At 40.7% G+C, this 120280-nt stretch overlaps 1 protein-coding gene across 2 annotated transcripts; it reads right to left on the bottom strand.

The window, feature by feature from the left end:
• Positions 1-38255: 38255 nt before the first annotated feature.
• Positions 38256-118793, bottom strand: AGPS (alkylglycerone phosphate synthase). Of its 2 annotated transcripts, none has more exons than XM_061454299.1 (20): positions 117676-118793; positions 79028-79117; positions 76473-76563; positions 73137-73257; positions 72981-73055; positions 71245-71316; positions 69336-69415; positions 67164-67244; positions 65138-65263; positions 62992-63100; positions 62450-62577; positions 59867-59918; positions 57479-57555; positions 54555-54667; positions 53021-53090; positions 51965-52026; positions 50413-50502; positions 49874-49973; positions 49058-49115; positions 38256-41492 (listed from the first exon to the last, which is right to left on the bottom strand). In XM_061454299.1, the coding sequence occupies exons 3-20, from the start codon at positions 76545-76547 to the stop codon at positions 41371-41373; spliced, it is 1611 nt and encodes a 536-aa protein (XP_061310283.1). In that variant the 5' UTR covers positions 76548-76563; positions 79028-79117; positions 117676-118793; the 3' UTR covers positions 38256-41370. The 2 variants fall into 2 exon arrangements, with proteins under 2 accessions (XP_061310283.1, XP_061310274.1); XM_061454290.1 differs by lacking the exon at positions 117676-118793 and adding an exon at positions 91717-91985.
• Between the last annotated feature and the right edge of the window lie 1487 nt (positions 118794-120280).

The following is a 120280-nucleotide window of genomic DNA, read 5'->3' as shown; positions in this document are numbered from 1 at the left end:
ATGTGAAATTATTTTCCTCAAATAAACATGTAACTTCCATTTCATGCATGGTTTATGACTTACACCCTTAGATGGAAGAAATCTTCTTTTCAGTTTCCTCCTTGTGTTGCTATTCCTACATCTCATGACACCTATCACAACCCTTGTTTATTTGCTTAATTTCTTTACTTGGCATCTCCATCACCTTGGCATGAGTGTATTTTCTCAACAGTGTCCCTGTAATTTTTCCACCATATTACGTGTTCCACAGTGAAGCGAGACAAAAACACCTTTCAGCTCTTTTACACAGTGTGGTTCTGTGCCCTGTGGCTGCTCTCCTGTTCATGTATTCTGCCTCCTGAAGCAATGCGTGACCTGAAGTTTTTTCAGTAAGGATCAGCTACCCATGGCTTTAACTCATTTGCTTACCTTTGATACTGCCTCCCTGAAGAGCTGTCATGGGGGAATTCTGGAATCAGACTATATGTCCCTCAAAATCCAGTTTCTGTGCTGTGGTTTACCTGGAAAGAGAGAGGACAGCGTTTAAAAGTTGCTCTATTATAAAGCAATGGAAAACTTAATCCTTCTAGAGGATTACATGGGGACTGAACAGGCCTGCAACCATTTCAACATACAGAAAATCAACTCTAACTATCCCCTGGGAGAGAAACCTCTCAGAGCTGAGCATATTGTCCGTAGCTAAAGGAAGTGGCTGTGGGTTAGGTAATGTTACAGTTTACCCTAAGCTTCCTATAACAGTAAAGTAAAATCACATTTAACAGCGTCAAGAATGGTAAAATATTCTAGGGAAGCAAGAGAGCAGACAGGAGATGTAGCAAGGTGTCTAGAGAGGCCTGCAGAGCTCAGTACTAGTTCATAAAGCCCCCTATTATGGTGATATTAAACATTTCCCACAACTGCTTCCCCACGAGGAGCAGACCTGTGACTTCGAGTTCTGTTTCTCTCCATGAAGCACAGCAGCAGGCTGTAAAGCACATTTCTAATTTACAGTGGAATTGCATTCTGTATTATGCAGCATAAACAGCATGACCTTTAAAAAAAAGAAGTTTTTAAAGTCATGCCACATAATGGTGCCTAAAGAGCAGTAATGGACAATGACTTTGGGAACATCAGCCCTGGTTTTAATATTCATTGAGTGTATTCTGTAAAAGTCAGTGGGCAGTGCCTGCCCAAGTGCTGAATGCCCTCTAATGGAGAGCAATTTAGAGATGTTTCCGTGGCTGTTTGGTGATGTTCAGATGCTCTAGAAGCTCCCGTACAACCAGTGCATGGCTTTCACTCGGGCGCTGCCACCGGGATTAACTACACTAAGCACTTCATCTCTTTGTCACTTTCCATGGTCATGCAGGGGTCCACTACAAAGAAACAGAGGTGACAGGGTTGGCTGGCCCTGGCACAAGCACCCCAATCCTGCCTGCCTCCAGGGCAGGCACAGGGCCCTCTGCTGCAGGGTGGGAAGGGAAAACAGCCGTGCTCCCCGTGGATAAAATGTCCCCATAAAGGATGTGGTGTTGTGCAAGACGTGGCTGTTTTAGAAGACACGGCTAGAGGGCAGTCAACATGTCTGGAATTTGCTTCAGCCTGGTGGAACAGATCAGAGGTACCAAAAAAGACACCAGAAAACCCTGGGGAAAATATCAATAGCAGCATTTTCCTTTTCCTTCTGCTTTTACCTGCTTTTCCTCCCTGAGTACACTGCACCCCAGACAACCCAAGGTTTCTGAGCAGCTCGGGTAATGCTGAACACCATAATTCCAATGTGGAATGGCCTCTGTTGATGAAAGGAGAGGGAGAAGCAGCAGAGCTGAGACAGAACAGGAGGATACCTGGGACAGGCACTTCCTCGTCTGCTGCATCAATGGGTGCTTCTGCATGGGGTCTACTCCCATCACAGCAGTATTTTCCACCATGTTCACCACAGCCTCTTCCTCAGTAAAAGCCTACCTCCTATGGCCACAGCATGCTGAGGCAGGCACCCCAGCCCCTATTTTGCACTAGAAGGTGGCCTGCCTGCCCTGTGCCCAGAAGATCTGTGTCCTGGGAGTCATGCAGCTATCATCTTTTGCAGTGTCTGTCTCTTCTTCCAGAGGCAAGTGTGCATTTATAGCATCTCCAACTGCAAAGCACTCTGGTCATGAAAAATACGTAAATGTTACAACCAGTTTTATTACCACCTTTATGCTGCATTTAATGTTATCATATGTGACTTACACACAAAATACATTTTTAAAGGAAAGCACATACATTTTTATTTAGAGAAAAGGGAGGACACCAAGTAGTGGTTTATGCTCCTTGGAAATGCAATAAAATCCACGTAAATTAGCACCCTAAGCCAGCACACTTCTTTTGTCCACAACCAAAAAACACTGTTTTCATTTAAAAGTATGCAAACAGAAAACATTACCCATAAACATCTGACCATATTCCCAGGGAGCTGCGGAGGGCAAACTACTGCAGATACACACAGCTTCCTAAGCAAGAGCCTCTGATCTTTTTGGCATGAGCAAGGAGAAAGCTGGCCTCAGCCCTCTGTTACAGCATCAGTATCCATAAGATGAGCAGCGCGAGATGCCTCCCAGACACACATCATCACTGTACTGAGGGCAATCTCCAGTTTTTTATTTGACCAAGCATCCTCTCTTGCACCTTGTCCTTGCAGTGCATCTTGTGAAATGTTCTTGCCCTCAGACCTTACAAGGGCTTGCCCTGTGTTGCAGATGACTGGCTGTATTGTACTGCAGTGGGCAGATCACCTGTTTTTTTCCAGTTAACCTTGCAGTACTTACAGCACACATTGCACAAGCAAAGGCCTCAAACTACTCTGCCAGCAGCCCACCTGCACTGGCGGGTGAACAGGGGAGGCACAAAGGGCCTGAGATGTGATTTACTTCATGCCCCACCTTGAACCCCCTTGGTGCTCACATCCCTGTAGTTAATCAAATGTCTGCTGCCACCACCAGCAGAGCAGAGGTAATGGGTGCCAGGAACACTTGTGATCTGCTCCAAAGTCAGAGCTAATAGAAAAGATTCAGTAATCGAAGGGCAGCTGACTTTACAGTAAGACAGATATAAAAGATGAGACAAAAGAATCTTCTGTATAGTTCTGGGAGGAGCATCATTAGAGTCTTCCCTGGAGAAGTCAGGGGTGTTTCTACAGGGTACACAAGCCCCATTAGAAGATGGACAAGGAGACGAATGATATTTCTCCAAAAAAGGCAAAGTTACATACAAGAATAAAAGCTGACTTGACAACTTACTTACAACATCCTAGTTTAGATGCCCAAGTTCAAAACTTCCACACATCCATACTGGCTTTAGCCTCCACATTCTTTCACAAGCACAGCAGGGGGCATCTCTAGGCTTTCCCTGCATATCCACCACATTTAATGGCAGCCACAGGTAGAGGAAGCTTCAGCAAGGTGCAGCGCATGCCTGCTGAAGCTCTAATGCACTGAGCCAGGGCACACAATGCTGATGTTCACATGTGCCCATCTTTGTCAGTGCCTGCACAAGATGCCATGTCAGGCCTCATGAACCGCAGGCTGGCCTTTCTGAGCAGGCACACATGGCTCTGTCACTCTGTGCTGGTGGGGGGACATGGACAATGAAAGCCAGCAGCAGAAATTAACCTGGCTGGTGTCCTAGGGGAGGATTATGCAAGTGTGGAAATGGTGAAAATCAAGTTAGTGTTAAAATCCTCCCAGCTCCAATCAATTAGACTGTAATCAGTAAGATAAGGATATCCAAGTGTGTGCACACAGTATGGGAAACAGGGAGAGAAACACTGAGGTGTAACTGATACAACACACAGCTGTTCTGCGGTCCTCTGCGCCTCATTTGGACAATGCAACCTACTTATCACTCCCAGAGAAGCCATTCCTAAATAATGCAAGAGAGGCTTTCAGTCCTGACAAACCTTTAGGCTTTACTTTCAGCAAAACAACTCTTTTTTTGGCTGATGCTTTTCCATAAAGTAGAAAAATGGAGACACTTGGACTCCTTTTCCAAAGAACCTTTTGATTAGCATAATTTTCCTAGACCTTGCCTGAATTTAAACTAATGAAGCCCAGTCATACAGCAGACCTTGCCAAATCCAACAATTCAGTCCAGAATGTTTCTATTTTGGGGGTTCTTCCCCTAAATTCAGTTCAGTTTATAGCCCAAACTGGAGCCCAAAGAAGCCAATTAAAAAGTTCCCATTGACTTCAATGAGCTTTAATTTGGCACCTTAGAAAACACCCATTTTCACAGGCTGCTATTTCAAGCTGTCCAAGAGCAGCTTCTTGAAGGTACTGGAATGCTATAGCCCCAGTCAAATTCAGTGACAAAACCCCTTGTTTCCATCCACTTGAAATGCTGCATAAACAGCTAACCCCCTGGTTTTCCCATGGTGCAACCCCTCTGCACATTAAGAAAACGTTGCTGTTGCACAGTTAGAGGTAGAAGTCGGCAGGGGATCCTGATCCCAAACCTGAACGCAGCCAAGCAAGGCCCTCAGCAGCAGCCCACACAGCCTCCTATCCATGTAGCACAGGATCACCCCTGCAGTGCAGCTCCAACCCTGAGAGACACTCACATCCCAACAGCCACCCCACTGGGAAACATGAGGACCAGGTTTTCTTCTGGAACATAGGAATCCACTCAGCACCACAAACTTTTAAACTTTCTGGGATGAATTTACACACTGGCTCTGAGCAATCTGAGCTTTGTCCTCTGCTGCACACAAGCATCCTCTTTGAATTCCAGCCTTTCCTGCTGCTTACCTTCTCCTTCCCCCCCCCCCCCCCCCCCAACTCTGCATCTAGGACCCTTGCCATCCTGTGTCACAAGCAGGGAACAGGTTGACTAACAGCTTTTTATGAGTCAGTTTTATTTTATAGCCCTCTTTCCCGTGGGAGAGGGCAGAAGGAGTTGGCTAACGCTCAGATCCTGTTGGGTTGAACTGTTTTCTAACAGCCGCCTTCCAAATGAAAATGATGAACACAGCTCGGATTTTTCTTAACTGCATTTCTCTGGTGCCTCACAGAGATCTTTGTGTCCTCCTGCACTGATTCACGGCCGCTCAAGCAGCCGGCACACAGAAACGCAGGAGCTCTGACATGGCGTATCTGATTTTCTTGTGCTGTCAATGGTATTTATCACTGCAGCTCCCATGCGGAGCAGGAGGGTCTGCTTCTCCATCAGAGCTGAGGGACGGGAGGTTCAGAGCGCACATAAATCCTTCGGTCTTCCCCTGCAGAGCGGGTCAACGCACGTTGCATTTATAAAACAAAAAAGGACCACGTCTTCCGATGGCTGTCACCCGACTGCTCCTTCAGCCATCGTGATCGCAGATAGCCGCCCCTCTGCCGAACGGAACCCGGGCGGCTGTTCGCGGGTACGAGGCAGGTGAAGAGACAGCTCCATTAGGAATCACCGCCTGATTTATCAAAGGGGCATTACTCTTTCCCTGGCAGCACATGCCTTTGGGTAACCTTCAGGGAGGGGCCGGGCGGCTGCTGCCGTGCTTCGGCCGTGCTACAGAGGGTGCTGCTACGCCAGGTTTGGCCTGGAGGGGCGTTCCCGGGGAGGCGGGGACGGCCCCGGCCGCCTTCTCGGGATCCGCATCGCTTTCTCTAGTCCCTGGCATGGGCTCGGGTCAACCAGGGCGCTGGGAAAGAGGCTGTGCGAATGTTGGCAGCTGACAATCAGTGCAGACAGAAAGCGTAACAGAATAGTCCCTATTTTCTCCCTAGCCCACGCTAGAGTTCGCTGCTCCTTCTGGGTGGAGAAGGAAGATAAAAAGGGAAACAAAAAACGAGTGGTAAAAAGCAGCAGTCCAGGGCCGCTTCTGCCCTGAAGAGATCACTGCACCCTCAGGTCCAGTGTTGGTCTGTCTTGGGCTCCCCAGGAGCTCTCTGCTGCTGTTTTACCTGTATTTTGAGAGGGGCAAGGTCATGCATAGGCCGGCAACAAGGCTTTTACACCACCCATCAGGGGAAGGAAGGGAAGGGGAGCAGTTCTGGGTACCAGTGTCTTCACCCCAGTGATACAGGCACTGCTGTGCATCAGTGCAGCCTCTCACACACCTTGCACACCTCTTGCACCCTTACATGGGTTTTGCCTTGGAGAAGAACTTGCCCGTAAGGGCTGACCTAGACATACCTGTACAGTCCAGAGGACAACTCTGACTTGACTGGAGCTCCTCTAAATCTGTACTACTTTTACCACAGGGAGCGTTTACATGCATGAGCGCACCTCCCCAGCTCTCTCTACTGAACCCTTACAGTGGTGTCCAAGATGGGAATCACCCTTCCCTGCAAATATGGGGAGCAGCCACAGCTTTTCTCAATATAGCCAGCGGAACCTTCTTTTTTGACACTTTTAGATGCCTTTTGGCCTTTGCCTGCTCCTGCCCAACAATCAAATCAGAGATTTGGCAGACATGAAATGCCAGTAACAAGAGTTAATGGCAATGAAGCAGTCAACAAAATATAAAGCTGTTAGAGCAGGATGGAGTTTCTGGGAAGGGAGGTGTGGGAGCCCAGCCCTCTGCTTCTGTGTTCAGTCCAGGGCAGAAAACAGAGATGCCTCCCTGATCTTGTGAAATGCCTGCAAGTGAGCATGTGTAATGTACTGTGAAATTCTTGTGACTTGCTAGGTTATAAAGCTGGTTATGAGAGAATTTAATAAAAAAAGAAACTAGTTTATCTCCTTGTGATAATTCTGTATGGCTTTAGGGTCTCATTCTCACTTCCTTTCCATGCCTAGAGAGGTGATCCTAATACTCAGTGTAAAATGTACAGATTCCCTAAAGGGAACTTGAAAGAAAATCGCTGCTTCAAATTCAAACCTGGCCGTATATATCACATCAGGGGATCCCTTTTATCAGCAGGATATTCATAAGGGATGAATGATTTACTCACATAATCTCTTAAACCTTTCACTTGCAGAGCCTGAGATAGAATTTATAGCATTTTTATCATTTGGACCTAAAAAAACCCACAACCCAGTAAAATTCCTCTATGAAATCTGAAGCCCTGCTCATTGATTTCGCAGCTGATGAAATTTCAAAGGAACATATTTTTCCTGGATGGAGTAACAACAGGCCTCTCTGCCTTCACTTCAGTGTATTCTTATGTTAGAAATCAGATAATTCCTCCCTAAGGAGACATGTTAAATAGATACCGCTTATCTTTTGCATTTGAAAACAGTGGGGATGTGTATTAAACTCCCATCATTTAAGACTGCACCAATTTATTTCTCAGATTTCCATTTGCCAGATAGATCTATATTTACAGAAGAAGCCTAAACAACTAATGCTTTCATTCTGAGCTTAACCCAAATAATCATCTTTGTCTCCAGGATGGTGAGAAAAGCAACCTCTGGAACAACATTTCTGCCACGTAGCTACTCCAGAGAAGTAAATCAAAAGTAGGCTGTGATGTTTGACTTCCCCTCCTAAGATATTTTTGCCTGTCTGATATGTTCCTCCTTTATTTGATGAAAATACAATGTGTCCAGTTTTGCTTATTGTGTTGTACTGATAGAGTGGTACCACTTCTTTTTATTCTTCTAAAGGTATTCTTGAATTAAACTGGGGAAAATGAGCCCAGAATGACAATGCAGAACAGATTCTCATCTCATTTCCTGGCACTATTTTGTTTGCTGTTTGAACCTAGAACCATTGAGTATTAATCTGGGGTGAGAACTCATTCAAAGAAACACGTAATAATACTAATTACTATTTCTTCATTTGAACTTAAGGAGGCATCAGAGGCAGGAGGCAAATAAGCATGACTAGACTGGTAATCAACACATTAGAAGCATCCAGAAGTACAAATCAGAGCTACAAAAACTGAGATTTTAATTTAGTTGTTGGTTAATGCCTGGCACCTCTGGGAATTAATCTCCAGTAGGTGGTCCAGTGATGTGATCTGGTTAAGAGTGCCCAGTTGTCACCTCAGGCCACACTTCTATCAAGCCCCATCCTGTGTTCCTGGGGGAAAACAGGGATAACTTTATGCCTCACCACTACTACTCTGTTTTATGGTGAGAGCACCACACAAGCTAGTGATTTGCTCAGCCAGGATATCACTGACCTCTGCAAGGCAGCAGTGCTCACCAGGCACTAAATTATGCTCACACTTACCCAATGCAAGCCCCAGTACTTCCATCCAGTTCAGGAAAACACAGTCCAATTTAACCAGTGTAAATTTACACCTTCTTTACACAGCAGGATTTGGTCCTATGGAGCAGGCCTGCAGGGGCAGATCCTCCATGGGTATAAGTTACTGTGGCTCAGTTTGCATTGCAGTGCCAAATTTACTTCTTTCCATTTAGTCTGTGGTCCAAGGTCAAGTTAAGAAAATATTTCACTGTCATAATCATTCCCATAAAATCCAGAGCACTTTGTATTTGGCAGCCAATGTCATTTCCCATGCCTTAAGAAGCTGGCATTAATTTCCTGACACCAAACAAAGACAGATTCATTTACACGTTTTCCAGACTGCCAGTTTGCCTCCTGCATTTGAATCCCTGCCATCTGATGCGGTCCTGGAGGAGCCTTCCTGGTCACTACTGTAGCACTAACAATAACCATATCTCCATTTAATGAGGATTAGTGGCAGTTTCTGCTTTCAACCTGAGGAGCAAGCCTGGTGGCACTGCCTCCCAAGAGCTCCTTGCTCTTGTCTTTTCTCCCGCAGAGCCCTCCTGTACTCATTAGAAAGCAGAGGTGGGGATCTCACCGGTGGGTCATTTCCAGCCTGCCATCATGTATCAGTAACTCTGCAGCTGGATAATGCCGTGTGGTTGTGCAGCCCTCAGGACCAGCTTAGTGCTTCTGGTACAGACCCTGCAGCACCTTCCCTCTCCGAGCATCCTGCTGATACAGCAGAGCCCCGTGCAGAGCTCCCCAGGGAGAAACACTGTCCCGTTTCTCCCATCTGAAACGAAACTCAGCCTGGGAGCAGCCAAGCGGGAGCACCGGCAGCACCAAGGGCATTGGTGTGTGATAAAGGCTCTGACTGGCTGAATTGACTCAGGATAGGACACCCACAAGAGGCACTGCAGGAAGCCTGGACTCCGCAAGGCGGATGCCACAGAAGAATCAGGCTGGAGCCTGGGGAGGGCTATGGAGGAGCCAGGATGTGCTCCTTTGCCTCCAAGGGACCTGGCCTCCACTCTGCCTGCAAACGCAGTTGTAACAGCCACGTCCTTTCTTCTTCACACACTAAGAAATATTTCAGTCCATGACATGTAGCTAATATCCTCAGCTGATGCTGACTTGCCTCGCTTCCCCTGAAGCAATGAATATTTATAGTAGCTAAGAACCAGCATGCATTTCATATCCTCCTGATTATTTCTCACAGATATTTGTTTGTTTTCCCACAGCACTCAGTGGGCTGAGTGTCTTTTTCATGCAACACAGTCAGTTCTCACCATACATTTTTCCCTATGGGTTTGTTCATCTTTACACGTCGTGAGTTCCCATCATGACCTCTCACAAGTTTAAACTGGGCAGTGGCAAAATTACCTTAAGTGCATTTGTGCCAGCCTGATAAATAAAAAAAAAAACACCAAAAATTACTCTATTCAGGTCAGATAATTCTTCACATCCATCACAACCACAGAGCCACGATGGAAACAGCAGTGAGGAGCCTCCCACGCCCTGGCCAGCACTGCAGGATTTCAGTAAAATTTCCCATTTCTCAGGATATTAAGTTTGACTGCAAGGAAAGCAGATATCATGTAATCTCACTCCAGCACTGGTGTGGAGCTCATAAAACATGCCACAGCCTAGAAGCTTGCTCAGAGGCTCATGTTTAAGTTTCAAAACGAAGACAAGTACAGCGTGGGTGTGATGGGGACAGAAAGAGCAAGGGAGGAAGATGAAACTATAGCAGAAGAAGGCAGAGCCTGATGGAAAAATACAGACTTCCTGAGCAGGGAAGGCCAAATGCAGATCAGGCCACTGATGTGCACCACACTCCACTCTGCTCCTTTGGCCCCAGACAGGGCTTGTCTGTGGCTGGGGACACGCAAAGGGATTCCCTGAGCTGGGAGACAATGCCCAGTGGGGTGGGCAGCAACTCTTCTGTCACCCCCAGGGAGAGGGATGTAGAACCTGAAGTATGCAAGCATTAAGGGCAGGTTGTGAGTGTGGAAGCAGCTTATAGTTATCTTTATGCCCCCTGTGCCATTACCCTCTCTGGCCCAAGGACTGGGGTGAAGCAACCACAAATGAAGCAATGGAACCCTCAGGCTGAGATCTGGGTGGCATGTAAGCACCTGAGCCTTGCCATTTCAGCAAGAGGTTTCCAAATATCTTTGGGAATCTCTGCCTTAGGATATGGCATGCTGGGACACCACATGAAAGCACGCACATGCACTGGGGGTATACCACTGCTATTACAAGGTTGCTTGCCCCTACAGAGAGCAAGGAGCTGGCCAGGCTACAGTTTCAAGGACCAAACAGCAGCATCCCGACCCTTGCCAAGGAGGCAGACCTTTACCTCCTGCTTTGGGCCTTGGAAATAGGCTGCTGAGCTCAGTGGGCTGCTGGCAACACATTTTAAATAGTTGGGTTTATTGTCCATCTTAAACCCTCTCTTCTGCCCTTTGGCTGTTGGTTTGAAAACTATTGCTATCATGAAACACAAATTGGGGTTTGTTTATTCCTACAACAGTTCTGCTGTTACATGCAACGGTAGGGCTGATCTCACCAAATCCACCGTCAATTGTGACAGCAAAGCACTGAGGTAAAACACACAGGGACAAGGAAGGGAGATGGCATTTCCATTACAGAGCCCAAGCTTATAGTACACAAAGAGACCACTTCATTACGTGCTCAGGAAGAATAAGAAGGTCTCATCACACAGCTTGGATGGACATTCGGGTCTGAGATGGGGCTGTACATGAGAGTCAACACCCACTGGATGCAGGCCAGTGGGATAGAAGGATGATATTAGAGCAAACCTCACAAGCCAGCAGGACCAAGTCTGGAGCACAGTACAGCTGTTCCTGGTGGACACCAGAGTGCTGGGACTTCCCTTGACTTTGGCAATGTTTTTACAACTTGCCATGTCAGGGCAGCTTCCCTATATATCTGGTCTCAACAACCCTTTTGCTGCTTTTGGAGGGCTTATCTCTCTAATTGGGATAGCTTTCATCACAGAGCAGTGACACCCACCTCAGTTTTTATAGGGGTGTTACAGCAGAAGCTGACAGAGGTGTTGGGAAACCTGATTATTTTAACAGAGTTTTGCAAGTTTCATACCCCAAGGCAGGTTTTATATATTCTGTGCTCATTTGCAGCAAACAAATTTGTTTTCCCTTGCCTGTCCCTTTCCTGTGTTGTTCCCTTTGAAGCTGCCCCCCCTGTATTTAGGCACTGATAGGAGCTCCTCTCCAGGAGGAAATTCCCAGCTGGATATGGGCAATGATTTGCTGGTTTAAATGGGAAAACCGGGTGCAAGTGTATATAATTCAGCTCTGAATCCTGACATCCTAAGGATTTAGCAAGGAAATCTATCAACACATGAGCATTGAGGAGTTAAAATCGTGTTGTGGGGGCTGCCTGGTGAATGTGCAGAGCTGCTGCAGGGAGTCGGGGTGAGGGGAATCCCTCTGGTGATTTGTAGGTTTGGAGGAGGAGGACCAGAGCTGCTGAATGCCAGGAATTTGATTTCTGGCTGCAGCTGTTTATTCCATCTCTTACTCTTCCCCCTCACAAGGCAAACCCACACCTTCTGAAGGGGCTACAGCATGCACTGCTTGTTTTTACCACATCACAGAAACATCTGACTTGGCTCTCGCTGTATTTTTAGTGCTTGCCAATTCTAATGCCTCAGATGTAAAACTTTGCGACTATCCTCTGCCTAGCTTTTGCTTTTCAATTAGATTTCCCCCCTAGCAACAGGATGTGCCCCAAAGTTTTTCTGATGAGAGCAACCCTCATCTTAACAAATGGTAAGACCTTGGCTCTGTATGATATATGCCCTAGTTAAAGTAAACAATAACATTCATGTTTTCCTGTAGGCTGCACCAGAGCACTGGTCAACCATTGAGTAAGTAGCCCGTATTTCTTATTGCAATTTATGGCCTTGAGGTGGACAGGAGCTAATGTAAATGTCCTAAGCTTTTGTGAGGGATGGTACAGGGCATATTATGGCTTTGTAGTTACCCATGCTGAGCAGATACACAGTTCACTGATCTGTTAAGCACTTCTGAGATCGTGCAGTGTATAAAAAAATACTATGTACTTGTAAATGTCAAAAGGAGTTACTGGTATTTATGTAAAAGAAACTGGTTTACTGTTTCCAGTTCTGTAAAGCAAATACGCTGTATACTTTAGGGTTCAGCTCCAGCAGCTCAGTAGTTTCTGTGTGGATCACATTTTTAAGGTCATAAATTGATTTAGATGACCCTAGCGACTCAGGGGAAGGGCAAGTGGCATTTAATGGTGGGAAAGAAAGCAAAGCAAAGCAAGGGGAAGAAGGTGGTTCGTAATATGATAATAAGAAACAAACACGTGCATTTCATCAGGTGGATTTCATAAAGGGCTTAATCTTGCAAGCTCTCTTTTGCAAAATGTGCCTGGGCGTATGAATTTGTCTGTTAGCCCTGAACACCACACAACCCGCTAACAGGACTTGCCAAACACGAAATCAAGTCAAGCAAGAAAAGGAAGGATCAAGTCTGACAGTAAACATGTGTTTTGGAAGTCATGGCTCCCTAATTTAAGGCATCACTTGGAAGGCTTTCCATTTTAATTTATTGGTTTCCTTTTAATTGACCAGATGAATTATTTCCACCTTGCCATTTGGCAGGTAGGTCACTGCTCCTTTTTACAGCAATAATGAACTAATTCCACTTTTCCCCTTGTAATTAAAAGTGCAACTTACAGAGATCAGGTTTATAACTTGGCTTGGTGTACAATAAAATTTACTCTTTATTAAATAAGATATAACATCACTTCCCATGCCAAAAGGAATTGGTTTTCTTCTTTCTCCACCAGAAAAAGCATTACAAGAAAAAAAAAAAAAAATCCCCTAAACCCTGCACTTTTCAATTGGTGATAAAACTGGGTAAAATAAGATTACCAGTGAACTCCTGAACACCCACAGTCTCCCATGGGCACATGAAGCTCAACTGCAAATGTGAAAGCAATTGAAAGTTTCATATTATCAGTGTTTTATGCTCTAATCAAGATCTTTCATGATCAGGTCAAAAGGCAAGACTTGGAAGTATCCTGTAACCTTAGCTGAGGAGGAGGCACTGCACCTGGCGCATTAGCTTTAGCTGCTTGCTTTAAGAAAGGCTGGAGAAACATCAAGACATGCTTACTGCGACCAGCACTGCAGTGGGCTGATTTGAGGTGTGCCACACTTTCAAAAGCTCATCTTAATTCCTACCTTGCCTTCTGAAATCATTGTGCTTAAATGCAAGCTTTGCCTGCCTTTAAATGCTGTTGCCCAGTGATCTTGCATAATGGCACCTGATTCAGATTGAAGCTGGATCTCACTGATTGTATTGGCTAGAGATACGCAGCTAAGCTGTGAAATTGGAACTGAAGCAGGAAGAAGAAGAAGCAGCAGGGGTCTTTCTACAGGAATAGGGCTGGACAGATACTACAAATGATTGTCTGAAAGCATTATTTTGTATTTCTAATGAATGGACTACAGTCATGCTGAAGGCTCTTTTCTGTTCTGGTTTTAGACCCTGATGACTAGTGAGTTTAGTTGTCTGAAAGACATCTAGAAATTGCATTTCACAGTCAAGTCCACAGGTACACATCATATCAACACCTCCTCCCACCAACTTAAAATACTTTCATGTATGTGCTGGCATTGTCCAATCCACTCAGATTGGAAAGAAAGAGAACTCTTTTTAAGAAGTATATGATCTATCTGCCAGGCAGAAAAAAAATAATGTGTTTGATGAGCTCTAACATCTCATCTACCTGTGAGTTCTTCAGCAGGTGAGATAAGGGAGAGTCCACGTTTTCTTACTGAATCCCATGCCTTTGTCTAGCTGTGAATGTGGCTACCACAATGCTTGGACAGGGGATGCAAAGTGAAGGAGAATTGTAAGGTTGGCAGAAAAATGAGGGAAAATGAAGGATAGGAGAAGGTCAGGGGGTGCTGGAGAGTTAGAAACTAGGGTACTATTGCTGGCCTGGGAAAATAAATACCCCAGTCATCAGAATTACAACTGCCCAAGTATAAATGTGGCTGACAGCCCTCATCCCTTTCTGCTGCCAGAGCAGAGCTGCCCTGTGCAGCTGAAGCCCTGCTGTTACAAAACAGTCGTTTTCCTTTCTGCAGATTGCAGATTTTTTTCCCCAACAAAGAAATAGGCAAATGCCTAAACATATAAACCAGCCTTAGGAGTCATTCTATGTGCATCTGTGAGACTGAGATGAATTCGACAAGATTGTGAATAAAAATACAGCAACTGGTATTTCTAATTCCATTTCTCAGTGGAAAGCTTCTAGTAACAGCTCATAACTAAGTCATACTAATCAACTCAGTGACAAAACCTCTAAAGTATGTAATATAACATAGTTTCTGGTTTGTTTTTTTTTAATGGAACCTACATGTTGCAATCTCCTACTCTACCGTCATAAAAATTTATAGTCTTCTCTTTGTCTACTGAGATTTCAGGTGTTTAACCACTGACTTCCACCCAAACATAGTCTGAAGCAACAATAATGCTATCCATGTGCTGTAGTAAATGAGCATTTCAGCTTGGCTGGCAGTGGCAGCTTTCACATAGAGCAGTCCAACTTCTGTCCTCAGCTGGTGTAACTTCACTGCGACGTTCATGGCTGTCAGTGGGATTACTTCTGATTTACTTCAGCGTGACTGAGGAAAGAGTTTGGCCCGGTTTGTGCATGTTTATGGAGAGAAACCTAGAGGACAGCGTCTGTTCTTGTTTAAAGTATAGCAGGAATTACAGCGTTGCTGAAGAAAAGCGTGCAAGCCGTGACTGTGGCCAGCAGTGATGTTGGCTATGGCATGCCATCCTCAGGCTGCTCCTAACGTGCTGGGAACTTTGTTACCTTCCCCACTGCCTGTGGGACCAAGGCATGTTAAAGTATTTATGTTAAATGACTTTTCAATTCAACTTCAACCCAGAGGCACCTCTGGAGAGACAGCAGTGGTGGAGGAGGAGGGACAGCGTTTGGGAACCTGAAACAATTATAGCTGTTTTGTGCTCTCCGAGCACACCTCTGCCCATGCACTGCCCTGTATTATGTTGAAGCCTGGAAAGTCTGGCAATAAAAACACAGCAGTTCAATTAAATACACTCTCCAGGCACAGGCTTGTAACAAAACTAGGGAGTCACCTAAACTTATTACCAGTCCTGGCTGGCCATACCTTTGCTGCAATGATAAAGAGTCTTTACGGATAACTATAATTTTCCATGTTTTATCTTGTAAGAACAGTCAAGAGACCCTTCTAGCAAGCACAATCCCATTGGCCATGGGGAAATTTTCAGTTGCTAAAGTTCTCTTCTTACATTCTGGATTGTCCTTTGGGTAGTAATAGAGAGCAGCCACAGCACTCATAGTGCCATTATGTATTATTGCAGCCCTTCATAGAACAGCCCCAGTTAAAGGCCTAACAGTACTTTCAATAAAATAACTTGCTTAAGGGGTTTGGAACCTGATTCAAAAAATTTCGTTGAGGCTGAAACTTTGTGCTCTGGCACTAGAGAATGGCAAAAAATAATAACTGAAAACAGAGCTTGAGAGTTTCAGGTAGCAATGCAGAGCTAAGGAAAATAGAATTGAGCTGGAGCTGCAGCTGCCTTACAACCCAAGGAATTTGTTCCTTGAAATCTTCATTTAGATTTTACCAGCATGCTCCATGTTTCCCCAATTTCCTGGAGCTATGCTAATAAAATTAAAGACTTGTCCCTTTTGCTGAAAGTCTCTGGGTGTTTTGCGTAGGAGAAGCCAGCACTTGCCTTCCACCATGTTGCATTCACATGTTCTACCTCCAAGTATCAGCTCTTACAATTTACTTAACACCAGCAACGTGCAAAATGAAGGCATCCTAGCTTGAAAGGAGCAGCTTAAAACTCTTCCATACAGACACGCATACTCCAAAGTGGCTTTTCACCATCTGATAGACCCCACTTACTTCTTTGCCATCAGTGAAGATCAGCCAAAGCCTGCAGCACACCACCACCACAACAGACCTAGGCGACCCCACCCAACTTCTTACTTACCCACCCCTATGAGCGAGTTTATCTTGGACAACTACAAAACCCACCCACAGCTTTTCCCTACAGAGTAGTTACCCACTAGTTTCCCACTCTTGGGTATCACCACTCACACTTGATTCCTGAGTTGGGGTAAGCTGTAGTCACCAAGAAGCCTGGTGACAAAACAGAAATACCTACTCCAAAGCAATAAGGCAGGTTCCCCTGTTTGCATCATCAACCAGTGAGTCTAGTTACATGATTGGAAACAGCCTCTGTTGCACCCAAGGGATGCACATGATGGGAGAAAGGACAGTGCATAAGGCATCTGCTGAGAAAACGTGTCTCTTGCTCTCAACAGCCTATGTACCATGGGCAACCTGCAGCTGGGCAGCTGCCCAATGGGCATACAGGGTCAGTACAGGCTTAGTATGGTGCTAGTATGGCACATTTGTATGGTATAAACAAACTGTAAAATAAGGTTTCAGGAGGTTATTGGTGCAGCCTGCCAGGCACCCAGTTACTTTGATTTTGAGGTAGTTTATTTCAGCCTAATGGAAGTATAATCCTGATCCAGAGAAAAAACAAGTTGGGATGTAAGGGTAATACAAAAGGAGGTTTAAAATACACCCTTGGCTTTTCCCTGGAGAGTGATCACTTACAGTCCAGTAGTAAGAAAAATTAGAACACACTGATGGAAAAGGAAAGTAAAAACAAAAAGTCAGTGCACACCACTGATTTCTGTTGTTTCCAGATCTTCTGATCCCAGTTAGTCTGCCTGCAAATCTATAGAGAGCTCTTACGATTTTATTAGTCAGAGCATCCTCACAACTGTGTTGCTGTGCCCCCATAAAAGCACATTATGGTCTCGGTACAGTGCAAGTAATTAGCAGAAGGACCCCTGCAGACAGGCTTGAAGTTGTCCCTGTCAGCTCAAGAGTTTCTCGCAGAATTTCATATGCCAAGACCCTCCAGTTCTCCTCAAACCCACTGTCAAACTGCAGCTCTTACAGAGGAATAAAGATTTTGGGTAAACAGGTTTCATTCTGCTCCCAAGTACATAGGATGATCGAACACCTTTTCACCTGTCTTCTAGTACCATGCAGGTACAGGCAGGACCTGAAACCAAGCCCACTCCTGTCAGAGGAATCAGGCAAGACACACTGAGCTACTTCAAGTCCTGTACCAGGTGTGGTGCAGAACTGTCTATGCCTTCCACAGACACCAGCAGAAAGCCTCTTCCCTCCTTGTTCCCTCCCCCATTTTGTTTTTTCTGGTTTTCCATCAGGTTCATTAATCCAAGCACTGGGCCAGGCTGGAGCAGAGGAGAGAGGCGACAGAGGTGACCAGGAGGTGGTCAGGGAGGACCTGGCCCTTGCAGCTGAGGTCACAGTGTAACTTGGCATCCTGGGGAGGAGTTCATCACATCAGCAGGCACCATGGAAGGAAAACTTTAGTACAGTAAATATTAAAAAGACTTAAAAGTAAGGAAATTAAAATCTTTAGACTCAGCATGGAAGCTATTCAAGAAACTTGAATGCAATCATGAAGAGCACAAAAAAAGGAAAAAAAAAGGTGTGCATGGAGGAGGGGTGAGGCAGGAAAGTGTGGGAGAAAGCAATAAAATGGTTAAATGGGAAGTTATTGTTCAAGCCAAACAGGTGCCTTTCAAAACCATGAAACCCCAGCCCAACTGAAGCGAATAGAAAGGGAGTATGAACTAGAACAAATAAAATGCCAGGGCATGAAAGTCAGGAAGGCTGAGAGTGATTAAGAACAGCCAATAATGAAAGACATAAAAATAAATAACTAGAAATTCTTTTAGCAAATCACCTGGTTTAGTGAGGATTAGGAGGAGACAGCAGAAGAGCTGTGTGATTTCTTTTCGTCAGGGAGAATTTAAGAGACACCTACTGCAATGCAGCCTTACCCATTCTTAACGCAGAGAAGCTGTCAAAAGAGTGTTAATGAAGCAGCCCGAAACACTAAACCACCCAAACCACCCGGGGTGCAAGCAGAGAGGCCCATTGCTTATAAAGCCATCATCCAGCACAAAAGGCTGGGTTTTCCCCCTGTGGTTGTTAGTGTTGCCATAGGAAGTATGAGCATGTTTATTGGTGTGAACTGGAAAGGTTTGAGTGATAACACAGGGCAAGATGATTCATATTAGCACTCTCTCAATAGCAATTCTATCCAGGAGAGAATAATTGCCATCCAATATTGCTTTGGTGGTCCAGAAGCACACAAGTCTCCCTTCAAGAATAAAGCACAGGATCCTTCAATGGGCAATCCATACTAAAAAAGTGTCCAGAATGGCAATGTAAATAGTGTGTCTTAACACTTACTTCTTGCCTGCTTTAGGTAACAAGTACCTGACCTCAATATCCAGTCTGGAAATGAAACCTGGTTATGAGACATCTTAAAATTCTCTGCATACATCTGGCAACATTAGTTTATTGGTAAATTCATGTGAATGTGAGCTTGACCACTGCATTGATTATACTGCATAAGGCTGCATAATGCATCTTCTATGCCTCCTAGATGGTCTAGAAATAAAGCTATCACTTATCAACAATATTAAAAAAGCAATATGAATTCATAGATGAAGAAAATCCTGCCAGACGTAGGCAGACAGGCATGCTTTAAATCCGTTGTCACCCTGATTTCAAATAAGGTGAAATGAAGAAAAGGTGAAACAGACGCAGAACATTTGGTCTGCATATTTGAAGAAAATAAGGGTTTCTGCATAATAACTTGAAGTCCTCATAGTTGCAGCATTTGGATTGAGTTGTGGTGGCCACAAGGTGTGATTCAATTTGGTTTTAAATTCCATTTTGCCACACTGTAAATGCAGTCACTGCTACAGGTCTCCATAAAAATCAAAAGGTGGGGTGGGTAGGCAAACATGGGTAAAATATTCCCCTGGGATCTACAAATGGGGGACTGGATTCAGAAAGCACTGAACAAGAAATCCAACAAAAAAGGGGGGGGGGGGGGGGGGGGGAGTAAGAAAGAGATAAAGCTGCCTGATAAAACTACATGAATACTTAAGAGTAGACAGGTTGTACCTTCTATTAGTTTCTCTGAAATGGAAGATCCAAAAATCTCTGAGTGAAGAGCACAGTCAGACTCACACACATTCAACACTGAAAAGGAGCTGAAGAAGGTTCAGCTGTAAGCCAACAGCTTCCTCACTTGCTACATAGTCTAGTGATAAGATCAAGCAAAAGGTCATTTTTTTTTAATATATATTTTTAAAATAGCTTAATCTATTCACTTGTTTTGAGGATGGGCTCAGGGTAAGGGGGGGCAAGGGAAGGGTGCTTTGAGTCATAGTAACCGTGGCTGGCTTTAAGGTCATGGCTGAAATCAGAGAGGACAAGAGAGGACTATGAATGATTTTCCTGTTTAGATCATTTGTGTGAGAAGAGCCGAAAGAGAAATGCATCCCTCTGGGCTTGGAACTAACCCAAACACTAAAGGATTTTACCTTATGTTGAAGATGATGAGAACATTATCTTTAGCAGGAGGAATTTTTTAGTAGTGGAGGTCTCCCCGTATTCTTTGGACTTGTCTGTTAGCTTTAAGTGACACTTAGAAACTCAAAAGCTCATTTTAAACAGAGAGCATTACCAAGAATAAGCCCGCCCAGTTTTTGAGGCGTCGGTGTTAACAAGAACTTAGTTCTCTTGTTTTCTGTGATAACACATTCATTAGCTTATATGGAATAAATCAAATGTTTGGCATCACTTAAAAGTTGCTTTTACCTTGAAATAAGGGGAGGGCAGAATTTAATTATATATCTGTCAAAGCATAGCCCTATACAGACACTGTATACCCTATAAAGCAGTTATATATATACATATATATATACACACACATTATATTTATGTATAGCCCCATGAGTTATCAATATGGTTATCATGCAAGAGGAAAAGACATCCATCCAGAAGCTTCAGAGAAACAATCCATGGTGAAAAGCAAAGTCTAATCACAAAAGCTCGTTCTGATGCAGCATACATGCTTTATGTGCAGTGCACACTAAACAGTGTATAAATCCAGCACTCAGGTTGTAAATAGCTTTGAATTGATTGCTCTGGAGATTCAAACTGTAGAACCAGCTATGGGACCAAGGATGCCGAAAGTCCTCACCTTTACTGTCACCCTGTGTAGAGATTACAGTTCTGCAGCAAATCCCACGCAGTCTGCACTCCGAAATCATTCATAAAAAATATAAGAAAAATAGATTTACCTTGTGCTAATAGCCCATTCTGAAGTTATTTTAGCTTTTCTGTTTCGTATGAGACTTCAAAATCAAATTAAAAACAACCAGGTTACTTGATGTGCACCCTTTGAGTTCAGAATAAGTGTGGTTGTTAAACCTGAGTCAGAGCATTTGTACAATATATACACACAAACTGAAAATTCCTGAGGCAGTATGTGGGATTTTAGCACGTTGCTACTTCTGAAACACCTACACATCAAAGACGGAAGTCTCCTCATACTGGCTTTTGAAGGAATGGTGATAAATAGCATGAGAAGATACTAATGGAAGACTCATCCTTCTGATTTTCATGGTAGTTGGGCATACCTACCACCAGGGTAGAGAGGGGCAAAAAAGTGATGGAGAATTCATTATTTAATTAATGGGTCACTCTACTTCATAGTACCCTGTTGCTGTAATTTTCACTTCAAGACACACAAACCTGACGTTTCTCGTACATCCAACTCCGTGCTGCTGTTCCCAACCTTGGCATTCTCAGCAGAAATTGCTGCTAATCAAGATAGGCATATTACCGAAGCGGAAAATAACTGGCTTACATAGAGACTTCATGAAAAATGTTGACTGTGAATCCTGCTGATCTGTTGAGTAATGCTCTGTTTTCACCAGCTAATCTAATTGTGCAAAGCCTTCTGTGTTAGAATAGGCCAAATCCAGCAACTGCATTTCAAATGCACACACTGTGTTTATAACTCTCATGAGACATGCTGTCCACTCCATTAAAAATAACAACCTTGGTAGTTATGCATGCTAAAGTATTGGTAATCAAATCTCATGCTCCATGGTATAAGATGACCACTAGAAGTGTCAGGAAGAAATTATTCCCCTAAGAGATGGCACAGCAAGACATGTTTGTTGCCTTTGAATCATCACATGTTGTCAGTAACAGCATACTTGTGTGTTAGATCATTGATCCAGCAATTTGTTATAGCAAATTCTATCACCTAATGCTCAGCAAATCAGTCACTTCAATACCAGCAAAATATAAATCTCTTTCACCACAGTGTAGCCAGCACTAAATTCTGAGGTGGTGAGGAAAGCAAGTCTGGCTCCTACACAAGTTTTAAAGAAAGGAATCTAGTTCTAGAACTGGCTAAATCAAAACTCCAGATCTAAACATCTCCTCAAGGTCTGGGGCATCGAGATTCAGCTCCGAGATTTGCTACCAATTTGGGGCCAATCTCAGTATAATCTTGGGTTTTTTTGTAATCCTTTAAAGCTGCCAAAGTTGAGCAGAAAACATGCAAGGACAACTGTGTTGGAGCACTTTGTATGGCTGAATTAATTTCCCTTTGAGCCCTGCTGTTATGATGATTTCTAGGGAAATTAAATGCAACAGAAGCACCATTTCTAAACCAGGCTAACACTGCATAATGGCTGGAATTAGGCAGGGAGAGGACTGCTGACCTAGTGGTGTATTTCACATCTCACATTAGCCGTGTCTGCCACTGATGGGCTTTTGGTAACTACAGGAGTTGAGAGATAATCTGTAGTTGGTGGAATCCTTCCCAATAGATGAAGATATCAATAACAAAGATGCATGCTGTAAATATGGATGTTAGTTCCTGGTACCATCTGTGCATTAATTCTACCCTAAGTCTGGTATTTTAAATTCCTCGAAGAATATTTCTAGGAGAAGAGAATCAGGGCATTTGCTCTTTGGTAGATCTATCCCAGCATCTAGAAATTACCTTACAGAACTGTCAGTTTTCTTAAAATTAAAATAGATGGCTGATTCCTGGAAGTGCCTTCAGGACTAGGGTTTTATTATCACCCTGGCACTTCTTGCTCACATTGGCTGCTATTCAAAATCACCTTGGCACCAGAGTCCTGGCCTGGCTGCAGCTTCTCATCACCTGGCACCAGCAGCCTGGAAACATTCCTTTGAGATAAATGACCATGGTGCCAAATAGCAGCATAAAAGTGAACAGTAAAATGTTTTTCTTTGAAGAAATAACTCTGATGCTGTGACGCTTTGCTGTCCTCTCCTGACGGCTCCCCTGAAGCTGTCTGTGCAATGTCTACTCACAGCAGGCACCCTTGCAGAGCTTAAAGCTCTCTGCCCTCCAGAGGAAGGTGCTCAAATATCCATGCAGTGGCATGGCCCCATGCAACCATTCCTCTCCCACAGACTCACATGAGGTGGAAAGGATCTGTGGCTTCGTGTTTAAAAGACCCATGCAAAAGCTTCCAGCCCAGCGCCTTTCCTCCTGCTCACTGCCAGCAGGCACCCCACTGCCTGAATATTGTACCCACCTCCACACCCAGTGCTTGGCTCCCATCAACCCTCATCCTCCTGCACCCAGGGAGAGTCTTCTTAGCACTTCTGCCATATTTTGGTCTGTGGGCAAGACGTTGCCTGCTAACATGCACTAAGTTGTCTTGCCCACAGTTCAACATTCTTTGGCACAACTAAGAAAAGAAAAATCACAGGTTGGTATCACAACAGAATGAGCAGATATAATCCATGCTATAACCCATGAAAAGACAAAAGGCTCAGACAGGTGCACAAGGGTTTGTCTCTGCTGAAGCAGTAATATTCTTAGCCCTTAGCAGCATTACCCTGATCTAGCTTGCCTGTCCCTGCCAACATTGAGGCTGGAGTTCGGTGTGCGGCCCTACACACCACTCGTGCTGGCGTGTACTCCTTACAGCTGCTGCTGGCTACCAGGGCTGGTGTCTGGCAAAGGTTATCTGTGCTGCAGAGAACTGCAAAGCCTTCCTGTCAGCCCACCCACACTGGTGAGGGCTGGCAATTACACTGTTTATACAAAATACCTTTTGATTAATGGTTAGAGAAATAAAAACTGTAGCATATGTTGCTCTCTGTAAAAAATCGTAAGTCTGTCAGGCTTATGGTGCATCTGGCCAGGAAGGGGGGACAGAGATTTATTCCTTCTATTATACCCTGAACCCCCTGTGTCTAAGCCTGATCTCCCTACATCATTTCATCTATTGTACTCTCAGCCAATTTGGAGAAGACATCTAAGTGTGGTATCTGCAGCAAACCCCTTCAAAAAGCATGAAGAAGGTGGGACATGTTCATGCTGACAGACTGAGTTGTAAATCTTTAATAGAGCTGGGCCCTGACCCAGGAGTGGCTGGGACACCTGCTTGCAGCCACCAATGAGGATCCTGGGCAAGGCATTGGTTTCGCTTGCTCTTAGGGGAACCAAGGAAATGGTTTCCTTGCTCAAGGACATTTACAGAAGTCCTGCTTTATACACAGGACTCTGAGCACCTGGTACATGCAAGAACTGAAGGGTGATGTTGCCATCGCTGCTTCCTGGGGGTCTGTCATGCATTGTACTTGCAGCCAAAATCACACCTACATCTGGTGTTCACACATGCTGACCTGGCAGTTCTGTCTGGATGAAACAGCCAGCAGCCCTCACCTCACTGTATCAGAAGGAAAAGCTTCGTGATACCACCAGTACTTAACACAGGCCTATGGCAGCACTGTCCATTCACTCAAACAGTCCTGGTGATCTTCTTGAGTCTCATTTGAGGAAGCCATAACTTAATAGCCCTGAGAGTACATCCAAACTCCCATTTTACAATTGCATCCCATTACTTGTGAGATGTGAAGAGCAGTGCTGAACGTGTGACGGCACAACAAATCAAGACTTGCCCTAGGACCTGGTGGAGAGGGCGAAGTCACAGGTCCCCACCCACTTACATAAACCCACACCAATGGTTTTGTGTTCTCCTTTCATTCAAGGGAAGAGAGAGGAAGCATTCCCAGGGAGATGCAGACAGGTCCCACACCAACCCTAACAAACAGATCAGTTTTAGGAAGAAATAGGGCCAGATGCACGGGAGACTGACAGACCTGGGAAGAGGTGACCGCAAGTCTTCTTTTCCCCAGGTAAGACAGCTAAGACAAAAGGGGAGGGCTCAGTGTGGGGAAGAGAACAGGACCCAGGAGAGAAAGCTCAGTGTTTCACTATTATTAACACTTTTATCAGGCATATCCTTTCTGAAAGTCCTTTTGTTGCAAATAAACTGTAATAACAATTTCTGTGGCACCCTTAAAAAGATCCTTCTTCCTGAAAAGGGACTTGCATGCACCAAAACTTCTGTTTTCCTCCCCCTCAAATAAATCAAAGGAATCTAATAAAACATATTACCTCTCTCGGCAGATTTTCTCTCAGTTACAAATAAGACATTGGGCCAGATTCTCAGCTGGTATAAATTCCGGGTCACCGACTCAAAGTCTGGTGGAGTTGCACCAATCTGGCCCATTGTCTGTAATTCAGATTAATAGAGGGACAGGACTCTAAACCAGGTATCTGTAAGCCAAACCACAATTTTAAGCACTTCCTTGCCAGTTCCTTGTGTCTGGTGCCATAGATCACAGAAAGTTACAATACAGATCAGAACAAAGTGCAAATGTATGCACAGCCCAAGCATGTTCATTTTTGAGCACATCCTTACAATTAACAAAGCCAAAAGCCCGAGAAGGAGCAGAGAAAGAGTAAAATCTACTGGTGTTAACAAATTCAAATATACAACAAAATTAGAACCAAAATTAGAGAGTGATTCTGCCTTTTCCCTGGTGAAACACAAGGTTTATCAGCAAGCTACCAGCAATGCTGCTTCAGGACTCCACAAAGCCGTGTTTCTGCACAGCAGAAATCCTACTAAACTGCTTAGCCTGGCAGAATAGAAACAAAAGTCAGCGAAACTGATGGGGCAGAAGTAAAGCTAAACAGCAAATGAAGATGTACTTAACCTGTAGCATACAGAGAATGAAGTAAGGGCACAGATCAAACCCTAACATGCTCCAAGATACATGATTGCTCTGCCAGGGCCCATTAACACCTCATAACTGTAACTCAGCACCCAAAGAAAGAATTATCTTTCATATAAAACAACATGAATACCAGGCAAAGCTCAACAAACCACCCAAAAGTAAATCAGAGCAGTTAATAGAAGTCAGACTCAATTATTTTGAAAACAAAAAAATAATGGGGTGTGTATGTAACATGAAGCAAGGAAGGCACTCCAAAACTTTGGGTCAGTCTGGAAAAACTGATGGACAGTCCTTGTTTCAGAACCAATTATTAGCCTAGCTGCTTGACTTGGACCTGTGCTTTTCTATGGAAAGGGCAATTTCCCATGACAGAAGATCTCCTCTTGGGGCCTGCATGCCTTGTTAGCAGTGAGACTGCACTATGGGGAGAGACCAGGTAGGAGGAACCGAGAAGCAACTATGGTGAAACCGAAGAACTCATCAATAGAGGTGACATCCTCTGTCACCTGGAACAAGGAGAGTGGGGCAACCCAACAGGCTCATTCTTCTTTTCAACTGAAGCTTTTCCTGAGGTGTTTTCTATCATCATCTTTTCTGATGTTGCAGCCTTGTATCTTGTGGCTGCACCCCTAATCCACGCCTAGGCCGGCAGTGATTAAGTGATGACCCTGAACTGAAGTATTTGCATGAAGATTTTGAATGTCTTAGAGTTTGGGATCTTTGGAGCATATCATTTGGCTCAATCTGTGACAGAGGTAAAGATAACTGTCCAAAGGGAAGCCAGTGAATTTGTGTTTATAGTGAACTGCCCTGTATGGGCTGAATTCACATCAGTTTGTCACAGGCAGTTAATTACTCATGGATGGGCTAGGGGCCCGCCAAACATTTGAGGAGTTGCTGGCCTTTAGTAAGGCCATTAAAAGTGAACAGCAGTAATAAATACTCCTGGTTTTATGCCTCCAGAAAGCCCGAAGGTTAAACAAACTGAGAATGTTGCTCCTTCTTCCCTGTCCAAGGATCCTCCAGATCATGATGGACACTGTAAAAGAACTGATGGAAGAAGCTTGCCAAACCCCAGCTGGTATTTTTTCTAGGGTACACTGACATAAGTAGTGAACAGGTTGCTTAGTGATTCCTATGAGATGTTATGATTGCTGTATAGTATGTAAGCAATGGGAAAGTGAAGACAAGGACTTGGAAAGGAAAAGAAAAACGTAGCTTGCTAATTGCAATTAAACTTTTGTATTGATCTTTAAACACATTTCAGAAAACTGAAGTAATAACATCAGACTGATCTTTGGCTGCTGCATGCTGGCAATAGCAAATGCTTTTTAAGAACAGAGAAGTCCAGCAGCTCTAAGTAAATACTCCACCCAACATTTGTTTTCCAACTTATTTCCTCTTAGCATTCAGACCTGCACCACCTGGCTTAACGTAAGAGTTAACTTTCATTGCAGTTATAAGGTGATCTTTGATCTAGAGTTAAATGAAGATTTTTGCATTATGGTGTGTCCTGGGTTTAGCAGTAGCAGTCAATTTTTTTCTCCTTCTTAGTAGCTGGTGCAGCATTGTGTTTTGACTTTCAGCCTGGGAATAGAGCTGATAACATCAATGTTTTTAGTTGTTGCTAAACCCAGGACAGTGGTGACTGCTTTTGGCCAGTGCTAGAGAAGACAGAGACTCTCTTGTCCAGTACCTCATTCCAGCATGGCTGGTAAAAGACAGCAGCAGCTTTACGGGTCAGTGAGTGCTTAGGTCACATGCCAGGAAATGAGATTGGTTGCTCTGTCAGTGAGTAGACAGAGAGCAACTGTGTAGACAGCTTTTACTATAGCTCCCAATGATAAAAAGGTTGGCATCTTTCTGGAAGTGGCTCAGGAAGGAAGCAGACCAAAGTGCACACTCACACAGCACTTACAGTAATGGACATGCCTGGAAAAGGGGCCAGAAGCATCCACTTTAGCGCAGGGTGGCAAATTAGAAAATAATGATACATGGATGTGAAGGAGGGAAGGGACCAAGAGGCTCATATGCCACCCCGAACATTCATTGTATTGATTTACGGGCCTGACCCAGAGTCCAACAGGCAGGCCTCAGCTCCAGTCACTGCTTACTGCATTGCTCTGGCATACGCTGATGTATCTTACTGGGCTTCTGACTTGCATCCTTTGTTTGTTTAATTTTAAGGGAAGGAAAGAGGTAAGAAAAGAAATAGAGGTAAGAATATAAGCGCTGCCAGTCTTTTCACAAGAGATTTGTATCACCCAACAGAGCTCACATCTTTTATTCTTGCTGAGCTCTGGTCAGCACTCTTCTCCAAAAGCAGTCACTTTACATAGCAGTTCATCTTGATCACACTCATGGCTGCTCAGGTATTTTCAAATCAAGCTTAAAGAAAATAAAAGCCAACTACAGATCTCCCATGGGCAAGAATATGTTAGGCAATTCCTGCACATTGTTTAACAAGATAGTTTGCAGGTCTGAATTAAAATAAACAAGTTACGGGGGAAAAATTATCCTCAGAAGTGCACTGACTTAGGAAAAACTCCTCCCAAATTATATGAATATAAATGATATAAATATAAGTCAGATATAGGGTTTTTTCCCCATCCAGAACTAAGATTCAGAGATCTGGAGAGCTGAGTGAGACATGCTTGCTCACTAATACACTGCTAAGAGAATCTTAGCTCATTCAAAGTTCAAGTTCAGCTCCAGGTCAGCAATGTCACATGTTTCTCAGCGGTGTTAACATCACCAGTGTCTTAGTGTGACTCCCAGCCCCTCCCAAGGCACTTGTTTGGGCTCATTCATGATGCCCAGACCACATTCTCTCCCATTTTTGATTTGTGCATTATAGCTATTTGCACATCATATATTCACTTCTTCAGGAGACCAAGGTCAAGGGAAAAAAATAAAGATTTTTTTAAACAGCCTCTTAAGGCACCATCAGTTTGTCATCCAGAAAAAACAGAGGAAGGCCATTGCTACATGACTGCAGGACTTTGCAAGTCCTCAGCAAGGATGTGGTGGAATGCAAGGTGTCCTTTCTCGGAGCCACTGAGAACTGCTGCCATATGGGAATTTATTATTTATTTGGTGTAGTCTATGGGGAAAAGGCCAATAGTGCCAATACACTGTGAGGCAAGATGTATGCTTGTATGGGAGTCAGTACCACAAATGTATTGAATTGGTCATTATTAGATATCTTCGCCTTTTTTGTGAACTGCTTCAGCCTCAACCCAAAACTTCCCCTTCTCAGTAGCATCTACCAAATGCTCCCAAAAAGTACCAATCTGGCACCTTTATTTTTAATAGGGCATGCAATCACATCAGAACTGCAGTTTGGTGCCAAAAGTAATTGCCATTTAAGAAACACATATACAACCAAAACTAGTTGTTTCTGGCATGCATCATGGACTTTGTGAATACTGTGCTAGGTAGCAGATTTGCTCATGTCCCCCAATTTTCCTAGGTATTTATACTTACAGAGCAAACACTTAAAACATTTGAACACTTTAATGTACCTGTACTCACCGTAGCACTCTGCTCCATTCAGGTGGGTTCACATGCTTGCTTTGCAAGTGCCCTGTTTTTCTGGTGAACAAACCTTACTCTAACAGCTACCAGTATATTAGACACATCTTTAAAAACATAACTGCACAGATGGAAATAACCTAATTTCAAGCTTAGTGGCATTCCTAAACTGCATATTCTGACCTGAAATCTTACCCAATGTACACATTTGTACCATTTTTCTTTAACTATCTCAAGGGGTTTGCCAAATCTATAGCAGAACTTCCTTGTTTTCAGAAGAGAAAGAAGTACGTGTTGCACTAGACATTAATGCACTTAAATCAGATTTGGCATACTTAAATTTAGCATAATTGTGTTTCCTTCTTTGTTTTTTTCCTATGCAAAGTGATTGGTATGAGCATTAGCATCTGTCTTTGCTTTTAATCTGTTTAAAACTTTATTAGCATAGTCATATAAGTAAATATCTTTTCATGAGCCTGTAAAACATCATTAGGTTATTCTTTCATCGTGTCAAGTTGGGTAAGCATCTCACAGTGCCTGTACATCTTCATGAGGATTTTATTATTTATTTTGATGTAGACCAAACTTAAAATGAAGACCTGTCCCAAGGCCCCAGGCTTCTCTGACAGTCTTTAAAATATACAGTAATAAAATTGAATTAACAGGCTCCCTCAGTGATTTCCAGATGGCAGGATGCTGGTAACAGCAGAGAAACCACAAAAGCTTCAGCTCTCTCTGTTCTGCTCCAGCATTGCAGCAGAGGCTTCCTTTGTGTCTCTCCCATCCCATAGTGGAAGGCCAGAGGGCAACAGCAGTGGGGCAGGCAAGAATGGATTCCTGTTGTCAAAATAACAACCTTGCCAATTTCCAAATGTTCAGGGAAGGCAACATCAGCTTTGGAGGGTAGTGCTCGACTGTGAAAGTTCTGGAGAAATAACCGCTCCCAGGTAGATAATTTAGCATTTTATCCACATGGAAACATTAACTGTGTCCAGTGAATTAGAGAATGAATTAGCAGCACAGTGGTTGCATTACTGAAGCTAATCTGTATTAATTCTGCATGTAGAGTACCATGATAGGAATTAAGCTCACCGCTAAGTATGCGGCTTACTCCAGGTTTGAAGAGAAAGGGGTCTACACTGGGAGCACCTGGAAACACAAGTACAAACCTGCAGTAGGTTCATTTTCCTGCTGATTAACCTTGAGTGCACCAGAGTGGACAGCTCTGACTCAGGACACTTGATTATAAATCTCACCTTCTGTCCAGCTGAAGTTACCTAAGCCATTTCCCTCCAGCTTTATAAACTGGACAAAACTGAAAAATTGTTTTCTTTGAATTTAGCAAATGCCAGGAGAACCAGCAATAGGGGAAAATCTTGTCCTGCATGAAAACATCTGCACAACTTTGCCAGTGTAGACCCAGTTAATACCCTTATCATCCAAAAAGAAAGCCACCACCAGAAGCAAATAAATTGTTTCTGTTGCTGTAACCTGCACAAGAAACTCAGAAGAATGCAGTAGTGTATCCACATTTGGCAAACCTGTCCCGATCCCTTAAAAATACATTGTCCTTGCAGTCTTTGCTGGCTAACACTTAATAGAAATAGGGCAATTCTCACTTGCAAGCAGGTCAAAAACTGATTTTTGTGCTTGAAAGCAACTATAGTACCTATGAAAGAGGTGACTAACCTTGCCAGCCACCTGTGGATAGCACCACTATTGATGCAGAGAAGTGTTTTGGACTGATTGCAAGATGTGGGCTTGATCCATTACAATTAATGTGTCTTCAAATACAGTGGTAAGTGAAGGGGCTTGGTAACTGCAGGACTGAGACTACAGTTCTGCAAACAAGTGGGATGGAGAGAGAGGAAGAATGAGCAAATAACACAAGCAGAGCTAAGTACTTTTTCTAAAGACATTTTTCTGTTCCAACACAGATGATTCTTCCTTTTCAGTCCATGGCAAACACAGCATCCCTTTTGGATACAAGATGCACCACTTAGATGCCTGTTCCTCCCTGTCCTTTAGTCTTCCTCACAGACCACACTGGCAAATACCCTTTTACAGGAATTACAGTTTCTTTAATGCGAGGATAATTAATTCAGAAGCATCCAGAGAGGAAACAAGAGTTCTCCCTTCATACTCCAGCAGGTCCTGACACAAGCGGGAAGACCCTCTATTTTACCTTCAGTGAAGTCAAGCAATAAACATTTATGATATCAACAGGTAATGCAATTCAAATGTTTCACTCCTGCTACCATTGCTGTTGAAGTACAGATAAATGATGCTCTGGACACCGAGCCTCACTAGTTAAACAATAATAGCTAATTATTAAACAGCCCTGATGCCCACAGACAGCATCCTTGCCCAATGGTCATCCCTTCTCCTTCTTGCAGGGTGCATGGAGGGGGTCAGGTCTTCACCAATCCGTAGGGCAGTGGTGGAGGCTCTGCAGCTGCCTCTTCCTCCTCATGAAGGCTGAGGAGCCCTGGGAGCTGCAGGACACCTCATGGTAGGGCAGGGTCCCAGGGCTCCTTCCTCTGTGGTGCAATAAGGAGACCTCTGGGCACCCCTACATTGTGCTGGTACCAGATGGCAATGAACCCAGGAGCTGTAACAAGCTCCCTGCGGTTCCCTCTTTCCACTAAACTGCCCCTTCTTCCTCCATGGCATTGTGAAAGAAAAGGTCATCAAACACACAAGCCACTGTCACGGTTGGGGAAACATAGGTATGCGGCTTAAGTAAAAATAACTTGATTGTACCAATAAAATTGAAAACAGAGAAATGACATAAAAAGAATGTACGTTATTTTCAATTGCAATTTTTTTTATATGTTCGTTTTTATTGCCTCGCTCCTTAAAATAAATCCAGGGCCTGATTTACTTTAATAAAAGTTTAATTTCACATCTTGGTTTCAGTTCTGTACTCTTAATTTGTTCTATGGCCAGCCTTCTGACAGGAAAAGAGCTAGAGCAGCTGTGGAGTTTTACAGGCAGGTTACACCCAAATCACTGTAGTACAGTGGTTAAGAGCAAATTCAGTTGTGGCTCTGACTGCACAGGAATGCGAGATTTCTTTTTTCCATATGTATTATTTTGAAAAGCAGCACAGGTTCAAACAGAGCTGTTCTCCACATCCACAAACACGTATGTTCACATTTCACAGGCCTATGTTCGAAAGTTGACAGAAACTCCATGCAAAAAAGGGATGTTCTAAAGGGCAAACCCAGAATATGTAATACACAATGACCTGCAGCGGCACCACAGAAGCCTCCTGCTTTCAGAACCTCAGCATACCAAGCCCAGTTTGGATTAGACCTCTTCCTACTTCTAAAAATCTCCAAGTGCTTTCAGAGTGCAAATGCAGATAACAGTTACTGCCCTTGCTCCGCAGCTGAGCAGTTGTGACCCTCCAGCTCATTCAACACACAAAATGGATCCATTAGCAAAGCCAGGTTGGACACACACATATTGGCTGCTTATAAACAAGGGCAGAACGTGATTTTGTTACCACAAATGACCAATATAATTGCACAGAAATTTAACAGTCTTTTAAAGTCACTTGGGACTCGCATGTCTCACATTGAAACCCTGCCTCAACGTGTCCGAAACACACACAAAAGCTAAGAGGCACCCGTGGGCACACAGATATGCCCTGAGGGAAGCCAGGCTCTGAACAGCAACACTCAGGTTTTATCCTGAGCTCCCCATTTCTCTTGGGCAGGCCTGGTTCCCCCAGCACCTCGCCAAGGACCTGACTGAGGGGACACCTTATGCACCTTCATTTTGGCCCAGGGAGAAGAGAGCTGCTCCACTATCAGCCCCTTTGACCACAGGGCGTTCTCAGGACACCCTGTCCTGCCAAGGCCATCCCACTGCAGATTTCACCCTCCAACCCCATCCTGGCCCTGACGTTCCTATTAGCAAGCAGCCAGGGACGCAATAAAAATCACCCATATCCTCACAGACTCATCCTCTTACCTCAGTGGGAAGCATCCTGACAGCCTCTCCCCACTCCAGTGGGCTGCACTGCACTGTGGAGAGCACCTCCTCCGGGGCTGCAGCCCCACATCGCCCCACACCCAGAACAGGGACAGCCCCCTCAGGTAAACCTGATGCATCTGGGGCAGGAAGGGGCCAAGTGAGGGCTGATCCCTGCCTCCCACCCGATGCACCGATGTGCTCCTCACCTGGCACAGAGCACAGCTGAGGTCCATCATTATCACTGCTGAGGGGGGGAACAGGCAGCAGCAGAGAAAGGGCCCGCCATTGTTTTCCAAATGAAGGCGTGTAAGATTTGCTTGGGCAGGGCTGGAAGCCATGTGAAGGATAAAGCTGGCTCTCTCAGGGCCAGAATATACACAGCCAGAGCAGAAAAGTCTGTTTGGTGTAAAATGGCAGGCATTTGCAGACACAGAGAGTGCAAACAGCCCTTGTGAGGTAGCTAGGCTCTCTGTGTGCTACAACACCCATGTGGTCCAGCCTGGCGGGGTGAGATCTGCAAACCTCTGCTGTCTTGGCTCCCCAGCCAGGTTCCTGGGAAGCCAAGGCATACACAACCATTTTGTTCCCGAAGAGCCAATTCACAAATCCTGTTGTTCAGACTCACAGTATAAGTGTAACGTCACAGTTACAATGCAAGATGCCAAGTGCCAGCAGCAAGCACATGGCTCTGCATGCAAAGGCTCGTGGATGCGAGCACAATCCTCCTAGACACTAGTCCCTGTGTTTATAAACCTGCTCAGCTTCCCCTTAAGGGAATTTGCCTTTAACCTCAGTGGTAAGCACTTGTGCTCTGGCTGCTGAAGGCCCTGCTGATTGCTATAGTGTCTCTGTAAGTGTAACTCATTACAAATGCATCATTCATCACCAGGTTCCCTGCCCTACCACTCACAGCTGTTTTAAGTTTGCTGTGTGCTGGCTGGGCTGCAGCTGTGCTATATCAGCATGTGGTTTTAAAACAAACCAAAGAAAACTAAAGTAACACTTTTGTACCATTTTTGTCAAAGGAGCGTGTAATAATCAGCCTATCCTTTCTGTGACAGGAGAATTTTGGTTTTAATAATGTAAACCCTGCTGCAACAGAGGTTGGTGGAAGGACCCAAAGCACTATAGCATGGCTGAGCAGGCCAGCCCACAAATGCTCAGCTGTAAGCACCTGAACAGTGACTACTCAAGTCCAGAAATGTAGAGAAGTCTTACATGAGCTACTGAAAAGAACAGGAAATAGTGTTGTGTTTTATTCATGTCCACAGAGCAGCACATAGCTCTACAAATGAAGAGACAGTGATTTCCTCTCATCGGCCTTAAAAAAAGTACTAAATTGTAACCAAGGCAGCAGATTTCTTACCATCCCAAATTTATTGCTTTTCTATAGCAACCAGCTCCCTTCTGCCTGGCTGTTGTTGCCAGATGTTCATTTCAGTGTAATTTAGCCATGCATGCAAGACACTGGCTTGCACTGCCCTTGCTCTGTTTTCCCCGTTAACAATTCTCTTTGCTTCCTGGTCACTATTTCATCAGCAATAACTCATGCAACAGACAGGTGAGGTTGTACAAAGAGGTTTTTATTGAGCATGCTGATGGGCTGTGCTGCCTGATGAAGCTTTGCAGGGAGTACAAGCCTTCTCAAAAGCTTTTCTCCACTGCCCCTTGGGCAGCAGTCACTCATCTCCTCCATCTTATACAGTAAACCCTGCTTCCTCAACCGCTCATTGGTTAGCAACCTGGAAGGACTCTCTGCTTGTAAAGGTAGGGCAACTCTTCATCAGGAGAACCATCAGGACAACCATCAGGACTTTGTTAACACACATAACAGACTCAGCTTATTTCCGTCATCTTACAATAGCTTTTCTCTTTCCCCTTCCCTCTCCCCAACTCCTTTTCACAGCTGCTTCTTGTTCCCTGCAGACTGTTTATAATGCTTTAAAGGAATCTCACCTCTTAAGGAGATGGCTACTATAATCCACCCATTGGAGACACTTCTGCATGTTTAAACTGAGCTCCAATACTATCTCAAGGAACCCAGAAGCCTCTGTTCTTCATGTTCTTATGCTAGAACATGCTAACCTGTAAAGCTGAGCAGAGCTGAAAACTTGGCACAACAGTTATGAGACAGAATCTTCATTTATCAAGAAAATATTAGTTAAAAAACAAACAAACCCAAACAAAATAATCCCAAGCAAAGAAAAAAGAAAAAAAAAGGAAAAAAAAAACCCACAAAAACAAAACAAACAAACAAAAAACAAAATAAAAACAAAACAAAACAAAAAAAAAAACAAAAAAAAAAACTCAACAAACAAACAAAACCTGACTGGAAGAACAGCATTGCCCTGTACCTTCAGGAGCAGGAGTACTAAAAAGGCCAGTTTGCCTTGTGGCTGACCGCACTCATCAAGGCACTTTAAGGGTCCAAGCACTGCAAGGCAGAGCACACTGACCATCTGCAGTGGATGCGCACCAACTAACATTTGGGATTTTACCATGTGGATTATCTGGTATTAAAACGGTTGAGCTGACATTTCAGCTTTCATCTTCCTTACCAGCCCAAATTAGGGTTGCTATTTTCCACAAAAAACTGCAAGAATTTAATACACTTAGACTTGAATCTTATTTGAGTTTGTCTGAAGCTGTTCATGAAGATCAAAAGCATTGCAGGGGAGAAAAAAGGAGAGGAATGAGGACCAAACTACACAGCAGAGAAACTTATTTGCTTTGTTTTCCCAGTATATTAGGCTAAAACCAGGATTCTGTCCTAAGTAAGTCAAGGAACAAACTTCAGATATACCCAGGGCTACGCCCTAAGCCCATAGTGTGGTCTGTATCATACCAACATCTTGTCAACAAGTGTCATTCTAAACCTGAGATTTTCATGCACCATTCAGCTCATCCACATCTTTGTTACATTTGCTTTCTAGCATTAGCCAGATTTACTTTCCTTAATGACCAGCGTTTACAGCCTCATCTCTGTATGTATTTACCCAGCTGCTATGTATTTGCTAGGTGAGCATGTGTGTCACTTCATGTTTCAGAAGGGCTTTTAACCCTTGCCTCTGGGCAGCCAGGATTTCCTGCTCTGCAGCAGCAGGAACTAAGTGAGACAGGAAACACTGCTGGCTGCTGCCAGGGGCTGGGAGGGAGAAAGGTCAACGGCTGTGTTTGTACCTTCTCATTACTCCCACATCCTCAGGCTTGCATCTAGTCAAGATTGCATTTATCAATGCCACTATCAATATCCAATTTATGCATAACTGAACTTAGCAGATAGCCCTTTATGCTTTGAGTATTTGCTGAACTTCATTTAATATGTAACATCAATGCCATTCATTGTCTTCAAATGGCTTTGAATATTACGTTGCTGAAGCTAGCAATAGCAACACCAGTAATCCACAGTTTCAGTGTCATGGGCATAGAGCCAACCTCTTCCAGCAGCCTGAAATTGGAGCAGCTTTATCAAAACCCCGTCTTGAGACCATCCCCTTTAGAATTTGCTTCAGGAGGTCAGCTGCACCAGGACAAGTCAGATGATACTGAACTGCAAAGTTGTGATGATCACTTGACATTCTTCATCATTAGAAAATAGTTTAATTTTAAAATGTGATTTTTTAAACAAAACCATTTTTCACTTATTTCCTAATTTAATCTGAAGCTCTAAAAGCATCAGTTTAAATTTTGCATTACAGTCACACCATCAGGTTTTGTCCATCATCTTTTTGCATACACACAACTTCATTGCAGAGATCAGTATGCTTTATCCTTTAAGAAGGTTGCTATGATACTTTATAGTACTACAATAAATGCATTAATTTAAAAGCTGCTATGTCCCCATATGTGTGTGGGGAGACATGCTACTACATACTACCATGAAGGTAGAAATAGGCTGAATACTACCCAAATAGGAATGTCATACTGGAATTGCTGAACAGTCAATTGAAACAAATTTAGCTTTATTCTGAATTAAAATGAAACATTCATAAAGTTCCCATAAAAAGTTCAATGCTTCGTTTTTCCAAAGTGCAAAACCAAATTCATAAATGAGACATTTCACAGCATTTCAGTAGAGGTACATGTTATTGCAGCTTGTATTGATGACTATTGCAAGTAACAATACAATTTTAAATATTATAACCCACATTTCTGAAACTGAATTTTTAATTTCAAAAGGACAGCACTAGTCTTTTTCAAAGACATTATGGCAAACATTTTTGAAAAGTATCTTTGATCACCTCTGCTCTTGAGCACCGCAACAGACCTTGAGGCTGAACCCAAACAAAGCAACTACCTGCCAATTCTGGTCTCCATAAAGTGGCTAGGGAAAGACATCAATTTATGTTAAAGGTAATGTGGAATTCAGAATCTGTGTTGGGACTACAAAACCATGAACAGTGAGCCGTAGTATTTACACAGCTGTGAGTTCAGGTCTAAGTTTTTATAAAACTTACTTCTTTTAAACAAAGAGAACATTGATGGAATCTGGCTGTCATCCTGAGACAAGTATATCATCATCTAAGGTCTCCTTCAAATTGAGACTATCTAGATCCAAGTAAAAAACCGTGCATTTTTATGCTGTTAGTAAAAGGGAAACACAAATAAAATGCTTGATGTCAGGTAGTTTTTGCTTTCCTGTGAAAAAGCACACAAAAGAAATTTGGATCATATTGAGAAATTGTTATACAAACTGAACCATGTCATTAGTTCGCCTGTCACCTGCATGCTGTGACTTTTGTGGGTTTTTAACAATGTGCACTGAAGAAACTGCGTTAACTAAGACAATTTAATAGCTCTTCAAGCAAGACATGATTTCAGCCATTTTAGCTCAAAGAGCATAAAGGCTTTATAGCAATGAAGCAGATAACTGAGAAACAACTCTTCTGCTCACACATGATGCATTCGTGCACATTGAACTTCTAAGTAAATTCCAGGACGTGTAACAAGGAGGTCTTAAATGAGATCAACAGCAGGAGACTGCACACCTCTTTGCAACAGCATAATACAATGGGTCTTTGAAATATGGGAAAGCTAAATCAGACAAGGTATGTCCCTGTATTATATTAGGAGAACTTTCCTAGAGAAGTTGAATGCGGTCCCTTTGCTGCCCAAACAGTGAATACTGAGGAAGTAAAATTTTTCAGCTGAGTAGACTGGTGTTTGTTTGGTCATCTGCCTTTCCTTCACTGAAATTCTCTCATTTTGCTTTACATGGGACACAAAAGCAAAGCTTCTATTGCCATACATTTACAAATTCAATCTCATTTCTCTCTGCAAGTGTCAAAACCTTCCTAATAGTCTTCCTTAGGTAAGAGCTCATCATCACGGTAAAGTGAACCAAATACGACAAGTTAGTAGAATATATTTGTTTAGTTTCAGCACAGAACCACGTAATTGTTTAGGCCCATTTTTTTATTAATAATATAAGGTTCTATATTTTCTTAACATTACAATTGATGTTTTACAGTTAATCTCACACTAAAATGACAAAGTTTGGCTTTATTTGCAGAAAGTTAAGTTACCTTGGTAAACAAACATTTCCAGGATTGAGAAGCAAATTGTGTTTTCTGGATTTCAGTGCTAATGTATCGCTGCCTTTGAAATTTGTTTCACTTAATTAACATTGCTATGGAAGAACTATTTGGCCTGGCCTTTGTTCACAGCTGTAAGGCAAAGATGACATCTCTAACTCAGAAATATACTGTAAGTTATGCAAGAAGAGTCATGTTTTTCTTTGACTGTAAGATTTAGACCCTGGACCAATTTCTAACAGATTTTCTTCTTCCCCCTCAAAATTATAAAGGTCTCTCCAACTTAAATACATTGCCCAGTCAAAGCATACTCACTCTGCACCTTTCCCTCTTCAAAGAAAGCAGAATTGGAATTCATGAGTAAATGAGTAATTGGAAGTCATGAGAAGACTAATTAAAACTGCTTGCAACTCACATACAGCCAAAACAGTCGAATGAATGAAAAAGTGATGTGTTATGCCAAGATACGCTTCTGATCTGCATGGATCAAACTCCACCTCTGAACAGGCTGCAGCTAAGGGAAGTGAAATCTTTAGAAAGAGATAGAGAATACACAAGGAAGAGTAGTGGAAGACTAGTAATGATGCGTTTCCAGGTCTCCTAAACTTGACGCTTTCCTCTACTTTGATTATAAATTTAAATGTGAAGTTAAAGACAAGTCAACAATACATGCATTTCAACAAGCTCTGACCGGTGTGTAAGATAGAAAAATATTCAGCAAGACAACAGTAGAGTGGCCATTAGAAAAAAAAAAAAAAGAAAATAGCCATTACAGTTGTAGTTAATCTTTTCCTCAGAGCTATCCAGTGACATTGCTTTGGGACCCTTACAGCCTGATATTTCACCTTCCCATAGGACAACTGACATGCAGTAAAAATCTTTACTGCATTTTAAATCACTCCAGAAGCCAGTAGCTACTTAAAGATTAGAAATAGAGAGTATAAGCGGTTTTGCCCATGTATCTTTACATACAGAAAAGGAGTAAGGAAACCATAGTTAGAAAATTGAGTTGTGTTGTACTTATGTCAAAATCATAAGAGACTGGTATTACTGAGCTGCGACTACTTGGTTTAGTTCTGTTTGTGCTGTCATTCTGCAAAAAGGCTTCACACACTTTCTGTCAAAATTGATTCTTCATCATAGACATATACTTTCACTGAGGCACATAAATACCTTTTATATTTACCAACTGCTAGAAAGGTCTCTTGTGTCAGAGCAATACAAGTCATCAGCAAGACACCAGCTGTGGCCATGTAGTCACCATAATGCAGCATGCAAAATAAAGAAGTCCCTTGCATAAACTTTGCTGAGACACCGTTGTGTACGTAAGGAACACTTAACCACAGTGCAAAGACTCAGCTTCCTAAACCAGACTACTCCTGTATTGTTCTCGTTGCTGCCAAAATATGAACTCTGGGGGCCAGAAGCAAAAATAGAAAATAATAGATTTTTATGTTGAAATGTTGTGAAGCAAAACCCATTGGAAATAAATCCAGCTGCACTGCAAATATAACATTAATATTCTGTTTCGTGACTTCTGGATCATAAACTTTTCCCTTATGTACCTTGAGAGCATCCATTTTAAAGTGGTTTTGAGTGTTCACATTTTTTGATAATTTAAATTGTAGCATTGAAATTGGTTTTAAACAAGTGCAAAGTTGTCTGATATGCAGTATTTTTCAAGCATTTTATACTCTTTTTAGTATATTACCAAAACTAATTAGACAGTATTCTAAAAGAGTTTAAAAACAAAATGCAATTTCATTTCTTCTCCTCATTAAGGGCACTACCAATACAAAAGGTGTCCAAACTGACACTATACCTGTGAAGCAGTTGCCTACAGAGAGGGTAGTCTGTATTTTTTCCATCCTCTGCAGTCATATACATTAATTATCAAAAAGTTGGATAATTTAAGAAAAGAACCCACCTTAAAAATGGATCATGAGTATTGATAAATACTTTTAGTTTTACTGATTAACATTCAAGTTTCAGTGTAAAAATGCGTACTCTTACACAATACTGCTCAAAAAATTTTCGTTTTCTTAAAGTTTAATGGACAATTAAAATTGTGGCTACTTGTGAAGTGAACGATTCATAAAGGCCATACGAAAGTGTACAAAACTAAAAAGGGAAATCTCACTTCCAGGGTGACAGTATATTGTCCACTTAAATGTTTTATTAAACTCTTAAGACTGTTTCAAAAGACAGTGCTGGGCAGTTTCATTTGAATAGCCAAAACATTATTTTTAACTGAAAAAGATTATTTTGCATTTCTGCAAAATAAACAGGAGCAAACCCCATACACACTAGGACTGAAGTACAGATGAACACAAAGTTTTGTTACAGACCTGTTTTCAACATACAGTGAGAAACGTCCATTGTACAAAACTTAGTGACTGACCTACAATTAATTTAAGATTATCCCAGCAATGCAAATACAACTCAGAACAGCTCAATTGTGTAAGATTTCCCAATAGGACTACAGTGAGAGACTGAGTTTTTAGACATATTTTGACTTACATAGTCTTTTTTTTATCAAAGCCTACATTTGTACTTAAAGTGTTGGGTGGTTACAAGCCTGTCACACATTTAATCCTCCAGTACAGTGAAGTACTCCTTGGTGTTTTCTCATCTGTCTCTTTAGCAGCTTTCCTTTAGCAAGAGGCTGGGCTGAGCAGCTGCTTTTGTAGAAAATACTGTTGTTAGTCTTTGTTCTCCTTGCAGGGGAGGCTTTAGTAAGAAACATCTGGCAGTATCCAGCATTGAAACTACTGTCAACTGTGTTGCCTAACCAAACTTGGAAAACCAAGTTTGCATTTCCTGCTTGGTAATAACTCTTAAACAACCCACTGGGCACAAAGTGTAAGAGCACGGTAAGTAAAAATCCGTAAACATTAACAGTGATGATTACACTTTATTGGGGGGAGGGGAATAAGGTAGCAAAAAAAAAAATAAAATATCAAAGTCACTAGTTTTTAAAGTTTAGTCTATGTTATATTTGATTACTGGGATATCAGTACAATGAAAGTGGAGGATTTTCAACAGTAATTTCGAAGAAGTTTTAGTACATCATGTTGTGCAGGGCTTTATAAAAGATTTTTGTTTCCAAAGATGTTATTGGGGTCCACATATTCTTTAACAGATCTCAGCATTCCCAGGCCAACATCAGAGATGCTCTCCTTCATCCAGCGCTTCCGCAATTTGCCTACTGGAAAAACAAAAACAAAGTGTTTCAATATATGACAGGATTGTAGGAGCCAAATCAATCTTGTGACCATGAATGAATAAACACTGTGTGATAAATGCTTTTATTCAAAAATGAGAAATGTTTTGCTTTATTTGATTTATTGAGCCCACCAGACTATCAAGCTCATTAAGCTCAGCATACTCCCAGAGGAAGACTGTGTTCCACACTGTCTACTTTCTTTAGAAACTATGAAATTCAGAGGAAGTTTAGGCTGAAATCTTTATTAAAATAGGGAATCGATAATACGTTTTAAAAAGCCACCAAACTAATTTTAAGTAGGAAACTGTACAGGGGATTACTAAAAAGAAGAACCCCTTGATTACTTTAAAGTGAAAACATAACTCAATAATCTAACTTAAACCAGTATTGGTTTCAATAGTAAAAAAAAAGTTAAGCTTTCTGCTTAGCAAACACTTACTTAAAAAAAAAAAAACAAAATATCTTATTGTATTCAAAAACTTTTACACAGGCTGGAAATTGCTCAAATCATTAATTACATAAGAGATTATTTTTCCATCTAAAAACAGATAGTCACAACATATACCAAATACAAAGGAAGGCTGAAACACCAGCGATTTAAAAACTCATTTCACTAAGTCTCACAATAGTCCTGTTAAATGGCCAAGTGTTCACTTACTAATTAACCAAGTTAATCAACTCTGATTTAACAGATCATTCAAAATAAAGGACATTTTTTTCATTAAGCACACTCTAGCATTTAACTTGTCAGCCTGAAATCCATTTGTCAGTATGAAGCAATATAGTAAAGGTTTGAGAGACAGATGCTTTAAGAGTATCTGAAGCTAAATTCAAGCCATCTTTTGTGCCCTGTTCTCAGTGTAACCATCAAACTGTCATCAGAATAATAAATTACAGGGACACCTCTGGAGAACAGGGTATATTTGTTTATACCTTAAGGAATATGAGCTAGTCACATGCCAACTGAAAAGAAAACAATGTGAGAAAGAATGAAATTTGCAGTTTGCTAGAAAACTACTATTAGCAGCATGTGTGTCAAGAGTGAAGATCATAACTGAAGGACAAAATAATCTGTCATGTGGTAGGAACTCTGGTTGTATTTTGCATCCCAGCTCAAGAAAAAACAAAACAAAAACCAAAAACCCATCTGTAAATACACCATCACTACAACGTGACTGTCTGAGCACGCTGATGTAGTGAAATTTTATCTGGGGAAATTTAATACGACAGCTACAAAAAAAGAATCACGGACGTGGCTTGACCATTACCTCAGGTCACTCACACTGGCTCTTACACAAGCAGCTGAAGAACAGTCATTACCATTCTCAACTGTTATCTGTAATATAGTTTCAGTGAATGTGTCCTGTGGTTATGGATGTAATTGTCCTGAAAAGACTGCAAACAACTGCTCCAACAAGATGGAGCACATTAGAATCACAGCAGGATGCCCAACAGCTAGCATGCCTGCCTCTTTTACACCTCCAGTAATAATGCAATTCCACAAGGAACTGAGCTACTGTCTGAGCAGCACCAGTCGTTGCATATTTAATGAAGTCGCTCACCAAGTGCTGGAAAACAGAAGGTGTTTGGAGTGCATCATTAGTTCTGTCAAAGTGATAATTTACACATCTATCTTGTCAAATTTTCTATGGTTTATACTTTTGCAATAATAAATCTAACATACATTTGATTAGTGAACTGGAAAGAAAAAAAGCTGTACTACAGTTACCAGCAGTCCTTCACAAACATTTTCACTGAAAAGATTTTAACCCCTTGATAGCAGTGGGTTGAGCCTCTGCTTCTACTGTTCACGTCAATAAGATATACATGGATTTCTCAGCTACTCAAGTTTTCATATTAATTAGAGTTAAAAAGCACTGAAGCAATCTCACTCTTTGAATTCTACACTGGTCCATCTGATTAAATGGAAAAATAGACCAAGTGAAGGAAAGGCTTTGTGCACCTGAGAGCACCACTTAGAAAAGCAATGTTTATATTTATTTCACTTTGGGTTACTGCTGCCCTGTAAGTATTCTCCTCCTTCTCCATAGGATGATCCGATTAGCTTCAAGGATGAGAAGGGAAAAGGAAGAAGAAAATGCCCTAATAGTAAATGATGTTACCATGAACATAGGAATAACTCTAAGTGGTAAAGCAGCTGAACTCCACTCTAACCCTAGCCAAAGAACAGCTCATGAGGAAGCATGAGCTTCCCCAGTAATAAAAGATCTGTTAAGCCTGATCTTACCACAGACTAGAGAAAACCGCCTTTCTATTTCTAGCCTACAGAAAGTAGACATTTTAGTTTTAGGCCTAGATGATGCCATTTATCTAGAACTGACATACAACAATGCACAGAACCAGGTTTTATCCAAGCATCTACCACTTACAGACTATCAGCCTTGTATACTTTTCCCAATTAAAGAGTGAGACCAAATTCACCTGATTCTATCTGATACATCATAATATTATTAAGGTTCTCAAATCAGCATAATGTTGTACAATCAATTTGTAGTAGTTTAACAAGTAACTACTTGTCAAGTCAGCACATACCTGCTGGCCACAAAGATGGTAAAACTGGAGTATAGCTCTCCTGGGTCATAAAAGTTACACTTGTTCATCCTTGAAAATGCTTTTGGATAGCTGCAAAATGCCCTGCTGCCAAGGATGGACCTAGCAAACAGCAGGCCGCAATTGCTTTTGTCACTCTGGAATGTAAAGTATTTGGACACATATGAACAGTCCCTGTAAGGAAAGTTTTAATGTAACTAATGGAACCCAGGATAGATTCTACACCCATGCAGAACAGATGTGTAGCAGTGTCTGGTCTCAGTGGAAACAGGCCATAGTGGCACTGCACATGGCTCTGGACTTTCTCTGCTCCAGCCCTTTCAACTCAGAGACAGTTACTGCAGAACAACTGCTTTGGAAAAGAAGAAGCAAAAAGAGGTCATAAGAAGGATGGGGCTCTTACTGAAGCTGACTGAAAGCATCTCTCTGCTCTTAGAAACTGCTGAAGAGGTTATTACACTTCCAGAGAAAGCTGCAATACTGAGAAAGGTCAGTGCATTGATCTAATACTCTGGTAGTGCTGGAATAGATTGGACCAGCATACCTGACATCTACTATGTAATTAATTAACAATTACAATCACTGTAACATCTTCCACATTTTCACTTGATATCTAAACAACTAAGATGTTGATTAATCAAAATTGTTTGCATTTCTTTGGTGAAAAAGGCACTGAAGATGCCTATTTTATTAAGACTTTCAACTGACTAAGTAGAAAAATACAACTGCCTTATCACATAATGTTACCTTCTATGCCTCACAAATGTCACAATTTAAACTAATCTGTACAGCAAGCTCTGGTTTTAAAATCAAAGTATCTAGTTTTAAAATCAGTCTCCAAGTAAGAAGATAATGTTCCTGCATAGAGGAGAAAATGTGTTCAACTTTCCCCATAAGAGAATTTTATAATTCCAGATTTTGTAGTTTGTGGGTTAATTACTTCAGTGTATAGTTAAGCCACAGTCTCTTAATGATGCCAAGGAATTGCAATGTCAAACATGCAACTGAATGCAGATAAGGTGGGGGGGGGGGGGGTGTTGGGTTTTTTGTTTGCTTGTTTTGGGGTTTTTGTTTGATTTGGGTTTTTGGGGTTTGTGGTTTGTTTTGGTTGGCTGGTTTTTTTTTGTGTTTTTTTGTTTGGTTGGTTTGGTTTTTTTTTGGTTTGGTTGTTTTTTTACTTTTTCTCTTTAGTTTTTCTACATAAACTGGCAGGAAATTGATACTATACCTAAACATATGGAACAGGGTCTACCTGGTTAACCTTTACTCTAGTCAATTTGTCTAGAAAGTGGATGAAAATGAGTTCTATTACTTTAAGTGGCTAAATGGGGGTATTTTCCTCAAACTCATAAGCTGGTAATTGCTTCCGTAAGTAACTAGTTTTAGTTAAAACATTCCCTGCAAGGGAAACAATCTATCATGAATTTTTTATACTCTTCCTTAGTTTTACATGGGTGCTTAGCTTGGTAATACAGAGGAAATCAGGCTCAAGTCCAGCCAGCTCCCTTCTGATGCTGTACTCTTAAGGGGTTATAATTGTATTTATATAGGAACCATATCTACTGATACTTGCTCATCAAATTATGTATACAAAAAAAGCATGTATTTTATAAAACAGGAATTAAGAATGCAAGGTGTGACACATCATATGGGTGGTTTTAAGGCTTGTCCTAATGATTAGAGAATCATTTATCTAAACTTAATCTTACACATACAAGAAATTGGCATTCCTAATGTTGCTTTTTAAATGCTAAGTTACTATAAGCTAACTGGCTCTAGCAACCCTTACTTACATGACTCAAATCTGAAGATACTCAATTGCCAGAAAAGCTGATGGATCAAACTGTGTTCAGAGGTATGCACTATCCCTTTCCTAAGTGTAGGACATAGTCAAGGCAAGGTGAAGACTGTAAAAATCTCCTGTAGGAAATGGAGACAAGGGGAATGCTGCAACTAGAACATCTGATTTTGAAGTGCATTTCAAAAATGTCTACGAAGTCACATGTTATGACACATCATTTAGGTAAAATGGAAAAAGGAGGCAGAAGAAACTACTTCAAAGTCACACATTAAACATTACTTTAAAACCATTAAACCTTTCAGCAGTTTGTTCACAACAAATTTAACAACAGACCTACTACATTTAAACAAGACTGTCAGGATCAAAAATGTCTGGTACCTCCTCTATATGGCTCTATTTCTGACATACCGGAGAATGGCTGAATTCTCCCTGCGTAAGAAGTGCCTATCTGATCAGCTATGCATTTTGGGTGTATTTTTATAGCAACAAATATGCCTGATTCTTCCTAAATGCAAGTTCTAGTTCATTATATAAACCAAAACCTTATCAAGTGTTAAATGCTAACATTAAAAGTAGGAAAGCCACTCCTGCCATGACACTTACCAATTAAATATTTGAAAGCTGAAAGTGAGAAGGACTTCAAAAAGGACAATTTGATTAAAGTAATTTAAGTTGCAATATCATAGAAATTCTACGCAGATTTATAAAAAATATAATCTGCATATTCTACCTCAAAATAAGTAATTGTTACACTGAAAGGATAAATTTGTTACACAGATGTATCTGTCTTCACTACAGCTTCTTGTGTCCATGAGATGCTTTCTGTACAAGGCTGATACTGATACACTTCTGCACTTTCTCTGTGGCGATGTGTTGTTCTTACATATTGTAAGGTGTGATCATTAATGTAATCCATTAACAAAAAATGTTATGCTTCTTACAAATTTTAAGTCTCAAAACTCATCGGGGGGCTAAGGAAGGACACACATGTAAACCTTCTCACAGTATTGCTACCTTTAGAGAGTCTTGCCTAAAAGTTACAATATTTTTCATTAGCCTGGATGAAGGGGAGAAGAGACACTGAGATTAAAACAGAATCCAAACTAAAGTCTTTCTGAAATGACTCTTCACAAGGTTAAAAGTATTATGATTTCAGTTCTAACCGTAATTGTAGTTATGCATCTACCTACAGTTAGTACTTCCCAGATGTAATTTAGAGCTTTAACCATCTCAAACTGTCATATATGACCACTTCTTCACTCAAGGAGTGTATGAAGATTGACTTAAGCAGGCTTTGTATTTCCTATAGCCTCGAGTCCCAGACTACATCTGTTTTCTTTGATACACAAAACCAGAGTTAAAATAGCTCCATTTATCACAGGGTGATTGTAGGCAGACAAACTAGCCTGACTGCTTCCAGATAGTGAAAACAACTGTTATTAATCACAATTACAAGACAAATACAAGAAATTGCACCAGTATTTTCTTTTACCCCACACAATAGACTAGTCTTAGCAGTGCCAAGAATGACAGGGCCTTAAGGTCATTAAATAAAACTAACACTGTTAGAGTAATTCTCAGCAGCACTTTTGCTAAGAACTAGAAAAAATGAATCTTGAATATCATACACAATGAACTGCCAGACAAAACCACTCAGACCTGAAAATATTTATAAGAGGCAGTCATGCATACAACAGCAGCAGAAGTCTAACAAAAACCAAGTTTTCCATATCTGTGGAGTCAGAAAGCTCAAATGTGCAGGGGTTTTAGAATGCTATATAGCTTTTTTTCTTGTTCAACATACGCAGTAAGCAAGGTTTCATATGGTGAGGGCAACTACCTCCAAACACATGACAAGCTCCAGCTGCATGCAAGTTAATGGATAAAATGCTAGGCACAGTAAAATACAGCTGCCACAGCAGGGGAGAGCACAACAGTACATCAAGGAGGTAATTCCACATCTCATATGTGAGAGCCGACTGGTCCAATGTACCACCATATTAAAGATTTAATCAGAGGAAAATAAGAGCGTATTAAAAAATCCTGAAGCCGTTTTCACTCATGTTATCATCATCTACACATCTTTCAATATCCTGACACTGCTAAACCAGAGTCAAATTCAGTTTCTGTCACAAAGCTAGATGTCTGAAAACAGCCCCAGCTGAAGGTTTCAAGTCCAGGAAGTTGCCATTATGTTTTAAGGCACAGCTTCCACCTTTCAGTTTTCACACACACAGAGCCTTATTAGAATCACAAAATTTTTTATCTAGTTTCATACCATTAGACTACTTCTTTGCTTTTATTTCTGTGACCAAACACCCCAAGAGAGGAGAGATAAGAAATACATTAACTTAACCAGTAAGCCGCACTTAAGAAGTTCACTGCACAAGTCAAATTGACTTCACAAGTCTTGCATGCATCCGAGTATGCAGCATTGTATAGGACACATGTAATCAAATTAGGCTACCTGAATATGTGGGAAAAGCATACATAAGGTATACAAAGCATCCCTTACACATGCCATAGGTTCTTAATAGTAAAAGCACAAAATAGCTTGCAAAGAGGCTAATAACTCATGACAAGTAATTTCCAAACTCCAAGAAAAGAAATTGAATAATCATAACACACCGATAATATCAATACTTCCCTAACAATTACACAATAAATGGTAGGTTGCAACATAGCCCATTTCAGGTCAGTAGCTCTTTTATGCAGATACTTTCACTAAATGCTCTGAACTTAAGGCTAATGGCTTTTACCTAGCCATAGCAGCCTAAGCTGTCTTAAAACTGTGAAGTTGAGGTCTTCATAACTGAATACATCTATGCACAAGGGTCAGAAGAAGCTGCTTAAGACAGACTGACCAACTACGTTTTCAGGTTCTCGCAAAGCCAATAGACTTCTTATAAAAGATTTGAGGCTGGTGCTCATAAATACACCACACTGTGTGATTTGACATCAAGCAAATAAGGTCTAGGGACATATGCCATGGAAATCTGGCAAAGGCACAAGAAATTCCTAGGAAGAATGCCAGGAGATGGCCTTCCCCTTTTCTCCCCCAGTAATTTCAGTTAATGCCTGTAAAATATTTTTCAAAGTTCAATTACAAACTATTCTATGTAGTCATGAATATTTAGCAATATTGAAGACACTAATATTAGACTGAGAACATTACCTCCATGGTGATGTGACAGACTACCCCCATTGGCAAGTATTTCTTCTCTAGCAGCCCTCTAAATTGGAAAGAGAAGATACTTATTCAACAGCAAAAGCACAAGATTTTTGTTGTTAGTCAAATGGTTGCTATGGTACTAATTTACACAGGTGTATGAGGTTTCAGAAGTTATCAAGGGCATGCAACCCAGGTAAGCATTTTAATTCAAGTGTGCAGATAAATTTAAGTGGGGATTTTCCAAATAAACATTATGAAAGCCAACACATTTCAAATGGCATCTGTTACAACAAATCTAACATAGCAGACTTAGATCAGTGTTTACCTAGGCCTAAACAGAAATAACCACAGTAGTTAATTCTCTAAAATAGCACAAGAAAGACCCTCACATTTATTATTCTCTATACTGTTAATAAAAGATCTCGATATCTTGATAGTTTTACCATGTATTTTAAAGACTAATTGAGTATTACATGAAAGAAGTAGCTTCATAGATAGTGAAACTAAGAAAGTCTTGTTTCCCATGGATTTGGGTTTTATGGTTGATAGTTTTTGCCATCCAAGAACAAACTCCAGTTCAAGCTTTCCTACACTTCACTCATAAGCTGATGTCTAACATACTCACCTAGTAGTCTTTTCTCTACTTGGTGCACTATTAGAGTGCACCTCTTTCCCTAGCTGCTAGTGATAAAACCTTTACAAACAGACTTCGAGGATCCTTCCTGAAAAAATCAGTTAGCTTGGCCAATGTGTTCAGCATATATTATAGGACATCAGTTTCTTTCCTGCCCCCTTAACTATCACTCTTACATACATTACCTCAATTTGTTCATAGACATGAATAGGATCACTAATTCCTCTGTAGTTAAAGGCAAAGTAGAAGTAGACACATGCACCTGCATCGTAAGTCTGTGTCACCCTGTCAAAGAGAACTGCATTACAAACAAAGCTTTATGGTATTAAGCCAGCCACTGTATGACATACATTACACAATTCAGAAAGTTACTTGGCTTATTTAAAAGGGTGGACTTTTTTTAGTTTTGTACTCTTTTTGACCAGACTTCACAAATGATTAAAGGCCAAGAGCTTCAACTCTCAGTTATAAGTCATTATACTCAAGTCTCATTAATATCAACAAGAGTAAGTATCAAGACTAATCAAGCGCTACTAATCTCTTGAATTATCCACTTGTCCATGTAATCCACTTCCAGGTTAAAAAGAAAGATCAAGATTACTAGTGTTTGTAATACCATTAATAGATGCACTTTACCTACTAGCTAGCAAGTTTGATGACCTCTGCCTTAGTTCTCTTACTAATCAAAGATTCAAAAAATTATTTAGGTTGTTGCAAGGCTTACCTGCAGGTGGAAAGAGGAGCAAACTGAACGCCCTTTTCTTTGCATTCTCTTACTATCCTTTCTTTTACATTCCTACAAAGGTCCAAAACCCTACAACAAAACACATATTAAATATAAAACCTACTATATCTTCTTATGCAATTTCCTAAAAACACAACTTCAACAATTTTTTCAGAAAAGTATAATCTAATAAAAACAGGTTCTAGCAGGCAATTGTCTGTTTTACCTGGCTTAGATTTTGTTCCAAGAATAGTCCTCATCAAGACTTCACTAGTATTGCTTTTTCTGTACTTCTCCTGTAAGTTTGCTGAGGTAGAATAGGTAATGAAAGCTCTTTTTCTCAAGGGATAGGAATCACTAGTTTGCCAGCTTGACATGTTATAGTTCTCATATGGCAATGAGCTATTAAACCTGGTCATAAGCCATACCTGTTTTGCTTTAATTATTTCTAACATGGTAACATGTGCTTGCAGCCCAGAAAGTCAACTGTATCCGGGGCTGCATTAAAAGCAGCATAACCAGCAGGTGGAGGGAAGGGATACAGCCCTGCACTCTGCATTCTTGAGACCCCACCTGGAATACTGCTTCCAGCTCTGGTGCCCACAACATAAGGACGTGGAGCTGTTGGAGTCCAGAGGAGGCCATGAAGATGATCAGAGGGCTGGAGCACCTCTCCTATGAAGACAGGCTGAGAGAGCTGGGGTTGTTCAGCCTTCAGAAGAGAAGGCTCAGGGAGACCTTACAACAGTCTTCCAGTCCCTAAAGGGGGCCTCTACAAGAAATCTGGACAGGGACTTCCTACAAAGGCACACAGCAACAGGGCAAGGGATAACTTTAAACTGCAAAGAGTTTAAGGATTTAGGTTAGATATTGGGAAGAATTTATTTCCTGTGAGGGTGGTGAGGCACAGGCTGCCCAGAGAAGCTGTGGCTGCCCCATCCCTGGCAATGTTCAAGGCCAGGTTGGATGAGGCTTTGAGCAACCTGGTCTAGTGGAAGATGTCCCTGTCCATGGCAGTGGGATTGGAACTAGATGCTCTTAAGGTCCCTTCTAAGACAACCAATTAGGTAAAAGACCTTAATCTTGGACAGAAAGTTATATTTTCAGTTTTCATTTCCCTGCATTGCTCAGGAAAGAAAAAACTTAAATATACTTAAACAATTTTTTTAACCTTCACTATGAACTTGTCTGTTTCAAATACACTGCTGATCCCACATATGTGGCTGCTCATCACACAATACAGTTATTTTGACTGTTGTCCAGCTTCCTAAACTGGGCAATTTCAAGTCCCATATTTGTTACAGTAAGCTAGCCTGAGTTGAAATATCACAGAATGCTTGCATATATTGGATTTACACAATCCTGACATGTAATTTATTAGCAACTTTAGCAAGAACACACAGGTGCAAAACTTGAGGCACATCAGGGTGCCTCCAACACACATAAGGCCTAAATTAAATAAAGTTTCCCCATGAGCAAACATTAGTTAGGAATAATTTGAATGAAATCAAGTACAAGTTCTAAGCAATTCTGAAGAATAATCACAGTTTACCTGTCCCAAGGAACAGATGTCTCAAATGATTCTCCTATTACATAGTAATCCAGGCCAAGGTCCTAATAAATAGAAAAAGGAAATTATCAGTAACATTCAGCATCAACATCTGGGAATCTCATTTATGCTACACAGCTAACAGTTGAGGAACTTCAGTTAGTTCTTATGAGAAAAACAGAAAGTCTGTTTAGCAAAAATAGCCATGTCCCAGTGACATTAGTCTGTAATTATGGAAATAGGGTAGCTCTTCAAAGAAAGATGACAAACATTTTGATGTCATGGCTACAGTGAGACAAATTGTCAGACTGTCAGTAAGCCTACATTAATCAAATATTTGTATCAATGGAGCATCAAGCCAAGAAGTCCGTTGTCCTAACCAATATGACACCTAATAGAAATAATTATTTGGAATGCAATTCTTACCTAGGTAGAATAAATACAAGCATTTTGCACATTTTACATGCAGCCTGATGAAATAATGGGAAACTCAGTGATTTTTCCCCAACTATAAAATCCACTTAAAATCTATAACTTAGGATGTGCGTGCTATTCTCAAAAAAAGAGCTCTCAAACAGCAGGACTGAAATTTGTAAGAACAGCTGCAGCAATTCAGACTAAAGGTCAGTTTCTCCTGGAATTCCGATTCAAACCACAGCCAAGAACAGATATCTAAAGACAAGTAAGAGCTGAGTGAGCACATGAGTATTTCAGGTACTCTCCCAGCCTTCGACTACATTCAACCTGTAGATTTGTAAGTCTGATCTGTTTATTTAGCAACTGCTAAATAAACCAATGGAAGCTTCAATCTAATTTTCTCTACCCTTATTAGGGGCCATTTTTTTAATGAGCACATAAATTTATGTTTTTATGGTGTTTTGAGATGAAGTTCCATGAGCAAACACTACTCAGAAATGGAAGAGATACAACCTCTGGGAGAACTGAGATATCAACCAAAGCAACCTGCATTTAGATTTCAGAGAAAGCATCTTCAAAAGAAAAGCTGTTTTGTTGTATCAACCAACAAAAGTTTCAGCAAGCAGACAAAATGTGACCTACCCGAAGGTAAGCGATGACAAATGTCAGCATATATCCTCTCTGTCCATTATCTTCTCCTGCTGCCAAGCCACTGCAATTAACAAGAATTTAATTAATTTTCCAGCAAAGCAGTCACTTGTTTCCAAAAGTGTTTAGAAAATAATACTTTGATATCAAACATATGTGTAAGTTTAGATGTGTCTAAACTGCATTACAATAGTTGCAAGTATTAGGGTCATCTTCAATAGACATAAGAAGTCACTTCAGACCAGACCTATAACTCTTTGCATCTCTTTTTATACCATAGTCTGAAGAGATGAACACTAACAAAATATTTAATGTGATCTTTAAGTCTTCAAACATCAAAAGAGAGAGGGGAAAAGGAACTAGACATAATATATCGTTCATGTTCATTTACAGGAATACATGTAACAACATTTCTAAGTGCGTTGGATCTGTTCATTTGTATGCTTACAGGTCACTGAGAGCAAGACTACTGACTTGAGATCCCAAAAGTGTAAGTGATGTGAATAGAGAAAAAAAAAGAAAAAAGACAGAACTAAAAAAAAAAAAGGAAATTAAGATATTAAACACTTAATAGTTAACTAAGCCTTAACTGAGCAGCACAGAGCACTGTCTAACAGGCTTCACACAGACAAGTTTCATCCCCCCATATCAACTCATCACCTTGAAATACCACAAAATACAAAGGATTTACAGTTGAAGCCTTTTCTTGCATACGACATTACAATAAATAAAGTGCTCTTTAAGATAATAGCAACATTATTCTCATACGAGCAAACTGCTCATGTGAAATCCCACTTTTATAAGGTATTTTTAAGTGGTAGAATGAAAGCACAATGAAAACAAATTTCAGAAAGGATAGCCTTGAAATGCATAAAACAATACTTATATATATTTGAATAGTTAATAACACTAGCAATAACTTTCTTAAAAGAAACAAGTATACTCTTCATAAATCCCACTTAATGGTTTTCAGTCATGCTTAATCAAAGCAGAAGGACAGAAGCTACCTGCTCACTATTCAGCCAATTTCCAATGAATGTTTTCTGTTCCTTTATAACAACAGAAAACAGACTGTGGGACAGAAATTCACTGCATTCCTTTAACTAAATACAAAACCCTCTTGAACAAGCTTCTTATATGTTCACATAAATTCTGCAAGGATTTAATATTACCCATATGATTTTTGTCTTCCCCTTCTGCAGTTAAAATACAGTCTAGTACTGCAAAGCATTTCCATTCCTAGAAGCTATTATAATGGCTAGTTTCCATTTTAATAACATTAATTCTACGTTTAGTCAAATACTTACTTTTCTGCAATACAGAGCTGAAGTTTTCCAGTAAAGTTACCCATTAAGGGTTAGCACAAGCCATATATATTGAACATTCAGTAGCTAGTTGATTATTGCAACTTCAAACTAATAAATTGAGAACATACTATACAGTAATCACTAAAACATGGCAATCCTGTTTTTTTTTCCTGAACAGTTAACTTTCAGTTTCATATGAAAAAGTTTTTTGACAAGCATACCCAAACTTGGTGGCAATATCATAGACTTGCTTTTCATGCTGAAGAACTTTCTCTCTGTCACCTTCAAAGAGTAAGGTAGCTACACACAGTATGTTGGGATCAAATCCTTTAAACTGCAAAGACAGAAAGCTTCACATTATATGGTGGAATACAAGTTCTGACTTTTCAAATACATAGCATGTGCTCTGGTTAATAAGTGGTGTTGCAAGTAAGAGGGAAAGATTAGCAAAAAACATATCTTTCAAAAATTCACTCCCAAAACAATCTCAAGTTTGTCCTTGACAGGACCAGCATTCACAAGCCCACTGAAGTAACAGTTATTATCTCTGTCACCTTTTTTTCTCCTGTTAAAAAGCCAGACAGACGTAAAAACTGCCTACAGGTGCTGAAGAAACAACAGGTCTTAACTGCTTTAGCATTCAGGAGACACTTGTATTCTACCAACTATTCTTGTGTTAAAGCAGGAAGATGACTGTGATGACCATATATCACTGTTCTCAAAATAGTTGTACCAGAGAATCCCTATGCTGGGAAAAGCACTATGGAAGGAAAATAACTTCTAAACTTGTGGGAGGGAACATATCCCAGTGAAAATGAGGAGAAAACTATTAAAGGTTTAACAGTAATGCAATGAGGCTGTATGTATGGCTTTGTTTCAGGAGTAACAATCAAGATTCATCTCTCTGCAACTGGTCCAAAAAGCACCTTACTTATTTTCTACATACCTTTTTTTTCCTGTTATTAATTAGCTCCTGTGAACTACCACTAATAAGCAGGTTTCAGATAGAATGAAGAGGAATATAAAGTTGCAATAAATCTTAATACTCTTTACCCTTTTTAAGTATCCTAAATAATTAAATTTTTACAACTATTCTTAATATGCATATTGACCAACAATTATTTTTTTAAAGCCTTTCCCTTCCCAGTGGCATTCATCTTTTCCAGCCTACTATGCTTGTGGTAACTTGTTACTTAAGCATCAAAGTTGTATTTAGTGACATAAATAATCAAGAGAATCAAATTCATCCTTTATGCACAACAGCTATGCAGAGAAAAATCCCAGGTACTTGCTATTCCTTTTATTAGTCCCTTAATGGAATAGATATACTGTACTGGAAGTTAACTGAAGGTACCAGAAGGGTTCAAAAAACCAGCATGGAGGCAAAGTATCAGGGTGGCTAAGTCCTCCAGCCAAATCTGCTTGTTAAGACCCAGTTATAGACATCCAAATTTCTGAAATGGATACTGTATCCTACCACCCCCAAAATAAACCAGAATAGCATCATGAAAACCACTGTGAAACAGAATATACCTTGGAAGGAAAAAGATATTTTTCATTAGTCCTACAAAAACAGCATAGCTAACAACTAGAAAACTATTGTTACTACAGTGATAAACTACAAGGATAGGAATAAAGGATGCTGTTTACAGTCCCTTGTTCTAGAACCACTTGTATTTCATCTAGCATGAATCCTTTCAGTCTATTCTGCCATCTTTTGGCTGTGATACTCAGGTAACAATTTATGGCTGTCTTTAAGAGGCACCGGAGGAACTAGCTACAGTGTGAACTAGTAGACAAACAATGCCTAGAATATTCATCTATCAGTGAACAGTCCCAAACTACATGGAAGAGTAAACATGGGAGAGAAAGACTTCATCCCTATTAAGTGGCATCTGTTGAACAACTACACTTTTCAATAAAAGAATGAAGTGTTAATCTGATGTTTACTCCCTTCCCCAGGGAGCAATTCACAGATGAAGCATAAAACACATTTGAGCATCTTGGTCCCAGAAACACTTGCTGTATCAGCCTCAAGGGACTGTGCCCTGACGTAAGAGCTTCAGACTGGTCACCAACCTAAACTGCCTGGATCAGTATAACATAGCATTGTTCTTATTTCTCCATGGTTTTCCTCCTGCAGAGCTGGAAGAATTTGAATTGCCATACAACATCCCCTGGTGACACAGTATCTCAAGTGGAAGAGGTGATGCTTGTTGCCAGATACAGAAGAAGGAGGTATTCCTAACAAGGATTGTTTCAAACCAACAGCTGTCTTGTTACCAAAATCTTTACTGCAGCAGATCTGGGAAGGCAGGCAAGAGTTTTGGGCTATCTCTAGAATTAATAGGTATTCCCTAACAAAGTAAGCCCCAAGACACATGGTATTTTCAATTTCAGTAGCTCAAGAAAAAGCAACATAATCGGTATTAGCCACTGTCTCAAATAAGCCTACTCCTTGAAGACACTCATAAGATCAGAATGGAATGTTTGTCTTCCTAACAGTTATCTAAAAGCAGGATAATGCTGTTTATTTGCTGTAATTTGAATACCCAGGAACTCCCTAGTTAGCTAATTTGGAGGAAAAAACCCACAGTAACAAAACAAATGATTTAATACAAAAACCTAGGTGAAATAATTTTAGCACCAGATAATTCTGAATTAAAGAATATTCATTAAGAGTTATTCCAGAAAGACTGTAAGAACACTTTACACAGGCAATTCAAGACAAGCATTTTGATGTCCTTCTAAAATTCTAGTTCACTGTAATAACAAGGTATATCATGCTGTGATAAAATCTGGGAAGAGGAAAAGATAAAATGTTAGCCCTGCTCCATCAGTATTAACTGATTAACAGCGGTCTTCAAGCTAGATAAACTGGTTTCAATCAGTAGCTCATTATTAGACAAGGCATATTAATCTCATCTACACATATGACCAGTGAGAAAAGCTCTTGTGGAACGACTCCTCAAACATATAATCTCTTTTTTGATTAAACCACCTTGAGAATCTTGAGTTATCTGATACAACAATGTGGGATATGTTACACTCAAACTCATCTACATTAGAGACAGTCTACCAATGAGTTCTTTGACTGTATGAATAACATGTAAAGTTCCAAACAGTATTAAACCCCCGAAGTTACCTTTGTGATGTAGAATTTTTTCAGTCCATCCAAAAATGATGTAAAAATGGAAGCAACTTGTGGTTTAAGAGCATGACCTTTGGTAAAAAGTGGAAAAAGGTGTGTTAAGGCAACAGTGCTCTTAAAATTCCTACTTCAATGTGCAAATAAAGCACAGCTTAGTAGTCAGAGTTGCAAGAATCACTTGGAGAGCTTTAATTATCATAATTGAAGAGACTTCACTCATTTAGAAGATGATTTAGGAACATGTTTTTATTATTTTTTCTTTAAAAGGCATACATACAACTGTGCACAAATATTCCATTTAGCACTTCAATTAAGGCTGCCCTAGTTTAGATCTTTACAAATATATGGCACATGGAAAATTTTAAAAGAGTACCTCATTAGTTTTTACACTACAAAACTAAGCAAAATCAGTGACCTTTTTTAAAGTTATGCCAAAACCACTGAAACCAGTAGCCAAAAATGGTGCAAGTTGGGAGTTAAGCAATTTTTTTCTTAACGGTTATGTCACTTGTGCAAAATTTCCTACATAAAGCTAGTAATTGCTTCCTTAATCAGATACAGGGAACTAAAATTACCAGGATATATAAATGGTGTCTTGGAGTCTGTTAAATTAACATCTCTGCCTCAGGACTGGGTTTAATTGAGATTAAAGTCTTTTACTGTTTGCTCCATTGTTTTCAGTCACAAGCAACTTCTGAACTCCCATTACTGCTTCACTATAGCCGTCTCACATCTGGCCTACACGCTGTGAGCCCAATTCATAAAAAAGTTATGCACCATTTACATGATACTTCCTTCTAAAATACTTCACAAAGTATTTCCTCCTGAATAAAGCACGAACTTAAGCAAATGATTACTCTCCTTCCCTCTTTGGCACTCTCCCTGCAGATAAAACAAACCCCCAGGAGTACACCTCCAAGCACACTTAAGTAAGCATAACAAAAAAGCACCATATAACAAAAGGACATGAATTTATTAAGCCACAAACTGTAAAAACTATTGGATTTAAGCTTACCTAATAATGGCTACAAGAAAATTCTATATTAACACACCGGAAATTATACTTTGCAGGTGAATGTATAAGCTACAACCTCAAATCAAAGGAGATTTATTTATTCGGTGTTTGGTTTAAAGCCTGTAATTAGCCAAGCTTCTTCCCAATTAAAAAAGTAAAATGTACGTCTTCCACTGAACATATGTCGTGGTTTAAACTGCTGAACCCAGGACAACATATCTGAGAGAACATGTGTAGCAAAAAAAGAGTGACATAAGCAAGCAGCAAGGCTTGCTGAAAGTCAAGATTCATCACTGAGGTTTCTACCCAAAGGAAGTTTCAAAAATTCTGACTTACTCAAGTGGTAGTAAATTAGGAGGTTTTCAAGGTCAGCCACACTTCACATTTTCATCTTCCAAGTACAATTGAAATAGCATGGTCTATGCAAGACCTTCAAGTTCTGTTAACTGTTAGCTTTTAGGTAGCGGAACTTCAGGTTCTCCTCAAGAATACCTTGACCCAAAACATATCTGTGTTCTTCCTACAGTTAGATGTGACAGCTTTCCTTAAGAACTGCTCAAAAACGATTGCTCTGCATGTCTGATATTGTCCTATTTAGGTATTTTAACTAGTTGAAATTTCACAAAATCTTTGTGTTTAGTAATCTTCTAGTAGCTTCACTGACTTTCTATACTTAAAGCCTTCAGCTTAGTTCTATTTGCATACACTTATGGCATTTACTATGTCTAAGCTTCTCTTAAAAAAGAGACAACTCAGTTTGGACAAGTCTGTCATCACCTCTCTCCCATCAAAACAATCATTGTCACATCAGATTATTTTCTGATAATTATCAGAATTATAATTCTAATTCTGCTACTTCTAAGGAGTCTGTTTACCATTTGGTTCCTTTGTATTTCACAGAAACATGACAATCAACTTACCTTCAAAATAAGGTGCCCGCATTCTGATAATTTTTTTCATCATATCCAACTTCTCATTAGTACACTTAGAAAGAAAATGTTTCATATATTGCACACTATAACACAAAACTATAATCTCTGCTCCTTATGGTAAAACAGAGGAAGCACCTCCACAATTTCAAACTCTGCAGTAGACTATATGCTAAGAATAGAAAAGTAGCAAAAAAAATTCTCATGTATTTATATGCAGAGCATGGCTCTTAACTGACTGTTGTAGTTGATACTGTTTTCCCAGGGACAAAACCAGGCTTTTGTTCCTGAAAGTACACACTGTGGCATTATCTGGCATTTGAACTTCGGGCTCATTGTCCTAGTTTTGAGGAACAGAACTACCTAAAACAGACGTAAGTAACTAAAAAGCAAAACCCCTGGAAAGAGATATTTATCTGAGAATGTCTACATACTTACCAAACTGAAATTGTGCATTGTCAACAAGGCGAATTGATGCAGGAGCACATCTCTTGAGGGCCAAGTTAGGGGAACAAGAGGGAGGAAGAAAAAAAAAAGAAGATTATGTACATAGTTTTGCTAACATTCACTACAATTCAGTTTTTATTTAAGAATACAATACAAGAAAGCACTTGGATACCAGAGACCTATGGTCATCATCATAATTGAAAAGCAGTGACTATAAGCTTGTTTTCACTTGAATAGCAACATTTATTAGGTATGTCTAGATATAACGCATTGAGAATTTTAGGTTTAGCATCAAGCCAACAAAAGTGTAGTCCAAAGACCTTTGGCCTTCAAGTATTGAGTAGTTTTCTAAATTGCCATATGCACTAAAGATGCCATAGTTGATTAGAATACCAAGCTTATATTAGTATGTAATCAAAGAAATACATTACGAATTCATTGAAAAAGTCTAATTCTCTACAGTTTTACTTCTAACCATGATGTTACACAGATTAATCTGATACTATGCCCCATCCCTGGCAGCATTCACAGCCAGACTGGATAGGGCTTTGAGCAACCTGGTCTAGTGGAGGAGAGGGTGTCCCTGCCTATGGCAGGGGCGGTTGGAACTAGGTGACACTTAAGGTCCCTTCTAACCCAAAATGTTCTATGTTTCTATGTTACTGTGATATGGAATATCCCTTTGGTCAATTTGGGTCAGCTGTCCCAACTGCATTCCCTCCCAGCCTCTTGTCTGCTTCCAACCTACTGGCTGGTGGGGAAAAGCATGAAAAATAAGAGAAAGTCTTTACAGTGTGTACATGCTTTTCAGCCAAAACACTGGTGTGTTAACACTGTTTTGGTCATAAGTACAAAATGCATCACCACTTGGGCTGTTATGAAGAAAATTAACTCCATCGCAATCAGACCCAGTACATTAATGCTCTGCCATCAGACTGCAATTAAAATCCCTATCTGGGTCCAACCTACATTCTGCACTGTACAGAAATCTGAAAAAACAGATTGCCCTCAATTAGGCAAGCTTCTCATCACGCATATGCCCACATCATGTACCTGTGATAGCTATGGCCAGTCATACTGACATGTATGGCCAGAGGAACATGACGAAGCCTGAATTTTAGGCTATTCTCATCTAATCACATAATTATGGAAGTATGTCTCTACCACTGATATGCTCACCCTCCATAATATCAGTACTCTATACCTTATCACACAATAGGAAAAAAGAACATGAAGAACCAAGATAGCTCACCAGGCAGGCTGACAGAAGACAGCTAGATGAGTGGTTTTAAATGAGAACCAAACCACCCATATCCTGCAGGTTGGTTATTCTTACATTAAAAGTAGATCAACACAGATAAGAAACAGCTTTTCAGATAACAATCATTGTAATTACTACCAAGATTGATGCAAAGGGCAACAGAAGAGGAGTAAGTACTTCAGGCTAAAGTAAGCAGTGAAACAGCAGCAGTAGCTTAAAAATGGAGCAATGTTAAGTGGCTAATAGTGCCTTTTTTTCCTCCTTTTCTACCTAAGCCCACAGCTAGGAAAAGGATACTAGTTACTTCACTGACTTAAAATGTTGTTCAGCCACATGATTAGGCATTCCCAAACAGTCTGCTTAGATACCTTTAACAGGAAGAACAAGCACTAGCAGTAGAAGCATGAAAGAAGAACTGGCAAGTGCTGCTGACTAGCATATACATGTCATTCACATACCAGTTTGAACATCTGGCTTGGAACATTAAGTCATTAATTTAGACCAATCACTGGAAAAAATGTAAAGCTGTGTTTAGTTTGGCATTAATTAAAACATTTCTGAAATTACTTCCCCAACTCAGGGTATATTCCACCATTCACAGAAATTATTTGATATGTTCTGCACAGAGCAAAGAGAAATTAGTCTAAGATAGCAAAGAAAGAGGCTAGTGTAAGATTTGCTTTGAAGCATAGCTATGAGGAAAAGTTATTATGCAATTTGGATATGCATGTCTGGGTTTTGCTACCTGAAAACTATCTGATCACACTATGCAGAAGGATCCACTTAAATACTACACTGTAAGCACAATTCCACCTCAAAACATCCAGCTCACCTGAAAATGTCACTATGCTTTAAGAAGTATTTTCTAAACATAGGCCATATCCTTCAACTGCATAACTTCAGGTCCTTTGTCACTTCAGAACCATACATTCAACTGCCTTTTACTTGCAAGCTGCAACTTAATTCCTTTAAATACTGGTTCCTTTTACATAGTCCTGAATTAATCTGAGGATAAAGCTCTCCGTTGAAGGAGATGCAAAGCCAAATTTTCTGTGCCAAGATATGGAAATAACTCTCATTGAAAAAAAGATATCAAAAGGCACAGCCATGTTTGGCTCAGTATATCAAGCAAATTCAGAACACACTCAAGCCTCAACTGCATAATTTCCAAAAGCCTCATGGACCGTATACACTTCATGGGGTTCATATCTCAAATCCTTGGTTATCAGTTGCCAGAAATACTACAGCATCAGCACATCACTAGTGCTAGAATCTGTGCCCTTGACTGAAGTCAACATCCAGCTTTTCTTTACCTGCTTTGCCACTTCCCTTAAGCAGGCCACCCCTCGTTCAAAGTTAGGGAAGACCACAGAGCCATACTTCTGGTATTCAGGGACTGGGCGAATCTTTATCGTAACTTCAGTAACCACTCCAAGAGTCCCTTCAGGAAGAAAGAAGAACTGAGTAAAGTATTGCAAGATGTACTTCTTGCAAGTTACCCAACTTAAATGTTTACCAGGATGTCTTAAGTTAACATAAACCAGAAATCCCAAGAGTTCAGTAGTAGGTGATGTATTCTTGACTATTTACATGGTAAACTCTCACAGACCCTCTAAATCACTATGTTTGTTAGTAGACTTGTAGGCTAACTACACAGATCTGTTTTAAGCACTGTTCAGAGTTGCTTAACTTCATAGTCTTAAGGTCTTAATTTATTACCTTAACAGAAGAAATTCATGCCTGCATAATGCTACCCATAGACACAGTAGAAGCCACAGCATAAAGATGGTCAAATCATCAGGCCATTACAGAAGCTGAATAAAGATGTGGTTACATTAAATTGTTATGTCTATACCTTCAGATCCCATAATGAAGTGATGGATATCAGGTCCTGTTGACATGCGAGGTACTTGGCAGTTTTTCTCTACTATTCCTCTGGGAGTTACCATTTTTATGTGAATCACCTGTTCAAACAATATGCAACAACAATCAATATTAGCATTAAACACAATGGGTTTTTGTACAGTATTTATTTTCTACAAAATATCATACAGTACAGCTTTGTAGACTTCAAACATCCTGTAGGCAGCCCAAAGAACTTTTGGGATAATGCAAAGACTATTGCAATTACAATAACACAACACAGTTTGCCCACACAACAGACTGCTTCCAGTTCTGTAACAAATCAAATCAGCTGTTGGCTACATGCTGACAATACAAGTTAAAACTGTTTCGTTTCTCAGTGCGGGTAGTACTTTATGAATATTAGGATTTTATTCCAGAACATACAGAGGAAGAAAAGTGAGGGTTTAAATTCTGCTTAACTTTTGCTTTAGAACTGCTGCTTGATAAAGCTAATATAATTTATTGTTTGCTACACAAATATTTCTATTAGTAGGAAAGACAAAAAGCTTAATGAAATAGATTATCAACATTAAATCAGCAATAAGGCATACATATGTAAGGCTAGAAAGTTGTATATTTTGAAATGTTTTTCAAATGTTATTATATCCAGCTTTATCCATGCACATGCAATACAGAGCCTAGATATGTTTTTTTTAATCCTTTATTCTATTTTATATGAAAGAAGTGGGGGGTTGGGTTTTTAAGTGAAGCCTTTAAGTGGAGCCAAAATAACTGAATTTCAATTAATAGCTTTAAAACTTTTAAGCACAGGTAGCCAAGTAATTTTCATCCTGCTTAGAGTTATTCAAGAATTTAATTACATGCTGTTTATGAACTGTTGATTCTGCAGTAAAGTGGATTTTGGGCCGCTTACGCAACACACCGTTTCTAGATATAAACTTTCCTCAGAAAGTAAACACTTCCCTGAAAGCTTCTCACTGTGCCATTTAGAAACTCATGAACTGTTCTGAATCAATTTTCAATCCTATTTCCTCCTAATGAAAATTTCAGGAGCTGCCGTAGCCTAAAGATATGTTTCCATCACAGAAAAGCCTTCTGCTTCACATCTATCAGTACAAGCAAAACTATACCATTCAAACACTACAAGCAGTAGGCGACAGATGACAGACAGTTTGTAAGTGCTAGTAGTTTTAGTTTAGCCAGGCCTACTGAATAAAATCAGTGTAGCTCCTGCCAAGCTCAGTTACTGATAGTAAAGTGTCATGCCTGTGCCTGGAACAAATATGTCTGTGCTATGAGCTAATGAAAAAGCCTGAGATTATGGGGATACATTACCTAGAGTGTGCTGCAAGAAAGAAGGGAAAAACCCACGTGTGCAAGAGCACAAGTACGAACTACAAGAGAAAGCTGGAAGTCTGAAGCAAAAAGGCAAAGTCTGAACAGCGATGATTTTAAGTTCAGTATGTTCAATATATCTGTTATAACAGAGAAGGCTGATTTTTAAATCAAAGTATACACTTTAAAAAACAAATTACCTGGGTTAAAGATGATCTATTTTTATGCTTAAAATGGGTTCAGGAGTAGAATGCTGCCAATGCTTCCTTCCTCAGTGTTCCTACAGACCATGTGGTGACATTAGATTTCACTATTGTACTTCCACATGGTCAATTAGATCAGCCTACTGATATGAAAAACTACTAGCCCAGGGGAGGTAGGAAAAGAGAAAGAGCTAGTTTGATATCAGTTAGATGATCCAACTAGACTACTTCAGGAATACACAATGTGTAGGAGAGAACATGGGTCTTTCGCAATTACCTGGAATGTTTAAACAAGTTTATTACATTGGATTAATAGAGAGCACAAAATAGTGGAAGAAGGCACCAGAGCCAGGAGAGGGTAACAATTCCTTAAGCTAGCCAGTGAATACCAAAATGAAATTGGCTTTTAGTACTAATAATCCTTATCACTCATCTAATACCAAAGGCAAGAAAACAACCATTTCAGTTAAGATTTGATGCCAAAACCGTATTATTTAAGAGAACCACAGTTTATTACCCCTTTTTCCTCATTGTGAGTCACTATAAGGGTTAAACTTCCAAACAGAATAATTAGAAAAAAGTATCAGAATTATTTACCATATCTTCAATGTTTCCATAGATGGTTTTTTTCATGCCTGATGCTCGTGTTGCTACCCATCCTCCTAGTGAGCTGAACTCCATGGAGTCTGGTTCATGGCCTGTACAGAAGCCACTTTCAGCAAGCTAAAGAAAGGAAAAAAAGTATTCTACAGATGGAGTACTAGCATTTGCTTAGTACTCCAAATCTCAATATGCTAGGTTTTGAGGTTGGTTTTGGGGTGGGTGTGTCTGTGGGGTTTTGGGCTTTTTTTTTAAAGCATCCTGACCACATCCCCATATATCCTAACACAAGTTTTGTCTTTGACATGCAAATGAAATGCAAATTAATTCTGTTTCAACTGTGCATACATTGTGCTATGTATTGAAATACAATACTCCCCCGATGTTTTAAAACTAAGACTGCTATAGTTCATAAGAAGGTACAAATTCAATTATACACAGAAAAAAACCTACAACTAACTGCCAACTTTGCACAAATGCTGCCAATAAATAAGGTACTTAATCTCTTGTTCTTTCTATCCTAATGTGATATACAGCAGGTCTGCAGAAAATGTGAGCAAATTGCCTGTACTTAATTCTCTCAAGAAGTGATGTGTTTTAATATACAGCCATCTGGTTGGGCTTCCTGTATGCAACGCGGTCAACTATTTGTGATGCAGATCACACATTCCTGTACACTAAGTAGTCACTTGTTTCTCATTTTTCTGTATTAACTTGGCTTTGCCATCTGTACAGCACCTGAGGTTCATTTGATGCCCTCGGAATTGCAACAGCAAAACTGCTGGGCGGGAAGAATTAAAGACCCAGTAGTCTCACATTAAGTGATAACTGTGTTAGTGCATTTGAGATCATCAATTTGCACTGACCAACTGATAATAATTGTGTTGGACATCGGTATTTAAATATACCACATAATGTGGATCATTAACTATGTTCTGTCGTACAAAGCAGCTCCAACTTAAATGATTGAAAGCCACTTCTATGTAATGTCTGTGGTGATTCATCTAGCTCATGGTCCTCTCTCACACCAGAGAGATCTTGTGGCTTTATATGCTTACTGGTCATATATTAAGAAAGAGTTTAAACTTGCACCCTCCTCAGTCTCCAAGTTGACAAGAAATTTGCTTCAGTTACAACTTGCCAATTTCCACAGGTTGTATAAACACTTTTCTATAGAGCCCACTAATATCTGGAGTTTTCATCCAGCAGAAAAGTATCTTAATTACACTAGAGTCACTAGCTGAGAGACAAAAATGTGACATGTACATTGCTTTTGAATGCCTCATTATAACATGTACAGCCTAACTTTTGTCAAATACCAGGTTTTCCAAACCCATTACTTGCTTAGAATTGGCTCTTAATTTTTAGTTACTAAGGTTCATGATACCTGTAAATGAGATAGCTTAAGTAACTTCAACACCCACAGAGTGAGGAACACATTAAGAGGCACCAATCTCTTCTCTGCAAGGTAATACCTAGATAATGCTGGCAAAGCCTCTTACAGCAACAGAAGTTAGCCTCCAATCCAAAGCCTACTTAATACTGGCAAGCTGCAAACCAAACAAACCTTTCCGTTTTCTCTTTGTACAGTCCAAATGTATATCTATCTGCACTTCTGTGGAAGTCTGCATTGGCATTAACTGTAATATTAAAACATACTTATGCTCAGCTTGTACTACACAAAACAAGCACAATTTGGACTCCTAGTTTTAATCACATCTGATTTGCCAGTAATACCAGAATTCTAGTAGATATAATAAGTTTTTAAAATTAATATACACTTCAGGTAGATGAGCTGATTTTATTGTATTCTTCACAGGTTGAAGGAATTGCATAGAAATCCTTATGTACTCAGAGTCACTCCGTATATTAAAAATATGGTTTACATCTATTGCATGTAATGCTTACCATACCAGTCTGCATGAAAACAATCAAGAATCAAGATAGAATTCAATGATTTAGAGAAGACATGAGGAACAGCTAATAATTGAGAAATACTAAATGCTTAACTAATTAAAAATACCTGGTTTTCCAGATCTTGACCAACAATGCCAGCTTCCACACAAGCTGTTAAGTTTTTCTCATCTATCCAGAGAATCCGATTCTGTTGAAAAGCCAATCAAAACTAAGAATCAGTGTTAAAGATTTCTATTTCCTTCCCTTTACTATTAATACAATTTCAGTTATTACAGCAGTGGAAGCTGAGCCTCCTCACTCTGTCAAACAGCTGCACAACAGGTTACACTTTATGAAATCACCACATACCTATTAGTCAATTTATGCTAAGAATGCTTACAGAAATAATATAGAAAAGCCAGAAAGCATTAAATTGAAACTCTTACAGAAGTTAAGCAATACAGTGATTTTTCAAAGTTAGTGATTGAAGGTGCCTGAATCTATCTGAACATTAAGTATACACCAAGAAAAGTATTCTTAAACATACTTCATGGGTTAAAAAGATCACATTCAGTTATTCCAGGTCAGCTCTTGGATTTTGATACAGTACGCTAGAAGCAAGATATACTACAGGATGACAGAGTAGGTACATGCTTTAGAAATTTAAGATACTTGGAAGGATTGTATCATTTTGCCTGATGAGACACTCACTGTCCCATCAGTATATTCTACTAAACAGGAAAAGTAGTAAATGCTGTAAGTTACACAGTGCACTAAGCATGATTGTCAATGAGGACAATCCATGTGAAGGAGAAACTTGGAAACAAAAATAATAAACATATAGTTTTAGTTTTGTTTATAGTAAAGACACTACAGAAGCTTCATCTTCTGCTCCTCATTCTTACTAGGTACACTTCTGGCATACTTTATAATTTGCGCATTAATATTGTTAAAAAGGAGAATAACTCCAGCTTCCCTTAATTTTTCAACTGACAGAAACATGGACATCTTCTAGTCCAAGTTAAACCCTGCTTTAAAGCAGCTGTCTCCCCTCGCAACAGGAGCTAATTATTCAAAGCCAGCTATTTCAAATTTATTCAAAGCTATATTCAAAATTATTCTGGGCTAATTATTCAAAGCCAGCTATTTCAGCTCCTTTCAGACACTCAGCTTCAGCATAAACTGTTTAAATAATTTAAGATGTTTGTATTTTTATGTAATGTAGACCCTACCTACAAGACAAAAATACCTATTAGCTGCCTATTAAAATAGTAAAGCTTAGCCAATCATCTTAACTGCTCTGAGACACACAGATTTTAACTCTGACAATGCTTCTTTTCAATTTAATTTCCTTATTTTCCCTCCTCATTAAAAATTACAAGAACTGGCTGGCAGAATACAGACGTAAGCAGTCCACTTTCTGACCTGGTGCACACTTTAATACCTAGCTGACAAAAGCATGTGTTCTGCCACCTTTGTAGAACAAGATCACTTTGTAATCAGATAAGCTTGTCATTTCTCAGTGTAACAGAAGCACCACTGAGCAAGCAGAGAAAATGAAGCCAAAACCCAGGTCTTACCTTCAAGGCTAAAGGAGTTAATTAGCTCAGCCAGTGCTCAGGGGCAATAGAGCCTTACATCAAAGACATGGAGCTGTTTCTGAAGCATCTTATTACAGTGTAACCATAAAACTACTATTTAAAAAGTGTAAAGCTCTTTCATAATGGGAAGATGAAAACCGCACTAAATTTTAAAGAACTTTATTTTTGGACTGCCGTAAAACTATAAAATTCACATTCTCAAGATGGTAGCTATACAAAAATCTAGGTGTTCTTTTCTTTAAAGTTGATCCTTCAAGTTGATTTATAGATACTACATCACCTTACCAACCTTTAAGTATTTTTAAGTCTGCAAAAAGGTAAAATTTGCAATAAAAGGCTAGGAGGAAGTTATTTGTTATTTAACTTCACATACAAGTTCCAACAGAAAAGAACAGTAGCTTCTTCTCATTTACTCTTAAAGCTGCTATAAGAAGGCTTAACAGTGGTTTTTTACTTATTAAATACCTACAGGTCATACGAAGTAGTACAGGGCTAACATCAGTAAAAAAAAAAAACACAAAAAACAACACTTAAACAGAAGGAGTAACAATTTAATCATGTATGTTACAAAGTAGTACTTCCATCCCTATTTTATTCTTACAAAGAAAGGTCATTCTCTAGTGATCACCATTCCAAGTAACCACAGGATAATTAAAAAAAACACCCCCAAACAAACATTAAAAAATTGAGACATGTACCATTTGTGATGTATCCAGCGAGACAATTGTTCTTTTTTCTTCTTCAGGACATTCAAGGGCACTAGATACACTCGTCCCTCCTGCAAATATGAGAGTGACACTGATCATAAAATCCTCTGGTAGCTTTTCTTCATGTAACATCCTCCTTTCCCTCCTTTCTGTTATTGAACTTAATAAAGTAAGACTACTGAAGTTAACTGTTTGAGGCTAGTGATTAGCCTTTTAGGGTTGCCTCTTCTTCCAAATGGAGTTTCACAAAATCAAGGCAGCACTCAAGATAACAATGATTTAACCACACTTGATAACAAACCATAAAATTCTGTGACCATCTCAGCTGCTTCTGTTAAGTCCAGAATAGATTCTTAAAACAAGGGAAGATGAGAAATAAAGGCCATTAAAGAAACAGAGACAGCTATGGGCTTATAGATAGTCTTTTGAGATCACTACGGAAGGCACTATACTTCTACCTAAAAAGTTTGCTTAAGAGGTCCACCTAATACAGGTATTTGATACTTCTCTGAAAGCAAGAAACAGAAAGGATACAACTCATAAAAAAAAAACAACAAAAAAGGATAAAGCCAAATGTCCAACTTCACCCAAGGTTTCTGATGTATCTTTACAGGATGTCACAGAACACCCTCCAAGAAGCCTCTGGCTTCTCAAAGACTACAAAGGATACTAAAGAGATCCACAGGAAGCTACAAGAGAACAGCCAATGGCAAGTACAGACACAGCACCAACTAATAAAACACTCTCCAAGAGCAGTAAAGCCCATAACCTTCATTTCCAGTGGTAGGAGAGGTGGCATTTTCCTTCAATACCAAACCCTATAGTAATAACTCCAGAAGCTGACCATAGTTTAGTATAAGCATACTTGGAAAGCAAACTAAATCTCTTTCTCTATCCTGGTCAGCAAAGAAAAGATAGTCAATATTACTACCTTCTGCTATACCAATTTACTAGTACCAAAACCGACTTGTTACAGAGAGTGTTGCAGCTCTCCAGATACAGCTAGAAAGGTTGAGAGGGTTTTAGGGAAAAGACAATACCAAAATAATAGAGCTGGTTTCAGTGACATGCTCATCTTCTCAAACAGTAAACGTCCTTCCTACAGGGGCTACACTCTTTCAGCATAAGCAAGTACCAAGCAACACACAGATTTCTCATAGAATTAAGAGTTCTTGACAAAAACCTTCTCACAGAATAAGCTCATAAAAGACAACACCCCATGCTCTCTGAAAACACAGTAACTCACCACTCTACCTCAGCAAGCTTAGAGGATAAAGCATCCACAAGTAAGAACCTGATGTCCTTCAGAAACTCTATAGGCTAAGGACACAGATTACAGAGGCCTTTACCTGTACTCTGTACCTGGAACATTTCCCAAAAAACTCATCACAGGAGTCTCTACTCTAACTTTCGGACTGAACAATGTCTAAAAGGCAATTAGAATTATGGTTAATAATTTTGCAATATGGTCTCACAATTCTCCCTGGACCTATGAGCTTCAACAGTACTACGAAAAAAAACTTTTTTATACGTGGGCTTTGTTAACAGAGCACAAATAACACATCAAAAAGCATGACACCTCTAACTGACATTTTAATCTCTTATTTCCTAGAAGGCTTCCAAGACAGGGGTAGACTTCAGCTTCATGCAGTCACTCCTCTTGCACATTTCAATATTCAAGATGTTGACATACCTTTAACGACTTCCACTAAATTGTATATAGCAGCTTTTAATGCTGCAGGATCATAAAAAAAAGACCACACATAACATACTAGCAGAAGAGCCCCAACTATGGAATTATTGTTACAATACATTACCAAGATCACATATTTAAATTGAATTCAAGTAGAATACATTTTCACTAGTAGAGTTAAACAGAGTTGAGATTTCCAACACTTACCGCCAAATGGTATTATGCAGAGATTGTGTTTGCAGGCTAATTCCACAATTTTAACTACATCTTCATGGCAAACTAAAAAAGTCCAAACAGTTAAACAGGATTTGTGCTTAGTACTGTTTTATATGCTTAGTACTAAATATTGCAGTCTGAATAAGCAGCAGCTCTATTTCTAACACCAGCAAAGAAGACATTTCAAAGCATCAGGCACTAAATACAAGCTAGGCTTAGAAGTATCAGCCTAAAGTTTAGACCTGAAACAATTCTACACTTGAAGAACTGAGTACAAACCTTAGTCTCCTGCTCTGCTCATGGACTGACACCTTCTGCAAAATTCTGAGGGCTATCAAACTGTTAACAATTACTCTAGGTACCTTGGAGAACATACCAAACTTAAAGCTTTTATTGAAAATTGGCTGTCCAATTTATTTTAAGCAAAAGTAAGTCTCTTCTGAGCCCTGAATAACACATCTTTTTCTTCCTCACTGACATTCAGTTTTGAAAGTAGAGTTGCTGGTGAAATTTACTTTTTCAGAATGCTTTCTGTATCTGGTCAGAGAAGGAAGCAGAAATGCTTGTGCACAGGCAAGAAAAAAGGATCAAAAAAAACAACCTCAAATACAGTGCATACATGAGTTCGTGCAAACAGCAGAGAATGAGCAGGACTCAATAAATAGGTGTACGAACCCCTGCTACTTCGCTCTTGCCATACAGAGCGGCTTTCAACAAAGGTAGTCAATCATTTCATTTCAGTTGCTTTTGGAGCTGCACAAAATAAAGCTGCGGCAAGTGCAGTTCATAGTCACCAGTGCTGTCATATCAATACCTGTCCTCAAGTAATCAGCTGTATCTTATAGTGCCTCTTTTTAAGCTTCCCGTATGTGATTTTTTTTCCCCTAAATAAAGGAAGCAAAATTGAGCTAAGACTAAGCTCTTCTCAGAAATTTTAGGGTTTCTAACGCAGCACAGCTATCAAAGTATTAGAAGAGTTACAAACAGCAAGGAGTTGGATTCATGCTGAACAGATGTTGACAGGTACTTAGATCTAATGAGTTTTTTGTTAGCTACATGGAAAGTAATTCCCAGTGATGAGAAACACATCTCAAGTAGAAAAGTCACACAAGTGTGCAAACAGTCATATCAGTTTAAGTATTTGTATTCTACTAGATAGAAGCAAGCATATTTTCTGCTACATATTATCTACAACAGCTTTAGTTATAACTCTTTTTAAAGTGGGCCTAGCCTGTACTCAGCTTGCACTGCTCTTTCTTCAAGTCAATAATCCTTTGTGAAGTGTTCTGATAGGAGTTACAGGTGTTATGCTTTTTTTTGCTGAAGTACAGTGTGTCATAAAACAAAGCTCTTTAAATACAAACATTTCACTAACCCTCTATCATCATGTACTCCTTTAAAAAAGCCAACAAGGTTCAGACTGCCATTTAGACAACTATTCTTGGTGAACATATAAGTTCAAATTACACTGTGGTTACCCAAGTCATTAATTTAACTGTCAACAGAAACTTCAGCTATATTTAATAAATTTGATTTCCCCACAGAATGATAGGATTTCACAGGCACAACCTGCAATCCAGATGTTAAACAATCATGAATTACCATTCATGATAAAATTCCTCCAATTTCTGTAAAGACAAGCGAAGAACTTGCCCATGACAAGAAAGCACAGGAGTTCAGTAAACAACAGCCTCCCAGATCAGAAGGCAGAATATAACAGAGCTTACCAGGCCATACAACTATATCAGGAACTCGCTTAAACATTCCTTCCCTGAGTATAAATATCTCATGTAGGCAGTGACCTGAAACACAAACAATAAGTTAACAAGTTCAAACAGGGACGCATCAAAAGCAACACAATTATATAAATTAAGTTCTCTTACCATGAGCTCTGAATACCCTATCTTCTGCATCCTGTGAGTATGAGATTTTAGTGGCTCTAAGATCCTGAAGAAATTCTTCTTTTACAATGGATGGAGGTACATCATTAACATTTAAGGTTGCCTACAAGAAAATAAGTTCATTAAGAGTCCCTCAAGTCTGAGAAGAACTGAAAGTTTTTTACTACTGCACCTATTATTTTAAATACACTAAAATCGGGAGTTGCAGAAAAATCAGTTAAAGCATAGTGCAGTGTGCTCAAAGTTCTGTCATGAAAACCTTGCTGGCAAATTAACCAACATCACTTTCAACTCAAAGAGAAGAGTATGTTTACAATTTTGGTATAAAGCTATCAGAGAAGACTATGGGCTGCTAATAACACATGAGAGAGCTTTCTTACAAACATACCACCAAAACGCATTTTGTACTAAGTGTTCCACATAGTCAAAGAAACTTGGACCTTTTTTTGAACGAGCCTAACCTATGCTTCTTCACAACTACAAAGAAAACCGAATTCACTTCTCTCACCTTCTGAAGTTTCAGTTTCCTTCTACAAAAAAGAGGGGATATTCACCCATTCAAGTTTTTTTCTCCCGAAATGGAGTTTTCCCTACTTTTGCTCTATATAACCTCCAGAATAGTTGACACTTTTTGCCAAAAAGTGTATTTTATTTTAAGGTAAAAGCTTAGAGGATAGCACCAGTTACCAAGCTAACAGCAAGAAAAATAGACATTGCCTCCCATCTGCCACCACAGCAGCACTCTTCTGAATGGCTTAAGTCTCGAAGTCATGAGAGCTGAAGAAGGGAAGATTCAAACTTGAACAGGCAAGTTTTTGGGTAGTTCAGAGATTCACAGTGATGGAATTGGCCTACTAGCGTCCACCATACAAGAAACTATGGAAGATTACATAGAGATTAGGAATATTTACAGGGATAATTCAGACATAGTATCTACATGAGCTACATCTACGACTGATCGTTAACATTTATAGAGGTTCAAAATGCTAAGTGTTTGTTTCAGAGTTTTCATATGGGACACATGACCTAATAAAAATACAGTTTTAACAATTTGTCTTCAGGAAGAGGATATGCGCTGTTCTGGCTTGCTTTAAGGATAATATTATACTTGAAAAAAGGTGTCAGACATCCGAGAAAAAAGTTTTTCCCTCCAACTTAGTCACTTTGTCACCTACAAACAAGGAAATTGAAATTAAATGTTGTTCAGGTGAGAGGCACAACAATACTGATAGATCATGATTTTAGGGGGCAGTCAGGTCTTGGATTACTGCTCTAAACTCTTGCTATTCTGCTATCAATGCAGAATCACAGTGCTGTTTGCTAACCCAAAAACAGAGCTCTGACAAACTTGAGAAACATAAACAAGCAAATAGGTACCAAATACAGATCTTTAACCTACTTTTAAAAAAACCTTGCTAGCTTTGCTTATATTTTCTATTTTAAACTTCTGTTTCTTCATGGGTTTCCACAGACAAAACTATTTCATATTATTTCAAGTTGAACACCAAGTGCTGAAAGATCTTTGTTCACCAAGAGAAACATAAACTACTTAAAAGTTGTAACAATTAATTACTCGCATATGGTTTTAAGTATCCTGATTTTTATCTCCCTGTGACAAGTATTTTAATGTTAGTTTGTCTTCAAGATTCAAATGGTCATATTCATCTATAAAAACCTTCTGCACAAAGCCAAACTAAAATACACCTTTATTCTTATCGGACTGACATATTTTAAGATTTGTGCACTGAAAGGCTAGACAGGAAGCCTGTGTGAACTTGGTCTAAACTGCTGTCCAAGTCTGAAATAAAAAACATTATCAAGCCTTGATCACGACAGAAGCAGGTACCTTAACGGTTGTCAATTACAGCAGAAAAGTTGCATGCAACAGGAACCCTCCAGTCTCACACAACACAGACAGGAAGAGATGAGCTAGAAAGACAAATGGACCAAGAGATCCCTTCCCTACTACTGTTCCTGTAAACAAGTTTCGTTATGCTCTGATGACAGTAGAAGGTAAAAACACAATACAGCATGACAAATTAAAGTATAAACTAGGAACTATGACACACTGAAAATGAGGGACCTGAAGAAGTAGCTGAGAATAGCTATAAGAAGTCCAGATATATACTGGAGACTCCAGTGTCCTATTCTGTGTCAAGGCAGCCAGCCTGTTTCAGATTGCACCAAGAACATCAGAACCAGAGCAGCACGATGTTAACAGGAAAGCATTCAACGTTGCTGGAAGATCTCCTTAAGAACTGGTTTGCAAGACATGCTGTGGGATCAAGACACTAATCAAGAATCCTTCCTTATCCTCCACTTCTACTTCATTCTATATGTCCCTCACATGTAGAAAGAGAACAATAGCTCTCAAGACCTCTGGTCACAGCAAGTTAATGCATTTGCCAGTTAAGACCAAGACCAGTCCTGGTTAAGGAAAACATATCAAGATGATTTTTTTCAAATTACACTGGCAGATGAAAAAACATCTTTATTAACAAGAGAAGACTGAAGAAACATTCAGGTTTTTAGGCCCTATGAGACTACCTACTTCAGAGAAAATGCAATCTTGAACTCACTCAAGAAATGGGGAAAACTTACCCAAAGCAGGGTTGCTAAAGTCACTGTGCAAGCACAGCCTGCTTCCAACACTGTTTAAGCATCTATCTAGTCAGGAAACTGCAGCCTCAAAGGAATTAATGTTAGCAGGGAGTCAGCTCTCCCAACTAACACAAGTTAATCTTTTTAAAAAGCAAAATATGGGTGCTTCACAAAACCCAGAACATTCCAAATGTGGGTTTTTTTCTGAAAATATTCAGCTCAATTTTGAGTATTCTGGCAGCCACTTTTCAGCACCCAGACATTAAAAAAAATTTACTGTCAAATAAGAACTTTGATTTCATACATACACTGAAAACACAGCACAATTAACTTCACTGTATCTTCTGTCTTTGCTATCATGAACACCACTTAAGTTGTATAAACAATTCTCCCTAGGCTAACAGTTTCCACTACCTTGAAGAGCAACCTGCACACAAGGACAAAAACCTCTGAGTTGGAAACTTTCATTCCAATAAAAGTATCACCAGTTAAAGTGGAACCACAAATTATGCAAAGTCACTGAAGGTTTCACATAGTAGTTCTACATCAATTTTTCTCTTTTTTCCCAAAAAAAAACCCTGAGGTACCAATACACTATATTTAAATCAATTATGTGCAACATGACCTACAGGACAACAGCCGAATTACCTTTAACAGTGTGGTCTTGACTATCACCAAGACAAGTGTTCAAAGGAACTGGTTCAGCTATTTACTTACTCTAGAGGTAGTTTTGTGATCCAGACTGGCTCCAAAGGTTTTTTCCATCCATTCCTTAAAAGTTGGTAATACCATACCACCTAATCTGTACCTGAAAAGTCAATATTACACAGGGTCATTTTAGATTAAATGACTGCATGTCAGATACACTTCTTTTGATTCTGTGTATGCACAAAAGTTATTTCCAATTCTTTACCTACAAGCCTGCAGACCTTCTAACCATTCAGTTTTCATGTAACTGCACATTTCATTGTATTTAACTGTTCTGTACTCCATGCAAAATCAAATCACCATCATCTTAAGTATTACTTTTCTGCATGATCTTTGGGAATCATAGAATATGGCTTCTGAGATATCCCAAACTTCCTTCCACCCCCTCTTCACTTTTAAGAAAGGTCTCTTCCTTTCAGTAGTGTGGAAAGCAGTATCACAGTTTACATGCCAGTTATAGGTAGAGGACGTGTTTATGGACACACTACCATGTGAACAGCAGTCTCAGAGACCTTACGTATTGTCATGACAAGCAGTGTTAAAGGTTCTTCCCTCATAATCAGAACGCAGAATAAGAAGTAAAGGGCAGGGTTTGATCACTGTCCAGGACAGATCAGGAGTGCAGTTTGCCACACACTGGTACTAGGACCAGTTATATATAAAGTCTTCATCAGTGATCTGGATTCATTAGTGGAATATTCAACTAGATGAATATTAAGCAACTTTGTGGAGACAGATACTACACATATAGGAACTCGGGACTTTAAAAAACCTGAGCGAACAAATGAAGATGGAAAATAATAGATAGACAATTGCAAAGCCATGCACCCACCCCCCAAAAAAGGCATTACTTGCACATTCAGCAGAATGTAGTGGAGCTAGAGAGGGTTCAGAGAACAACTGTAGAGGCCAAGGGACCTCACAAGCAGAGACTAAAGGGCCCAAGATTCCTCAGCATCGACAGAGAGCAGATTATTTGAGGACACAACTCATAATCAATAAAGCAGCAGATAGGCCAAAGAACTACCACTCACCTAATCCTGCAACACAGTAAAGGATATTTGGTTTAAAACAAGTACATTACACAACAGCAACATGGAACTTGCTGCCATGGGATGCTGTAGAGGCAGACAGTTATCAGCAGACTTGAAAGCTGTTAGACAAATTTATGGACAACAGATCTATAAGTAGACACTAAAAGGATGCAGCATCTTCAACATCATTGCAGATGCCTATTCTCCTGTTTCCACTCCAAACACTCTCCTTTTGCCACTGTGACAAACTTTTCCATAGAAACTACAATGATGTGGCCCAACAGGGCATTTCTAATATTATCTAGCAGAGAGGCAGAATGCAGATGGGGAGAAAAAACTGCCATTCTCCTCCCATTTTAGAATAGTGACTGGTAGGTACTTATCAGTCAAACAGCAGCCTCAATGCTTCCTGCTGAAAAATAAAACAATCCAAGTCTAGCCCTTTACTGTTTTTATCTTCACACTGCCTGGATTTTCTGTGCAGCATAACCTATCCCACATAAACTAAAAACATCAGATGAAAGAATGAGTGACAAAGTGGTAAGAGTCAGGATCCTGGCAAAAGGAGAGAGATCACCAATATCTCCCTAAATATTATACAGCGAATTGAAGCGCCTAAGACAAGACTTTGCATAAGCTCCCTTCCAACCCAAACCATTCTATGATTCTAAGACTGAAGTGCTCAACATGCCAATTAGGTTTTCTCAGCTTTGACTCAAACTAGCTCAATGCTAGTTCACAAACTCAAAGACCAGGAAGGAAATTTTCTGAAGTACAGTACTTATTTCAGACTTATTTCTTTTCCCTATTCTTTTCATGTATTTTTTAAACCAGGGAAGACATAGCAAGACTGATTTCCAATGACAGAGAAAGTAAGATGTCAAGCGCCAGGCCTAAACCTCCTGAAAGAAAGATCCCCAAGTAGACTTAATTTTAATATCATTTCCTCAAAAAAAAAAACAAAACCCAAATTTCTCAGAAAAACAAGCTTGCTATGCAAAGTGCTAGTACGTACTAAATCAGAAGTGTTGCCACTAAAGAACATACAACTGATAAGCAATTTTTATTTTAAAAATAAAAACCTCAGGGGATAAAGTAGCTCTGTGCACAACAGTTAAACGCAAACTGGAAAGTTTAATAAAGCAACTTGATGTTTGAGATCCTCAAAACTGCACAGACCTGCTGCATGTCACTAAGGCTTTATAACATGGTGCACATTCTTAGTTTGAATCCATTCTCCAAGGGAAATTTAATGCACAGAGTATATCAAGTTAGAGAACACTCCATTAATTTATCTTTATCATACTTTTAATAAACCTTTCAATAAGCCACCCCACCTATTTCACGACACAGTAGGCTACTGTGCATAGAATCCAGTAAACCTGTTAAGTACAGAGCAACTAATGACCTATTCTATGAGATAAAGCAAGGTTTTTTGCCTTCTTTGGATAAACTGAACAGTGAATGTTTTAAACTCTTTTCAAAGAGTTACTAAATAAGATATTTCCTTTATATAAATTTTCAACTTGCCTTTTTCCTGTGAATTCTGCTTGACCCTTCTTGTTGAAGATGAATTTGGAGTCATTATAACCCCATCCATTCCATTTCAGAAGTTCTTGCCTTAAAGGGAGAAATATATGTAAGACTGTTAGCATATTGTAAGCCCAAAGGCAGTTACATGCCTTTGGAAACAGTTTTATCAGATAGCAGTTGAAGAACTCAAGTACATATCCAAAAGTGCACAGCTTAATAGAGCTAAAAGTAATTCTGCAGCCACAACCATTACTTTTTCAGATTGCATCCTAAGACTTGAAAGACAGGATGCTTTATAAAAACAACCACCAGCTTGGAGTCAATGCATATGGTATGGTGATAGTCTCAAATCCAGAAGAGTAATAGCTGAAAGATGCCTATGTTTAAATCTATACATAAATACTAACACACAAATAGGTAACGGATAAATATTTTCAGAATGAAAAAGGCATTTAGCATTATTATTCTCTGTCAAGAAAATAATTTTAAATTTCAGGGTTTTAATGTTACTACTAAAATCCCACTGCACTCTTAATAGCATTCACTTGATAAGGAACTCTCAGACATTTGATTGAAAATACATTATGGAAAGTAAAAAACACAGCCAAAACTAAAACCAACCCAACAAAAACAAACCTTAAGAACTGCAGGAATAACATACCAAATACAACCAGAATGTACCACCGTAAGATAGGAAACATTAAAAAACCCAAACCCACAACTGCCAAAATACAACCGCAAAACTGAAATGCCTTAAGGACAAACATACCAAAACAAGACGATCTCTTAATTAGGATGAAGTTTTGAGAAGTGTATCAATGTAAACCTATTTAAGACTTAGGGATATACAAAGAATAATTACACATTACTCTAACTTTGCTTAAAAAGTTTGCAAATTATTTACATTAGAAATTAAGTACCAACCTAAACCATGAGTATCAGTTATAAAAAGGCATACTGAAGAAGTCTGAAAGCAGATGATTTACCCCACTCTGCTATACAGAATGTAGATCTTATGCTTTGACTGTATAACATAACCAGGGGTGACCATTTCACAAAGACCTCAGGATTCAGAGAAAGCACTGCCTCAAGTCAGTTGTAACTCAAGCATTATACCCAAGATAACTGGGTGACGACTGATTACCAAAGGTCTTTTTTATAAAGATAATATTAACATAGATTGCTACTGTGTCATAAATATACTTGGCTTAATTAAAATTCATTTTCTTCAAGCTGCCTGCACACAAGGTTTTAATTAATCAAATGGAAAAAAAGACATGAACATGTATTTCATTACAATGTTTGAACTGGACATTTCAACAAGCCTCTGACAAATCTGGCACTTCAAGCAAGCTTTAGCAGTTTACTGGGTATTGAAAGAGCTCTATACAGCTTTGTGAAATAGCCAATCTATATTGTTCTTTCACACTGAGGAACTGATTCTAAAATTTCAGCCAAAATTAAACTGTTTGAGCAGACAATTGTCCAGATACAGAAGCCCCTCTATTTGGCTGCCTTCTCTCTCAATAGACTTGATCTTTACACATGTAGTGGCCACACAGAAAAGGACATAGGTCTACTCATGTTTGATAGCACAGGACTGCACTGTGCTATCGTACCAACATGAAAGATTATGAAAAAGTGTTCTTAATGGACATTATGCAGGCTTGCCTTTTTTTACATATTATATATATATATATTCTGTATATGTATATTTATCAATATTATATACATTTATAGGAAACTCCAGGAAGACGCTGAATTGTTCCAAGCTGAGAAAAAGCTGACACAGAATAGGCCAACTCAGAAGCATTTATTTTATTCTTTTATTCTTTTAAACTAAATGTCTCACCACTGCAGTCCTCCTCAAGGCAGGATTTCTCCCTCTGCTGACTAAATGTAGTATTTCTATACACCCAATCTCTGTAGTTTGTTACATCCTGTGAAGTCAGCACAGACATATTAAGAAGTGAAATTTGAGGAAGGCTCAAGCAGCTTCCCCCCCAGTTTAGACAGGTAAGTCCTCTCACAAGGCAGTGCTGAAATAAGTATGCCAACTATGACACATGAAACAGGCTAGAAAAACTAGCTACTAAGCTGGAGACAATCAGACAGACCAAGACACGGAAGACCAGGCGCCAAAGAACCTTTTGAGGTGAGGCAAAACTGATAAACCACAGCTTTGAAACTACCATTAGTCCTGATACTGGTACAGATAGATACTTCCCACAAAATCCAGGGAGATACTATTAATTAAAGTACTGAACAGAGACCCAGATAGAGGGTCTTTCTGCTAAGCTGACTGCTTTTCTAAAGGCCTGCTTTCCTACGTGGTGCTTCCATCAGGCATTAAAATACAGAACAGATGTTAAAGAGTTTTAACTCCAGAAAGTTACTCCAGTAGCTTCAGGTTGAGCTACTCCTGAATAAAATAAGTACACAAAGGTTTACACTGCCCAACAACATAGCTCTTGCTATTAGCATGATGAGAATAATCTAACAATTTGCACATTTTTAGAACAACAGCTGCTTCTAAAACATCTCCACTACCTTATAACACAGAGTCAGGAGATTCCCCCCCCGCCATGCATAACGGGCAGTATTATATGTTGTGACAGGTTGTTGTGGTTTAAGTCCAGCCAGCAACCCAGAACCATGGGTTGCTCACTCCCTCCCTCTCCTACCCCCACTCCCAGAGGGATGGGGAGGAGAATCGAAAGAATGTAACTCCCATGGGTTGAGATAAGAACAGTCCAGTAACTAAGGTATAACACAAACCACTGCTGCTACCACCAATAATAATAATGGTAAGGGAAATAACAAGGGAAGAGAATACAACTGCTCACCACCCGCTGACCGATACCCAGCCTAACCCAAGCAGTGATCTAACCCTTCCAGGTAACTGCCCCCAGTTTATATACTGGGCATGATGTGCTGTGGTATGGAATACCTCTTTGGCTAGTTTGGATCAGGTGTCCTAACTCTGCTTCCTCCCGGCTTCCTCTCCCCTCCCTGGCAGAGCATGAGACTCACAAAGTCCTTGGTTAGAATAAACATTACTGAGCAACAACCAAAAACATCGGTGTTATCAGCGCTGTTCCCAGGCTGAAAGTCAAAAACACAGCACTGCTCCAGCTACTAAGAAGGAGAAAAATGACTGCTACTGCTGAACCCAGGACACAGGTAAAGACCACCACAGAAAGTTAAGCATTTAACTTTTATATTCAAAACTACTGAGCAAGTCTGAGGTTTCTGTCTGGAGACAGTCATCTTACATTCATTCTTTCTTTTGTTCCACCACACCACAGTAACTACCAGTTTAAGCTGGTTATGGCAGTCCCTAGCACTTCATGCCTATGTGCTAAGACCAATTTAGCAGACATACTACACGCAGCTCCCTAAAAAAGAATCCTAATGTCCTAGTTTCAAGGATTTAAACCACAACACCTAAAAAGACCAGATTTTAAATGCAAGACTGATTAGTCAGCTCTGATTTGTAACTGACAGAGCCTGCAGGAAGACCAAACTGTTTAGGTCTTCCCACATACCATTTGAAAGGTATGCTCTTCATGAACAAGAGCTGGTAAACCTCAACTCAAGAAACAGAAGGTAAAAAGGAAAAAAGTATTTTTCTAATCTTTTTATCTTTTGGTCAATGAGAAAATGAAAATGAGCCAGCAGTGCGTGCTCGCAGCCCAGAAAGCCAACCGTATTCTAGGCTGCATCAAACGGAGCATGACCAGCAGGTTGAAGGAGGTGATCCTGCCCCTCTACTCTGCTCTCGTGAGACCTCACTTGGAGTATTGTGGGCAGTTCTGGTGTCCTCAACATAAAAAGCATATGGAACAAGTCCAGAGGAGGGCCACGAGGATGATCAGGGGACTGGAGCACCTCCCGTATGAAGACGATCTGAGAAAGTTGGGGCTGTTCAGTCTGGAGAAGAGAAGGCTGTGTGGAGACCTCATAGCAGCCTTCCAGTATCTGAAGGGGGCCTACAAGGATGCTGGGGAGGGACTCTTCATTAGGGACTGTAGTGATAGGACAAGGAGTAACGGGTTAAAACTTAAACAGGGGAAGTTTAGATTAGGATATAAGGAAGAAATTCTTTACTGTAAGGGTGTTGAGGCACTGGAATGGATTGCCCAAGGAAGTGGTAAATGCTCCATCCCTGGCAGTGTTCAAGGCCAGGCTGGACAGATCCTTGAGTGGCATGGTTTAGTGTGAGATGTCCCTGTCCATGGCAGGGGGGCTGGAACTAGATGATCTTAAGGTCCTTTCCAACCCTAACTTTTCTATGATTGTAATCATAATTGTTTTAATAGCATTCCTCCCTCTTCTTCATTTTCATACTGCCCTTTTGCAGCATTATTTATACAGTCACCATTCCTTAGAAAAAGCTTTTCAGACCCCAGCTTAAGTGCAGCACTCCCACTGCACCCTGTAATGCCCTAGTGCAGCAATTAGAGCTGCCTATCAGATCAGTATCCTGCATCACCTTTACCTTGGCTCTTTAAGAATGATCTTAAACTGTGACTGAGCAATCAATGTAGCCTTTTACATTTCCCAAGGTTTTCATTCCCCAAAATCTCAGTGTTAAACTCATATTCCAGAGGAGTAAAAAGGGCAGAAAGAATTGTGGAGCATCAGCAGACCTAAGTGCAAACTGAAAACTCCCTCCATGTACAAGTACTCAATCCTGGCTCTGAGACAAAGGGACTCAAACAACACACTGATGTGCAACTAATACATACCACCAATAAACCTACCTAAACTTTTTACAAATTATGTATCCTCTAACACACCTGAAACAAAATTTCCCTTGATAGTAATGGTTCCTATTCTCATTTTTAAATTCAATAATTGGATTGCTAAATGGTAAAACAACAACTCCAAATACCCTGTATAGTATCTGAGTAACATCTGAATATCTCAAAGCATGTTAAAGACTTTCATGCCCCCACCTGAAAAAAGAAATATGCTCAGTTTGGCTTAGTCAACCGACATGTTCCTGCTACACGCTCTATGTGTAGCAAAACATAATTTACACACTCATCTACTTTTCTTCCCAGCCTCCTTTCCAAGAACATATATATAGTAAAGACAGACTCATCAACATTTGGTGTTATTCTTGCTTTAAACTCTGTATTACTCAACTCTATACCATACCTGAACTGTCTCATTTAAAGACAGCATGTTTCCTATTCGGTACATTGGCTTCAACAAATTATCAAGCTTACTGACTGGTTTCATCTCTTGACAGAAATATGAAACATTTTAGCCAGAAATAGTAGGAGATTACCAGTTCTTTCTTGCCTTCTAACTCAAAAGGGCAGAAATTCACTACTGAAAAGCATGAAGTACTACAGAGCATGCTTCACTTTTTTGAATATATATTTTTATATATATATATACACACAAAATGATATTGCCTGAAGGGAAAAAAAAGCTGAAAGAAAACAAGTTACCATGGAAACAGTGACACTAGGAAATGAAACAGTGTGACCAGGTTAAGCGAATTTCAATATTTTACTTTCATTACAATGCCCAACACTGCAATACTAATGTGACTCTATGCAATACAAACTTTTACAGCAACATATTTGTTCCACAAGTCCAGCATTTTTCTGGAAAACTGTCTATGGAATAACCAAGGAGACACCGGGCAGGACACTGATCAGGTCACGGCCCAAGGCACTGCATTAAGCCCTCAAATGACCATTAACAAACTGGGCAGAAGCTCACAAAGTGACAGCATGTCTAGACTGGGAGGGTGGCCTCAAGCCTACTGGCTGAGTAAGTGCTCCCAAGGCATCCAGTCACTCGGCTGGGCAGGTAGAAACCTCCAGACCTACCCTGTTTCAACAGGATTGTACCTTCCAGCACTCCCCACATCTTATGTTTTAGCAAGAGGCACAGTGACTGGCTGAAAAAGTTATTGTCTCTCCCTAGACTGAAGAACAAGCACAGGGTCTCCCACAGGTATCCAAGCTCAGCATCCAAAGTTCAACTCAAGAGGAAATTAAACCATGGATATAATTTTCTCATAGTTTCAAATTCACATGGCAGGTACATACCAGACATCTGCATACAGAATACTTAAAACTGCCAGTCAAAAAGAGTTTTATGCTACAGAAGTATCACCAACAGTTACAGAGCCTTTTATTTTCCAGCGTCTAAAGCACACCAGAAGTAAAAACAAAGCTTTTCATTCATGAAGTTATGAGATTATGTTCAATGAAATATCAGAACCAAGAAATGAATGAACTCCAAACGCTAGCATCATGCAATTTAACACAAAAGAATGGAATTGCCTCATTACATAGGCATAGCATCTAAGCATAAATACCAACAAAACTTCCCCCTCCTCCAAAATAATCTGAAGATCTGACACTTTATACACAAAACAGAGACAAGCAGGCTAGCTTACTCAAAGACCAAGCGACAGCTCCATGTATTTTCTTCAGAGAAGCAAGATGAAAGTGCAGTTCCATCCAACTAATTCCTGTACCTCAGGTGGAGCAAAGCCAAGATGCTCACTCAACTTCCTCACAATAACCACTAGCATTTTCAATTTGATCACCAGTTGATGCTTAGCATTAAAACATATACGTAAAACACTCAGACACTCCTCCTGTTCCATGATCCAAGAACCAGCATGTTCTTGCAAACTAGTTTAAAGTGGCAGTTTTAAGGGCTACCACATGGGCTAAAGCACCAGCATTTGCCAAATGTAACAATACAGAAGTGTCTTGCAGGTTGTAGGGGTCTTGCAAAACACAGTAACTCCTTAAAGCCCACCTCACCTGGACTTTTGGTTACCAGCTCAAACCACCAGCCTGAAATTCAGAACTTCTTCCATGGGTGATACCAGAAAGTCACTCTCCCTCCCCTCTGGACCAGTATCTCTGTTTGGGTTAGAAAGTCACACTTCTCAACCAAGTGGGCAAGCCACTCCAAAACCCTTTATAAACCAGCAGTAAATTAGTTATCAGGTGCCTGGAAATAACAAAAGGGAACGTAGCCCAAGGAATCCCTCAGGAACCGATTTGTGAAAGCAACATTTATCTGAAGAAGAACGCCATGCTGCAGGCACTGAGTATCTGCTGTGTTTGTCATTTTTAGACTTCTTCCATCTTGAAGGATCTTTCCTGCAGCAAATCAAATGTAATCCCTCTCAAGTCTGAAGTCAAATAACATCTGTTTTATAAACTTAGACACATTCATGTTCTATAGCCCACACTTTCAGTTAAACCCCTGCAGCTGCACATACACCTGTTCTGTTTGCTGATATGGCAACTGAAACCTTGCATTCATATTTACAGTTTAAATATAAAGAAAGCAGCAAATGCAGACAAGATTTTAGGCATACGAATTCAAGGGCTTAAGTACTCAAGTGAGGTTTTTTTTAAACTGTTCTGATAAAAGAAATGTTAACTCTCCTTATACATGTTCCTAGCCTCCGCTATTTCATTGCTCTTTATTTCACCACATTGTAATAAACAAAGCCCTGAGGAACAAGAAAATTGGCATTTCTCTAGTGTTCTTTCATAGAAAGCACAAGTCAATTACGGTGAATTAAAAATTCAGGAAAGCCAAGACATTATAACTGTGCTGCTCAGTGTACACTTGCCAAACGATGCAACAGAATACTTTACTAGAAGCTATCTCTATTCCACCTACTATTTCACTTGGCACCAATTTTGTTTTTATCCTTGAAGAGGCTGCTTTGCTACAAAATACACGTACATGGCTACTTGCAGGCAGCAAGCAAACAAGCACTTGCAGATTTTCCAAACGCTTGAGATCAGTCCTTTGAGAAGTAATTTTTTGAGTTTGCAAAGCCAGGACATTTGCTTCACTATCTTAAAAATTGAGATAATGAAGGAGCCAACTGTCTGCCACTTATTCTCTCAAGCAAATTAAGCTCAGTTCCGGGACAATACTGTTTTACCTATTGCACAGGCAAAAATTGCCATGCTCTGTAGCAAATACATCATAAAACCGCTGAAGAAAACTTTCTGGCTTATATCATCAACCCTGAAGGCTTGCACGTAACAGGCTAGTTTTGGATATAACAACATTTGGATATAACAAAGGCATTATGTTTGTCCATCATATCCAGCCTACAATTTATTTTTATTACTTCACATACTTGTTCCCTACAAAGAGGTATAACATTTCAGGAAAGTCTAGTTGGCTGCAACCTGTTACACTACAAGTGTCCTTACTTTAATCCAGCTCAAAGCAACTTTTATGAAGTCCAAGTGCAATATCATTCTATTCAGTTTAGTTAAGCAAGTCAAGTTTAAATAAATAGGTATATACACATTCTTTTTCCTGTACACAACAGTTCCAATCTCAGTAGATAAAGTCAATCTACATTTTTTTTTCTATTTTTGCTGTAAACTGCTACCTGCCTTCATAAAATTCATATTGTACTTTACATATTAAGCATACTTTACACTTCTGTCTTGTATCTGGGTTTTTTCCTAACAAAACTAACAACTATATCCAGTTTGGTTTATTTGGTATCAAATGATCTAACAATAGATATTATATTACCTAAATATTACAGATTTCTTACATTTCAACTGCTTTATATTCAACTACTTAGAGCTACACAGGAATCGCTGCTGTATATGAAGTCACATTTGCCTTGAGATTATAACACTTCCTTTTATCAGACTAATGATTCGATGAGAGTCTCTTACTTTATCTGTCATCTTTATCTCTCATCTTTATCTCTCAAGCATTACCCTTGACTAACCATTAACTACTCTGATGCAATCACAGAGCTGCCTGTGAACTGCCACACCTTCCTCAATGCACCAGGCTCCTACTCTTCCGATTTCTTAAGAGACTAGTGGCACCAACCCTTTCCTCCTTTGCATTAAGCTTCCACGACCTTCAGATATACCAGGATTCAGTTTAGTGTCAAGTATTGCTTATACACTGTTGTCTAAACAGTTAAATGTTTATAATAAACTAAAGATTGGTATAAGTATTGGAGGCAAGATATGAAGCCTCTTTGATGATACTTGTTAAAATTCAAGTAGTAACAGCTTTTTAGGAGTTAATTCATGATGCTTCTTAATAGAGTCAATCATTACTAGCAACTACAGCAAGAACTGGTATGGTGCTATTAGCACATTACCCTAAGCAACTTGAGTGTGAACTTCATACAGAGCAGGCAGCTAACTGTATACTCATTCCTCAGTTTACCCTGGATAACAGCATGACCATAATAATTAAAAGAAAGCCACAAGCCTCTCCTCATCCCACAGGAAAGAAGCTTCTCCACAGAAAGAAGAATTGGGAAATCCTGCCCTGCTTTTTCTTGCTCCAGGGCAGAAAAAAAAAAAATGAGCCTATGAGCTACCGAATCAACATTTAGTTACACTCAGCCAATACTCCCCCTTTAATAAGGATCAAATTGTTTAAAGTCTGAGTAAGTTATAATAGAAGCTACTATGGCAAGATTAACATCAGTGCATGCTCCACCTCTGAGGCACTCTTACGTTCTAGCATGCATAACAGTTACTTTGCTATAACTGCATTCTAGGGAGTTGCAGCACCTTACTGTTTTCAAAGCAGTACAAGTTGAACACTTCATGCAATTACTCTTCAACATGACCATATGTAAATTTTTAACTCAGGTCTTACCAGCAAAGTGAACTTATTAATATCTGGTCAACAAAAGTTATCAGCATAACAGAAAAGTTCAGAAAAAAAGTAATTTCAAGAAAAAGTTGGTTTTCCAACTCAGTTTTGTCTGATAAGTTTTTCAGCATGACTATCATCCTGTTAAGGCCTCAACACACACTATATAACAATGATCCCCATCTTCCACTGCAACAGTGAATTAAAGTAGGAAATACAAGCCAGGACTGCCACCAAGAAATAACATTTCTCCACTCTTCTGGTGCCTGGGATTTCCCCAAGTGGATACTCAGAAAACAGAGCTGCTTGTCTTTTTAGATGACTTCTCCCATCTTTATAACTGACATTTTAAAAAGTAGGAAGTATATTATAATCTTTAAACACACTGATCTGCAAACACATTGTTTAGCATTGAGGCATTCTTCTTTAGAAACAGGAATACCCACAGACTCCCAGTTAGCTTCACACACTCTCCTTCCTCCCCTTGCTGATGATAAATAGCATCTGGATAAGATCCTTAAAAGTCTGGTCTTTGAACAATCAACAAGAAAGCAGTGCTTCTGTAGGTTACTGTCTAGTGACTACTGGATAAGCGGCCAGAAGAAATATTTTTCTGATCAAGACATACACCTGAAGTACTACAAAGGGGGTTTTTCACCATAGGAAGTCTACTTTGCAGAAGAAATGCAACATGGCAGTGCACCTAAATCTACAATAGTGTCTGTAGCTTTGATACCATTCCAAAAACCACAGGAAAGATGCAACAGGCATAATGAACCAAAATTTTGCCTAAGGTACTTTTGCCAGGAAAAATGAAAGGAATAGCTCAAGAGGCAGAAAAGCTGAATCATCATACAGAAAACTGCAAGAAAAAAGGATCTGTGTTTGGATTGTACTAATGCTGCTGATAAAAGCCACACAGTATCTCACAGTACCCATCTATAAGTCAGTTACTTTTACCAGATTTCTTTCAACCAATCTTCCAGATGAGCTAGAAGTCACTAGAGCTTCATCACTTGCCACCTCCAAATCTGCATAGGCAGCAATTGTCTTTTTTGCCCCCCATCACTCACTTCAAAACCTAGGTACTATCCTCAAACACAAACTCTACCTACATCCTCACATCCAAACTACGTTTAAGTACCAGAACGTTCACATGCAACATCTCAAACATATTTCAACCACATCTCAGATGCTCAGAGGGAAACTTAAGACAGAGATATAGTCCCCTTCAAGGATTTTTTGTTTCCATACGTACAAAAAGTCTGGGCTGTAATGACATCAACACAGTTGTACCTATCGTGTGGACCAAGCTTTACAACAGCTTCCTTACACTCCCACAGCAAAGTACCCAGCAGTTGCACCATTTTGATCATAAGCTTCTTGAAGCAACAATTTTTATTCTTAATTCAGAACAAGTTATTTTGAGTAAAACCAGCAATCCATTACAATCCTATAGCAAATCCCAACATGGGAGAGCAATGTCAATAACTTGTAGAAGTACAGGTATGAAGTTCACTGTGCCTTTGCTTCCAGAGAAAGAACCTACCCTTCAGGTCACACACATCTTCACAAAAACTTTTCTCCTGCCCTCCAAGGATAAAATAACTGGCTGTCAAAATTACACAATAACTCATATAAAAGAAATCCCTAACTAGTTAAACTGATATATTTTTCCAGAAATGCTGACTTCTTCCTAAATCCAAACCAAAGAAAAACTCTCTAAGGAAGACTACAATTTTGGAATGATTCATTTCTTCTAGTGAGCTGCACTGTTTGACACACCTCCTGCAAGAGCTTCAAAACCCCCTCAGTGAGAACTAAGGACTTTCAAAGTTGTCAGCATTTGACTACATGCCCATGACATCCCAGTATTCCTAGAGCAGTCATGCTCAGCTTGTGGCCCTGGGCCACAAACAGAGCATTAGAATAATTCAGACTGTGCAGTTGAGAGCAAACCATAGGCTGAATGGAATTTCCTCAAAGGAGTAATAACTCTCTCAGCACTACTTGCCTTATTTGCCTCTTTTCTGTCCCCATACACTAACGTAATAGTCCCTGTACACAGCTCAATGGAGAACAGTAAGTTTTCTGTAACCTGAACCTTACAATGCTCTTACAGGATAGCAAGCCAACACGTATACAGAAAATCCACATCCCAGAAAGGGAAAAAAATCGCGAAACACAAGTCCACCCCAGCAGAAAGGTAAGCCTCATGGTAAGTTACGTGAAACTGTATCATGTTGTTTTAACTGAAGCATTTAAAAGGATCTAATAGAAAATTAAACCCAGGAGACAGTGAAGCCGTGTTGAACTAGACGATTTGCCTTCCCTTGGTCTCATGTGACCTGAGATTCCTTATTACTAAATACAGCAGGAAACAGAAGAAGTAGTTAATATGCTTAAGACTATTCATTTCTAATAAACCTTAGAGTCTAATGTATGAGCACATCTTTGGCAGCATTCACAAAATATAAAGGTCTCACATGTCTGTGAACACACGAGAACTGAATGCCCATACACAAACCTCTCTCTTCACATGCCACATTCTTTGCTATAGCAGCCTCAAAGCATTTTACAAACACTAAATCTTTTCTTCAGTTATTAAGGACACTATAAACGACTTTCCATTTTAATGCAATCCCACCTACTACAGAAACAAGTAGGAGGCTGAAGACCCCCTTCCTTCAGTTTCATCTCATCTCACAGTGGTGAATCGCTCCAGCACATCAGCCGCCTTTGGGCTCAGTCTCAGCCCCATCCTCCCGCCCGCCGCTGCCTTCCCAACTCGTCCCAGCCCCGCTAACCGGCAGCTCCCCGCACAGCCCACGGGGGCCTCCGCCCGAGCCGCTAACCCACGCCCGTCCCCGGGCGGAACTAAGATCTCTCTCTGCTGCACAGGCTGCCGCAGTACCGACCCGCACCGGCAGCCGGTCACTCCGGGAGGCCGCCCAGCCCGGCACAGCCTCCCCTCCCGGGCACAGCACGGGGCCCACTGCCCTACGGGGACCCCCGCCCGCACCCACCGCTTCCGGGGGATGGAGCCGGAGGCCGGCCCGGTGGAGCCCCCCTGCGCCTTGCAGGGACTCAGGGAGAGCGCTTCCCGCTCCGGAGCCCGCGGCGAGCTCCGCAGGTGCCCTGAGATGATTCGCAGCCTCCGCCGGGCGGAGGACGGGGAGCCGCCGCCGGTTCCCGCTGCCTCCTCCGCTGCGGCCGCCATCGCACTTCCGTGTTGTGCCGCCGACCGCCGCCGGGTGAGAGGTCGGGCGAGCGGAAGGCAGCTCCCGGCGCTCCCCTCATATAGGCTGTCCCGGCATGCACCGCCGCCCTCGCGCTTCCCGCCTCGGCCGGACCCAGCCCGGCCCAGCCTTTGGGGGGTGGTGGTGAGCGCGGCGCCGTGAGCAGCCCCGCTGGGGCAGGCGTTCCTTAGGGGGACGTGGGTGTTGTTAGAGCTCTGGAGCCCGGCTTCCATGCGCAGCCCTTCAGAACGGTCATCTGCCTCGGCAGGGCAGTGGTGAAACGAGAGAAAAAGGGGCTTTATTAGGGATTGCACACGTCCTGTGCTGTGAGTGTAGCTCCGTTAGATCCCTTAGAGAACACAATGCTGGGTGTTCTGTAAAGATGAGGATTGCCAAAGTTAATGATGAAATGCTAATGAACAGTGATGGCATAGGCGGGTTACCTAAGAAACAGGTTGGTGAGGTGACAGGTGATCCTATAGGGTTTATCATTATTGTTGACAGGGACACAATGGCCTGGTGAGTGATGGCTGCTGAGCCAGGCGCCTCTGCCTGTGTAACCCAGCTGCACTTCCCACGATGAACATGCACTGCTAGGAGAGAGGCGCCAGGCTCCCGGTGATCCGCTCCCTGCAATAAACCTACACCACAGAATGAACGCTAACTGGCTGACTGGTGGGACTGTATCCCCTTCTGTAGCCAGCACAACCATCCCTGAACAGAGAACTGTCAATCCTGACCATGTTCAAGCCCCATTGGGACAGCTGGGATTCACTCTCTAGCATCTCCTTGAAAAGGGAGAAGAATTGGGATTTATGTTCTGGCGTCCTCAACATAAAAAAGACATGGAACTGTTGGAACAAGTACAGAGGAGGGCCACAAGGATGATCAGGCGACTGGAGCACCTCCCGTATAAAGACGGTCTGAGAAAGTTGGGGCTGTTCAGCCTGGAGAAGAGAAGGCTGCATGGAGACCTCATAGCAGCCTTCCAGTATCTGAAGGGGGCCTACAAGGATGCTGGGGAGGGACTCTTCATTAGGGACTGTAGTGATAGGACAAGGGGTGATGGGTTTAAACTTAAACAGGAGAAGTTTAGATTGGATATAAGGAAGAAATTCTTTACTGTGAGGGTAGTAAGGCACTGGAATGGGTTGCCCAAGGAAGTGGTAAATGCTCCATCCCTGGCAATGTTCAAGGCCAGGCTGGACAGAGGTTTGGGTGACATGGTTTAGTGTGAGATGTCCCTGTCCATGGCAGGGGGGTTGGAACTAGGTGATCTTAAGGTCCTTTCCAACTCTAAACTATTCTGTGATTCTATGTGATGCCAACCCCAGGTGCTGTCTGATGCTAGAAGTTTACTTTCATGCACCAAAGTGCTTTGGTCAGCTTTGAATTTCCACTCAGGAAAAGATGTGGAAACTGGAAAAATTTTAAAGGAGAAGATATGAGAAGAGGTTTTGGTTTGTTTTTTTGTTGTCAGAGAATGAAAAGAGGCTGAACAAACTGAGTCCCTTAAAGGAGGCTAAGGAAGATAGGTTATCAGTCTACAAATCTGTAAAAGATGCCTATGAAAACAGCTGTGAGCAGTCAGCCCTGCATGGTCTGGCTGTGTTCGTGAGAAGTAATGAGCTCAAACTGCAAGATGTAACTTCAGTATTAGCATTAGACTACTAGCCGGAGAATGAAGTCACCTTCATTAGAACAGCAATAGTCTATCACCTGTCACCAACATTAGAATAGCAATAGTCTATCACCTGTCACCAACATTAGAATAGCAATAGTCTATCAGAGATGATATCGTTATCAGTAGTTCTGCTCAGAGCATTGTGATGGGATAGATGACCTACTCAGATTAATTCCAACTTTTTTCCTGTGACATGAAATACCTCAAACCGTTGAAGCCTACTCAGCTGTCACACATGACCTAATTTCATGATCAGCATTTGCAGCTGGATGGCACCAGTCAGCTTTTTGGTAGTCTTGAAGCAGAATGCTAATATCTAAGCAATTACTAATATTTTTGTGAAGACATTTTGCCTATCGTTGACTTATTAGGCAATTCCTTCCTCATACACCCTATGCTTGCTGTATCATGCATATGAACTAAAATCACATGCAAATTCATAAAACTCTTACCTTACCATTTCGAATCTTTTCCAGTGACCTGTTTCTCCCATGAGATTTTAACATGGTACCTTTCCATTAGCTAAGCAAATAGCAGAAAGTTCTCCAGGGAGCAGCATCAAGCCAAAAGTTCTCCAGGGAGCAGTATGTAGTGCATGAGCAGTGAGACTCTGGTTCAGCTCCCTAATTCCTGTGCAATATTGGTGCCTCTTTCAATCATAGCTCCACATATATAAACCAAAGATAACAGTATCTCCCTGGAGAGACCAGTTTGAAGATAATACACTAAGGACTGTGTGACAGTACAGGATCAACACCTATAAGACCTACTTATGAAGAGCAGCACATAAAAGCCACCCAGGTATTACTACTATTTGTTTTGCTTTTATTTTCACTGTTGTTAATTGATTTTATGTCCTTTGTGTACTTTGACTAGAAAACAGGCTGTAATTTTCCTGGGGCAGGAATCGCACTAGTTGCAGTGGGGTCTGAGCTTTAGGTTAGGTTTCTGGTATTACTGCAACATAAACAGCTGTCCCAGCAGTTTGATAGTTTGATTCTGGAGTTAAGTTCCCCCCCCCGTGAAAAATTTGTGTACCACGTTTTGGATTAACTCATGCATATCCAAATTTAACTGCTACTGTGGAGACAGTCTGTAGGGAGCAAACAGTCTCTCGACTCAGTTTCCATTCATGTTGTTTACTGAAGTACTGAGGGGACTTGAAGTCAGTTATCTAAATCTTTGCTGAATCTAAATCACATTGCTGAATGCTGGCAAAGAGATACTAGATTCATGGTAGTAGGCTTCATATTTTCCTAGGATGTTTCTTTGTATCGCAGTCACTTGAAAGGAACAATAATGAGCCCATTGCTCATTTATTTGATCCTAATCATAGAGGTTTCCAGTAAAAAAAAAATGAATTCAACTAGTATCTGCTGAGCAGAATTCATCACCACCTCAGAACTTAATTTTTTTCAAGTGTGTATGTATGTGTTTGGAGACTTAATTGGAGGAAGGGGGGAAGGCATGGTGGTATGGTTTGGAAACCAGTGACAGCCCTTGTCTTATGCAGAGCAAAGGTATACCTAAGAAACACCTTGGTTTTGTGCAAGAGAGGTCTTTGCTTACAGTATGAATGCTGAGTTTATGCTTTGCACGCAATCCTCAGCTCCCTTGGGAGGATGCCATGAAAAGAAGCAGTAACATAATGTAGTGGTGGATCATGAGGTCGCTGTTGCTCATCTTTTTCCTGAAGTGAAGTACTGGCATATTTTCAAAAAATATGTCTACTTGATTCATATAAAGTCTATGTGATAAGTAGAAGGTAGAAGTGCTGAAATCCTTAGGAGGCACAATGATTTTCAAAGTAATACGGTTGTGGCACCAAAGAGAACTGATTTCAGTAAAAATACCAGCAGATCTACAGCATGGTAATTTGAAGGATGCTAATGGCTGCTGAGCCAAAGCAGCAGTGTTTGCCGTTCCATGAGCTGTCCTTTCCACACACCTGAGTGCATCTGCAAGCATGAGATGCCAGCTCAATGTGACATTCGTCTTTTCATCAAAGATCTGCATTTCCAGAATTTTCATACTGGCATTTTCAAGGAACGTAGATTTAAAGAGAGTTTACAGTGCAATACAAAGTAAAGTAGCAAAAATATTTTGAACTTTCAGAGAGGGCTTCATGAAAAGATGTCTCGGACACTCGGACACTACTGTTACGTAGTAGTCCCATGGGAGAGCACAGAGGGAATGTGCTGCTTAGGATAAGCACTACACTTTTGGGCAACCCATACACCAGCTGTGAAAAGAAAAGATGCTTCTGATAAATTTTATTGCCTTGAATAGGGTTCAACAGATTGTTTAAAATCACCTAATGTAGCATAGGAGACATAGGTATCAGATGTGGGAAATGAAGGCACATCCAGCCTTAAAAGCTTCAGCAGCTTACAGGCTGCTGAAATAGCAACTGTACACACATCTAGAAGACAAGGTAGAGTAATATATTCAACTGAAAGTGTAAAAAGGATTTTGAAACCTGAGAAAGTTCCTGATCCTAGCTGAAACTGGCAGGAATTGCCAGTGCTGTAGTACACACCTCTGCTGTTCCTTTACTGACTAAATAGCAGATAAAGGCGGTGGGATTTTTTACTTGTTTTTCACTTTTAAAGTAGCAGTAGGCTTTGAGTTATGAGATAATACTTAATTCACCTCACTGCTTCTGAGGGCAAAGAAGAATATTATCACAATAGTATAGTAGCCAATGAGAAAATGAACTCAGAATCCTTTGCATTCTAGAAAGATGGAAAATTAGAAACTGATTTTTTGAAGATTCTTCATTTCATGGCACAACTTGCAAGGTTAAAACAGAAGGAAACACCTACTTGAATAAGGTGTGGTTTAGATGTTCTTGCTTTCTCCAGTTCAACTGCTATTCAGATGTGATTGACACTGAGATATTAGAACACCTTTTTGTTCTGTATCCCTGTACAAAAAGCCACCACCTACAGCAGAGGTGGGGATTTGGCTGCTTTAGGTATAGGGTGGGTGTGGGACACCCACATCTGAGTCATGGGCTGAGAAGAATTTGATGAGGCAATAAGAGGTGGAAAAGGGCATAAACCCTTGAGATCACCTTTGGATTAGTTATTTTTTCACCAGATGAAAACAAGAAAAAGAAAGCTGACACCCATTCATGAATGTGTCATTCAACACTAAGTAATTCATTCTCTGGGAGTAGTTTTGTTGGTACTTGATCAGGCCAAGAAGTTTTCCTAAAAGGAGCCAATTTGTCTAAGACCTAGTGGCTTTGTGCCACTTTTATAGAGTCAGCAGAGACCCTTAGGGAAAGGCATCATAGCCAGCCAGCCAGGCAGCTTGCAGGCCTCAGTGCCACAGAACAAGAAAGGCCCAGGTGTCAGAGCTTACAGCGAGGGAGAAACCTGCAGGACCTCAAGCCGTTGGCAAGGATCAGCATGGATTTCAAAAAAGTTACACGGAGATAGAAGGAATGGAAACCAGGAAAAAGGTGATAAAAGCTTGCAGAGCATGGGCCACGAATGAAACCTCCTATCTAGATAGAGATCTCCAGCTAGAAGCTGCCCTATTTTATATTGAAAAGGTTAGTGGGCAGCATGTTTTGTCTTTAAGCATACAAAAAATACATATGTTTTTGAACATGGTGGTCAACTCTCTTCAGGTAAAGACAAAAACTACCACGGATAATCAGCTGTTTCTGCTTTCAGAAACCACATGATCTGAACTGATTAGAAATGCTACAGCTTAGAAGTCTGTATCTGACCAAGATCACTGAGAATCAAGTGCCTTCCACTGGTGCCCTAATGCAGAGTTATCAGTAATATATTATCTATGTACTTGTAATAACTACAGATCTGACTTTTCTGTCTGCCATACTTTGCATGAAAGAAAAATACTTGCTAAATTGTTAGCTGTGCGCACAGATGAGCCTGTGCATCAGCAATTCAAGGTTGGCCTTTGCAAACTGAGTAAGATGCATATCTGTTTCTTCTGCTTGCTTCTGGTAGTAAAACCAGTTAAACTCTTATCACTAGCAGCAGTAATGGCAGGTGTGTTTATCGATGTACATGCTTCGCAGGTTTCCAGTGAACTCGTTTCACCTTCTTCATTTTACTGCAGTGACAGTCCTGCTGCCTCCAAGTAACTGAAGGGAAGAAAGGCAAGCTTCCTAGAAAAGTCTGTTCAGAGATCTATAGCCCTGCCCAGTTTCAGCTCTTCCACAACTTATGTCAAAAACCTGTCAAGAGAAAAAGCTTCCATATTTATTTATTGAGGCAATTCAGTAAACCCAAACATAGTTACCATGTGTGGCTTCCTGCAGCTTTGTCAGTGAAAGTAAGCGGAATTTCACATTTACAGTTAGCTTTCAAGGTGTGTATGCCAAAGGAGCTCAAGTGTGGTTTGCACACCATTTTTTACTGCCCTGAGACTTTCTCTCCTTCCCCTTTTTTAAGAGAGCTGTCAATTAAAGTGAAGTGTAACTGCCCAACATGCCAAGGGAGCCTCTGTAGAAACTGTTTGCCTCTACACTTTCCCAGCTGTTGCAGCTCCTGTAAACCTGCATTTTTTTCTTGGTGACTTCATCTCGTAACTATTTTCATTCTCCTTTTTTACTTTCAGAACATCTATTTTTTATTCCAGCTTTATGCCCTCCTGTGGAAGAGTCTGGCAGGAAGTGTTGCAACTCTGAAAATCCCCTTTTGAGAAGGAGCATTGCCTTTCTTAGCCTAGTTTATGAATTTCTTCTGAATAGAGTTGGTAGTTTCCTGTTGAGACATTAATTCATATAATTATGATACTCTCCTCATTTTGAATAGTTGTGCATGTACGGAAAGGAAAGATGCCCTTTTATATTTTTCCAAAAGGTATTGCTTGGATAGTCAGCAGGCAGTAGAAAAACATTCCATGGGGAAGTGAGGCAGGAGAAGCTGGATGTAGTAAACACTAATCAAGTTCAACACTTTTTCCTGATAATCCTATAGCCTGGCACTCTCCTGTCCCCTGTACTTTAATGTGTATGTAGTGTGAGATCAACTCGGGATACTTCTAGGATCTCTATGTACATCTGATCTTCCAGGTTGATACTGGAAGCTAGATTGTATTACAGCATTTTGTTAAATAATCCATTCTAAGTATGTAGTTTGGTGCACTAAAATTCTTGCATTAAATTCACCCAGTCTGCTGCCATTTCTCAGAATTTACAAGAGGAAGAAGAAATAACCTAATAATGCCATTTGCTTAATTCTGTATTTCCCTTGCTCTTCTCCCTAGACATATTATTGGTTCTAATAACCGTTGGTTTACTCCTAAGGGCATATAACATATAGACTGTATTGTGGAAGAGAATGTTGTTTGGGTTTTAATTAGAAACTCAATCCCTGTATATCCTTTTGGGAAGAGTGTAGGCATGATGAGCTCTACATTTTCTGGGTGAGAAAAAGCATCTCAGGAGGAGGAGAAATACAAGGGTATGGAGAGGGCTGATGGTGCCTGAATGCAGTTTAAGTCTGTTGGATTTTTCTTGCTTCATTAAAATACAGAAAAGGTGCTGGTGGAAAGCCTAGTGTGTTTGTGCAGTTCTTGACTGAATCTTATTACAGAATTCTTTGATGCTGGAAAATGGACATTTGTCAGATAACATAGGAGAAATGTTTGACATATTTCAAAGCCATAGGACTTCACTGTTGCGGCTAATTCAGGAAAACCTTTTGCTAGAGCAGATAGCAAGGCATCTAAACAAACAAATCAGCTACTGCAGATCCTCAGAATTTAATGAGAAGGAACAGTTTCTTCTGGTGTCTATTACATTTTAAGACTATTACCTGAGTGTGCTCTAGGAAATACCAAAGTTATGTAACATCAGACACACAATTAAGCAATGTAATTCCATAAACACCATATTTGGTAAAGGCAGAGTGTTTGAATAGACCATGTAAAAACTGTTCCCAAATGAAAATAATTGATTTGAATTTTTTTCCTTTGGTTAAAGTGAGAGGATTTTTTCCATGGTTTTGAGAGAACTAGATGTCAAAGTGTAATAAAACATCTATATCTTAGATTAAAACTGTTAACTCTGTCTCAGTAATACTTATATTATCCTTATATAATGTTATATTATTCCATAATTATCTCCCACACAATAGTGCAATTGTCCTGTAAAGGTAGCTGCTAATGGAAAGTCAAAATTTTATAACTAATAAGAGAGAATTGTATTAAACATCTGAATTTCTGAGAACATGATAGCTGCTTTGTGAAAATGGTAGACAGAATACAACTACTGTGAAGCCTGTGCATTTGTTCTGATATACACAGGCACTCATATCCTGTCATAATTCAGGTCCATAGTCTTTCAACACACAGCTAAGAGTGAATACTACCCTTGTCATTAAGGTCTGCTGAGGTTAAGCTGTGTCCTGATGTCTTGCAACAGATTTCATAGTTTACAGACTAAGCTACATCCACTCTTACCTAAACAACCACTGTTCTCCCCATTGCTGAACTTTTATCTTAGTTCAGCCCTTGGAGATACTCACTTCTCTCCTAGTCTGTTCCCGCAGTTTCCTGCAATACTATATTGTTCTTTCTAACTGGCCCGTCTTCCCTCTGCATTGTCAAATTAGATGTGTCTTCTGACAAATCAAAGATGTTTTCACTGTATGTACTAAGTAGATGCAGGTGACCAACACAATTCACTTTCATTTTTAGAGACATGCTTTAGGATCCAAAGTTTAGAAAGACAACTATTGATGCAAAGATGATGAGACTAGATTAGGAAAGAGTCAGGCAGAGTGTAGACAGAAGCAGGTGGTGGTATTAGGCATTTAATGGTCTTTTCAGGTGCGATGACAAGAGGGGATCAAGCACCCTGAGCAATTACATGGCAAGATAATGGAGGCAAACTGAATATCCGGCAATGGCTTTTTATGTGCTTGCACCACATAGAGACCAGCACCAGCAGGAGACTGCCAATGCCATGGATACAGGATCTTTTGTGTCCTTGTGTCATGTTACTTCTGTACCTCTGCTGTTCCTCAAGGAATGGAGAAATGGGAAGCAAGAATTGCAATCAGTGAAAGAAGAATCAGAGGCACAGAGCTGTGAACAAGGAACTTAACCACAGGGTGATGAGTACCATCCACCATGTGGTATTGCACTCATGGCTAACCACAGCAGAAAGGGAGTGATTTCTTGGTTTGCATTTAGCTAAATTATCATCATGCCCGTACTATACCATTTGCATTTTAGAGGGGGCAGAAGCATGGAGTTCCCACACCTCATTTTCATTCTCCTTTTCCTGGACCTGGATCTGGCTCTTCAGTTTTGCCTCGTCTAGAAACAAAAAACAGAAGGAGGAGACAGGCTGAAGCAATAATAATCAGATCAAGCAATAAATCAAGGAAGTTTGAACAAATGTAGCTAATTCTGTCATTCTGTGAAACAAAACAAATGTTGATTCAACTATAACTTATGCTGTGGAATCAAAGGCAGCTGAACAGAATATTTGTATGAATAAAAGCAACATTTCTGCTCAGATGCAAATCTGTTGCAGTTTTTAAAATGCAGTTCTAACATCAGAGATGCTAGTAAAAAAGGGATGATTTTCAGGATTTTGCAAATTACAGCACAGTATATTAAGAGGGATGAGTGGCAATTTATCTGAATCTGCAACGCTATAAACCAGAGCAGTTCAGCAGCTGCTGCAATGGCAGCTAAACTGTCTTTGTGATGAGAGCGAGAGCTTCCTGGAGAAGGGTGGAGTGGACAGTCGTGGGTAGAAACCATTGAAAAGCATCATTACCTATAAGTAAGCAAGCACTGCTAGAGCAGGCTGAATCGTGAGCCTGGCAGTCTTTCTCCCTTTCATTTCTGGAATTACTGGTTATTTCTTGATTTTAAGTTCTTAAAATTTTGTTTCCTTCCCAGTGATGATTTATCAATTCATCTGCACATTTGATTATTGTATTGTAGGAGTTTAATTAAGTATGTAAAATTAAAGAATAGCTTCAGCTCATCCTGCGGAATTTGCACCAGCAGGACACCTTAAATGCTCCCACAGCTGCTGCCTTGCCAGACCTGAGGACTCCAGTCTCAGGCACTGTCAAGCCAATGCTGTTCACCAGTGCTTTGTTTCAACGGAGAAATGTGGTGCATGCAAGGGATAACAAAGGCAGCTCCTTTTTTGAAGAGCACAAAATAGATTAAGCTGGTCTCAGCTGAAAAGGATGCCATCAATTTAGACAGCAGCCTGCTCTTTCAGCTGAAAACATGGGAAATGGAGCAGCACAAATGGGTGAACTGCTTGATTCTTCAAAATATTTGTGAGATAATTAATCTCTACTGCTTGCTTTGTTTGATAGGGGACCAGCTTACTGCTCCATTACATGCAATGATATTGCTGAGGAAGGTAGGCATTTTCAAATGAGAGAAAAACAGAATTTATTTTCTCTTTAACACAACATTCTTTGTGTGTTGAGAAGTGAAAAAACAAACTCTTCCTGTGTTCACAGCTCCTCAGCGCTGCAGCACTGAAAGTTTAGGGGCAAAGGAACAGCTGTAAAACAGAAAGTGGGGGCAAAGAAAGCAGTGCCAGACTTTGAGGGAGAAAGTACTACTGTAAATATACCTAATGACTAGGCATAAAAAGAAGTACTTACTGAATGATTCCTCATGCTGTTGTGAACTGAAAGCAGTTTGGTGAGAAACCTCAGGGCAATCATTCCCAAGCTTGCTGGAACAGCAAGACTAGGATAATAGTGCTGGCTCCCCTGCTAGAGCACTCCCTCTTAGCCAATGTATGGATTAGTTTTAAAAGGGCAGTTAAGGAAAATAGTACAACCTTGTGACTGAAGGAAGAATAAAACCATGATAAAAACCATGATAAAATTCAGGAAAGGAAGAATTGGAAAATTGAGACATTTATCAGGACAATTATCTTGCTGTGATGATAGCAGTATTTACCCTGAACATCCTGGTGAAAAGCAGCTTGGGCCAAGAGCCTTACCCCCATTTAAATACCAAATTTCAGCTGGAATCGAGAGGCTGAGACTCCTGGTGCATAGGAAAGCAAGACAGAGCTGAAATGCCTGTTCTTGAGTCCCTAATTTGAGTTCTTCTGTGTTTGAATTTTTCCTTACATGGCTAGATATCATTTCTGTCTTATTCACCAATGAGATGTTTAAATTCCTCCTTTACTGCTCAGTACTTCATTCAAACTCTCCAACTCTCAGAGCAAAAAGCATTGTTTTGGAGTCTTCAGCAAAGAGTTCTCTGCTCTTGGAGCAGAAATGCAGAGCCATAATACATTCCTTCTACAGAAAGCTTTTTAGCAATTATTTTGTAGTCAACTGAAATGTGTACTTGTTTATCAGCAAAGTACTTTCTAAACACTTTTGTTAGAGTGTCTAAATGTATTTTATTGTAGCTTCTAACCAGTTTCTAAACACCATTAAACAATTAAAAAGGAAAATTTATTTGCCTCAGATTTCTTTTCCTGGTGATACCATGGTTCCCAGAATTGCCAAGCATTCCTCCCTTCCGTAGCTTTTACTTGACTTGTACGGCATTGTTGGCTGTGTTAAATCAGGAAGGCTTGACCCTTTTGCCTTGTCAATGTTACCTGAGATTTCAGCTAGTTATGCTTTGACTGGATTGCACAGACAAGCTTTCCAGTTACTTTTTTCCCCTGCCCACCTTCATTTTTCACTCCATCTTACCTTGTACAGTTCTCCCAGGACTCTTTAATGTACTAAATAGTGGAGCAAGACTCTGGAGTTGGCAGCCCCTGCACACAAGCATCTTCCAGACATCCAGAGTGCTGAACTGTGATGAGCTGATTCGAATCAGTGTCTCTATAGCAAGCTTTTGAGGCAGCATCCTCAGCCCTGCAAATCTCTGCAGGTAGTCCCAGCACAGGCCAGACAGAGCAGACATTCCTGCCTCACGCGCTGGAATGCAGAGGCTGAAGCTGTACCCCAGAATCTGGTGACATCTTTTCATTTGTCCTACGGCATCTGGGAACAGCAAGAGTCATACATAGATGGCATCTCCATGTGAAAGCCATTTAAAGTTGCACAATACTGAGTTTTGATCTTAGGAGATCTGGTAAGCTGAGCAGGGTGTCTTCTGAGCAGACACATCCTAAACGCATCATTGGCAAAGGACTGGAGCCTGCTATTTGTGACCTTTGCTTCCAAATGCACCAAAGCACAGCTTTCTTCTTACCCAGCAGATGGCCAGCTGCTCTTAGTAAGAGAAAATAAACCCAAGCAGAGGTTTTCTTGCTAGCATTTATAGCTCTGCAGATGAACACTTTAAAGGAACGGCAGCTTTGTTAAAACATAAAAACCTATGATAACTTTAAACTCAAGGCCTGATTTTTTTTTGTGTTCTGTGGTGGATCTTCCTTTTCTTCAGACAGCTGTCCTCGAGGAATAAAATACATGCCAGGCTTCTGGGAAATGTAGCATGTGCTCCAGGGATGTGTGGTGGTTTCTGCCAGGAGTGCAAAAGGCTGCAGTAACAGCCTTTGTTACTGTAGGTAGACTTTGTATCCCTGGAAAAGCTTAGAAATATTAATTACAGGAGGAAATATAAATAAATGCTTTACAGTTTTGTTCAGCAAAGCTCTGTCATTCCCTGATCTTGTTCCTACTCTGGAAGTTCATTGCTGCTCCCACGGGCACCGCAGGTTTAGCTGGATCCAGCTGCAGCTGGTGGTCGCAGTTCTGCCTAGTGCCTGTGACTGTAGGTGGTCAGAGGGTGCACCTAGGTGGGAACAGGAAAGTCTAAACTTGAGTATTTTTTCCAGATCTCACATTCAGGATTAACACAGCAGCTCAGACAAGGTACTGAAACACACAGTTACTCACACTGGGGGGAACAGGTTCAACTCACATGTTTAGAATTATCCCTAATGTTTTGTCTCCCATGATTAACTTTTAGACAGTAGTTACCAGCACGGGCTGGCTGATGAACAGGCATCTTCTAGGATCAGTAAAGGTCTCACAATGACAAGATGAATTAGCTAATAGGAAACAGCTAGGAATGGAAAAAACAACTTTCATCCATTGCTAGGACATTGTGCAGCCTAACGCATAATCGCAACTGTTGGCAAGTACTCAAGTGGCGGAGCATGAGGTACTTAAGAGGCTTAGACTGACCAGTCACAGGCTTTGTCAGCCCACATCTCCAGGAGCTGAGGACACAGCAGCCACCAGTTCTCCTCCCAGACCCCTCTTCTGCTTTTCCCATAACTGTTACAGGCAGAAGTATTCAATCACCAAAGAGGGATACATACACCCCGACAGACATTTCTGTGGTACACAAATTATAGGAAACAGTTTCCTGCTTTATTCGATATCATTTCTACCACAATTTGAGTTAGTGTTTTATTATTCTTGTATGTAGTCAGTTAGCTTTTTCTGTCTGAAAATCTCTTGCATGGCAACACAGCAAAGGATATAAATTAAGAAAGTATGACTATATAAATTAAGAAAGTATGGCTATGCTAGCAAGCTAAGAAAACTGGCAGAAATCTTACAGGCAGATAAAGTAAATAAAATAGCATTAACAATCATGGAAAAGCATTCCAGATTTTGAAACTGCAAAGTCCCTTTCAATAAGCTTTTTACATTACTTAAACACTGGCTGCAGTGGGTTGTGCAAACAGCTTTAATGTTCTCCTCTTACTGAATCAGGAGGTTATGCAACCAGACCACAATACACACGTTGCCTTTGAAGACAAGTTTAAAAAGCATTGAAGTATTATAAAAGTATCATTACAGGAGCAAAAGCTCTTTCGAATCATTCTAACTGCTCATTTTACAAGGGAGAGAGGTTGTTTAAGGGCTGTGCCATGGTATAGTACACATGTAAGCCATAAAAAGCAGCCTTGGAGAGAGATGCACTGCCTGCACCAGTCAATAAAGGATGCCACAAATGTTTGCCTTTCAGATGTGACAAATAATACTGCAAGTTCACATGCAAAAGTATGCGCAAATGGGCTAAAAAATGCCAAACAGGTGGAATGAAAGGTTTCTGGCATGGAAAGTAACTAACCTGAGGGGAACTTCTGAGCAAGTAAGTGTGCTTCTCTTCCCTGCTAACGTTCTCTGCCATCCTGCCCTTCTGCCTTGGCATCTGTTACCTTGATATGCTTTTACTATTTCCTGCCCTACCCCAGGTGTCTCTAAGCTTAGTGTCTGATTTTTGGCACCCTTTTCCCTATCTTGCTTATGCTTGTTTCATGCCAACAGCAGCTGCATAGAATAAATCCTGTGGGTTTTATAGAGCCATTGTTCAAAGTTGTGTTAAGAATGCTCCTACACATTTGCAATGGTAAACAACTATAGAAAGAAACTGGAATTAATAAAAGATGTCATAAAAAGGCAGACCTAAATACTGTTATGCAGTGAAAGCAATTGGGAGTATGCATGTAGAAAAATACGTCTTTGATTAACACATTATGAAGGAATAATCCTTTTCAGGGGAAGAGCATGTAGTATGCATTTCATCCATCAAGATGCATCATTAGTATTGTGTTTTGAATACAGTTTTGAATAAATACTGTGGGGCAGGGATGTTAGATTTGCTTTCTTCATTTTCTAAGTAAATGTCAGTGTAGGTCCTCTTTCAACCAATTGACTAGTACTCTGATGCATACTGGAACAGCCTCAGGGATGAGCTAGTTATGTTCAGACTACATTTGTTCCACAGGGAGAGAGATTGCAGCTAAAAGTACAAGTCTTCCCTCTTCTATATCATACTGCCTTTTTGCAGAAGAGAAACATTTGGCGTACAGCTCCTCTGGCAACTCCACACCAGCTCAGAGGCTGCCTTGCAACAGAGCTATTCCTTGGAGTCCGTGTTGGACCTTATTGCTGGAAAAAGAGAATGGCTTGGCTGTAGCCTTTTTTTCTTACTGGGTTACCCACAAATCACTAATTAAAAGGAATGGATCATTAAAACAGATGAATTCAGAGTTACCAGTGAGACTTGCTAGTTTAAGGGCTGGTTTACACTGTACAAGAAAAGAAAAGAAAAAGACAGTAAACATCTTCTGATAACCTCGTATATTCCACTCATACAGCTAGCTCCTGTTTTGTGGAAAGCAATATGTACAGTGTGCATCTTTATATTATCTAGAACTTCAGAACACAAGATGGCAGTGTACATACTGTAGTGATTTCAGGCTTTGAGCTGCTCCTGCTACTCAAAGAGAGCACGTAACATTTTATTCAGTCCTGTATAAATCTGGCCATGTACTTGCGGTATTAGAAATAAACCTAAAAGTATTTGTCAACTGCAGAAACAAATGCAATTTGTCAGTAATTGAGTATTGCATGAACAAGTGTTAGGTAAAGCTTAATTCAAGATTTTATCGTACATAACAGCACTCCGGAGACATTAAAAGTCTCTTATGGAACTCCTCAATTGCAATAACAAGAGGGTATCCCTTTATGAAGGAATGGAAACTGGCTCAGTCGCAAGAGCTTTAGAGCAAAATTGGCTGCTGGGGAAAAGCACATAAGAGAGCTGGCAGCCTGAAATATGTGAAAAGCTCAGGGCTCTCAGAGGAGCAGTGCAGACCACTGGAGTGGAACAGGCTGAACAGTGTCTAAAATTGAACAGGTGCCTTCCTATGAAAAAAACAACAAAGCAGACAACTGTTTGGCATGATGATTCAGAGAAAAATAATTCCACCGAGAAGCATCAAATTAGAGGATAGGTCTCTGGCTGAGGACAAAATCGTTGCTACACAGAGTTGGACCTTTCTGTGTGTACCTTCAGAGTAGGTTCATTTAGAGGCTCTCTGAGTACCAATGGGCTAAGAGAACCACAGTAACAATCTCTCTAAGCAAGTCTTTTTTCTTTTGTTCAGTTGAGTAGTGGAAATAGTAGGTATAGCTAAAAAGTTGTCTTGGCTACTTCCTGAGCTGAACCCCTAGATTTGGTTATGAAACAAAATAGCTGAACCCCTAGATTTGGCCTTATTAAAAAGGCTTGATACATAGTAGAAAAAGCCCTAAGAAAAACAGTAATATTTCAGAGTATAAAATAATCCTGGAAAGCATTATCCCTGTTGGATGTGAAGACTGACAAAATTCTAGGCAGTCCTACTTTCTCCCTGGGGGGTGCTCAGGTGACATTGCCTCCCTGCACCTGAGCTTACAACAATAACGGGCACACCAGATGGACTCTGAAGATCAAAACTCTACACCAAGGTTCATCATTTCTGGATACAGCTCTTAATTTAACATAGTTATTTGGAATTAGATCATGAAGATATACGTATTTCTCTCAGAACAGGAGTATATGTCATCCTCCATTTTACTGAGCAATGGAGAACTTCACAGCAGTGTGAGTGGAGCGTTGCATACAGAGCTTGACCAATGTTTTTGATAGAAGGTGTAATTGGGAATGCTGGTCCCCAAGTCTACTTTTCTTGTAGTCATTATGTGCGTGTGAAAATACTGCCCTGTTCCCAGTCCCTCAGTCACAGTAGCTCCAGTGAAAAGTTGTCATATTTTTCATGGTGGCCCACTCTTGTCATTACAATTGAATCAATTGCTGCTTGTTATTGCCTTATGTTCCCACGCATAAATCAATGGGTTTATTCCAAGACTCTTTTTTTCCCCTCTCTCTTTCTAAGTTTGCACAAGATTGAATTTGGCATTGATTCAAATCAAATAATTCAAATGTCATTTTTGCCTGGTATTTAAACTGAAGGTGGGTTTGTGACTAAAATACAGTGTCTTACCTAGCAGTTCCAGTCATTTGGTCTATTTGTCACAGTGGATTACAGAAAGTGCGGCATGCACAGAATTATGCATGCACTTTTCAACCATCTAAAATGTAGGATAAATTGAACATGTCATGGTTCTAGGCCAGTAATTTATATTGAGTACAAGCTGGGAAGGGACCAGAGCCAAAACCTCAGATCTAAATTACCTTGAGTTCCAGGGAAATTTTAATCCAAATAAAAACTTCACAGCTGTTCATTGTATAATTAGATGACCCAACAAGAGACCATGTCTCAGCACTCCCAAACTAAAGAATTTACAGCAGAATGGAAACTTTGTGGCTAAGTCCACAAATGACCTTACACTGACTGTTACTACTGAAGTTCCCTGTATGCAGTTATTGCCTCTTAATTTCTGCATCTGTTGTAACTACTACACATGTCTCTGTTGGCTTTGCAAAAATCCCTGTTCTCTGCTCTGTAAATGAACTTTTTCAGCCCGATAACATTTCCTCACTGAGAGTGTGTTACGAGGATTCAGAAACTCAAGATTTTCTATATATGGACTATTGAAGTTGGTCTTATGGTCTTTTCATTACAAGTGCTTATTCAAGGTTTGATTTGCAAGGGTGCCTCTTCCCTTTGGCAACCTTGGGAATTGCCTGCCTTTCAAATTTCTGTGAATGCAGGTACCACCAGTAATGTTCAGGTTTGGGAGGAGAAAGGAAAACATTGCCTTTTCTTGCTGCTTCTGCATGGTCTTCCCTACAGACGTTCCCTTCTTGTGTTTCTAGTCAAAACCCTACTGCTTTTTTTATGGCCCACAGTGAAGTTCCTTCTTTAGGTAAAACAGTTCTTACTTTTCTGTACGAATCATTTCTAATCACACCTTCCTTTACTAGGCATAACCGATTTCCCCATAATCAAAGATAATATACCCTCCTCCCACAATAAAACGTAGGTGTAATAGAACACCCTCTCCAGTATTTCAGAAAAGCACGTCTTTGACCCAACCCAACCCAAACCAAAATTCATTTTTTCCTCACAGACCAAATGAACTTCTCCCCAAAATAAACTCTTCTCTTGACATTAAATTGTAATGACACTTGCAAATTTGGGAAGTCACAGGGCAGCAGAATTATAGAAGTCCTAGAGACACTTTAACCTTTTCACTTAGTGCAAGCATCATCCCTCTGCCTTTCGTCACCCCTAATGTTAAAGGCAAGGTCTAATCTATGAGGGGATGGAGCAGGAAATGTCAGCAGGCTGGAGATTACTATCTTCTGGTCCAGCATGGACACGCGGGTGCCAGCTGGGGCTTCAGAGCTGTTCAGGGCACAGAGTGGCTGGGGAAAAGGATATTAGGAGTTATTGCTACCACTGATACATTCCCCAAGTAAACACTGACTGTTATAATGAAAGTAAAAGGCAATATATTTAAAACTGGCAAAAGTAATATGCCTGTGAAACGTGCTGGCAAATGGTATCATCAAGGCCAAGTGCTTAGCAGGATTCAGTAAAAGGTTATACATACATATTCATACATTTGTGTGGGGAATTAGATTGGGCCTGATAAAAATTCATAATGGATAAAAATGTTCACAGTTCAGGGCATAAATCAGCCACCAGCCCGAGGTTAGAGAATAACTTCCCCTATAGCCAGGTTGTTACGTAACTATCCATTATATCTGAAGTAGGAAAAGGAGGTTGAAGAATAGGGCAATTTCCTCAGAGGCATCTGGGAATTACTATTGGCAGACAGCTAATTTAGATTTGATCTGGTACGAAAGTTCTTACATCAAATAATGTAATTTAGAATTAAAGCATATGATTTATTCTGTATTTCTTACTCTCCATGTAATCAAGCTCATTCCTGAGGGTAACTGCAAGCCTTCTTCCCCTTATAAGCCGGCCAAAGTTAGTGAAATTCACTGTTTTCTCACAGAACCTCCTTAAAAACAGCTTCAAATTTTCCAAGGAAGTCAGGCAGAGTCCCAGGAATTCAGTTTGTTGAAAAGCTGGCCAACTAATACAGCCAGCTTCCTGTCTGTGTTAGCAGAGAAAAAGCTGCATGCGTGAACCGCAGTAAAAAGCTCATACTCTGAAAAGTTCTCATTCTTGCTAAGTTTGCATAATAACCCAAAAAGACTTACAGAGCTCCTGAAAATCACAAATTACAGCACGTGGGCTACTCCAGGCCTGCTTTTCCTGCTTGATATTGCCAGTTCATCTCAGCAAAACAGTGTTCAGCAGACTTGTTTTCATCAAGCAGCATACCTCCAGCTCTCTTGTTGCACTTGCAAACAGTCTGCATGCTAACGTAACACATACTGCATGCTAATAAAAACAGCCTTTGTGACCTTGCCAACAGATAGCTTGATTGAGAATCAAATCCTTAATCAATTGATTAAGAAACACTAAGTGAATACCAGGAATCGTTTACGTTCACTGCAGGGGTCAAGGGATACTAGCTGCATTCTGGTAGTTTCTGGAATGCCTGTGATTGTAATTGTAATTACAGCATAAATTCTCATCACAATACATGTAGGAAACTGAGGAGCATTTATTAACCGAACATCTCACCAATTTTCTCAAGGAAAAAGAATGGCACTTAGCAACGGTCTCTCTTAAGCATAATTCCTGTTTCATGCGAGTAATACTAGAAGCATGGCACAGTGATCACACAACACCTGGAAGGTTCTAGGGCCACAATCAACAAACACTTTGGTGTTACTAAAAAAAAATCTTGCTGCACAAACTTGAATGACCTCGTTGGACAGGTTTATAAAAGGAATGGCTGAAGAGCAGGCAGCACATGTAATGTGGTAGATGTTTCTGAAAGGTTTCAAATCATATTCCATAAAAATCTTGAAAAATTAATCCAAGCTGGCTCTGCTGGGAAAGGTGTGAGTTTGTTGAGGAGCGCCTGTCCCTTGACGGGGGGCAAGGAGGAGGCCCTGTCCCAGCCAGGGCTCCCTCAGCTCCGTACCAAGCCTCTAGGTGTTGGAGGCAGGAGGTTTTGCAGGCTGTAGTCACCAGGCTGTCCTCCTGTAACATGCAGGGTCTGCAGAAGTAACATGACTGCTTTATGGCTTTCTCAACAAATAGGGCAACTCCCTTAAGCACAATTAACTCTTTAACAGTGGCAGCATTATTAGCCCTGCCACAGAATCTCAAGTGAGGGTTATGATCACATGGGGTGGGCCTTGTTGGGACCATTTGACACCAGTCTTCTGCCAGCTACATATGCCGTTTTGTTGTGTCTCCTGCCTCCTTATGTCCTCCTGCTGCTACTACTGACACCCTGCCAGCAGCAACCAATTTCCCTGTGAAGCTGTCAGGCTGCTTACAGCCCTGCTGCCTCCTTCTGCCAGCTACCAAACTGCTGCTCCAGCTCCCTCATAGGCTTCTTCCTTTCAAACATGGATCACAGCATGCTGGAAAACTCAGTATATATTGGGAAGCTCAACACAGTGTCGCAAAGACATACAGTACTTTGAACTGTAAGGAGGTGTTTGAGGTACGATAGATATGGGTGGGAGGACTGTTGGGGTTTTTTTCTATTATTTTCATCAGGAAAATAAACTTCAGCATGCTGCTGACATGTGCAATTGTACCATCACAAAAAACTGCAAATACCAGTGAAGAGAGAATTATAGATGGGGTCTAAAGAAATGATGGACTCAAAAAGTAATAGCTTTGATCTAAAGTAAGGCAAATTTCTTGGTCTCATGGGTGACCTTCAACCACCCTGACATCTGTTGGAAGGACGGTACGGCCCGGCACAAGCAATCCAGGAGGTTCCTCGATTGTGTAGAAGACAACTTCCTTCTGCAAGTAATAGAGGAGCCGACAAGGAGAGGTGCCGTGCTTGACCTCATGCTCACCAACAGGGAAGGGCTTGTTGGAAATGTGACGCTCCAGGGCAGCCTTGGATGCAGTGATCATGAGATGCTCGAATTTGAGATCCTCAGGACAGTGAGAAGAGCGTGCAGCAAGCTCACTGCCATGGACTTCAAAAGAGCAGACTTCGGCCTCTTCAGGAACTTGCTTTGGAAGGTTCCATGCAATAAGCCCTAGAGGACAGAGGGACCCAAGGCTGTTGGTTGATATTCAAGGATCACCTGCTGCAAGCTCAGGAGTGTTGCATCCCAACCAGAAGGAAGTGCAGCAGGAGGGCCAGGAGACCTCCTTGGATGGATAAGGAGCTGCTGAGGAAAATTCAATTGAAAAAAGAGGCTTATACTAAGTGGAAGCAAGGACAGGTGACGTGGGAAGAGTACAGGGATGTTGTCCGAGAAGCTAGGGACCAGGTTAGGAAAGCGAAGGCCCAGTTAGAATTAAACTTAGCTAGAGGTATTAAAGATAACAGAAAGGGATTCTACAGGTACAGACTAGGGAGAACTTAGGCCCCCTCAGGAAGCTCTTGGGAGAACTGGCTACACAGGATTTGGAGAAGGCTGAGGTTCTGAATGACTTCTTTGCCTCAGTCTTCACTGGCAAATGCTCTGACCAAACCACCCAAGTCTTGGAAGGCAGATGCAGGGACTGTGAGAATGAAGACCTTGCACCCACTGCAGGAGAGGATCTGGTTCGAGACCATCTTAAAAATCTGAACGTGCACAAGTCCGTGGGTCCTGATGAAATCCATCCGCGGTCCTGAAGGAGCTGGCAAATGAAGTTGCGAAGCTGCTGGCCATCATATTTGAGAAATCATGGCAGTCAGGGGAAGTTCCCAATGACTGGAAAAAGGGAAATATAACCCCCATTTTCAAGAAGGGGAAAATGGATGACCTGGGGAATTACAGACCAGTCAGTCTCACCTCTGTGCCTGGCAAAATCTTGGAGCAGATTCTCCTGGAAGGCATGCTAAGGCACATGAAAATCAACAAGGTGCTTGGTGACAGCCAGCATGGCTTCACTAAGGGGAAATCCTGCCTGACCAATTTGGTGGCCTTCTATGATGGGGCCACAGAACTGATGGACAGGGGTAGAGCAGTTGATGTCATCTACCTGGACTTGTGTAAAGCGTTTGACACTGTCCCACACGACATCCTTGTCTCTAAATTGGAGCGACATCAATTTGATGGATGGACCACTCGGTGGATAAAGAACTGGCTGGATGGCCGCACACAAAGAGTTGTGGTCAATGGCTCAATGTCCGGCTGGAGACCAGTAACGAGTGGTGTCCCTCAGGGATCGGTGTTGGGACTGGTCTTGTTTAACATCTTGTTTAACTGCTGACATGGACAGTGGGATTGAGTGCGCCCTCAGCAAGTTTGCTGATGACACCAAGCTGTGTGGTTCAGTTGATACCCTGGAGGGAAGGAATGCCATCCAGAGGGACATCGACACGCTTGTGAGGTGGGCTGATGCCAACCTCATGAAGTTTAACCATGCCAAGTGCAAGGTCCTACACCTGGGTTGGAGCAATCCCAGGCACAGCTACAGGTTGGGCAGAGAAGAGATTCAGAGCAGCCCTGCGGAGAAGGACTTGGGGGTGTTGGTTGATGAGAAAATGAACATGAGCCAGCAGTGTGCTCTCGCAGTCCAGAAAGCCAACCGTATCCTGGGCTGCATCAAAAGGAGCGTGACCAGCAGGTCGAAGGAGGTGATCCTGCCCCTCTACTCTGCTCTTGTGAGACCTCACCTGGAGTATTGTGTGCAGTTCTGGTGTCCTCAACATAAAAAGGACATAGAACCGTTGGAACAAGTCCAGAGAAGGGCCACGAGAATGATCAGGGAACTGGAGCACCTCCCGTATGAAGACAGGCTGAGGAAGTTGGGGCTGTTCAGTCTGGAGAAGAGAAGGCTGCGTGGAGAGCTCATAGCAGCCTTCCAGTATCTGAAGGGGGCCTATAGGGATGCTGGAGAGGGACTCTTCATTAGAGACTGTAGTGACAGGACAAGGGATAATGGGTTAAAACTTAAACAGGGGAAGCTTAGATTGGATATAAGAAGGAAATTCTTTCCTGTTAGGGTGTTGAGGCACTGGAATGGGTTGCCCAGGGAGGCTGTGAATGCTCCATCCCTGGCAGTGTTCAAGACCAGGTTGGACGAGGCCTTGGGTGATATGATTTAGCATAAGGTGTCCCTGCCCACGGCAGGGGGGATGGAACTTGAAGATCTTAAGGTCCTTTCCAACCCTAATGATTCTATGATTCTATGAAAATATGCTATGATAAATAGCATACAAATATTCCAAACAATTTTTCAGTGGAAGAATAGCATGAATTGGAAAAGAGAATGATGGGAAACTCCTTCTTTTGCCCTGGCAGCTAGATGCAAGTTTGCACAGGATATGGCAAGGCAAAAGAGCAATGTAATTTTGGACTGTGGATGAGGAGCTGTAACAGCATAAGATTAACTAATTTTCTTTATGATTTTGGCCTAAAATACTCAGTTCTATCCAGAGCACTGTCAAAAAGACAAAAGATAGATGAGACAGAGTTCTGAAAAAAGTCAGAAAAACGATCAATGGCTGGAGGCCAGATTTGTTTGGACAAATGTGTGTAAGTTCAACTTGTCCAGACCTCTAAGAGTGATTAAAGGGAACCCATAATGGACAACTTCTTCTGGAACAGAGTACTTAGAAATACAGAGTAGAAAAAAAGGGTCAGCAGGTCATGGGCTGCCAGAGATCCCAACACTTCTTTGTTAGCTGCTACTGACCAGCCACCAAATTACGCTAGTAGCAGGTCTCAAAAGGGTGCATAGAAGCGAGGGTTGCATTGATATTCTGAGAATCAAGCTTAGGTTTTGTTTCCTTGGAAAGTCACTTCCAGAAGCAAACCTTCCTGTATTTAAATAAAAAGTAGGCACACGGTCCAGTATAGTGCTGAGGATCACACTGCCTGCGTGATACTGCTTCCTATTCAAGTCCAGTCTCCATCCATAGGCACGGGGGGCTATGTCTTACACTCTCCCTACAGCAGATGAGGAGTGGCAACACCATGTAGATAAATAATGACATACTTAGGAGAGGAGAAAGAGATGCAAGTAGAAAGAAAAAAAAAGAAGAACAGTACAAAATGCCGACAGAAACACCATGACTCCAGGGTTTCTGCACTTCTGTTGCCTTCATACTGAGGCATAGAGGACAGGTTGACACTGGAAGCCAGTCTGTGCCACTTGGTGAAGGCATTACCTATGCTGCCTAGCTAGCAGTGAGGCTGCATGAGCATTCTTGTGCAGCACTGGCATCTGCCCTCTTACCTATGCCCATCCTCACAACCCTCAGCACACTTGGACATTAGCATCCCACCAGATGTATCAGGACAGGCTCAGCGCTGGCAGCCGCCGATAGCTAACAGGTTGCTGTGTAACAGCCCTGCGGATGCGAAGCAGAGCATCTTGTGCATGCGGCTGCTCCAAAAGCAGCTCTTGCAGAACAGTGTGAACAGAGTCAGCAGGTTGCTTAGATTTTAAACATGGTAAGTAGGGACTGCTTGCTGGGTATGGCACATGACAAGAGGTTGAAGGAGTAAAGAGCATATTGCATTCCCATGTCATGTGAATATCACAAGGGAAATCTCAAAAAAAAAGAAACAAGGAAAAAAGTGGCAATAAATCAGCCAGTGTCTCCCATTCTCTTTGAAAATCAGAACAGGAAATCACTTGGAGCTTCCCCTATTTAGCAAATGCTTTTGTTACAGCAATGACGTACTGAGATGACTTAGAAGATAAGGAAAGTATTTCCTAGAAGAGATGATGACTGTATCATGGATTAAACACTATTTGGGTTATTGATTCTATTTGTGTAGATACAGCTAGTATACTAAAATACTTTGATAGGACAGATACTCTACCCAATGTTTGTGTTATCTCTTGCATCATGAAAGTCAAAGAGACCTCATTATTATTCTTGTTTTCACATTTTCTGGATTTTTTTTGGGTGCAGAAGGGGCAACACAAAATCCTTGAACAATTATAGTTTGCATTTGAGAAATGTCTAGGCTCTCTGAGCTCCTGGGAACACTTGAGAATTTAAAGGGAAAGAAAGATAAGCAGGAGCTGTGTCAGCTCACCTATGGCATAAATGCACTCCAACACTTCAAGGTTGGTGGAGAGTTCAGTAGCATATCAGACATGGGCTTCTGACTCCAAAGCACGTGATGCACATGAGACTCTTTGTAGTATGCTTCCTTATAGTTAGTCTGGCTTCAGCAGTTCAAGTCAGAAAGTCTTTTAAAACCATTCCCAGTATATTCAGTGCAACACAGGTTGCAAATGTTTCTATTCATGGAATTTAAGTTGGATTTTAAATCACTATATATACGGGGTCATCAATTCTGGGATAAGTTTCTTCAATATTTAATTCTAGAACAGTTACTTTATTCTAGAATTACTCCAGAATTGTCTTGGCTCCTGAAGGTCATAGAATACCCTTCAGCAGACATACTGATGTTGTAGTATGCCCTGGGGAAAACAAGAATTAGGATTCTAGTTGGGTTAGGAGCACAGATCATAGAATTTATTTTCTGCAGATGCCAGGACATTAAACCTTTCGATTGTTTTCCCACCAAACTGAATGAGGCACTTCGTTAATACAATTACCTCTGTATAATTGGAAACTAAATCAACGATGACTGCGTGATTTGAATATTACTTTAAATAATTTCATTTTTATGATGCTATTTTGTTGTACATGGTATTGCCAAATAGCTTATTCATTTTCCTGCTGGCTGTGATTTGAGTTTGCACCTTTCTTTGAGAAGGAAGAAGCATATTTTCAACCTTCTTAGTTTTCTGGGATGCAGTGCACATTGCTTTTAATTATTCAGGCTGACACACATTAACACTAGAAGTCCATAGTCCATACTGAATGAAACAAGAGGGAACGATCAGGCAGATTATAACTACCCTGGGTAGAGGAGTGAGCACAGGAGGTCTTTGGCAAGGCCCTTAAAGGAAAACAAGAATGTGGGGTGACAACCAACAAAGAACTTGAGTATCGTGAAGGATTTCCCTTACTCCTTTCAGAGGCATGTCCCTAGTCACTGCATGTTCACTCTTCTGGAAAGTAGCCATTTTAAAGTATGTGGACAGATAACAGGGATAAGAGCCACAGACTGCTCATTCTGTGTCACGGTCCTTTTGGATCTCTCAAATTTACAGGTCAATATACTCTGTAAGTTAAACTTTGTTTTATGAGCTCATTTGGAAAGAAAACAAATACAACAAACACAGGTTCAATCCCCTTTGTACAGGCTAGTCTAGCACATGAATTCACTAATTCAACACTGAAGTCACAATGTTTCTAACTCACAAGTTCTCTAATTCATAATTCACAATACATTAACTCGTAACTTGTAACTCGTGCATCTACGAGCAAAATAATTACCTAGCCAACAGTGAGAGTGCTCATCCTTCCTCCTCTGTCATGCTGCAGGCATTGCCTGTACCACACCAGGAAGCACAATCATTAGTGTTTTATCATCAGTGTTTTCATCATAAACCCAAACCAAAGCACCGTACTAGCTACTATGAAGAAAATGAACTCTATCCCAGCCAAAACAAGTGCATTCTTCACTCCTTATTCCATACCATTTACATCATGCTCAGGCCCCACACTATCCAATAGATCCTCAGTAGCCCCTTTCCCCCTTTCCATCCTTTGATATATATACACAGGTATCATTAGCTGATGTCCCACCCCTGTAAATGTCTGTGAAATGTCTCATGAGTTCATTAGTCCATGACTTGAGTTCTGTCTGTTACAGTGGTCGCTCAGGACAGGAGAGGTGGTGTGTTGTGTGGAGTTACTTGGCCAGCTCAGGCTGGGTCACTGCTGCACTTGCACTGCCTCTTGTAAGACTGGTCCTCCACTGGTAGTGGTTCCTGCTATAATAATCCCATAATATGTAACTGGAATCATAGATTACAACAATTTAAAGTTATATCCATCACAATCTCTGCTTCTGATCTCTTTGGACACCACAGTGTACTTTCCTTGCCTCTGCTCCAGCATGAGCTTACCAACAGACCCCAGTCCCTTAGGGGTGGATTTGATCCAGTGTGGACCTACTCATGGGCCACAGTCCCTTCAGGGGTGTGTACCTGCTGTGTTGTGGACTTATCCATGGCCACAGATACTTCAAGGTGTACTTTCTCCCATGTGGACTTACTCTTGGGCTGCAGTCCCTTCAGGGGTATACCTGCTGTGGTGTGGACGTATCTGCAGCAACAGATGGTTCTGCTCTGACATGGATTTACCCACAGCCACAGACACTTTGGGATGTCCTGCTCCCACATGGATTTACCCACAATTCAAGTCCTTTCTACTCAAATTGACACTGGAGCTCCAGGCTGTCCAGCACAGCAGCACAGGAACAGCAGTGATGCCCTGGCAACTGGCCATCAGCCAGTTCATGCACGTGGTCACTGCTGTTATCAAAGTGCTCCCAGGCACCACTGGGTAAGATGATAAGACCTACAGCAAACAGCAAGACCAAAAAGCAGCCGCTAACAAGCAGCAGTTGTACAGCAAGCACAGGAACCTAGTAATTAATAGCTAAACAGCTGTATCAGCTATAAATTCAGCCTAGCAAACTCCAATCAAATCTGTCATTACCTTGAACCCTTTGAGCCCCACACTGGGCACCAGAAAGGACTGTTGTGGTTTAACCCAGCTGGCAACCAAGCACCATGCAGTCACACTCTAACTTTTCTCCAGTGGGATCTGAGAGATAATCAGGAGGGTAAAAGTGAGAAAACTTGTGAGTTGAGATAAACACAGCTTAGTATGTAAAGCAAAAGCTGTAGTAAAGGCAAAGCAAAGTAAAGAATTTGGGCACTATTTCCCATTGGCAGGCCATCCCCAGGGAAGCAGGGCTCCATTACATGTAATGGTGACTTGAGAAGACAAACAGCCTAACTCTGAAAGTCCCCCTCCCTTCCTCCTTTTTCCTGCAGTGCAGCTTTTACCACTGAGCACAAAGCCATATGGTATGGAATATCCCTTTGGTCAGCTGGGGTCAGCTGTCCTGGCTGTGTCCCCTCCCAACTCCTTGTGCACCTCCAGCCTACTTACTAGTAAGGCAACCTAAGAAAGAGAGAAGGCCCCAGCACTATGCAGCAATAAGTAAAACATCCCTGTGTTATTAACACTGTTTTCAGCACAAACCCAAAATCCAGCCCCATACAAGCTACTGTGAAGAAATTAACTCTATCCCAGCCAAACCTAGTTCAGTAAATACATTAAAAATAATGTTTAGTTGACCAAAAGGTCAGCATGAAAGACACAAGTTCAACAACTAAGAAATGTACTTTATCTTGGTTTTTATGAAGCTAACTTAATAGAAGGTGAATTTTTAATGTGCAATAGTGGTAAAATGTGCTCCCAGAATTACATGGCAGAAAGCTCTTCTGAAAACAACTATCTGTTGAGATCTGGTTGCTGTTGCAAAAATGGAGGACTGTAGAGTGATACTGTCACAACAGCAGGCTTTCTCTGAGTAAAAACGGGTGTGCGTGTATGTGTGTGTGCAAAGTGCCTCCAAAGGCTTCTAAAATACTGCCACAAAGGGGCTAACTTGTCTTTTATGTGGTTTAGATGTATTGTTCTCAAGAATCTTTCAACTTGAAAGGAAATTAATTTCTAAGGTTAAGTCATCAAGCCATAACAAGACCGAAACTCTGACAATCACGCACTTAAAGCATTTCAGTGTCAGTTTATTCTACAGGATGAGACAAGTACCAGCAGTAGATAAACCATTCCTAATTCCTCAGAGACAAATTTAAAGTTGAACTTTCCTCAGGAAGAATAAGGGTCTATATTCTACTTGTTCACACTCATGTACAAAATCCTACCATTTCTTGTATTTCCATGGTTCCTGGGAATAAGATCACAACCAATACTTAATGTCTGTGATGTGGAAAAGGCTGCAGGCATATAGCTACTATTTTACTAATAGTGGAGATGGTCTTCTCCAAGAAGTGAAGAAAGA

This window comes from Pezoporus flaviventris, unplaced genomic scaffold (genome assembly GCF_033815535.1).
Source record: "Pezoporus flaviventris isolate CSIRO_AGI_PZ_B2104156 unplaced genomic scaffold, CSIRO_AGI_Pfla_v1 ptg000001l, whole genome shotgun sequence".
NCBI lineage: Eukaryota > Metazoa > Chordata > Aves > Psittaciformes > Psittacidae > Pezoporus > Pezoporus flaviventris.
Note: the sequence above shows the minus strand (reverse complement) of the source record. Positions and strands in the feature narration are given on the sequence as shown.

Coding starts and splice junctions, on each gene's coding strand:
- AGPS (XM_061454290.1), bottom strand. CDS start 91,910: ATGGCGGCCGCAGCGGAGGAGGCAGCGGGAACCGGCGGCGGCTCCCCG. Junction 59,919..62,449: donor TAAGGGAAGTGGCAAAGCAG/GTAAAGAAAAGC, acceptor TTGGCCCTCAAG/AGATGTGCTCCTGCATCAAT. Junction 49,974..50,412: donor GCTCCTCTTTCCACCTGCAG/GTAAGCCTTGCA, acceptor TCTCTTTGACAG/GGTGACACAGACTTACGATG.